At 35.6% G+C, this 144,179-nt stretch overlaps 6 protein-coding genes and 1 long non-coding RNA gene across 10 annotated transcripts; 3 read left to right on the plus strand and 4 right to left on the minus strand.

The window, feature by feature from the left end:
- Nucleotides 1–1,294: 1,294 nt before the first annotated feature.
- Nucleotides 1,295–25,159, minus strand: LOC129941237 (polycomb protein Pcl). Its single transcript, XM_056049824.1, has 8 exons — nt 24,972–25,159; nt 13,509–14,845; nt 13,340–13,442; nt 13,083–13,258; nt 8,492–8,690; nt 8,143–8,429; nt 7,229–8,075; nt 1,295–2,483 (listed from the first exon to the last, which is right to left on the minus strand). Exons 2-8 carry the CDS (start codon nt 14,819–14,821, stop codon nt 1,986–1,988), a joined length of 3,423 nt encoding a protein of 1,140 aa, XP_055905799.1. The 5' UTR covers nt 14,822–14,845; nt 24,972–25,159; the 3' UTR covers nt 1,295–1,985.
- A 4,644-nt stretch (nt 25,160–29,803) lies between these two features.
- Nucleotides 29,804–34,233, plus strand: LOC129938817 (cleavage and polyadenylation specificity factor subunit 1). The gene has a single exon (XM_056046600.1). The coding sequence runs from the start codon at nt 29,928–29,930 to the stop codon at nt 34,188–34,190; it is 4,263 nt and encodes a 1,420-aa protein (XP_055902575.1). The 5' UTR covers nt 29,804–29,927; the 3' UTR covers nt 34,191–34,233.
- Nucleotides 34,234–42,739: 8,506 nt separating this feature from the next.
- Nucleotides 42,740–51,623, plus strand: LOC129942251 (uncharacterized). 2 transcript variants are annotated; one of them, XM_056051108.1, is made up of 7 exons: nt 42,740–42,862; nt 42,937–43,001; nt 43,059–43,255; nt 43,311–43,575; nt 50,556–50,691; nt 50,763–50,912; nt 50,979–51,623. In XM_056051108.1, exons 2-7 carry the CDS (start codon nt 42,971–42,973, stop codon nt 51,325–51,327), a joined length of 1,128 nt encoding a protein of 375 aa, XP_055907083.1. In that variant the 5' UTR covers nt 42,740–42,862; nt 42,937–42,970; the 3' UTR covers nt 51,328–51,623. The 2 variants fall into 2 exon arrangements, with proteins under 2 accessions (XP_055907083.1, XP_055907084.1); XM_056051109.1 differs by lacking the exon at nt 42,740–42,862 and having other exon boundaries at nt 42,872–43,001.
- On the plus strand, nt 51,576–79,297 carry LOC129942250 (polyadenylate-binding protein). Of its 3 annotated transcripts, none has more exons than XM_056051107.1 (5): nt 51,576–51,719; nt 56,849–57,028; nt 73,126–73,598; nt 73,663–74,662; nt 77,507–79,297. In XM_056051107.1, the coding sequence occupies exons 2-5, from the start codon at nt 56,863–56,865 to the stop codon at nt 77,758–77,760; spliced, it is 1,893 nt and encodes a 630-aa protein (XP_055907082.1). In that variant the 5' UTR covers nt 51,576–51,719; nt 56,849–56,862; the 3' UTR covers nt 77,761–79,297. The 3 variants fall into 3 exon arrangements, with proteins under 3 accessions (XP_055907082.1, XP_055907081.1, XP_055907080.1); XM_056051106.1 differs by lacking the exon at nt 51,576–51,719 and adding an exon at nt 56,165–56,386; XM_056051105.1 differs by lacking the exon at nt 51,576–51,719 and having other exon boundaries at nt 56,406–57,028; nt 77,507–77,761; nt 78,208–79,297.
- A 3,990-nt stretch (nt 79,298–83,287) lies between these two features.
- Nucleotides 83,288–84,258, minus strand: LOC129941568 (uncharacterized). Its single transcript, XR_008780882.1, has 3 exons — nt 84,070–84,258; nt 83,819–84,007; nt 83,288–83,765 (listed from the first exon to the last, which is right to left on the minus strand). It is a non-coding gene; the product is annotated as an uncharacterized LOC129941568 (long non-coding RNA).
- Nucleotides 84,259–88,654: 4,396 nt separating this feature from the next.
- On the minus strand, nt 88,655–90,221 carry LOC129939990 (uncharacterized). Its single transcript, XM_056048205.1, has one exon. It carries the CDS (start codon nt 90,173–90,175, stop codon nt 88,718–88,720), a length of 1,458 nt encoding a protein of 485 aa, XP_055904180.1. The 5' UTR covers nt 90,176–90,221; the 3' UTR covers nt 88,655–88,717.
- A 10,505-nt stretch (nt 90,222–100,726) lies between these two features.
- LOC129940534 (uncharacterized) lies at nt 100,727–102,428 on the minus strand. The gene has a single exon (XM_056048908.1). The coding sequence runs from the start codon at nt 102,307–102,309 to the stop codon at nt 100,810–100,812; it is 1,500 nt and encodes a 499-aa protein (XP_055904883.1). The 5' UTR covers nt 102,310–102,428; the 3' UTR covers nt 100,727–100,809.
- Between the last annotated feature and the right edge of the window lie 41,751 nt (nt 102,429–144,179).

Here is a 144,179-nt window from a genome sequence, read left to right on the forward strand (position 1 = left end):
TCTCCTGGTCACTGGGCATCTGTTGCCGAAAAATATCTCTGTTCGACTATCTGCCGAGCGTAAACAAAATCAGTGACATAGCATCACAACAAAAACAAGCGACACAAATATAACCGCCCCTTGAGTAAAATTGATGAATTTTATTTGCTTCCCTAACAAAATTAGTTATTTGCATATTTGGGATTTTTGGGTATCGATGATGAGATCTATCACTGTTGAATTCCTTGTAATGGTGATGGTATTGGCTACAATCGTTTTGGAGCTTCGTCATTATTAAATTTCGTATGAAATTGGTTATGTCACGTTTAGTAAATATATTAAAATTGCATACGGGTGAATCTTTCATCGTTGTTATTTGGATTGCATATAGCTTGCAAAACGGATATACTGTCGGAGCAGATCATAGTATTTCCGCGAATATTTGACGCTGGGTTAATGGCCTGTATGATCTTGGTATGATCCCATGGCTAAGAATGTATCCGTCCTCTCGTGTTACTGCGAACGACGTATTTTCATGTGTCTTTGAGCTTTCAATGAAAAAGAACTTTCATCCTTCATCTTCAAGTTTTGATTTGATATCAATGAATAGTGCTGTAAACGGATTGATTGGTATTGTTTTTCCAGTATTGCGATAGTGTCATATCAATCGATTTGGGTTTAATATGCCAAGGAGGATATATGGGTTTGAAGTAATAACCCCGTTCTGTTGGAAGTTGTAGTTGACTAGTTTTGGTCAGTACTAGTTTAAGAGTGGATGGAATTCGTTTCATGCATTTTTGATTTATTGTCTGTGCAATATCGGCATGAGGCTAACTTTAATGTTCCCCACGTTTAAAATTTCTCGCAGTATTTTTCCCAAAATAAAAAACAAATAAATTTGGTTCCATTTAACATCAAGTTGTATGTATTTGTATGTATTTAAGGATTGTGTTTTTATATTTTTTTTTTTAATTTTTCATGTTTTTTTTTAATGATAAAATAAAAATTTACAAAAGAAAAACAAGAAAATATATAAAAGTTCGCCTTTGTGTGTTTTTGTTTTTTAAATTCAATATAAACATTTTTCTCTTTTTTAAATTTCTTATTTATTTATCCTAAAGTTTTTTTGTTTAATTTAAAAAATTTCTTTTAATCACCTTTCGCCAAAATGAGAACTTAATTTTTTTTCTTTAATTTTGTATAAATATTTCTCTTCAGAATCAAAACAAAAAATTAATAAAAATTCAACTACAACATGAGAATAGTGTAATATAGATTTATTTATTATTTTTAGACATCGATTACCATTAGGCTGTTTTTATTCATTTGTTTAATTTAATTTTTGATGAGAAAATACATTTTTATTTTTATTATTAATATTCTGCATATTTGCCATATTTTTAAGTATAGTTACATTATGTTATTTTAATTTGTTGTTTTTATTTGTTCTTGTAAAATTCCTGAAATTGCACAATTAAAACCTGTATTTTTTTTATTACAAAATGCATCTCAAATTGTATGCACTGCGCTTTGCATTGATTTACTTCATTTAATTTTTATAACAATGTGTTACATTTATTAAACCAAAAATGATAAAAGAAAAGAAGAAAAAACAGTAAACAAAACAACAATAAGTAATATGAAATGAAAATTCAAAATTGGCAGTGATCAGAATTACATATTTTTTTTATTTGCATTTAGTTTTCACAAAAAGAAAAATAAATGATTTAAAAGAGCTTTTTCATAGTTTTTCTTTTTAATCAGAACACTTTGTTTTTCTTTGTATCTTTGCTCTCATTTTGTGCCATAGACTTTTTTAAAGCCAAAATAACTATTTTATAATATTTCTACATCGACATAACACTAATATTTAATATTAAATTTAAAATTTATAAGGAAAATATCCGAATGTTTTATTTTTCAACAGTTATTATGTACGTAAAGGTGTTTTGAGTTTTGACAAATAAATTGAGTTCACAACAACACACTTCACATATCAATACTATTTACGTTTCCCATTCGATTAAATACTGCGTGAGTCCGGTGGGAGTTCGACGTTTTGCCCGAATTGTGAATTGTTCACCGTTTTCAATGCGATTAGCCGCTCCGAAGTATTTGTTTACCGATAATTTTAAATCGGTCAATGGGACTGCACTCTGGGACTGAGATGAGGGCGGCGGTGGCAATGTGGTGCCTGTGTATGAATTTGAACTTGAGGAACTGGATATGGAGTTTCGTCGGCTGTTTTGAGGCGATATCTTTTCGGGGCGCTTTCGCAGGCGACGTCCATGCGTCGCAGTAACTGTTACTGAGGGTACACTATCGAGGCTTGATGATGTGTTATTGGGCGAAATTGATGGATGTAAAGATGAAGATGATGATAATGTTGTTGTCGTTGTTGATTTACTGCTGGTTGTTGTTGGGTGGTTTATTGATTCGGGTATTGGTGCACGAATTGGAAAAAAGTTACTTGGAATTTGATTGATTGTTGTTGTACTTATGACCTGAAATTATTTTAAAATTTTGTTTTTTAATTTTAACGAATATTTTTTAAGGTTAAATGAATTTTCTTAAATCCTTAATAGTTGAGGAAAATTATACATTCACTTCAAACTGAGTTTGGTAGAGATCTCGTATACGCCCCGCCCATAATACCTTAAAACTTGTCTTATTTTGGACCACAGCAACAAATCTAGTTTTCTGGACCACAAATAAACCTCGACCATATTCTAAACTCTCCACTATTTATTTGAGTTTGCTTTTAGTCGGGAATAATCGACTTATGGAATGAAGTTAAAATCAAAGCGAGACGAAAAGTATTTTATCATAACACGAGATGTTTTTATGTTGTAAGAAAGACTTTCGTCAATGAATTTCGCTCGAAATGAGATCGGGATTTTTTTTTTATAATAAGCACACATTCAAGGGGATATTAGTATCCTTATTAAGCAGACACAGTGTGAGCACTAGGAAGAGGAGAGAGGGATTGAAAGGAGATGTCGGTGCACATTGGTTTTGAATTCCTGAATATTGCAATGGTTGGGAAAGACAGAGTGTGCCAAGGCTTTCCACATTCGCTTAGTACGGCTAAAAAACGAATCTCTGTACTTGGCACTACGACCGAAGTTGGGCTCGAGGGTATACTGGGGAGCATTCCTAGAAGAGCGAGTATTACGGTTGAACTGCTTAAGGGGAGGAATGCAGCTGGCTATTTCATTAGAGCATAAACTTTAAAACAAAGGTAAAAAAGGGTCAGACAAGAAACATTACGACGATGTTCAAGCGAAGTAAATGAACTTATGATGATATTATCACCTATTAATTTAAACGCTCTACGTTCAATACTATCCAAGAGACTTAAGTAAATTGCAGGAGCACCAGCCCAGAGATGGGAGTTATACTCAAGCTTCGGACGTATGTAAGTCTTTTAGATAACAGCCAGATCAGAGGGGGAGAAACACTTCTTGCATCGCCTAAGAAAAGCCAAAGATTTTGCGACATTTTTGGCGATATCGCGTATGTGATCGTTCCACAAAAGGTGGTTGGTGATACATATACCGAGAATATCGAGATGTTAGGTCTCCTCGATGCAAGTGACATCTATGGCAAGGGGGTATATCTCGCTTTAACGATACAAGACAGCATTGGGTTTTCGAAGCATTAAATTCCACGCGGTTTTTTAATCCCCATTCAACAATACTGTTTAGGTAGGAATTTATTGAGCTTTTCATATTTTGTCGTTGCAGTTCCACATCCGAAGAAGAGTGATGTGAGTCTGAACTTAAATATGAAAAGCTAAGAGTACTATCGGATTATTGGATTAGATGTTGCAAAAAGGGGATCATTAATGAAAATGAGAAAAAGTGTTGGAGATAGAACAGAGCCCTGGGGCACACCACCATTTATTTTGTGGTTTTCAGACTTGAATCCATCCAATACAACTTGTATTGAACGGACCGAAAGGTTATTACCAATCCAATGAAGCAGGGATTCATGAATACCAAAAGAACGCATTTTCGATAAGAGAGCCTGATGCCAAACCCTATCAAAAGCTTTTGAAATATCAAGTGCAATAATCTTACTTTCACCATCATGAGATCACCAGTGGACCTTTCTATTGCTTCTAAAGCCGTACTGACGGCCATTAAGAAGCTTTCGATATTCAAGATATTTCTTGAGCTGATAATTAATCAGCGTTTCCATTACCTTTCAAAGAAGGGGCATAAGTGCAATCGTTCGGTATAAGAGGGTGAGGTAGATTCGCATTTTTTGGGGATGGGCTGGTTAAGAGATTAGCTAGAGCTAACAAAAAGAGTATCAAAAGGAAAATTATGTAACTGGCAAAACTCTTATAGAATGATAAATATCGTTAGATACTTTTCTTGTTGAGAAAGAATTTCTTTTTCATTGGAATATTTATTTCTTCGATATATTAAAAATACCGACGGACATTTCCAATTTTTGCATTAAAATTCCACTTTCAAATTGAGAAAAAAACTAGCGGATAAAGCTAAGCTATGGTAAAAAAGCGATACATTTATCAAAGAAAAAGTCTCATCAAGGGCTGTGTTTGCTTTACTTCTTTTTTGCGATTCATTACAACCTTACCTTCATTCATGTGAAGTATAACTTATATTCTTGAATAAGGTCTTCATTGTGAATGTGAATGTGAATGAAAATTTTTTTTCAACGAACTAAATATTACCCTTGAAAAACTTTCGGCTTACTGTTTTGCTACATCAAAAAATTACGAGGGAAACTATCAATAAGTTCTTTATTCTTATTAATGATTTCATATATAACATTGCGCTCGAATACATAGACATAGTTAACAATAATATTCTATAAGAAGAATAGATATTGACAACAATTATTTTTTAAAAAACAGTGGTGCCATCATCGATTTTATTTTGAGTGGGGTTACAAAAAATGTAATGATAAAAAAGCAAAGTTTGTATTTCTTAGTGGTCTACGGCAAGAAGTCATAACTTTATTTCTTTTAAAAACACGCCAATATTTCTGATTTTACGAACTTCTATAGGAAGTGTATTAAAAAGTTTGCAGGATGCAATGGAATAGGAGATTCGGTAGCTTGTCGTAAGAAAATATGGGATATTATAAAGGTGGAATTATTTCTAAGACTTCGTATGTCGGAAATCGGACTAATCAAATATCCAGCTCTTTTAAAAACACTTTTGAAACTTTTAAAAAAATATAAATGTCTAACGGAAAAATTTTCAACGACCTAAAAAGTTCCATTGATGGTGTTAAACGATGGGTTTAACAAACGTAACGTATAGCTGAAATTTGAATAACATTGAGTTGTAGCTTGTTGACATATGCACCACCCCAACAGGGTATTCCCATATTGCAACTTGGAATGAAAAATGCCAAACTAAACCATCTTCAACAAATTTGAAGAGCAATACTTTTTCAGGTGGTAGAAAAAATGGTTGGATGAGAGAAGATAGTTTTTTAAAATAGCAATGTGTTTGTCCCAGTTAAGGTTTTGATCAATATAGATGCCGAGGTACTTGAAGTCTTCAACTTTTTCAATTTCAAAACAGCTTCCAATGCATTAAACATTGGGATGGTATGATTGAGTATGGTGATCATTACATTCACTATAGAGTAACTTATGATTGAGGCAATGATTGGTATCTCCGGAGAGATACTACCTCTTAGGCTGAAAAACATTAACTTTGTTTTGCTGCTCACAATTAACTCATGTTTACCCAACCAAAATCTTAGCAAGGGCTCTGACCTTAACTCGGATAGGAAGTGAAAAAAGCGAATTAATATAAACCAAAAATAAAATTGGGCCCAGCACGGATTCCTGTGGGACCCCCAAAAGACTATTTTTAGAGGAACTTATGCTGCACCCAACTTTTACATTGTGTGATGTAATTTTTAGATAAGACTCCAGCCATTTCCAGATGATACCACGATAACCAATTTTATGTCAAAAGCTTTTGTTATGTCTACTAAAAGTCCAGCACATTTTTTCTTAGCATCTAAACCTTCTAGTAAAATGCAGCAAAATTCTAGAAAAGCCTCCTCAGCAGAAAGCCCAGCCCTGAATCCAAATTGAAATGGACTCTTGTTTTAATTACCTTCTCAAACAATTTCGATATTGAAGACAACAAAGTTATTGGACTATAATTTGCTTTATCTGCTTTTACTTCCTTTTTTAAATAATGGAACTATTATACCTTTTATTAAATCATCAGGAAACTTCTCAGAGTATATGCTCAAGTTAAAAATTTGTGTCAATATATCTATCGAATTGGGCCCCATCCTTTTAAGCATTATATTAGATATTTCATCTTTGCCATGATGTTGATTTATTTAACGAGTTTATTGTTTTATGTATTTCAAGTCTTGTAAATGACTCAAAAAAGAAACTGTTCGAACTGGTTTCCTGAGGATCAATCTCATAGCAACAGTCAAATGAATTATGTACACTTTCAGAAAAAGAACTATTCCCAACAGACGCAAAAAAGGAACTAAATTCATCCGCTACATCTTTTGAATTCGATAAAAAAAACTGTACCATTTTTTACTACAATTGGATTGTTGCTATTGGACATGCTCCTACCTAAAATACTATTAATGACTTCCCATTCCTTTTTTTTGTTTGATTTTAGATTGATAAAACGAATATTTTGTTGTTCTTATTTCTTCGTTTACTTTCTTACACAGCCTCTTATACCTGGATTTGAAACTTAAATTCATAGGATGTTTCAGACATTTTTTGCTTAATTTATTTTTCTGTTTAATTTTCTTTTGATCAGTAATGATTTTACCATGGTTTGAGGTTTCTATTTGAATTGTTCTGCATTAAAGTACAATTTGATAAACTTACTTAAATCATAGGCAATGGAAACTTCACGAAAGATGTAAGTCCATTTTCAGCTATGAGAACTTTATAAAGAACAGAAACAGAATTACTTACTAGAGCATCTATGTTTAAATCACCTAAAATAATAAGATTCTCCGATCGTTTAAGACTAAAGAAATTAGACATTTCATTTATAAAATAGAGGGAAGAAGAAGCGTGTAATGTATAAACGCAAACAAATGTAAATAATCCATCATATATGTTACAACACACTTCGAACATCAATTCCTTTTCAACGTTCGAAAACAGAAAAATCCCATTCTTACTCAAATATGTTCCTCCAAACCATACAAATATATTTAAACATCTCGTTTTCAAAAACTACAAAAATAAAAAAGAAAAACTCACCTCCACATTGGATGACAACGGCCTGGTTCGCCTTCGCCGAACCTCCTGATTTGGCCCGATCATTATATCTTTGGCACTCAGTCTTCTTTTAATCGTACGTACTAGCCTAGGCTGGCCAGCAGCTTTGGCAATATCACTATTACTAATATTCGGGAATAGCCCGGAACTTTTTAATGCTGCTATCTTAGAATTAAGATCTAAAGTACTCGTGAATATGCTATTACTACCAAAACTGACACTTTTCTTTGCATATCCGCTGTTTGTCTTTGATGTTACAGCAGATGTCTTTGTGGCAGTTGTATTATTATCACTCTTTTTGGGCGTAACAATTCTAAATGGATTATTTAAGCCGAGAAAATTCTTCGGAGGTGGTATGATGAGATCGAGGGTACCACGACTACTACTCGAATTCTCGTCCGATGATGAATCACAGATGTTGCGAGTTAAGCTATTTGATTTTTCAGAATCTTTATAGCCTTTTGACAATGTGAATGCTTTTCGTTTACGACTACTTTTTTGTTGTTGAGGTTGTTTTACTACAGAGGGGCATTCGCCTTGTTGTGTGTCTTTTTTCTCTTTTTCATCTTTAGGTTTTTGATTTTCTTCTGTTGTCGCTGCGACTTTTTCGGGGACTATTTGATCAAGAATTCCAGTCAATGGATCTGATAAGTCTTGCATATTTGATGATTCCGATTTGACTTGTTCGAGAATTTGTTTGATGGGTATTTCATCGTCTGATGTGAATTTATCATCATCGTCATCAGCTTCGGTTTTTTCAAGTTTGAAATTGATCTTAGAGTTTGATGATGATTTTATTGAATTATTTTCATCTACTTTCCTCACAATACTGAAAAAGGCAAAGCAAAAAAAAAATTTGAAAAATAGTTGAAAAAAAGATTCGATTCGCAACTTACGTATTTTCTTCCTCATCTTCATTCGCATCATTGTCATCCACATCCATCTTTTCGTCGTCTTCGATAAACGGCAGTATATTTATTTTAAGATTTTCCTTGATGAATTTATTACAAAGAACTTCATCCTTAGGGATATCAAAAGCAGGCTCCTGTGGTGGTTTGATAACTCGTAAACTCCAAACTGCAAATTCTTTTTTCAATTCCCTGCCGCAAATGAATAACTTTTGATTATTTTGTAGTGTTGTGAGTAACTGATTTTTGAACTCAATATCTGAAAGATCGAGCATCTGCAGAGAGGGGAAGAATATAAAAAGTTGTACATAAAATGACAATGAATATGAGATCTTACCGATTTTGGCAATTGCAATGCTTCTCTTTTTTGCAGGGCAAATGGATAAATTTCTTTATGCAGATGATGGTATTTTTGGAAATTCTTTATTATTGTCAGATTGTAGAGTAAAAGATGTACCAGTTCCTCCCATTTGATTTCGATACGTCGAAGAAATTCTTTGCCATTGTTACATAGTAAACAACCAAACAAGTAAAAGCTGTAAATAAAAACAACAAATTTTAAGTATTTTCTTCAGGAGAACAGAAAAATTGAATTGAGAACTCGATCAACATCGAGAATTTTATTTAGATATCTTTTAATAAGTTGTCAGTGATCAAATATTTACCGTTGCTCATAAGAACTGGTCTTTCACAGACCACAACTTAGGAAATTAAGCTTCTTGGCCTGTATCCGTATAAAATTCAACTCTCGAAGAATCTCAAGTAAACGACCAAAAATATCGACGTGTGCTTGATCAACGATTTGGTCCATTTATGCAGATTTCCGACGTTTATGAAAAAAGTCAACATAAACCATTCAATTAGTCGAATTCAGGAAAATCATTTCGGATGCGCGTTACCAAGAGAAACAGTTGTAGACATTTTGCAGTATATTATATCCATACATAATCACATCGAAAAAGCTTTTAAACAAAATATGTGTTGCTGAAGTTTAAAAGCGTTTAAGGAAAGACAATGTATATGTTTCGAATTGTACAAGACGCTCCTATCGCACAGTACTGTCGGGAATTTTGCCTTCTTAAAAACAGGTTTAAAACCACCGTGTTGTACCAACGAGCTTCGTAGTAAAAGGAAAGACACAAAAGGATTGTTGACAACGCATTAGACTAGAAAGTGAGTGGGCCTCTTTCAAGTGAAATCAAGTTTAGACAAAGGAATAAGATTTAAAGTAGATCTCAATGAGCCAAACTTAGTTCTTAGAGAAATTATTATAAAGAAAAACAATGTACCAAAAGTCACCGAGATTTATGAATTAATTGTATTCACAACAGGCCACCTCTCTGGGATAAATTTTCAAAAACTTATAACAACAGAGACATTGTTAAACAGCTTTGGGCTGAAGCTTCTTCAATGATGGAACTCTTCAGTTTATTTCTTTGAATAAATATTTTATTAACCCACACGTTGACTTATTAAATGACGGTATGAATTTTGAAAATATTTCTTTGAAATCTTCCATTAAACATTTTGTTTACATCCAAGCTCCACAAATTCAGACCCTAGACCGATATCGTCCGCGGTTGGAAGCAGTGTATGCAGTCGAACGTTCTAGAATGTCTTCCAAATTGTTCTGACCCGATATCGCCCGATAATTCGGTTTTAGTGTACGCGAGCCGTAAGAATCTATTCCTAAATAGCCTTAATGAGGATAATATGTTAGTGAGTTGTGACGTGAAGTCAGAGAAGTTTTTATTCCTTAACCTGGTTAACCCAGCCACACTAATGCTAAAAAATACATACCCAAAATCTCACGTCGTTTATTGTTACCCCTTTGAATTTTAGACATTTACTTCGGAAGAAGTCTAAGACTTGAAATTTTATTTCCTACACACCATGTCTATATCAAAGGCAAACATTTTAAAACGGCCTTAGAATGCGTCATGAGACCAATAGAAAAATTACCTCCACGGTAAGGAGTCGCGTTTATAGACACTGAATCCCTTAAAGATCTCGAAATAGAACAATCCATCTTAAAAGGAATCATGTGTATGTTAAAAAATAGATAGAGAACTAGCTCGGACAGATTAAAGTAACATCATCCAAAAGAAGCCTCAAGGAGGTACACTTTCACCATTTCTCATTTCATTCTTGTCATGAATTAAATTCTTATCGAACTTGATTATAGTGGAGCACTAGTGATTTCTTACAAAGATGAAGTGGTTTACTGGCGACCACAAACCACTATAAGTGAATTCTATTCTTATTAACTGGGTAAACTTAAACAACAAACTGATCGAGTGTCACTCCTGGTTTCGGAAAGGGTATTCTACAGCCGAGTAGTACCCGTGGCATGATGGTTAGTGCGTTGGGCTGTCATACAAGGGGTCTTGGGTTCAATCCCTGCCTGTGCCACCTTAATTTAAAAAATTAATTTTCACGGGTACTGCCCCTTGCGAGGAATTGGCAAAACTTTCAAGAGTAATTCTTGTCATTAAAAAGTGCTTTCTCAAATTAGCCGTTCGGATTCGGCCTAAAATTGTAGGTCCCTTCCATTCCTGACAACAGTACTCGCACACAGGAATGGATTAGAGTTGTAAGTCACTAGGACCTGGTTCCCAACGGACTGTTGCGCCACCCAATTTAATTTAATTAATTCTACAGCAAATAGAAAAACGGTGTTCCATAAACTTCACAACTTAGGTGTCCAAGTTTGTTAAAGCACTGGACAAAATTTACAATCAAAAGACAGCTAGCGTTCATAATAGATGTGGCAAATCAAAAGAGATCCAAATAAATCGAGGAATACGACAAGGATGCACTCTCAGTCCATTATTATTTGCGTTATTTTTTGATGACTTGATTGATTGGCTTCCTTGTGGAGTGGAGTTTGAAAGCTTTAAAATAAAAGTAATTATGTATGCTGACGACATTGCCATTTTGGCAGTCTCCAGCTTCACTATAGTTTATGATCAATAGGCTAATGATTATTGTAAAAAATGGGGACTGGAAGTACTTTCTGCAAAATCTAAGATAATAGTATTCCAAAATGGTGCAGTGCGGACCTCAAGGAGAAAACTGGAGATATGGTGCGAGTAGTATTGGAAGTAGTCAAGGATTATGTTTATCTGGGAATGACTCTCACGTTTAATTTGAACTTGGACAAACACCTCAAAGCCAAGGCCAATGATGCAAGCCGAATATGAAATTTTTACCGCAACTGCAAAAAAAGTTCTGTTTTATGGAGCACAGATCTGGGGTTTTTTGAAAATACGAAACTGTTGAAAATTTGTTTCGATTCTTCCTTAGAAAAGTATTTCTCCTCCCTCTAAGTACGCATAAGTACATGTATCATTTGAAAAAAAAAAGGCTTTCGACACTCTTTGTATCAACATTGAAGCTGTGCGCAGATTATTTGATACAGGTAATTAATATGGACCGAAAAAAATTTGCCCAATAATTTTGTTGGAAGTGTCATGCGTCGAAAAGCTGAATTCTACAAGAATTGCATTAATCTTGCTGCAAATTGTGGTATTATTCAAGAACTGAATGGATGTACTGGTCTCCAGATGAAAAAAGCACTGTACGAGGTTATCCAACCGATCGATGAAAATGAAAGGAGCACATTAATAGGAAAGGCAAGATTATCTTCGGAAAGGGACATTTATTCGAAACTTAATTATAATCTAAATGAACATAATTACTTTAGGCTCGATTTTTCAAGAAAAATTATTGGAACAATTTTTAAAGCAAGAGGTGAACTTCTTAACCAATTGTATGTATGGATTTTGTAAATAAACTTAAAGTAAGCAAATTTTCATTTTCCAGTAAAAGTAATTAAAGTAATTTTGTTTCGACTAAACTAAAAGTCACTACTACTCTCCTTTTTGATTGAATTATAAGTAAATTATGCTACAAGTCAAGAAGTACCAATAACTTGCAAAAAAAAAAACTAAAAATTGTATGATTTTAAATTGATTGAATATAAAATTAAATAACATTGTCACTCGGGCAGACAACATTTTTGTCATTCCTTATTATTTATTCCTTAAACCAAAAAATGTATGTAACAAGAACCTTACATTTTTTGAATAAAAATATCTATCTATCGATATGCGAACAACTGAACCTTATCTAGGATCTGCACTTTGACAAAGAGCTATGGCTTAACGATTAAACCCCTTTAAACACTTTTTACAAATCGGAAGAAAGTCCCAGACCATTTAGGTTCTATGATAGACGGAACCCCACTCTAAATATATTGCAGTAATCATGGATGGAAGCTGAGCTGGGGTTTAAATACGCTATAGAGATCTAAATAAAGCTCAGATCGCATTCTACTCATGAAGTAATAGCGTAGAAACTGGATACCGAATCTTAATAATATTGGAGATATTCTCTGCAATCATCAGACCAGTGCTCACTTTTGGTAACATGGAAAAAGCTTAAAGTCCATACAAATGTACAAAGAACTGTACATGATGTTCATGTATGAGGGGGCGATGCAGGTTTGGGAGCAATACTCAATCTTTTACCTTTGGACCTATAAGCACAAGAATCCGATGCAAACTTTTTTGCGACCGTTTGATAATGCGATTGCTTGTGAGCATAAAACCGGTCACAATCTGTTGGGGCTTGGTAACGAAATTGATGAGGAAAGCACGAAGACGCTTTCTCACTTTCTATGCCGATGTATGCATATAAATTCTTAGGCAGATTCTTCTCCAATAATCTTCAATATCTTCAATTAACTCGAAGACCTTGAAGAAAACAGTCTCTTCTTAAACTTAATGAAAACATCTTAATGGCTTTAGGTCAAAAAATTTGAGACAAGTTTGATACGTTTCATCCATGTATATGGACATCTTTTGATCTTGAAATTCTTATCCCAAATATCTGTTATTAAATAATATTGTCTAAAAATTACTTACACATCACCCCTGAATATCGATTGAAGACATTGCGATTGGACACAATCCGCATGAAACCATTGCTTGCATTTACAACATTGTATCATCTTATTATCGAATTGTCCGCTCTTTCCACAATAACAATAGATTTTCTCCAAATTAACACGATGTTTTGTATCCCAAGTCAATTCGTCCAACTGTAATTTTGTAGAAAAAAAAAGAATACATAAAACAAAAGTTTGGTTTCTCTCAACAAAAAAAAAACCAAGAAAACTTACATCATATGGAAGTTGTTTTAGAACTTTTTTGGTTTTTGTCTTGTTCATTATATTCACATTCACAGGTTCATCTTCTAACGAATACTTCATTGGTTTTACACATCTACAAAAGTGAGAGCAAAATGAATTCAATAAAAAGAGACATTTTTGAAATATATTTTTTTCTTACCTCTTACACATCCATTGACCAGAATTTGGTGACACTTCATCTGTGCACTGTCGATGATATCCCCTTCCACATCGATCACAAGTCTCAACAACATCCTGATCATTGTCCAATTTGCAAGTCAAACATCTCGGCTTCACTTTGCTTTGGGTATGTTCACTTAGTTTTGTAAGTTCATCAACATTTGACCAGTAATCAGTTTTGTCATCGAATTGTATCAGATATTGTTGCCTGTGTTTGTGTACAATTGTCCCAAGATAATAACGTCCATCGCGACGCTTCACCAATGCATCTTCACCGATGTCAAATGCGGGCATGGTAATATCTTCAAAACTGCCACTCTTCTCCATTTCGACTTCCTGTTCCTCGGTTTCTTGTTCAACACTGGGAATATCTTGATCCATGGGCGCCAATTCACTATGGCAATGAGTCGTCGAAGTTGTCGAATCGGGTTCATCGATATGCAAGTCTAGCATGTTGGCAGTATCTACTTGTTGTTGATTCATTGTTGTCATCATCGGCGGACATGTGTCGATTATTGTCGTTTTCGGATTGATTATTGGTGGGATTATGGGACTATGCATAGCGCCTTTAGATATTGTGCCTGGTGCAGTGTCTCCATAATGATTGTTGATGCATATATTTATTCTATCTAACACTACAGTCGAGGTATTTGTCTGTGGCCCTGATGATGGTCCTCCCGTCACCAGGGAATTTGGCATTTTTATTACTGGGTTCGGTAGAGATGATGAGGATGATGAAGATGGCGAGTGTTGTAGTGCTGCCATTGTGGGCAAAGTTGTTGTTGGCTGTGGATGTTGCAAATGGTGAAGATTATGATATTGGTGCGATTGTTTATCACTGTTTAAGTTAAAGTTTGACTCCTCTAGAGAAGTTAGTTTATTGCCACAACTATTGTTGTTGTTGTTATTATTATTATTGTTGTTATTATTATTATTATTGTTATGTGTTACAATTCTTATTGAACTATTAGCAAAGCTGTTATTAACTCCTGAGATTGATGATGATTCATCTGGTCCAAAATTATTTGTTATCAAAATTGTTCCAGGCGCTTGTGCAACCAGTTGTGTTGAATAATATGCTGCTGGATTTGCAGAGGGAGTGTAAAATGTCGCTGCCGATTGTTTATCCAAAATTAATCCTCCACTTTCTGATGTCGCAATGCCAGGGTAAGAGGCCATAGCTGCTGCTGCGGCCGCTCCATTATGATTAAGATAATCAATTGTTGCGGCAGTGAGATTATGTTGTTGTAAGCCATTACCAAATGCTGTTGCGCCACCGGTATTGGACATCATTTGAACTCAGACTTTTGGGCAGTTCTATCAGAGGGAAGGAAAGAAAACATCATATATTTTAAATTAACAACCACAACATATAAAGGCTGCGTATTAGGTTCAAGTCCAAAGAAACAATGAAAAGTCTAAGTCGAAGTTTTAGAACCAACATCGTAATTGGTGACAAAACAACTCTAGTATGTTATGTTCTTAGCTGTCCATGCAATTTTGGTTATAAGTTACTAGTCATCAAAAAAAATAAGACGTTCAAAATGTCCAGTTCTGAACTTTATGAGCAAGATTTATCAGCTTATCACTCGTAATAGCTCATCAAAGCGGACAACAATGCGTGATTGTTCAATGTTTGTTTTTATGGTGAGCTATGTTGATCTGACTTTTGCAATAAGTTGGCTGTAATGAGTATTGGAATTGAAATTTGGACCATTTTTGTAGGAAATATGTGAAATGTATTTTAATAATGGATTAGATGTACTTAGGGGAAAAAACCCTTCTCTCAGACATGTATTGTTGAAAACAGTTTGTGTTTTAAAATTTAAATTTTAGTAAGTTTGGATATTACAAATTTAATATATTTTCGAACCTAATTGGGATTTCAAATTGGTTGAGCCTACATATCATAATATCTTGCACACGTATGTTACTTATTCCGAAAAAATGTTACTTATTCCGGAAAATTGCTGACAACATCAACATAAGTCCAGCAACATTATACGTGAATGTGTGCATAAAAAGTGTTTGCACGACAAATGGAGAAGTGCCCCAAAAAATTATTTACTCCAGCAGATGAAAGCATGGTAGTACCCGTGAAAGCAGTAGTACCCGGCATGATGTTTAGTGCGTTGGACTGTCAGCAAGGGGTCTTGGGTTCAATCCCTGCCTGTGTCACCTTAATTTAAAAAAAAAAAAATAATTTGCGCGGGTACTGCCTCTTGCGAAGAATTGACAAATTATCCAAGAGTAATTCTTGTCATGAAAAAGTGCTTTCTCAAATTAGCCGTTCGGATTCGCCCTTAAATTGTAGGTCCCTTCCATTCCTGACAACAGTACTCGCAAACAGGAATGGTTGAGAGTTGTAAGTCACTAGGCCCTGGTTAACAACGGACTGTTGCGCCACCCAATTTATTTATTTAGATGAAAGCATGGAAGCCATTTACTGACAAACTAATTGGACCTTACCAGTGTGGCTTCAGGCCTTCAGGCCTGGAAAATCTACCATCTACCAAATTTTCACTCTACGCCAATTTCTGGAAAAGACCCAAGAACATAACATCGAACCACACCATCTTTTCATCGATTTTAAAGCAGCTTATGACAGTGTAGACAACGAACTATACAGTCCCATGTTGAGTTTTGGTATCTCTACCAAACTGATACGACTTATCAGGATGACGCTTTAAAATGCTCGTTGCTGCGTCAAAATTGGAAGAGACTCGACTGAAACCTTCGAAATCACCAAATCACAAGGCGATGCGCTGTCATGTAGCTGCTTCAATGGTCGCATTCACAAAGCTAATGGCTACGTAGTCAAGGGATTCTGTTTGGCTAAATCTAACTACAAAAGTAATTGAAATTAATAGTGCACACTGGTTTTGAAGTTTCACAATCAGCTACTCGGTAAGGATACAAGAATTCAAAATGAAATGAATCTTTCGGTATTTAAATCCAAATATAAATCAATCATATTATACTTTCTGTTTGGTTTTATTGAATTTAAAAAGAAAAAACTATTTAACGTTCTGAAAACACAAATGTTTCTTATTTTATATGTTTGTATTTGTCATTAATATGACAGCCCTGGATTAACTAGCTTTGTAGTGCAATTTTGCATTCTACGTAGCCACTAGTTTTGTGAATGCGACCAATATTGTTCTTAAAAGAGTGGTGAGTAACACCAACGCCAATACAAGTGGCACCGTCTTTCAAAAATCCACACAATATATTGGATATGCAGATGACATGGACATTATGGGAAGAACCAAACGAGCAGTGACGGGTGATTTCTCTAATGTCGAGTCTGAGGCGAAGAAAATTGGTCTCGACATTAACGAGGACAAAACGAAGTATTTACTGTCGTTGAATAGAGTCGAATCACACCGTAGACTTGGCCAAAATGTGACAATTCACAGATATAACTTTGAGGTGGTAAACGAATTTGTTTGTTTGTTTATGTGGGCACTGATCAAACGCAGAATTACCCTTGCTAATCGCTGTTTCTTTGGCCTAAATAAGCAGTTCAGGAATATCGCGAAGTATTAAAGAGACACTGTACAAAACTTTAATTATCCCAGTCTTGCTGTATGGTGCAGAAGCATGGACCCTCTCCCAGGCGGATGAAGGATCTCTTGGTATCTTCGAGAGGAAGGTTCTGCGTACGATCTATGGTCCGGTTTGTGTCGACGGGCAAAGTAGCATCTGTCAAAGAAGATTTAATCAGGAGTTATACACTGGTCAAAAAACTTCGTGTACAACGCTTAAGATGGCTAGGGCATGTCAAGCGAATGAGCATCGGAGCTCCAGCCCGTAAGGTATTCGACGCCAAGCCTGAGGGAACAAGAAGCGGATGCAGGCCTCATCTCCGGTGGAGTGATAAAGTTGAAGCCGACGCACGTCAACTTGGTATTTGAAACTGGAGGCAGCAAGCTAGAGGTCGAGTAAGCTGGCGAAAGTTATTACTTGAGGCCCAGGATCAAAATTCGCTGTAGCGCCAACTAACGTAAAGTAAGTAGATAAAAGCATGATAATTCTAAAAGTGCAGCAAAACCCAATGTTATCAGCTCAGAAATAACTTTCGAGGAGCTTGATGAATTGATAAGTCATGCAGTGCTTAAGAAACTTCATTCAAAAACTTCTTCTGAAACTCTGGTTTTTCTTCTCAGACGAGTGCAAATTGAATATTTTGGGCTCTGAATTGATTTCATACGTGTGTTATAATCCTTATACACAGCTAAAAAAAAACAATAAGTCTACAGTGGAGTACGGGAGGTGCAGAAGAAGAAGAAGAAATAGAAATAATTGATGGGATCATAGATAAAACTCTGTAAAGGAATTGGGGGTACGCAATTGTTTTGTATACTACCGAATCACAAAGCAGATATTATGCAGTCCTAGTTCATATGGAACTGCCCTTATTTAATGAAGCTGCCAGCACAGTCAATGGATATGAATTTTATCAGAAATTTGTGGACACTGCTAAATAGGAAAATAAGGAAGCACCAAATTTCTAATGAAATAACGTTAAGAAAGCTATTTTGGATGAGTGGAAAAAGAACACCCCCGAATCCATCAAAAGAATGGTGAAATCAAAACCGATAGATAATAGGCTTTTCAGACCAAGTCCAAAACCCGGTTTTCAAAAGCTCAAGGTTTGCCATACATTTGGTAAACCACAAATTATCGTAAACCACAAGTTTTATATAAAACCTCTCTAAAACTAGTAGGTATTCAAAGTTGAACTAAACAAACAAACCTTTCGAAATATTCAACGCTTAAACGCAGCTGATGGCTGCTGTCAAAACAAATATTTTATTTTGAAATAAATTTGTTGGTGGTAAGTAATCATCAGCCTTATCACAGGCCCCGTCGTAATAGATTTGTAGTACGAACACCGAATATATATCATTGGTCCCGCCGGAATTCGTGAAAATTGGTATCACTAGCCCCGAATGAATAGGAAGTATGGCAGTTTTTTCTACGAACAGTTATTTTGATCGGAGTTTTGAAAACGAACAAAAAATATTAAGCTTGCTTAAAAATAGAATATATGAAAAGAATCATGCAAGTAAGTCCAAACTTTTTTATAATTTAATTTAACTCTTAAGTGTGGTTCAGATCTATTAGACTATACCACCCCAAAAATGGTATTTGGTAAAAGATTCCATGGGTCCATCCATCCATCACGGAGTTGGAAGTGGTATCTTTTCAGAACAACTGAATCTCAGTCTATCCTACAGACTTCCCAATCAATGTAGTGTATTCCAGGCAGAAGTAATGGCGATTAAAGAAGCACTATCCTGGCTCAAAGAAAACGTTATATCTTTGCAAAGATATACGAATCTTCTCAGACAGCCAAGCCGCTCTTAAATCTCTCGCGTCTGTCTCCACAAACTCTCAAACAGTCCACAATTGTCGATCATCTCCGAATGAGATGACGGAACAGTTTAACATTCACCTCATTTGGGTGCCGGGCCACAGAGACATTCCGGGAAATTGCAAAGCCGATGAGCTCGCCAAAAACGGAACACTTCTGCCTCATGTTAGACAAAAACATAACATAGGAACACCACTTGCTACATGCAAATATCTTCTCAAGCCATATGCTCTAGAAACAACAAATGCTAGATGGTCACAAAGTACCACCTGCCTAGCAACCAAGCAAATATGGCCAAGTATTGACTTAAAACGGTCAAAAAGCTTGATAATACTGAGCAGACAAAGTATAAGCTCTACAATTGGAGTAATAACGGGACACTGCCTCATAGGAAGACATGCTCTGAGGCTAGGGGTCTACACAAATGACTTCTGTAAAAGCTGCATGGACGAGGAGGAAGAGAAAACAGTCCAACACCTTCTATGTACATGTCCAGCACTCTCCATTAGAAGGAATTAATTTCTCGGTAATCCCTTCTTCGATAACACCAGTGAACTGGCAACGATTGACACAAAACGTCTAACTTTATTAAAAGTACAAAATGGTTTGTTTAAATTCATTACTCTCACAATGGACCCTTGAGGTCTACGTGTGTCAATGACATCTGGACAGCCACTCCAACCTAACCTAACCTAAGTGTGGTTAGATTGGAAGGCATACATCAAGAGGAAAGAGAGAATAAAAAAGAATGCAAAGCTACAGGTGGTGGAGCAAATAGAATGCATTTGTTTTAGCAGCCTCGAAGAAGGTGTCATAAGACTGACTGGCCTTGAAACTTCGACCAGAGGAATAAAAGATCCACAATCTTTTGGATTCGAAAATTCTCCGAGCCTTTAGAATCAAATGAACCCTGTGAAGAGAACCAACTTGCTGATGTTTCGATGTCATCAGACGTAGTTGATGTGAGAAATGTTCCACGGCGTCTTCCAACCACTTCGCGTCAATCATATGATTCATCCAGTCTTCGTGTATTTTCTTTATTTATTGCAAAGATTACAACGACAATACTATCAATTTTTAAAGACAAAAACAAATAAAAACAAGAACAAATCGTAAGATGAAAAACGAACTTTTATTTAATTTTCTTATTTTGACGCAAATCAGCTGATTTTAACACTCCGAAATTAGTATTTCTGTGTGGCAATGCTTTTTTGAATTCGTTCGGGGCTTATGATGTAAATGTATTCGTAGCGTAACATAATTTTCGGGGACTCGCTACGAGGGACTCTGTGATAGGGGTGAATATTTATACAATTTCCTTACAAAATAAGAATTATTTCTTTTTGTTTTTTATTTACAGAATATGGAAGAGAAAAACAAAAACAAAAAAAAGAAAACTTTCGGGGAGCTGCGTAACAACAGAAAAATTTGCCAAAAATTTGATCCTCCAGAGTTTCAAACGCTCTTTGTTAAGCGAGGAACCGGAATTCACTATGGCTACTGGTGTGACGATGACCAAGGACGTTCGTTATGACGTTTCCAAGGGATGCGTCTTCGAACTCGTCGCCACAAATATGTTCAACGCTTTCGCTTACTACCTGGAGAAACTTTCCGGCAACTCCGTTCAATCACAAGGATTTGGGAGATATGAGAAAGGCTATAAGTTCATTTGTGGAGGAGAATAAGTATGAAAGAAAATTTCTGGTGGAGGCTAAGCCGCAGCGGGCTAGGAAAATTTGCGCCAAAACATTCCACAATGTGGAATTCGTTGTTCCAGTGAATAAAACCACAACGGTGGGCTATCGCAACTTGATAAACAGCCTGCCAATATCAAGCCAGGCGAGTCCTCAAAGGAAGAAACCAAAGAGATAGTCAAGGAGAAGTTGCTGACCATCATAACAGCTTCAGTGATCGCTCTGGATGAGTGTGATTTTGGTACAAACCTGGAACTAGGAATTGCCCTTTTCTGCTCCGTCCATAAGGACCTACACGAAATCGTTCATAAGTTGCTTGGACGGCCACAATACATGGCGATTCTGAAGGTACATTTGGCCAACAGACGCAATAGTCATAAGCTCAGTATTATGGATTGAATTTTTTGTGAAAGAAGAAGGAAATGTTTTAAATAAAATTAATTTTTATTGGAACAGTTTTGTTTTTTATTGATTCTATGATATATTTTCTACACGATTAGCTTCTCCTTAGTGAATTGTTTGGACGGGCTGAAGTGAACTAAGAAGATAGCTGCAGCCAAGAGAGCTTGTAGTTCTCGTTGGTTCATGTCTTGAGCCCATTCCACCCGACCCCAGAACTTCAGTTGAAACTCTTTTTCTAGACGAGCTAGTGTTACGTTAAAATCAATTTGAATTGGTTAGAATCCATTTTATTTCCACAAATAATTTGAGAAGAACAAAACTTTTTACTCGCAAATTTCAAATCATCAAAACAAAATTTGACAGCAGGTGTTAAACAAATTTAAATGTTAAATGAAAACGTGTGAATGTTTGGTGTGAACGATTTTCGAAAACATGTTGCGGAAATCCGGTTTAGGGATTGGTGTGAAAAGGCTATAACAAGGGTTATCACACAAAATTCTAATTTTTAAATAAGTAACAATAAACGTTTATTTTAAAGTTGGTATTTACATTTGTCAAGATGCAATCAGAGAAGCCTCCTCTGATGTGCTGGGTTTCAAACAGGCACCAACAAGGAACCACTAGTTTGATGAGGAATGTCGGCAGGCAAATGCAGCCAAACAACAGGCACGCAAAGCGGCGCTGCATAAAAGGACGAGAGCTCCTCATGAGCTCTATGAGCAGAAGAGGCGGGAGGAACGCCGACTTCTCAGAAGAAAAAAGAGAGGGCATGAGAAGCGTGCGGTCGAAGATGTTGAGAGGTTTAAAAGCAGGAATGAAGTTCGAAAGTTTTATGAACAGGTGAAACGAAATTCACAGGTACATAAACCCAGAACCGAAGGCTGCAAAGACGAAAGTGGAAACATCATAGTGGAACCGCAGTCAATGCTGAGGATATGAAAGGACCACTTCTGGAGACTGTATAACGGCGACGACGAACTAAATTCCGCTGTCAGGCAGGATGATCCATTTAACATAGACGACGAAAGCCAACAATTCCGTCCTCCCGACTGAGACGAAGTAAAGATTGCTCTATCTAAGCTGAAGTCTAATAAAACCGCTGGAGCGGATGGCTTGAATGCTGATCTCTTTAAAGCAGCTGGAGATAAGTTGGTTAAGAGCATGCACCAACTTATCTGTAAGATAAGGTCGGAAGAAAGCATGCCCGATGAATGGACCCTATTGTATTGTTTGCCCGATCCTGAAAAAAGGAGACCCTCTTAACTGCACCAACTATAGAGGAATCAGTCTACTTAACATCGCCTATAAAATCTTCTCTGCCGTAATATGTGAACGTCTAAAGTCCATCGTCAACAACCTAATAGGTTCTTATCAGTGTGGTTATAGTCCAAAACTGGGTTTAACGGTTAATGAAGGCAAAACAAAGTACATGCTGTCGACAAGAAAGGACATACAACACCGATGTCTTGGTCAAAACGTCACCATCGACAGACGTAACTTTGAGGTAGTCAAGGAAACAACACCAGCGCTGAGATAAAACGCAGAATAAATCTTGCTAACCGTTGTTTCTTTGGATTAAGAAAGCAATTGAGTGGTAAAGCCGTCTCTCGAGGGACCAAAGTGTTGCTATATAAGACCCTTATCATCCCCGTCCTGCTATACGGTGCAGAAGCATGGACTATGACAAAAGCGGATGAAAGCACCTTGGTTCGCTTCGAGAGAAAAGTTCTTCGTGTGATCTACGTATGCATCGAAGGGTAGTGGAGGAGAAGATGGAACGACGAGCTGTACGGGCTGTACAGCGACTTAAAAAAACTTAGCCAGAATTGAAAAAGTCCAACTACTAAGATGGCTGGGTCACGTAGAGCGCATGGAAACCAATGATCCGGCCCGGAAAATCTTCGAATCCCCACCCACAGGGTAGCGAAGTAGAGGAAGACCGCGGATCAGGTGGCGCGCACAAGTGGAAGGTGACCTCACCCAACTTGGAGCGCGAAACTGGAGACATCTAGTAAGTAGGTAATTTATGTTTGTTAGTCTATTTTTAGAAATAGCGGGGTACATTTTGTAAAGTGACTAAGTTATAGAATAAATGTTAAAGTTATATGTCATTTTAATGTCAACGATAACTCATTCCAATTGGTGTTACATGCAACAAGTATGCAATGTGTTTGAAAAAATATGATTGACACAAATTGTTTGATGCAACATGTTCGATGTAATTGCAATATAAGCAACATATTTGATGATTTCTTGAAAGATCTCGACTACAAAAGTACATATCTGTAATTTTAGGAATATGTTTAAAAATTGCTACATTGTTAAATCCAAGTTTATGTTTATTCATTTTTCATCTTAGCATAAAAACGAAGAAAAAAAACTATGCTGAATTGAAATAAGTTCTAAACCAATCTTCAACTCAACCAAACATTCAAATAGTTGACAAAACCCTCAAATGACTTGAATTTTTAACTGTATTAATTTTCAACCACGTCGAATAGGATCTTTTAGACCAAGAACCCTACGAGAACCGATTTGATAAGATTATTTTCTAGGCATAATTTCGTATTGTGGAAGGAGTGAAACAGCTGTTCGTTTTGCCTTGGCAATAAGCAGAGTGATTACCAACTAACAAATGGCAAGTTAAAATATTCACATTGAAAATCGTATGCACAAGGCTCAAGAGAAGTTTGCACATAAACATGTCCTTATTTTTTTGTATTTTGTTATTTATACTTAACATGTAAATCTTTTTCTTCATAATTAAGCCACATACCTAACTATCATTTCTGTGTATTAGCTTAGTTTTAACCAAAACAAAAATATTTGTATTTATATAATTTAGCCACATACCTACCATTTCTGTATTTTAGTTTGATTTTAACCAAAATAAACATATTTAATCGATTTTATTTCTTTAGATTGAAACATGCATAGGGAAATGGAAATAATAAACAGTAAAACCTTTGTGGTTAAAACTGTAATAGGTATTAATTGACAAAACCATTAACTGGCGTTATTGAAGAGCTAAAAGTGCACTCGCGTTTTTATTTTTATAAATAGGAAACAATATAGGTACGTATGCATAGAAAAAGTTTGTGTAGAATTGTCACGTCTGCAGTGTTTTTTATTTCAATTTCTCCAAAACTGTGCCAAGAAAAATGAAATTTAAATTATTCAAGAAAACAATAAAAAAAAAAGATAAAGTTGATAAAAGTGAATTAATTTGATTTCATTATCATCATGGGGTCATTTAAAATGCAGCAATGTGGCTGCTTTCAATTCCTGAAGACCAGAAGCCCTTTGTCACTTCCACACCACATAAAGTAACGAGAAAACAGCAAACAAAATAAAACAAAACAAAAGGGCCTCAACTAGGTACATATAAATACTCTCAAATCATTTACACCCAAATATCACGGCCTTCAATGGCCATGTCATGCCGTCGTTGAATGCTTAACTTTGGATTAGGACAAAAATGCAAAAACCTCACTCAAAACAATATTCCCAAGCAACTAGGAAAAATTCATAATTTTCTTTTACATATCCAATGGAAATTTTAAGATTCTGTAAAACTTTTCATTCAACATTATTGAAATGCCGCAAAATTACATGTGGGAGAAAAAGATATAACCGAGTTTCCAGAGCTATACACAATTCAATTTTGATGTAAGCCTCAAAAACAGAAAGAAACAAAAAGAAAAACTAAATTGTTGCTCTAGATTTTGTTTTTGTTGATATAAGTTAATAGAATTCTGGATTCTAGCTCTAGGTTGATTTTATTGTTAAATATAAAATGAAGGGAGTTCAGTTATCCAAATAAGTTGGAGCATAGAAACAAAAAAAATCAAAGCAAAAGAAATGAAAAAAAACCTTCAATCGCGCGTTGGTTTCGTGGAACATGGGAACAGGCAATCATAATTTTTCCATATTTCAATGGGAGTTCTTTGTAAAATTTTCAATTTACCTTTTAAATAAACACTTTGTTAATCGAATAAACTTAATTTTTAACTTGATATTCAATTAAAATATTCGAAAAAACAACAAAAATATGTTTCAATAGGAAATCCCGACAGCCATTTTCCACTGGTATGGTGTATGGTCGTTTTTTCGTTCTCTTCACGGTTTCGGTTTTGGTTTTGGTTCTCGTTTTCCAAGATTGTATATGGGCGCAAACGATTGGTATAGATTCAGCTGTTTTTTTTTTTTGGTATATTTTGATTTTCCAGCAGTTTTCCAGTGGAAATGTTGTTTCTTTTGTGACAGTTTTAAGAACGGTGCATATCTCAATTTGTTATACCATTTGATGACAGGGTTAAGGGATTGTTTGCATAATTTCATTTTCAAATCTACACAAAATAGTTAAAACATAAATGAATGCAGATTAAGAATGCAGATATGAAGACGAACATGTAAATCTTTTCGCTCTGGTTTTCTTTTAATTACAGATGCAGATATAAGTCTACTATAAAAATACAACTATTAATTGTTAAGAGTTTGAGAATTTTAAAAATAATATAAGAAAGTTAAAATTTATTATGTATCATTGAAAGAAATAAGAATAATAAAATAAGAAATTGTACCAAACAGTCAATTTATATGGACGATAATTAATTAATGGCTTGAATATTGAATTTCTTCCGTTTTTGTGAAGCATTTCTTCACTTAAACTTTAGGCTTAACACCGTAAAATGGAAATGGAAATACTCTTTAAACTTACTGAATAGATTTATATGTTTTAAGTGAACGCAATTTAGTATTCTCAATTGTCAAATCATAGACAAGGACCATCGAAACTTCTCATACAGCCAAATAAACATTCTACACTGTTGATTCTTTTATTGAATATTGAATTTCTTCCGGTTTTGTCTTATTTACAAACCATTTTAACAAAAATAAGCTTCGGGCTTAACACCGTAAAATGGAAATACTCTTTAAACTTACCGAATAGATTTATAGGTATATGTTTTAAGTGAACGCAATTTAGTATTCTCAAACAAAACAAGGACCATCGAAACTTCTCATACAGCCAAATAAACACTCTACACTGTTAATTCTTTTTGTAGTATATACAAAATGATTTAATTATTAACCCTGAGGCTCCACAAGAGTAAAATCCAATCCAACTTCTCTTCCGCAATCCAATGTTTTTTTTTGGCATAATATGTCTTGCCATGAGCAACCTCAACCGTCACATTTGACATAACGGTTAATCTGTTGTTTACTTTTTTGTTGATTTGCCCTTTGTGTCGGCCATTTTCTTTTATTAATTTTGCTTACTTAATGTAGGTTTGACTGCACTCGACGACAATTTAAACGAAAAAAAATTTTAATTTCAAAAAGACTATGGAAAATGGATGCTCACTACTACATACAACACAAAATTCAAATTTGATGACAAGATTTTGATCCGCTCAAAAAATCCAAACTGTGATGACCAAATGCAATTAATAATAAAATAAAACTAATCCATCTTGGTTTTACCCTATGTTTCGCCAGTTGTTCGATTGTTGGTCTCTATTGGATTATATGATGACAGGCCGATAGTCCTGTCATCGGAAATATTCAATGGAAATCCAATTAAGCTTTCTACATCAACGTGGAACTTGTCGAGTTGTAGAAGCTGAGTAAGGTCGATGATTCTCGAGAACTTTCTCCAAATGAATCCTGAAACTAAAAGATGTTCTTATCCTCTACCTTTCCACAATCATCACCCCCTCACACATAAACAAGGCATACAAGCCAATGCTTATGTCACCTTTATATGGATCTAAGGTGTAAAACGACCCGAGCCGATGATCAGCATTCCTGGGTCCCAATTCCAAAAATAACTCAGTCTCTAAAGGGGTATCCAGATACCTGGTGACCTACGGATTAACTTGCCTTATCTGTATAATGCATAGTACTCGTGGCATGATGGTAAGTGCGTTGGACTGTCATGAAAGAGGTCTTGGGCTCGATGCCTGCCTGTGCAGGATACTGCCTCTTACGAGGAATTGACAAATTCTCCAAGAGTAATTCTTGTCATGAAAAAGTGCTTTCTCAAATTAGCCGTTCGGATTCGGCATATAAACTGTAGGTCCCCTCCATCCCTGCAAATACTCGCATAATTTGAATCTCTCTACAGGCGGACCTTTCTTTCTTCGCAGCTCGTGAGACCAAGTATGAATTAAACAAAAAAGAAAAAAATTGTGGGACCGGTATCTATACAACACTGGGCGGTGTATTGGCGCTGAAGCCTTTTGCAGTATCTCCTGTGTCCAACACAGAGAAGGGAGCAGTGGTTTTCCATTGACCCTTTTCTGCTGTTGGATGCAACTGAATCCTGAAGGCATCTGGTGAATCATTGGAGGCTGGAAGTGTTAGAACTAAGAGGTATCAACCAGCGCTCTGGCAATGCCCTGCCAATGACAGAACATTTATATTATATTTGGCAACACTGTTGCTTTTTAAATTCAATAACGACTGAATATGTCATTTCATTCTTTTCTTGTTTCTCTTTTATGAAAATAAACTTTTGCGTTTTTAATTCAATTCATCAGGAAGGACACCGCAGCAAACCTAATCGCGTTGAATGGGCAAAGAGTGTGCTTGCTGCAGAGAGGACCAGTAAAGACTCTAAACCCAATGATTTGGCCAAAAACCATTGTTCCTGTCAGACCAGTTTCATTTATTTAGCATTAAAATAAACTTTAAGCAGAACATATTGTTTTATAGAAATTTTAACGAAAATATTTGTTTGTTATAGTATCGATTTTTTCTTTTTTCTACCAAAAAATTACTAAAGTTGATGTGAACGCTAACTATCAAAGTGAACTTTAAGCACATTTGTAAGGATTTTGACCTGCGGATGTATACTTCAAGCCTTTAAGCTGGCCATAAACGATAGAACCAAATGGCCTCGAGGCGAGCGAATCGTTTGTGGAGAAACTGTAGTTACTCGAGTGAAGCAGTTCTCTCTGAGTTACACAATTTTAGATCGCCGTATACCGACTAACTATCCCGTACAATAATACAGGGTCTGGCAAAAAAACGTCCCGTATTTTTAGACGTTTATATTTAAAGCTATTTATAGATAATTCCGGGTATAGATAGATCGAAGTCTACGTGCTGTTTTTAGTAATCATAAATTTAGATCAAGAGTTTATGTTTTTAAAAAAGTTATTATCTACACAAAGTTGCTTAAATGAGTTTAACCGTTGTTTCTGTTTAGCCAAGTATGTTCAGAGAAAGCTTTCGTTACTCAAATTGTCGAACATCTTTTTTCGTTTCCGGAAAATATGACCAAATGGAATTAAAAATGACCATTTGACCAAGTGAACACATAATGACGAAATTTGGTCACAGATGACCAATGTGCAACCGTGGGTTGGGTACATTGTGAGAGCAACGAAAGTAGAAATAAAAGATATCTGTCAAAAAAATGCACAGACTTAAACATGCAAAAAGTCTTCGTGTAATAATGCGAGCATCACCGAATGACACTTAAAAACAAAATAGCTGATTAATGCGCATTAAATACATGCGCTGTGTAATACAATTTTGGGTCATGTTCTTCTAACTAAAAATTTTTAATTTAAGGATTTTTTAAAGAAATACCCATAAATTTACTTGATAAAATTGGATAGGTTTATGCATAACAATCTTGACTGAGAAATTCGATTAATTTTCGTACTCGTTGTAATAAAAAATTATATTCAGCGAACTTCCATTTGAGTTCTTGTTTGTTTCTCCTGAGATTTGTGTGAATTGCTGGATACACCATTTGTTTTTGGAGAGTTAAAGTAGACAAACACGACCGAGCCAATTGACACCAAGCCATTTGGACCCGGTTTAACACAACGTACAAAATGTAACATAGTTTAAAATTAAGATGATATGTAAAGCAGATGAAAATGCCATAGTTTGTCTTCACTTTAATTTTGACTTTTGCATCACAAGAGTTTTCTATATTAAATAAATAAATTTGGTGGCGCAACAGTCCGTTGAGAACTAGGGCCTAGTGACTTTTAACTTTCAACCATTCCTGTGTGCGAGTAATGTTGTCAGGAATGGAGGCAACCTACAGTCTATATGCCATTTTGGTCTTTTCTCTCGCATCTCATAAACCCAACTTTTATATGTTGCATCTCATTTTTGCAGAAATAAAATGTAGATATTAAGATATTCTATATGCGTATGTTTTATGTGACCAATTTTTTATTGAATATGTGTAGATTTATGTTTAGTAACGCAGGCTGTTTTGGTCAATCGATTTTAAATGCAAATAAAAAACTTTATTTCATCTTTTTCCCAACGTTTCGTCGCTACTCACAACTTCTTCAGGGTTTTTTTTTATTATGATATGTTGTTTATTTGATGTTGTGTTTTACATTGTTTTGTTTTAAAATGAAAGAAAAAAAAATTGTACACTATTTAATAAATTAACATTAAACACAAGAGACTAATACATTAAAAAGACAAACAAAAATTTTTTCATTTGACTTCGATATTTGAAAGTCGAATTATAGATCCGAATCCATCCGCAACTTATTCATTGCATTTTTTATAAATAATCAATCTTAATTTGTCTTCAATTTCTCCTGAATTGATTCTTGGTTCATCGATATATAAATAAACCAGGAAAATATAATGACTGTTTGTCATTTTAACAAAAAATTGAAGAAAATCGACATTACGTAGAAACAATTTTAATTCTAAGTACTCCCTTATACAAGTTAGCAAACAAACCAAAATACCCAAAGAGTTGATGAAATCGAACAAAACATTAGATGACGTTTTGTGTGGCTTTTGCTGGCTGTTGACAAATCGATCTGTCAAAATATCGCAGCAGCGCGTTTATTTGTTGTTTTCTCATATCCTAAAAAAAAATATTTAATAAATAAATAACAAGAAACTTAAATAACAAAATAAATACAGTAGAATGTTTTCGTTAGCGAAAGTAACTCACCCACCGACTGGTGTGGAATACGCTATAAACTGCCGGTTCTTCAACAGCACCGACGAGAATCTCGTCACGGCCGGCACAAACATCCTCAAAGTGTATCGCATTTTCCCCGATGTCGACCCAGCCATACGAGCCAAAAACATCGAAGTCCTCAATCCCAAAATGAAGCTAGAATGTTTGGCTTCGTACACACTAAACGGTAATGTTATGTCTCTGGAGCGAGTGACTCTATCTGGATCTCTGCGTGATGCTCTATTGATAAGCTTCAAAGAAGCCAAGTTATCAGTGCTGCAATATGACCCCGATACATTTTCTCTCAAGACTCTCTCACTGCATTACTTTGAGGAAGACGACATAAAAGGTGGATGGACTGGGAGGCACTTCACTCCCACAGTTCGTGTGGATCCGGACAACAGATGCGCGGTAATGTTGGCTTACAGTAAGAAATTGATTGTTCTGCCTTTCAGAAAAGACAATAGTTTGGATGAAATTGAGCTGCCCGATGTCAAGCCCATCAAAAAGACTCCCACCCAACTGATATCCCGAACTCCCATCCTAGCTTCGTACATAATTTCGCTCAAAGATCTCGACGAGAAGATTGACAATGTCGTGGACATTCAGTTTTTGTTTGGCTACTACGAGCCAACTCTGCTCATTCTCTATGAGCCAGTCAAAACATTCCCTGGACGGATTGCCGTGCGCTCGGATACCTGTGTCATGGTAGCGATATCTCTGAACATTCAGCAACGAGTTCATCCGGTTATCTGGACCGTCACTGGTCTGCCCTTCGATTGCTTTCGTCTTCTCGCTATTCAGAAGCCAATTGGTGGCTGTTTGGTGGCATCCACCAATGCACTGATGTACTTAAACCAAAGTGTGCCCCCATACGGTGTGAGCTTGAACAGCATCGCCGACAATAGCACAACCTTCCCTCTCAAGCCCCAAGACGGAGTTAAGATAACCCTGGACACGGCGAAGTTCGTTTTCATCGATGCTGACAAGATTGTCATTTCCCTTAAAGGAGGTGAGCTCTATGTGCTGACACTTTGCGTCGACTCCATGCGCAGTGTTCGTAATTTCCACTTCAACAAAGCGGCTGCTAGTGTCCTGACCAGTTGCATTTGCGTCTGCCAGGAGGAGTACCTGTTTCTGGGATCCCGGCTGGGAAATTCCCTGCTTCTGCACTTCACAGAGGAAGATCAGAGCACTGTAATAACCATCGACGATACTGATGTGGAAAAAGACAAGGAAGCTCCAAAGAAGCGATCCGAAGACGAAGAGCTTGAGGTGTATGGATCGGGAATAAAGACCTCCGTCCAGCTGCGCAAGTTTGTCTTCGAGGTGTGCGACAGTATCTTGAATGCCGGGCCCATTGGGTTCATGTGCGTTGGTGAACGAGTCGAGGTCGAAGACGAAACTCCTCATCGACTGGCCGAGAACGTGGCCGATGTTAAGATGGAAATAGTCTGCTCCAGTGGCTACGGCAAAAATGGAGCCCTCTGTGTCATGGTGAGCACGATATTCCCGCAGATCATCACGAGCTTTGAGCTGCAAGGATGTTTCGAAGTGTGGACGGTATTTGATGATCCCAATAAAAAAGCCCAAGGCCTAGCCGACCACCATGACTTTATGATTCTCAGTCAGAAGTCAAGTACTTTGGTCCTAGAGACTGGTGATGAAATCAATGAGATTGAGAATTCCGGCTTCAGTGTGAATCAGCCGACGATTTTTGTTGGCAATCTGGGCAACCACCGGTTCATCATTCAAGTGACCACGAGAAATGTGCGACTGCTGCAGGGAACTCGCCTCATTCAGAATGTTCCCATCGATGTGGGATCGCCAATGGTGGAGGTATCCCTGGCCGATCCATATGTGTGCATACGTGTGCTCAGTGGACAGGTTATCACGTTGGCTCTGCGAGAAACCAAAGGAACTCCCCGATTGGCCATCAACAAGAACACAATCAGTACAATTCCCGCCGTTGTATCGATTTCAGCTCTAAAGGATGTCTCAGGCTTGTTCACTTCCAAATGTGAGGATGTCATGAATCTAACTGGATCGGGGTCGTCCCTATATGGCAGTGGCTTTGGCTACATGAAAGCTGAACCGAACATGAAGACAGAAGACGAGGAAGAGATGCTCTACGGGGAGTCTGGTAACGCTCTCAAGATGAAGAATCTTGCAGACCTGGCAAAGAAATCACGATCGAAGAACAGTGACTGGTGGAGACGACTTCTTACCCAATCCAAACCAAGTTACTGGCTTCTGGTCTCCCGAGATAACGGCAATTTAGAGATTTATTCAATGCCTGACCTGAAGCTGATGTACCTTATCACGAACGTTGGCAATGGCGCGGATGTCCTCACCGACTCCATGGAATTCGTTCCGATGCCGCTCAACAATCAGGGAGAAAGTAGCAAGGCGGGAATTCTACTCAATTGCATGCCACAGAACTTGAACGTCCCAGTTCCCATTGAGATTATGATTGTTCCGCTGGGGAACCAAGGCAACCGCCCTTTGCTACTCATCCGTACACGACTGGAAATAATGATATACCAGGTGTTCCGGTACATGAAGGGTCATTTAAAGATCCGTTTCAAGAAAATACACACCATTAACCAAGTGGACAACACCGAGAAGATGATCGAGGATGTGGAAGACCATGATCCTTTCCATTTGCATGATGAGTACGTAAACAAAATGCATTACTTCACCAATATCTCTGGCCTGAATGGGGTAGCGGTGTCGGGTATCAATCCCTGCTTCATGTTCCTGACCATCAAAGGAGAATTGCGTGTCCACAAACTCTACGGCAATGCCACCAACAAAAGCTTCGCTCCCTTCAACAACATCAATTGTCCAGGTGGATTTCTATTCTTCGACAATTCCTTTAATTTAAAAATTGCTGTTCTCCCCAATTACCTCACCTTTGATGCTCCCTGGCCCATCCGAAAGGTTCCTCTACGCTGTACTCCACGTCAAATTGTCTACCACAGGGAAAACCGTGTCTATTGTGTGGTCACCCAGACCGAAGAGGTGACAAACAAGTACTATCGATTCAATGGCGAAGATAAGGAGCTGACTGAGGAGAACAAAGGAGAGAGGTATATTTATCCCACAAGGTCGAAGTTTAGTGTTGTTCTGATATCGCCAAATACCTGGGAAATGGTTCCGGATGCCTCGATCGATTTGGAAGAGTGGGAACACGTGACTGCCTTCAAGATAGTCTCTCTGGCCTATGAAGGAACACGGTCTGGTCTGAAGGAGTACCTTTCGATTGGAACAAACTTCAACTACAGTGAGGACATAACATCTCGAGGAAATATCTACATCTACGATATCATCGAAGTTGTTCCGGAACCTGGTAAACCTTTGACAAAATTCAAGTTGAAAGAAGTCTTCAAGAAGGAACAAAAGGGACCTGTCTCTGCCATTGCCGATGTTCTTGGCTTCCTCATAACTGCCTTGGGACAAAAGATTTACCTGTGGCAACTCAAAGACGACGATCTCATAGGTGTCGCCTTCATAGACACTCATATCTATGTCCATCGAATCATCTGTGTCAAGTCGTTGATCCTCATTGCCGATGTCTACAAATCGATCAGTATTCTTCGCTTCCAAGACGAATATCGAACACTATCGTTGGTTTCGAGAGATCTGCAGCCACTGGAAGTCTATGACATTGAATTCGTTGTGGATAGCACGAATTTGGGATTTTTCGTAACCGATGCCGATGAGAACTTCATCGTCTATATGTATCAACCAGAATCGCGTGAATCCTTCGGTGGACAAAAACTCATTCGCAAAGCCGACTTCCATCTCGGCCAAAAAGTCAACACAATGTTCCGAGTGCAATGCCATCAGAAGGGTCCACACCAACGACATCCGTTCTTCTTTGAAAACAAACACATGATTGTTTTTGGCACATTGGATGGTGGAATCGGTTATTGTTTGCCTCTGCCCGAGAAGACCTACAGAAGGCTATTGATGTTGCAAAATGTCCTCCTAACACATAAAGAACATTTGGCCGGACTCAATCCAAAGGAATTCAGGACGTTAAAGAGTTCACGGAAACTAACAACAAATCCTTGTCGATGTATAGTGGATGGGGAGTTGATTTGGTCATACTTTTCCCTACCCCACACAGAGAAGCAGGAAGTGGCGAAGAAAATCGGCACCAAATTGGAAGATCTTTATTTGGAACTTTTAGATGTTGATAGAGTGACGAATATATTCTAGATCTAAAGAGATGAAATAAAATTATTTTTTAAAATAGTCTTAATTGATTTCTTTTTGTATTTGGTCAAGTTTGGTGGAACATTTTTATTTTTTTAGTACTTTTAGTTGAAAAGGAACTTTTCATCTTTTTTGTCATAATGTATGAAAAAAGTTGCATCACCTTCCTTTTGCAGCTTTTTCGCTTTCAATCTGGCGTTGGAGCAATTATCATGACCAGAAGCAGACAGATGCTGGCTTACACAGACCACATGTACCTCGAAGAACAAGTTACCTTTCTGAAATGCGTGAAGAGGAGTATGCTTATGCTGGAGAAATGGGATACCATGAGGCCGTTGACTTGAGGTGTGCAGTTGGCTGTCGCCCATGGCCATCTGCATAGGTGTATGACTTACTTTTAGCAGTAACATATAAAATTATTAAGTATGTAAGTAAGTAAGTAATTCATTTTTATGAATTTTGCAGCATTGCCGTCAAATCGGGTAGCAAATCAAAATAAATAATTTTCTAGCTATGATTGTTAAATAAAAATAAAAATTAAATAAATTTAAACAAATTCGGTTATAATTAACAACCTATATGTATAAATGGTTTTCAAAAAGGAATAGAGTCCTATCAATTCAAAATTGATAAACACTTCTACTGTTTCTTGCAGAGTCAGAGATTTTTGTTCAAAGGTTGCATTTCTGTAGACACAACAAACGGGACATATACTCTAGAAGTGGAAGCAATCTAACTAACTAACCTAACTGACTAAGGACTTCACATCTTGTTTTAAATATTAAGGATATTTGACAGTAATTCAGTGAATCATTATATTAGTTGGATTTCATAACATTCAGGTTCAAAAGTGAGTAAAGAATCCTGCTTTGTGATTTTCGAGCTTCCTCCATAAGAGCATCGCGTTCCAAATTTCCATAGCTTTTTATGATTTTGTAGAAAACCTCTTTAGCATGATTTGAATTTGATGGATTCAGCGATATTGTTTCGCCACACGCGTTTCTCAGAGCTTTCCATATCGACGTCCTCCAGTCGTCGTTTCTTAGCTCATAAAGTGCCATTCGTTGTGTCAGTCAGGGATAAAACATTTAAAATTTAGTCTGCTTGTAATTAAAGCGTGCTAGTAAATATTTTTGGAAGGGCTGTTTCCAGATACAAGGCATTTGAAGTCAACTTCATTCTTTGAACGTAATTTTTGACCAAGGCAACTAGTTAGTTTTTCAAGCGTCATGAATTTCAAATTCAGAACTTTACTTGGCAAACCTCTACAATAAGTTCATACTACAAAAAGTACCAACAAAATCCACCACGATTTGTGTTTTGTATTGTAAAGAAATATTACTTATTTCTTTTCCAAATTGACAAGGAACCCTTTTACAGAAAGCATTAAATGACGTTGTGCAGAAAATAAATAAATCATAGAGTAATAAAGTTTAGCTTTCAGTTGAATGGAAAAACATGAACAACTGTCATTTTGATAAAGTGGACTCGACTTAATAGTTATGTAGGTAGATTTTTCTTGACTAATTTTCCAGTCAACTTTCCATTAAAGTTGCCTTAATTGAAAGGTAACTTTTTGGCAGCTGGCCAATCAGATACTAGAAACTTGCCTAACTTTCAACTTACTAACTTATGTGGTCTGAACCTGCTCATTTAAAAAAATAATTCTAATAACATATTTTTGCAAACCTAACAAAGGCTGAATTTTGTTGCAGTAGATACCACCACAACAAACAATTCCATATTGTAGCTTAAACTGGAAAATGCCATAGTAAATGGTTTTTAAAAGCTCAGTTGAAAATAAATTTTTCAAAAAGTAGAAGTGCCTCATTGTACACCTAAAGTACTTTCCCAAGTTATCCGTGTGAATTGAGAATTTAAGATAAGTCTTGGTCCCGGTTAAAAAGTTACAGTTAGGAAGCTTGAACTTTTGACATTCGGGGTCATGGTACTGAAAATCAACTTCAAAGTTTTGGAGGGATGATAAACTCAACAACATTAGCTTCGTTTTCGAACTAATAACCAAATTATGTACCGAAAACCATATTCTTAATAACTCAAGGTCCCAATTTATATCTGAGACCAAATCCAATCGACTATTAGTGCCATACGAAAAACCAACATCATCCGAAAAACGCAGTTGGTTTACCTCTTAAATCAAGAGTAAACATAGAGTTTATGTACGCCAAGAATAAAATTGGTCCCAAAACAGATCCTTGGGCTTCTGATCTCATCCAACTTCACTCTCTGACACCTATTTTCAAGATAAGTTCCAAACCACTTTAACATAAAACCACGGAATCCAGCATTTTCTAATAAGATTTTTTGGTTTACCATATCAGAAGCCTTTGTTATATCAATAAATAAACCAGCTTTTTTTATAATTTACAGGCACTCAAGGGGTTATTAGTACCCTTTATATGTTTATATTTAAACACAGTGCGAGCATTAGGAAAATAGGGAATGATTTAATAGGACATACCGGTGCACATTGATCTTGAAGTTCTGAACATCAAAATGGGAGGGAAAAACAGAGTTGGCTAAAGCATTCCACATTCTCGATGTGCGATTTAAGAAAGAATCTCTAGATATACTTGACAGTACGCCCGAAATTGAGCTCAAGGGTAAACTGATGAGCATTCCTGGAAGTGCGAGTATTACGGCTGAATCGTTTAAGGGGTGGAATGCAACTGGCTAGTTCAACAGAACATTGTTTGTAAAAATATCGATAAAACAACGAAAGGCATGAAGCATTACGGCGGTGTTCCAGCGATGTAAATTTTTCGATTATAGTTGTATAGCCTATCGCCCTTTTTTGTATTCTATCGAAGAGATTTTAACTTGTTTTAGGGGCACCTGCCCAGATATGCGAATTATATTCAAGCTTTGAACGGATGAAGGCTTGTAAATTACAGCTAGATCAGAAAGGGTGCACCGTCAGAGAAATCCTAAGCACCTGATCGTTCCATAAAAGGTGATCTGTGGTACACATATCAAGTACTGACAGTTGATTAGTTTCTTGGATGCAAGTGCCACTCATAGATAGTTGCATCGGGGGTGTGTTACGCTTTAACGACAGGAGACAGCATTCTACACGGTTTTTGATTTTGATTGTACAATGCTGTCAAGATCAGAATTTAATGAGCTTAGATCATACACTGCCGTTTAAGTTCCACATCCGAAGGACAAGGATGTGAATCTATAAACGAGTATAAGAAGCTGAGGGTACTTTCGTCGGCGAAACAGGTTAATGGATTAGAAGTGGCAGACATAAGATCATTTATGAATATAAGAAACAGAGTCGTAGACAAAACGGAGCCCTGGGGAACAGAACGGTTAGAAAGGTAATTTCTAATCCAACGAAGAAGAGATTCATCAATACCAAAAGCACGTATTTTCGATAAGAGAGCTTGGTGCCAAACTCTATCAAATGCTTTTGAAATATCAAGTGCAATAAAAAAGATAAACTATGAGATCACCAGTGGACCTATTGCTACGAAAACCATACTGTCGGTCATTAAGAAGCTTCCGTTCTTGGAGATATTTCTTGAGCTAATAATTAATCAACGTTTCCATGCCTTGGAAAGAAGGGACCTGTTAGACTACATCTAGAACGATAGTTAGAGGAAGAGGAGCATTCGCCTTTTTTTCCATCCGCTTGGAAAGAGACCTGTAGAGTAGGAAAGATGGAAAAGTTTACGCAGTGGTTTTGCCAGCGACGAAGAACCCCTCTTCAGAACAATTGGGGAGATACTATCCGGGCCAGCGGATTTGTGTATGTCAAGGTCTTTCAGTACTCTTGAAACTGCACAAGTGCGAAAGAAGATTCGTCCCATAGAATCATTTACGCTCTCAAGAACAGGAGGACTCATGACACTTTCCGGTAGCTTCGAATTAACAGCAAACTGTGCTGCAAGCAAATTGGCTTCTTCAATCGAGCTTACATAGGGAGTGACATTGTGGACGAGCGTTGCAACCGAGGATGACGTGGTATTTCGTACGTTTTTTACAAATGACCAGACATTTTTGCTAGCTTTGGGACATTGCAGTATTTTTTGCCTTTATTTCTGATCATGCAAAAATTTAGTTCGACAAATATGACCATTACATGTCTTTCTAGCTTGTTTGAACATATTCCGGTTTTCCTCAGTCGGGTTGGCTTTGTAACAACGAAAACTTATAACTCCTAATAACTTCTTTACAGCTCGAATCAAACCATGAGTTCTCTTTGGGCTTGATAGATTTTACCCTGTTCGGGATTAAATTTCTCATTGCACAAAGAATTAAATTTGTAACCATATCTGCGCTGAAGTCCACGTCACTATTGAGGAAGCATAGTGACCAATTAAAGTTCCAGAAGAATTCATTGAGACCGTCCCAGTTGGAGTTTTTTCTTTAACTGAGTTTGTTAGATATGAGAATTTTGCAGGTACGATACAATGGTCTGATGTACCTAAAGGTAATACACTGATTGTGTATTTATTAGGGTCAGAGGTAAGAAACAAGTCTAGGGTGTTGGCGGATTGACCTGCAACTTTAGGGATTCGAGTTGGCTCATCAATAAGCTGAGTTAATTAATATAACTTAGCAAAGATCTCAACATACCTTCCTTCCGGTGTTGACTGGCCAGAATAATGAAGCCAAGAAGAATTGTGTACATTGAAATCGCCCGCAATAACGATTTTAGTGTGAGGATAATGGCCAACAATTCTTTGAATGGAGTCAGACAGAGCATCAAATTCGTTAAAAGTTGAATTTCTGTCCAGATTTGGACTTCGATATAAAAACATTTAGTATATATGTAGTATCTAGAATCCAATTTGAACTTTTCAATAACAGACTTTCACTAGTGCTATGCCTTAGTGAAAATCTGCGTACTGATCCACCCCTGGTTAACTAGATATCATATGTACTAATATATCCGAAGACACATCAACTCAATCTATGTATACACTGCATAGCAATAAAAAGAACCGTATGCAATGTCTACATCAATTGTGATAATATGCCTGTGTGGGGTGGAGGTAAAGGAGAGAAGGGAAGCTGTGCATTTTTTTTTTATCTAAATTGAACATTATTTTGTCACAAAACTGTAATAACGCTTCTTCAGTTGTTTTTCCTTGCTGAAACCCAAATTGGACATGATTAAAAAATTTGTTTTGTTCAAAAAGTTAACCATCCTTGTTTTTATAACTTCTTTAAAAATCTTACTAAAGACGGGAAGAAGAGATATAGGTCAGAGGTCTATAGTTGCACATAGTACTGGCCGAACCTTTTTTAAATAATGGTATGACATCAGCACTTTTGAGAGCATTAGGGAAAAACCCCTTCAAAAACACAGCGAAACATCAAATTTGTTTAACAAACAAATCATCAGCCCCAGATACGAATGCGAGTTTTTTAAATTACCAATAGCTTTAAGTATCTCAAGAGAAGATATGGACTCAAAAACGAAACTGTTGCTTTTCATCGGCTCAGCGTCACCAATAAGTTGGAAAGAATGTGGTTGCAGGTTAGTGGCTACATTTATAAAAAAGTCATTTAACGCATTAGCCATTAGGCATTACACATTTGTCATTAACTTCACAATCATCAATGCACATCGTTCTAAGACTTTTTGACGTAGAATGTTTGTTGAGTATGCTTTTAACGATTTTAAATTCATGTTTCAGGTTACTTCTTGAGGAGTTAAACTGATTCCGGTTAAAGTTATCACGGCAAAGTGCAATTTCTTTTTCAAGTCGGCCATAATAAATGTGATCTATACAACTGTCATCATTAATAAAAAGTGTAAATAGAAGAGAATTTAAAAGGCATCCTTGTTTTACACTAGAGTCCGTTGCAAACCATTCCGAGTACGCTGAACCATCCCAGACAGCTGCTTTTGATTCGGAATATTTTACCTTTACAATTCGTATGAACTTCGTAGATATATTTACCTAGCTGTGAAAGTTTGTAGAAAAGTACATACCGATACCAAAGGTCGATCGCCCCTCCCCTTCCCAATCCTTACCCCCTCCTCCGTCGGCTTTGTGCTATTATGCTGGCTGATGGCTCCTTATTCCCTGACTGTATAGTGTATCCTGGGACGCTTATGGCTTAATTGCTGTTCGTGTCTCCTTTTCCAAAACATATCCTTCCCTTCAACTTTCCGATTGGGCTGAATCTAAGGTGTTATACGACCCGTGCCGATGATCAGCCAGGATGAGGGCCCAATTTCTAAAAATAGCTCAGTCATTAACGGAGTATCTGGATACCAGGCTACCTCCGGATTAGCTAGCCTTATCTGTTTAAGCGAATCTCTGCACAGACCGACCCCCCTTACTTCACCTACCCGTGGGAACCAAATGGAAAATACAAAACAAAAACGTCAAACCGGTACCGGTACTATAGCTACACCGGGCGGCAGTTCGGTGGCAACGTCGGCTGTCGTTACTCCCGTGCCAAACACCGGAGAAGGGATTGTGCCAAGCTGCCCATCCTCTAGTGAATAATGATCTTTCCACTACCAAAGAGAGTAAACCTCTAAAGGATGCTCTTAGTAGTAGTCTCCGTAGGATTACCAGCGTCGAGAATAACGACCCTGCTTCCACTACGAATAATTGTACCTCCTTCAATAAAAGGTGTACCACTAATTTTTACCAATGAAGTCAAATATCTTGGTCTGATATTGGACAAAAAATTAAGTTGGAAACCTAATCTTCAGGAAAAAGTTTAAAAAGCTACAGTAGCTCTTTTCCTTTGCAAGAAAACCATAGGAAGCAAATGGGGTTGTCAACCTCGCATAACCTATTGGCTATACACATCGGTCATCCGACCAATACTTATGTACGGGGTTGAAGTATGGTGGACAGCACTGGAGAAAGTCACATACTACGACAAACTCAGCAGAGTCCAACGCACTGCTTGTCTCTGTATAAGCGGGGCATTGAGAACCACACCCTCAGCAGCGTTTGACAATCTCCTCCATCTGACACCCCTCGACATATTCAGCAAACAAATGGCAGTGAGTACAGCTATAAGACTCAACGCCTTATCTCAATGGACCAACAACAATATGGGGCACTCCATCATTTTGAACCTCTTTGGTTTTATACCAAAGTACATAGACTACACTATTCTTAAACCCCTATTTGCAAAAAACTTCCAAGTATCCATTCCATTCAGAGATGAATGGGAAGACAAAAAACTCCTGGATGACAAAAGCATTCATTTTTATACAGATGGATCCAAGACAAATGAGGGAGTTGGTAGTGGTGTGTACTCAGAAAAGCTTAATCTAAGCATCTTATTCCGCCTTGCTAATCATTGTATCGTCTTCCAAGAGGAAATTTTAACGATCAAAGAGGTTCTCTCCTGGCTAAGAGAAAACGTGATATCAACTCCAAATCCAACCAAATCTCTTACGGCCTTGATTGTCGATCGTCTCTTATGGCGCAGCAATTTAACATTCACCTCTGTTGGGTGCCGGGCCACAGAGACATCACAGGAAATTGTAGAGCCGATGAACTCGTTAAAAATGGAACCGTTATACCTATTTCACCTGAGAGGGAGAAGATAGGTATACCGATAGCTGCATGTAAACTTCTGCTAAAAGAAGCAGCTCTTACGATAACAAACTCTAGGTGGCACAATTTACCAACGTGCGCAGCCACAAAACTCATATGGCCTTCACTGGACCTTAAGCGCTCTAAAGACTTGTTATCTCATAGCAGACTTCATATTTGCTCCCTAATAGGTGTCCTTACGGGTGTAGCCTCAAATGACTTCTGCACGAGCTGTATGGACGAGGAAGAAGAGGAAACAATCCCTCACCTTCACTGTACTTGCCCTGCTCTCTCACTAACACGCAAACTTCATCTGGGAGACTACTCTTTTGATAATCTCAGTGAACTAGTTAAAAAGGATATCAAATATCTTCTTCGCTTTATAAAAAGCTCAAAATGGTTCGACTAGTAAGAAGTAATTCTTAAGATTCATGTGGTATCACAATGGGTCTTTTCTTTTGGCCTAAGTGTGTGGATTCTAAATACGCAGCCACTTTAACCTAACCTAACCTAACAAACCCATTCACGAGGCCAAAAGTAGACTTAAAGTCAACAAAAAATGCATAAACTTTCTAAATTCGTGCTTGGAATGCTCTAACGGTGGACATTTTTTGTCTGCAATTGGGTCAGGATGTTATTGCTTTCAACCCATGTCTCAAGCCTGTTAGCAAGTACACCACAAAACACTTTTGAGACGACGTTCATAAACGATATGCCCCAATAGTTGTCCACATTATTAATCTCTCCTTTTTTGTGAATAGGGAATATTACTGCTTTTTTTGAACGATGTAGGTACATCAGGATTAGGTAACGCTTTATTGAAAAATGATGTAAGTTATGAAATAAAGGTTGGTGCGGCGTTTTTGAAGTGTTCGTATGGAGTCCCATCTTCCGTAAATCAAAGGATTAACGTTACTAGTTGTAAAATAATTGGCATCTCATAAGAATAATAAAAATCATTTATATTTAAGGCATCTCTATTCAAAGCTAATTCAAAATTTGTTTTCAAGGAATTTGTAAATAAGTAATTAAACCAGAAGTTAGAAAGTGCCCTATGTGGTTACCACGGAACTTTGCAGAGCTCAAAGTAATTCCATCACTATAGTGCGTTACCTAGGCTGCTTGAAGGTTGTTTATCAATTTTCAAAACGACTACAAACTGAACTTGTCTTTCATCTACTTTTTTGTTTCTTTTTTTTTAGTACACAAAATAAAACAGAATTCATTTTTTAAAAAATGGATTCTTCCTTCCAATCCCCTGTGAATAGTAAGTAAAACCATAACTTCTAAAAAAATATGATAATCCAATGATTGAATTTTTAAGGTGATATTTCTGCTACAAATCAAGCTTTATCTGATTGTGTTTTAAGAATCATTGACAATGGAATTGAGAAGCTTCAAATAGCAATCTTAATTCCTGATTTTCTTGAAGACAAATCCTTAATGATGCAATTTATGAGTGAATCCCAATTACAGAAATGCAAAAAATTCTATCAAGAATATGTCAATCTTGGAGAGGAAGTGAGTCATCTTATTGTAAAGAATCTAAACCTTTTAACATATTTTTCTTTATTAGATGCAAGAGAATGAAACCCCCCAATTACCGTTTTGTTTAATTGAAATAATTGATTTATTTTGTGAGAATAAGCAAATCAAGGAAATTTTACCGGAACTTTCCTACGAAATTCCTGACAGGTTTAAAGAACTTCTTGACGCTTTGAGAAATTTAAAGATAATCACCGATGAAAATTTAAAGACCTCGGCTATTGCTGATATGCAAAGGGAAAAGGCAATTCATAGACTTTATCAGGATAACGAAAAAGTGATTAAAACTATTGAAAGTAAGTATAATAATGATTTTTTTTCGAAATTATAAAATTTAGAATCTATAGTTAAATTCTTGTATGTGAGGAAGTTTCACTCTTTCATATTTTCGGCACTGGTTTTATTTTATGTATATCCTTTTTGATATTGTCGCTGAAAGATTGTCAACTTTGAAAATTACCATCCTGAGATAATTTTTGTAGTAGGATTGTCACGCCAGAGAGCTTGGGTTCAATCCCAAGTGCAACAAAAGTTGTAAGAAGCACTTCCAAAAAAATGGATGCATGTTTCCTTGCTAAGAAACGTATTCGAGGCTACCATATCATTTGAGTAACATACAACAGTTAGGAGTGTTACTCTTTTCATACAAGACTTTTTTTTTAAACGGTTTCTGTAAAATTAGTCTAAACGTCTTAACGCAACACCCCGTAAATCAATTGAACTTACTTAAGGTAGATCTACAGTCTCGTAGGGACCTGAGTGTCTAGCCAACTCTTCGCTTAGCTAGCTGTCTCCACTTTCGCAAGCCAATTTGTTTGAGATCCTCTCAAACCCTGCGTTCCTCGGGATTGGATTCGAAAACTTTCAAGGCTAGTAATGATGTCTATTCGATCCACATGAACCAGCTGTCAAAGTCGTTGGACTTTTGCTCTTTTAACCAGCTAGGTTAGTGTCGCTGTACAGCCTGTTCAGATTGTTGTTGTATCTTCTCCTCCACTTCCATCTATGCAGATAGGACCAAAATCACCAGAAGAATTTTTCTCTCGAAGTATCCTCCTAAGACGTTTTTAGCTTTTTTGACAAGGTCCAAGCCTCAGCGGCATAAATGAAAACCGGGATGATGGTGACTTTAGATGCTTAAGATATGATTTTACTTCTCAATTGCCTTCTTAGCCCAAAATCGACTTGCAAGAGTTAATCTTTGTTTGATTTCAGCACTGGTGTTGTAGTCTGAATTAACAGCGGTGCCTAGGGAGACTAATTTTTAACTACCCTCAATTTATAGGCTTACCATGATGACGTTTTCTCCAGGACGTCGTCGTTCAGTGTCCTTTTTTGATGACAGCACATCGCCTTGTCTTAAACCTTTTTTGACATCAAATGCATCGGTAAGATCTTTTCCGACCTTGTTAGAGCAGCGTGCATTCTCCATCGTCATTCTGCACAAACGGATAAGTTTGACAGGGATGCCAAAACTAGACATTGCTCGGTAGAGCTCTTCCCTATAGATGCTGTCATACGCGGCTTTGAAATCGATAAAGAGATGGTGGGTATCGATTTGAAGCTCCTGGGTTTTTTCCAAGATCTGCCGTAGTGTGAATATTTGGTCGATAGTGGACTTTCCTGGTCTGAAGCCACACTGATAAGGACCAATCAGGTTGTTGACGAATGGCTTCAGACGTTTACATAATACGGCAGAGAGGATCTTATACGCAATGTTAAGGAGACTGATGCCTCTGTAGTTGGTGCAGTTTAGAGGGGCTATTTTCTTATGTATCGGGCACACTATGCTGATATTCCACTCATCGGGTGTGCTTTCTTCCGACCATATTTTGCAGATGAGTTGGTGCATGCTTCCTACCAAGTCATCGCCTGCTGCTTTGAATAGTTCGGCAGCGATGTCGTCAGCCCCAGCAGCTTTGTTTGGCTTCAGTTTAAATATAGCTATCTTCACTTCGTCGAGTTCGGGAAGGCGGAATTGTTGATCTGCGTCGCAGATCTATCTCCCTTACAGCGGAATTCGGTTTGTCATCGCCGTTAAATAATTTGGAGAAGTAGTCTTTCCATATTCTCAGCATCGACTGTGGTTCTACTACTATGTTGTTCCCCTGATCGTCTTTACAGGCTTTGGTTCGTGGCTGGTACCCTTGGGAGGTTTTTTTTACCTTTTGGTAAAATTTACGAACCTCATTCCTGTTGTGATATCCCTCTATATCCTCGATCGCACGCTTCTCATGCTCTCTTTTTTTAAATCTAAGAAACCGGTGTTCCTCTCTCCTCTTCTGCTCGTAGATCTCGCGAGCAGCTCTGATCCTTCTGTGCAGCGCCGTTTTGTATGCCTCTTGTTTCGCTGCGTGCGCTTGCCGGCATTCGTCATCAAACCAAGAGTAGCACTTCAGAGGCGGCATATCTGATGGCTGCAAGGCAATGTTGCCACTGGTTTTCAATGCTTAATGCAGGCAGCATAGGACTCCTTAAGAGGTTATTAGAGACTCGATTGGGACATGGCAGTCTCTTGCGATTGTAGCCGTCTAACGTCGAATCTTCTCACAGTACTTCCTTGTTTTGGCTTGGATCGGGATGTCCGTAGACGTACCTTGGCTACAACGAGGTAGTAGTCCGAGACAATGTTGGCCTCTCGGAATGTTCGGATATCCTGTATACTGGAGAACTGTCGTGCGTCGATCGCAATGTGGTCAATCTGGTTGACGGTTGATAGATCAGGAGATTTGCATGTCTCCTTGTGGATATTGAGATGTGTGAACTGCGTACTAGCTACAAGAACTTCTCGCCCCGCAGCGAAATCGATCAGCCTGAATCCGTTGTCGGAGGTGGTGGGAAGGCTGTATCTCCCGATTGTGCCACCAAAGATGTCTTCTCTTCCTAGCTTGGCATTAAAATCTCCTAAGACAATTTTAATGTCATAGCCAGGGCACTGCTCATATGTCTTGTCCAAGAGCTCGAAGAATATGTCTTTGGTGTGTTCATCTTTCTCCTCTGTTGGGGCATGAGCGCATATTAGGCTTATGCTGGCGAATTAAGCCTTGATGCGGATTGTCGTGATGCGCTTCCTAACACTGTTGAAACTGAAGACTTTTTGCCTGAGGCTAGTTCAAACAACAAATCCACACCCAAATAGAAACTGTCTTTGTTCTCGGTAGCAGTAGCCGTAGTAGATATCGCAGTCTTTTAGTTTGCGTTTGCCCAGTCCATCCCATCGCACTTCTTGGATGGCGGTAATATCTGCCTTGCATGAGTTTAGGGCTTCCGCTAATTGTTCGGCTGCACGTGGTCTGTTAAGGGACCTAACATTCCACGTACATGTCCGAAGTTCGTTGTCCTTATTTCGTTTGCGTGGGTTGTCAATAGTGAATCCGTCCGTATCCAAGGCTCCAAGGATGGGGAGCCTGATAAAACCGCTCCTTACAGGCCTGGGCTCCGAATAAGTCAAAGAAGCCCTATAAGGTGTTCACTAAGTAGTTCAACCTTGCTGGAACTGTAGACGCCACCGTTGATTCCATCTCGGGAATTCCTCCGCTGCCGTCTGGATAAGGAGAGGTGCTTAGTGGAAACACCTCTCTCGTTTGCTGCCCCCAACAACTTTCCACTGGGGTTGGAACCCAGTCTCCAGTTAAGGTACTAGGCACCCGATGTTCACCGCGGGAAGGTAAGAGTAGGAGTTGATAGACTGAGGTGGGTTTTGAGAAAAACCTGTGGACGCTTGTGTCCTCTTGAATGCACATATCTATTATTTGAACATCACGCTTAAGTAGCTACTCAATTTAAACTCCAACATGCCGTATTTCCCCCATCCAGTGCAATGGGAAAATTGTTGATGCAATGCAAGCTCATTGTTTGGGATGAGTGCACAATAGCACATAAAAAATAACTTGAAGCACTTAACTTCACACTGAAGGATTTCCGACGAAGTAACAACATCTTTAGCGGCTTGATGACAATGTTGGCATGCGCTTTCAGGCAGACGTTGCCAGTAATACTGAACTGCCTCCATGCTTTACAGATGGGACCAAACAGTCTGGTAGCGTCTTCTGTTCAGCACTGCGCCTGACGTACACTCTGCAATTTGAGCAAAATATCTCAAACTTGAACTCATCGCTCCATAAGACTCTGTTGAAGTCTTCATCTGTCCAATCCTTATGGGTTTTGGCCCATTCCTCGAATACCAATGATTCTGACTGATCTTCCGTTTGACGATTTCAATTTTCGGTTCACCTTGCGTTCGCAATGACAATTAACAAGTCGCAAGGCCAATCGCTTAGTGTATACGGGATAAATTTAGAAAATCATTCTTTTTCATACGTTGCGTGTTCACGAGTTTAAAAAAAATCGGTTTTGTTTCTGTTAACGTCAGACCAAAAAACAAAAAATGTGGTTTACTAAAGGGCACTTCAATGAAACGGATAATTTGCGGACAAGTATAAAGCTTCGATTCAGTATTTCTTTTAGATTCACTTTTATTTTTTACTTAAGAAAGTTCAATTAAATAACACTTAATTTTTGTAATCGAAATGAATTCATTACTGTTGTCAAACGAAAAAAAAATCCTTTTTAAATCAAATAGTCCCCGACCAAAATGTTACAAAAAACGAAGCCATCTGGTGGGGAAACGGAGTTCGCCGGGTTTACTAGTAGAGTAATAAAGCTCTGCTTTCAGTTGAATAAGAAAACAATACCAGCTGTCATTTTCATAGAAGTAGACTTGACTTAATAGTTAGGGAGACTTTTCTTGACTTACTTTCCAGTCAACTTTCCATTAAAGTTGCCTTAATTGGAAGGTAATTTTTTGGCAGCTGCCCAATCAGATCTTAGAAACTTGCCTAACTTTCAAGTCCCTTGTGAACCTTTTAACAGAAAGAAGAGAATTTTTGAAGCCTCAAAACTTGAGTTATTGGGTCATCCACCAAGCAACAGTCTTGATTTGATATCCAAAGACTTTTTCTTGTAACCAAACATCTAAAATAAATTACTTGGACAATACTTTTCAAGAGATGCTAAAATTATGTTTTACAGGACTCTTACGCAGAGTAGTAAACTTGTTTTTGAAAGCTCATGAAAAAATATAGCGTTGACCTTTACCTTGACCATGGGTAAAATAAAATAATGTATTTTTGATCTCAAAAAAAAAAAAATCAAATGGGGTGACGCAACAGTCCGTTGTGAACCCGGGCCTAGTGACTTACAACTATCAACCATTTCTGTGTGCGAGTACTGTTGTCAGGAGTGGAATGGAAGGGGCCTACAATTTTAGGCCGAATCCGAACGGCTAGTTTGAGAAAACAATTTTTCATGACAAGAATTACTCTTGAAGGATTCGTCAATTCCTCGCAAGAGGCAGTACCCGCGAAAATTAATTTTGTTTAAATTAAGGTGGCACAGAGGGATTGAACCCAAGACCCCTTGCATGACAGTCCAACGCACTAACCATCATGCCACGGGTACTACTATTTTTGATCTAGTTTTTTAAATTCCATGTGGCAAAAAAAATTGATTTTTTTAACTTCCCATAGGAAGTTATTGTAATGGATCCGATTTGTCAAATTGAAAATTTGGATATTTCTCGAAGTTTCAAGGTCCCTAGCGCCGAAATAAAAGATTTTTAGAAAAATGTCTGTGCGTGCGTGTGTACGTACGTTTGTACGTCCATACGTCCGTACGTTCGCGACGTTGTTTTCGTCGTCCATAGCTCAAGAACCAGAAGAGATATCGATTTCAAATAAATTTTGTTATACAGATAATAAGGCAGAAAGATGCAGAAAGGGCTTTCAAGAAAATTGCGGGGTGGTTTTTTTTTACCATAACGATTTGAAAAAAAGGTGAAAATTTTGGTTAACCTTAAATATCTTACGAACCAAGAACGCTAGAGACTTGAATAAAATTTTTTATAATATATTTTGTAACGTGATATCAAAGAAATATATTTTATGAAAAAAATACATTTTACGGTTTTTTTTATAAATCAAAAAAGCTGAAAACTAAATTTGTCACCTCCAAAATTTTACGACTAAAATATGATTTCATTTCCAAAACAATTTTGTGCAACGAAGAATAATGTTTTTGACATTTGATAAAATTTTGAGAAATATCGAATTGACAGTTTTTTTATAAAAAATAAAAATCTAAGAAAAACATTACTCAAAGTTGGTAAAAATTGAATATCGATTCAAATATCTTTTCAAAAACATGAATTTAGACTTCAAACTTATTTTATCTTATAAAAAATATTGTTTTCAACCTTCTGAAAAATGTTGAGAAAATCGAATTGACAGTTTTTTACAAAAAATAAAAACCAAGAAATTATTAAAAGTTGGTAAAAATTGGCTTTCGACTCAAATATCTTTTCAAAAATTTGAGATAATAGCTTCTAACTAATTTTTACTTATAAGAAATATTGTTTTCAACATAATCACAAATTTTGAGAAAAATTGATATGACAGTTTTTTTTACAAAAAATAAAAACTTAAAAAAAAATGTATAAAAGTTGGTAAAAATTTAATTTCGACTCAAATAGCTTTTCAAAAATTAAAAATATTGCCTTTAAACTTATTTTATTTTACAGAAAATATTGTTTTCAATATGCAGTTATTTTTATATAAAAATCCAACAGTCCGTTTTTTCATAAAAAATAAAATCTAGACAAACTTTTAAGCGAGACAAATCGACAGACGGGAAGGGAAGTTATCAGTGTGGGTCGCAGCCCAGCCTCTTTTTTAACTTAAATTCAAATCTTTAGACCTTCTTTTTCTGGCAGATTTACCCCTCTCTGCTACCACAATTATAAAAATTATAAAAATAATGTTTAGCTGGAAATTTGACAGCTCTACCGCACTCGTTAACACGTAGACGAGGTTACACTAATACAAAAAAATAGCTGGTTTAGTGTGAAAGTCCAATGAGAACTAGGGCTTATAGTGAATTACAAGTCTCAACTATTCCTGTGTGCGAATCATGTCAGGGATGGTGGTGACCTACACTTTTTATGCCAAATTCGAACGGCTTATTTGAGAAAGCTTTTTTTAACAAGAACTACTCTTGGACAGGCGGGGATTGAAGCCAAACCAAAAAGTCAATCAGTTTTTGTCAAGCTTGGGAACAGACCCTCTATTTGAATGTATTGGATTTCCTATAAACTTTGGCACAATATGATTTACCTAATTTTCATATCTTAAACTTTAAGTTAGGTGTTTGACTTTCACAGTCTTTTACTTTCTTTCTGAGACGAATTTTTAAATTATTAACATTTTTGTACCTCTCATAGAACTGAAGCAGCAACTTCACGATCAAGAGATTCATTTGCGATTTAAGCTAGCTTCTAAACAATCCCTTATTAAGAAATACGAAGAAGACCTGGCAACGAAGAAATGGGACAATAATTTGAAAATCAAGCAAGAAATGTATGTTAATAAATAAATAAAACTAATTCTCACTTAATCCTCTGTTTTATCAAATAACATATCATCTTTAGATTAAGATCAAGTCATAAGATTCGAGAATTAAATAGAAAAAGTTTACTCAAACAAGAACAATTAACAGAAGAAGTGGAAAGAGCCCAAAGTCAATATGAAAATGGTCTTAAATATAATTTGAAAACAGAAAAAGACATCAGGGATGAAAAGTAAGTTCGTTTTTTTTTGTAAAATATTAATACAATTTGTTTTTACAAATCCGATTGGTCTTCTAGAAACAAACTTCTTCTTCAACTTCAAGGTCTCATAAAAAAATACGATCAAAATATTGGTGATAAAATTCAAGAAAACTTAAATCTCCAAGATTCCTACGACGAACAACGACAAAAATTAGACGAATTCCTTATCGAATTCAATCGTCAAGAAGCTGAATACAATGAGTTGGCTCAATTGAAATTAGACGAAGAATCCGCCGAATTTCAGAGGAAATTGTTGCTTTTTATGACGGAGAGGGCGGCCAAAATTATACAACGCTATTGGCGGAAATTTATCAAAACCACAAAGAAGTCCTCCAAAGGCAAAGGCAAAGGCAAGGGCAAGGGAAAAAAGAATAAAAAGAAATAGAAAATTCATGACTTACACCTTATCTACTTTAAACTTTGAAAATTCAAATATAATCAACAAATAAAAAAACACATGTAGCTTTTATAAAAACTTCAAAAAATATAAATTTTCATTTGTTTTTTCTGTTTGTTCGTCCTGCGGTATAGCCAAAAAATATTTAATCCAATTTTGTGTTTGATTCTTTTTGTTTGAAAATAAAAAACACGGAAAAAAATGTTCTGAATCCAAAAATCAATTTAACCATCTTTTGTTATAATTTTGTGTCTCGTTTTTTATACTACCTAAATAAAACTTTTTAGAAAAGCCGCCCCCAATCATATTCAACCAAGTTTATTTGTGCAATCTGATTTTCTGTGAAATTTAAAATACAATCTAAAAGAAAAAATAATTTGGTAAGTTTGGAAATGGTTTTGAATATTTAACGGTTTTGTTTTTATAACGAGTAGTCTAGTCTTTTGATTTTTGATTTTATTCGTTAAATTCCTATTGTTAGAGATGGGATTTTCGATTTAACTCGTTGTAAGAAAAAGATTGTTAGAGATGAGACTAGAAGTGACTTTAAGTTCAACGTATTTTTAAAAACTTTTTTCCATGTTGTTTTGAAGTTTTGTTTGCAATATGACAAAATAAATATTCGATAAATGTATATATGTACTCAAATATAAATTACTATTTCTTTGGTAAATATTAATTTTAAAGCTTACTCACTTTTAAAAATAATACTCGGTATCAATTATAGTACATATTTTTACAATTACTTAGCAACTCAGTTTATTCGTCTCCATTTTGTTTAAAATTTACAACATAGATTTAAATTTGTTGTAAGCTTTTGTAAATAAAACTGATGCATTTATTTTTTTCTTTGTTATTGGGAAAAATGTTTACAATTTTAAATAAATATTTATTTAAACAATAACAATCAAATCATGTACAATAAAACCATTTGAAAAAAAGTGCAACCGACCCTTAACTATTAAAAAAAATGGAAAAATATTCACAAAACGATGTAATTACTTCAGTCCCTTCATGAATTATCTCTATTCTTCTTTGATTACAATGAATTCTAAAAATTGTCAACTAAATTTAATTTTAAATATAAAATTTTAAAGGCAAATATTCAATTGAACATCTGTCATTTTTGACTTCTGTAATTTATTACATCTGTCACTCTTAAATCTACAGACGTTTTTCTTTTCAAACAAAGCCTGAATACATCGTGTACGCTCCGAGCAGAGTTTGATTAGAGTTCAACGACTAATTTATGAAACACTGGAGAAAAACTGTCAGTAGTTAAAGAATTTTACAATCTGTCCATTTCATACCACACGGAACAAGGGTGAACACAGTCACGGTTGTTTAACTCCATTTGATCGGTAGTTTTATTTAGAGCTCAGAGATGACGCTCCGAGCTAGCTTTGATTGAAAAAAGAAACACAAACCATCGGTCTGATATCTCTGAGCAAAGCAAGAAACATACATACATATGTAGATATTTTTCTTTAAAAAAAGACCTTATAAGTTTTGAAATCCGTAATTTGTGACATCTATCATTTTTGACATCTGCCACTTCGACCACTTTCATTTTTGATATGTCACTTTTACATATTTTATTTGCTATTTTTGACATGTCATTTTTGACGTCCCTTTTGACATTTTTTTATCTATATCTATATGTTTTGACATATTAGTCGCTTTGCGTAATCGGTCCTTTTTTTGAGTAATCAGTCCTTTTTTTTCGGCTCCCAAAGACTATTCAATATCCATTTTATTAAATCACACAAAACACAATTTATTTCATGTTAAAAGAAATATTACCCCCTTTTAGTTTCGACTGTGACCTCCAATAATCTGTCATAATTAAATTAAACGATCAACTTATCGTCGTTACATTTTGACAGCTCAATATTGTAGATGTAGACTAATAAGACGGATTTTCTTTCAATTTCACACAATTTTTCGAATAATTGTTGGAAAACGTTCACTATAAAAGCTAACTGTAATTTGTTAAGTTCAAACTACATATAAACTTCAAAATTGGGAAATGCAACAAATTCAGTTACAAACTAAAAGCCTGTTCAAAAAGTGTTTACCTTGAAAGTTACAGGTATTTATGATGACTTTTAAGATTCAAAATTTGTTTATTGAACCTTGAGATATACAATTTGATAGTCTTAAGATTAAATAGATACTTTGACTTATAATAAAATAGTTTGTTGGCGTACTTCAATCAGCCTCTCACGTTTCATAAGGGACTCAAACTGGTTCCATTGATTCATGTGGTATCACAATGAGCCATTAAACTGGCTTAATTGTGTCCGTTTCCATCTTGAACATCCACTATAACCTAACCTAGCCTGGCACACATTAAACATTCAAAATGGGGTGGTGCAACAGTCCGTTGTGAACCAGGGCCTAGTGACTTACAACTCTCAACCATTCCTGTGTGCGAGTATTGTTGTCAGGAATGTAAGGGACCTATAATTTTAGACCGAATCCGAACGGCTAGTTTTGAGAAAGCACTTTTTCATGACAAGAAAACGCACTAAGCATCATGCTACGAGTACTACATTAAACATTGGCTGAGGATTAAATTAAAATAATTATTAATATATATGGCGCTCTTAAAATAAAAGTCGGTTGACTTGGTTATCCTTGGGGTATTCCTTCCCGGTTAACGTTGAGTTTGTTCATTGGTTTGATGTTTGTTAGATAACACCTGGTCAGCGTAGAATGCAACGGCATCGTTTTTGACTTGAATTATGTTTTTATCCAAAATGTTCATAACGCTGAGGTACCTGGGCTCTAGTCAAAAGTAGTAGTTTAGTTATACTCGCTTCAGAATAGATGCGGTCGTGTTGGAAGTATTTTGGAAGCTTCCTTTCGAAGACAAGCCCAGTGCAGATCAGTATCTTTAGGTAGGTAGGTAGAAATGGCGATCTCAAGGCAACCTAGCCTGAGATCCAATAAGCGCTGTAGTGCGCCGTTTTGATACCGAAAACTCGTTTAACCTGTGATGAAAGGGAAAGATTTATAGAGCAGATATATAGCGATTATGTTAGAGCCATTCTGTCGCATTGAGAAAAAAGATTAGGTCTCCAATCTTTGTCTCAGATAGCTCATCAAGTTCGTGAAAGAATGCTTTTTCAAAATATTTCATTCTAGTGTTTGCCAAAGCAGGACATTTGCAGAGGAAATGGATTATCGTTTCACTTTCCTGGCTATGTCTTGCCTTGGCCCAAGATATATCTTGGCCTTGGCCTGCATAGAAGATCGTTTGTACGGGTTTTATTATAGGTGGGCCTATTGGTTACCCTATACCCCCTGAGCATCTCACCAGAGTAAAAACTAGGGTAGAGGCCCTGAGTGTATGAAAACACAATCTCAGAGAGCTTGCCCTCGATAGAGTTCCACACGTTCAGCAGACCTTTGCTGTTTGTGAAGAGCTCATACACAACTGCTACGTGTAGGTCTCACTAAGAGTACGCAGTTGCGCTGCTCCAGAAGATTGTGCTTTCACTGACTTTGTCCGGTTGTCAAGCTTGCTCTTATTCTGAGACGGGCAGATCTCTACCTGAGATCTGTTTCGCTTAACGCCCTTTTCTCAGCTGGCCAGAAGGTTGTTGTATTCATCAACAACCTTCTGGTACTTTATTTTATCTTGGTCATTCCTTTCATGAATCACTCCGGTCTCTTATTTTTTGGCAATCTTGGCAAGGATGTGAGAGACCGTTTTGAAGCGGTTCCTGAGAAGAGCGCCTTCCGATGGTTGCTCTTCTTCATTAATGTATGGACGCGATGAAAGGCAAACCTGGCTTTCTTGAGAACTTTCTGGGCATGCAGGTTGAACTTTAGTAGCTCGTGGAAACAAATTCCCAGGTGCTGGCTGAAAGTGACGATCCATATGGGGGTTTGAATTTCAAGTTTCAGCATACTGTGGTTTTTTAGGATCCTCTACGGACAACAGTTGACGAATTTCTGAAGCAAATGATTACTGTTAAACGAATGAACTTCCTTTTTATCAAAAACAATCTACATATATCAAGATATAATGGCTGAATCACAAACACGTTTCAGCTTCGTCTGCGTTACGGTGGGCCTGCTTCGAGGTTGTTTTGAATGACATTTCTATTATTTCATCCCTCCAAAGAGCAAATATTTTGTTTGTTGACATTTTTTTCAAGCTGTTGAGCTGTCGGACAAAGCAAATATTCAGATAATTGAACTAGAGCTTCCGTTTGGAGTCACATATAGTTCTTTTCCTTGCGATTGTCAAACGAAACGTGAGGTCAAAGCTCCATTGTGATAGCATGCATTTAATTCCTATGGCTGAACTCGTAAACGTCAGGTGAAGCCGAAGCGGAAGCGTGTTTATGATTTAGCCATAAATCCTTCGTACGTATCACCCTCAAAAAGCCATTTGTTTAAATCGTTGTATTTGTAATTTGGACGAAAAAATTGACTTGTTTTTGCGCGTACATAGAAATAACCATTGAGTTTTCAGGGGAAAAGTCAAAATTTTGAGGAGAAATCTCAAGCATACTTAAAAAAGTTAATGAATCTGATTTCCGTTTAACCTTGTAAACAAACTGAGATTTATAGCGAGGATTTAAATCTTTATGACAGTGTTTTTCTTTTTATTTATTTCTCAAAAATCTTCACAAGATCCTTACCTTCGTTCAATTTAAAAAACCACAACCATTGTTGAAATTCGCTACTTTTTTTAAATTCACATCCATAAAATCCATCATCATTCGCTGTTTCACCATCAACTTTCCAATATTCCAATAAATTCTCGAAAAAAATCGAACACAACGAAGCAAATTCACCAATCGCTCGTTCATTTTCAATCTACCCTCAAACGAGTCGAGTAGGGTCCGTTTTGGTGGGCGGTCGTGCTGAAGTTACACGACTTTTCACAATCTTTTTTGTGACAAAAAAAAATTATAAAAAAATATAAAAAAATTTAAAAAATATTACAAAAAACCCAAAACAAAAAAAAATTGAAAAAAGTAGCAAAAATCGAGCAGTGTTGAAATTGAAATATAAAAAAGAATAAAACGTGAGTGATTGTTGTTTTTTTTCTCTTCTAAATCAAATCTATCTAAAAATCCAAAGTGTACATACGAACTTTTTGGCCTAAGCAAAGAACCAGCAGAGGAAAAAAGACATTTTTCTTTTTAGAGCTTCGCTTTAGTAATTTGTAATTGACGTAGACACTTTTCTCCTATGCTTGCTGTCGCTCTCGAAGCTGACAAAAATAAAATAAAATAAATTACAGAAAAAAATGATAAAGAGAAGGCATTGATTTTTTCTTCTAATCGTCTAATTGATGAAACTTAACTTAAAAAGAAACTTTGTAGATTTTGAGAAAGAGCATAATTTCGAGTACGAATACTAACATCTTAACTAACTAATTCTAAGCCTAAGCTAAAACCTAACTTACTAACAAAATAATAATAAAAAAAAATAGAAAGTTAAGAAAAGAAAACTGATCATATATAATAAAAAATGAATTCAACAGGACCCAATTATCAAATGGCTTCCCTATACGTTGGAGACCTGCATCAGGATGTGAATGAGGCTGGCCTCTTTGAAAAATTCTCTTCTGCTGGGCCCGTGCTATCGATCCGTGTGTGTCGCGATGTGATTACACGCCGTTCGCTAGGATATGCCTATGTTAACTTTGCCCAACCAGCTGATGGTAAGTTTTTTTTTTTATTATTATTTTATTGCTAAATATCAATTTAAATTATTTTTCAAAAAGTTTAAAGAATTGGAAAAAATATGAAATTTTAAAATGGATAACACGTGGTCATTTTTGGTGTATTTTGTCTCTTCCTTCGTATATCGTTGTCGCCTTGTCTGTCTGTCGGGTCGGGTTGGTACTCGGTTTCCATCTCCGTCTCGTCTTTCGGTTGTTGGTTTCGTTTCATTGGTTTGGTCGCGGTCGGTGGTGCAGCGCAGTGCTGTAGCCGTTGTCTCGTTGCTGTGGTGGAAAAATTTGCGTCCATTTTATTTATATTTCGTTAAGTTTTTCCTTCTTGATTATAGCCTTTCGCTTTCGCCATCGCCATTTTTGTTTCAGATGAGAAGGAAAACCAAGAAAAAAAAGGCCATGGCAGAATAGAATTTCCATAGTTCCAAGCTTCCAATTCCAACTGGAAGAATGGAAGGAGAATTGTATCTTTGTCCTTGTTCTACAAGCTGTGTGGTGTGTTTTTTTTTATTTTGCACATAAACATGTGTGTTTTGTTTTGAAATTGAAAAGGGGGAGGGTTGCCATGGCAACGTGGCTCTTTTCACTTAAAATGATTAACTATTTTTTTTGTTGATTAATTTAGTTTTATGATAATAAAGTACTTTGAATCAACACAAAATTAATTAATCATTGAAGTTTAAAAACATCAAAAATGACTAAGTTTTCATCAAGAGTAGGAAAGTCGATCGAATTTCACTTTCCATCTGATTCTGAGAAAACTTGATTTTTGTACAGATGATTCTTTGACATCTTTTAAGATTGTTATTTTTAGCTCTCTAGACCTTATATTTTGTCAAGAAATTGACAATTGACTAAACTCAACCGCACCTACTAAAATTATAACTGCTGTCTGTGTCCAGCACAGTCAAGTTGAAAAGAATCTTGAAAAGTATTTCAAGAAATTGAAAGTCTGTTAAAATTGCTTTAAACGAAAAAAGCGAGAGACCATAGATGCACTAAAAACTCGTAACAACAAATTTCAAAACAGAAATTTAAAAGGTCAATGGCTGTTTTTATGAGTAATATCAGAAGCCATAATGATTGGAATGAGATTTTGTGATTCCATGAAAATTGGTGATGTGACAAAAATTAACTGATGTAATAATAAAGGATTGTGAAACCATAACGCGCGATGATTTTAATTGTAAATAAAATAAAATAGTTGTACCGACTTTTCTTAATATATTATATTCATGAAAATTAATAAATAAATAAATTGGGTGGCGCAACAGTCCATTGAGAACTAGGACCTAGTGACTTACAACTCTTAACCATTCCTGTGTGCGAGTACTGTTGTCAGGGATACAGGGGACCTACAATTTTAAGCCGAATCCGAACGGCTAATATGAGAAAGCACTTTTCATGACAGGAGTGTTCGTCAATTCCTCGCAAGAAGCAGTACCTCTAAAAAACCATAGGCAGGAATCGAACCCAAGATAGTTCAACGCACCAACCATTGTGCCACGGGTACATGACAATTAGGAATGTTTAAAACCAAATATGGTCTTCCAAATAACCGCCAACGATTCAGTGGCACTTTTATCCGATGGTTCATATTTTTATTGACGTTGAGCCATTATAATATCGCCACGACGTGATATATAACGTGCGTCGTCGTTGAATTTCTCGCTCCAAAAATTCAGCATTTCGTTGATTTTTTTTTTTGAATGTCCATCTTTCCAACAACTTATCATCCTCAATTTTTGGTCGCAAAACTCACTTCTGCCTAATGACTAATAGCTGACTTAAAAATTCACAATTTGCACTAAATGCATTTTGATGATATGATCGCCCATTTTCATAAAATGCTTCAACAATCTTTACGTGCTATTTAGTTTCATGGTTGAGTTTGTCGATGATGGAAACAGATCGCTTAGACTATACCACCCCAAAAATGGTATTCGGTAAAAGCTTCCATGTGTCCATCCCTTCAAGATCCTCCTGGGAAGAAGGGGGACCCCTGGAAGACGATGCGGTACACTTCTATACTGACGGTTCAAAGACCGATCACGGAGTTGGAAGTGGTATCTTTTCAGAACAACTGAATCTCAGTCTATCCTAGACTTTCCAATCAATGTAGTGTGTTCCAGGCCGAAGTAATGGCGATTAAAGAAAACGTTATATCTTGTAAGGATATACGAATCTTCTCAGACAGCCAAGCCGCTCTTAAATCTCTCGCGTCTGTCTCCACAAACTCTCAAACAGTCCACGATTGTCGATCATCTCTGAATAAGATGACGGAACAGTTTAACATTCACCTCATTTGGGTGCCGGGCCACAGATACATTCCGGGAAATTGTAAAGCCGATGAGCTCGCCAAAAACGGAACACTTCTGCCTCATGTTAGACAAAAACATAACATAGGAACACCAGTTGCTACATGCAAATATCTTCTCAAGCAATATGCTCTAGAAACAACAAATGCTAGATGGTCACGGAGTACCATCTGCCTAGCAACCACGCAAATATGGCCAAGTATTGACTTAAAACGGTCAAAAGGCTTGATATAACTGAGCAGACAAAGTATAAGCTCTACAATTGGAGTAATAACGGGACACTGCCTCATAGGAAGACATGCTCTGAGGCTAGGGGTGTACACAAATGATTTCTGTAGGAGCTGCATGGACGAGGAGGAAGAGGAAACGGTCCAACACCTTCTATGTACATGTCCAACACTCTCCATTAGAAGGAATAACTTTCTCGGTAATCCCTTCTTCGATAACACCAGTGAACTGGCAACGATTGACACAAAACGTCTCTCTAACTTTATTAAAAGTACAAAATGGTTTGTTTAAATTCATTACTCTCCCATGAGTAACCTCATTAGTGGTATCACAATGGACCCTTTAGGTCTACGTGCGGCAATGACATCTGGACAGTCACTCCAACCTAACCTAACCTAACCTATAATTAAATGCGCCCTCACCATTGTTAGTACAGATATTCTTTCTTTAACCGAACTACACGAATATGAAATAGCTTACAAGGCTATTTGTTTCCAACTCATTGCAATTGACATATTTTGCGGCTTAAAAAGGGACTGAAATATTCGTATGTTGCATTGGTATCTCTGCAAATTCTATGCCAACTCTTAATTGCTTTCACATTGTTTGAAATTATGAGAGTATTCACAATCTCTTGAGGGCGTGTAGAATACTTAAACAAAATCTGCATAAAGCTTGTGTAAAAAGTTAAACATGCCTATTACCGATGTCGTCTCGTTTTTTCGACGACCCTTGTTTTCTCTGTCGTGTCGTTTTTTAAGTTGCATTCCATAAGTTCTTCCACACAACGAATTTGTAGCAGATTTTAAAACGATGCAAAACTAACAAACATCTGTCAAATTGAAATTAAAGTCTGAATAAAAAATCCTTGTTCAATGTTTAACAAATGCGGTTTTATTTAATTATTGGTAAATAAATAAATAATTCAAATGATAAGTGTAGAAATGCATTACAACACGAGTAGCGATAGTGATGATGATGAAGAATTTGGAGGGCGAAGTTTTAAAAAAGCACAATTAATTATAAAAAGAAAGCAGATAAGACAAACCTCGAATCCATTTGATTTGCCCGATTCAAAGTCTGCATCTGCATCTGTAGCCTGAGTTCGTGTTGATGTATATCCGAATGTAGTGGTCAAAGTATTTGGAAGTAAATTGGGGCTAGGATACACCAATTGGATTTCCGTTTGGGCTTAACCACTGTTTGTATTTAAGCAAATTTGCTACAGCATCTTCCAGTGGAGATAAAATTTCCAATTGGTTTGGAACTCCTCCAGTTGCTTTTATTTCTTTTGAATTGTTTATTATTTTCTTCTTTACTTTGAACTTAAAGTCGGCCCAAAAAAAAAAATATTTTTTTTAACATTAACCATCTCCATCTCTTACTAGAGGACCCTTGCTGTTCAGCTGCTCAGCTATGGACTTCCATTCCCTTTTTATGTCAGTTTTGTTGAGTCCCTTCAAAAACCCCCTAGACAACTGCTCGTTCTCTTCACCAGCTCGACGAGGGCCTGGAACTGATTCTGATTTGTTAATTTCAACTGCAAATGTGAACTAATATTTTTTTTTTTTATCGCAAATAAAGTACTAATAAATTACATTAAATAAATTATTTAACAAGGAAACTTACAGTTTTGCGAAGTTTCATTTCTTCGTCGTGAGCAAATTTTCAAACGAGAGATACTGTCGTTTTTTTTTTCATTGTCGTCGTTTCCCTTCCTCTGAGTGAAAGCGTTCAACGCACTTGACGTTTACACACGACAACAAATTGAGTGACAAAGGTAGAAAATGACTTATGGAATGAAGATTGTGTCGTGTCGTATATTTTGCTGTCGATTACGACAGCGGTAATAGCTCTTACCAACAAAATTTGAAGAAAGTTATTTTTAGTTTTTGTGAAAGAACTAACTAAATTTTTACTCAATTGTTGTTTATTTGTTCACCGAAACAATAATGAATCCCAGAACGTTGTTCGCATTGAGTCGAGTCTCGAATCCACTAATTATTTTACCCTTGAACCTAGTATATTAAATTTGTTCCAAAAAGAAAATCCATTTAGGTATCTTTCAGGTTCTTTCAATAAAAACGTTTAAAATGTTCAAAGGAACAGAAATATTCTTTCTATAGTTTTGATTTATTTAATCAAAAAATTCGGTTTTAAAACGTAGTTTCAAGGACAAGAAGCAGATGGACATTTCTTTCTTTATCTCCATGAACAGGTTCTAAGACAAATTGCTTAAGTTTTTCATATTCTTTCCATTCAATTATTTTTTTTTTCAGATTTTATATTTTCATTGTTGTAAACAAAAATAAACCACTTACATACAATAACATGTACATATGTGTGTATCTCCATACAATTGAAATGAACGAGTTTTTTGCGAAAATAAAATATATATTATTAGTCATACTCTACAACGAACTGATAGAGATGGGTAAAACCCCCGTTGTAAAATGAACCTTCAACCAAACAAAGATGATTGTGAAAAGATCTTATAAAATTATTACTTTTCTTCTTTTTCTTGTTTATATTGCTCTACATAAATACGAAGGTACATGTATCTATAAACCTGTATTGTAAATATATTTATACAGATGTTGTTATATATTGCAGGCAGTTACATTTAAATTCTTATTGATTTTGTATTTGTTTTGCCAATTCTTTTCGTCAGACTATGGTGCAAAACAAAATTGCACAATTTAAAATAATTATCAATAAAAAAATTAAATAAAAAATGAATCATTTCAAATAAATACAAAAACATTATCAGATTGATTTGTTCTATTAAAAGATTTCCATATGAAATTAATTATGTATCTTTTTTTTTTTTAATAGTTTTAGAAATTCAAATACAAGATAGGTAGAAATATTTCTTTGATTAAAATCTCGTAGATAATAATATCAAGTCATTAATTTTTCAAACATGATTTCCGACATATGCCCGCTGCGGCTAAAAGCTACACAGTTTATTCGATCAGTGCATTTTTTAATGCAACAAGTCAATGGTAACTTGAAAATTGGCATAAACCAATGATAAAAGAAATCCCTATACAAATCACCGCAAGGCATTAAGTTAGTATCACAAACTAGTGGGCTTTTTTAAAAGGACCATGTATCACAAGTTCTCACCAAATTGATTTCGAAATACTTGTATACTTGGCAATTTCAACATTGGTCATCGACTGGTGCTACATGGAAGAAGATCATATTTTGATACCTTTCAATACAAATAAAGATGTAGAAATGTTAATACGTCGCCCGAGAATTGTTTTGTTGTATCTCCCAAAAACACGATTTCGAGAAATCGCATTTAAAGGTTTCCGTTACTATAAAAAAAAAACTAAGCGATTAAGTTTTTTTTTTTTATTAGAATATATTGTGTGGAGTATCTTCTTTTGATTTATGTATTTAAAACTGTCCTAGCTATTTTGGTTTTCAAATTATAAAGCTTTTTCCCCAAAATGAGTTTGTCGTATACGCCACCAAAATAAGCTTTTGTTTCCATCCTATACACGTACGACAAAGTAAACGCACGTACGATATTTCAATATTCAAGCGTCGTGTTTATTTCAATAGGGATTAGTATGAGAACCAATTGAAAAAAGTCAATTTGCAATGATAACAATTAAATTTTATTTATTTTATAAAGGTTAATATAGCAATACATAAATACATACAACATACATCACATTTATTGAGTCTTTGTTTAAAGGCAATTTTGGTGTGAAAAAATCAACTTGATTAAAAATGGTAAAAAAAAAACAAAAACAAAAAAGTCATCCTATGACCATAAAAATATTAATGTAAATATAGATACAAAATTAAAATCACATTTTGTTTCATAAAAACTAACTAAAAAGTAATTCTATGACTATAAAATATACGATTAAATCTATGAGATCAAAATTTTGGTTAGTAAACCTAACGTTAACATAAATAACTGTATAGGTAAAATAATAATATTAAATAATATATTATGAATGATTTTTTTCTTATTTTTTTGATTTGAACAAGGCTTCGTAGTAGTTTTGATCTACCTTTGGCATAAAAACAAATAAACTCTTCAGGTCATTCATTTTGTCTTTTGACAACGGTTTGGAGTTACTTGAAACAAGAAGATTTTGCTTGAACAAATTTTTTGGAGTTGCCAGGCTACTCTTGTTTGATTTTTTCAGTATTGAAGCTGTCTGGTATTCAATTTCTCTTCCGCTCGTTTTATAATAAAGTGTAAATTTTTCGTCTTTAATATATTTCAGAAACTTTATTTTACTGATTGGAATTGACGAAAAGTTTAATTGGCCCGCTCTGGCGGAAAATGCTTTAAAATCTGTTGGCAACATTTGAATTAATTTTAATTTTACGTTCTTAAATTGCATATTCTTAAGATGTCGCATAAGTGAAAACTGGCTAAATATTTCCAAGTTGCGCAAGTATTTGTCAATAGAGCTATTGACGCAATCTACCTCTTGAATTAGAGAATGTCCAGGCTCCGAAAATTTTTGTGTAATTAATTTTAAGGATAATGCATTTTGAATGAAAAAAATCAAAGCAGTGGACATGACCTTGTTTTTATTTTGGGGGACGCAGGAGTCACTCCAAAGAGTCAGAGCTTCAATAAAAGGATAGTCAACAAAAATTTGATGCAGTATTTTTGAAACTGCGCTGGCAATATCGTCACCAGAACGGCCACTTTGCAACTCATTCCAAATTCCACAATAAGTTATTTTTTCTATTTTTTTTGATCGCTCTTTGTATTTATACTTTTAGCACCTCCAGTTGAAATCTCTATACACGTACGACAAACCAAACCGCAATATTTTTTTTCTTGTTTGTGTTGTATTTCTCTATGATCAGTCCTTCATTATATGCGAGTCTCATACAAGTACGACAAACCAATTTTAAGGTTTCATTTTAAATTTTTGATCGTATGATTTAAGCCTATACACTTACGACAAAACAATATTAAGAAAAAAAAAGAGAGAAAACACATGGAATTTTTGTCGTATATGCCAAAAACTGTCGCTTACGACAAAACAAAACTCAAGGGGTGATTATTTTGTGGACATACGACAAAATGCATACTATTTACCTCAGCAAGTCTCTAGATCTAGATGATATGTTTACAAGTTTAAAAAGTATTGTTAACTAAGAAGAAAGTCCTTTAAGCTTCCATGGTTTAACAAAAGGATATAAAATTTAGAGAATGCTAAAAATAAGGCAGTTAAGCGTTATAAATTAACAAATTCTTCGAAAGATCGTGCAGTATTTTTTCACTTAAGAAAAGAATTTGATTTTCTCAACAAGTTTGTGTATTGACATATAAATACTGAATCAAATATAAAACATAATTCGAAATCTTTTTGAATATTTCTGAACTCTAAAAGAAACTGTTCAGCTTTTCCTCAGTGTATGAAATACGATGAAATAACATCCTTAGCAGCTTGTATTCTGATATAACTCCTTTGATTGATTTTAAACTACAAAGTTTTTCAGAACAAGATGTTTTGGACAGCTTAAAAGAAATTGATTCACTTTGTAGTGTTGAATATATTATTATATTATATAAATTCTATGATGTTAGTCTTCTGATGTTAATTGAAGTACATGATCTTGGGGTGATTTTTATACAAAAATTAACTTAAGATCTCAAGTTGATTACATGGTATCTAAAGGTAATTCACTTTTAGGTTTCTTTAAGCGGAACTCCAAAGATTTTAAGGATCCCTATACTTTGAAGACCTTATTTATGTCTATTGTTCTACCTGTTTTAGAATATTATTTTATCGTCAGGTCTCCTTTTTATGAAAATAATTTTTTGAATATAGAAAGAGTTCAAAAAAGATTCACTCTTCATGCACTTAGAAAACTTGTTGGGTTGGGTCTTTACCAGATTATAAATCAAGGTGCCCTGTTATTGCCTTTTTATAGCTTAAAAGATTATTAAGGATATTATTGATAACATAATAAATTCTTGTGATTTGCTTTCACTAATTCCATTCCATGTTCCATCACGAGTTTTTCGCAACATAAATGTATTATTTTATCCTCTTCTTCATAGGACTAATTATAGTTTAAATAAACCAATAACGCGTTCTCTGTATCTATGGTTTATAATGAAATTGACCTATGTATGAATAGAGATTGTTTTAAGGAACAAATTCTTGAAATATGTAATTTATTAATTATTATTTTGTAGTAATTTTGTAATCAGCAGATCTTCGATCAGTTGATGAAATAAATAAAAAAAAATGATTTTAAATCGTGCTCTATTGAACCATATGTGGTCGATTTTTAGCTAACTCATAGAAATAAAGTCCTCGCCATTTACTGTAACGTCAGATTCTCGCTCATTTTCGAAAAAAAAAGCACACAGCGTTAAGATTGTGCCAAACAGTCAATTTATATGGATGTTTTCTTACTTCATATACGGCAATTTTGCTTTTTGACGAAACTATCGAACCAAAAATGAGCTTCTTTATTCTATTGTAGGAAAATTCAAGCAGCTTTTGTGTTTTTCATTAAAATCAAAATCTATGTAGCTCAAAAACTCGAAAGAAGTGATTTTATACCAATTGAATGCAAATCTAACATTGAATTCAAAAAATTCAAACTCCTTTGAAATCTTTTATACATTGAAAAATATTGGAGTCCATTGCATAAAACTTCATTGATCATCAAAACTTATAGAAAATTGCATTTTGTCAACTGAGTAAAAACATGCAAAAGTTGATCCCTCTGTAGCTTTGACTTCAGAACAGTATGGAATTGCGTTCTTTAATATTTTGACAACTATTCTACCAACAGCTCCATCTTACTAGTAAGATTGTCCTGTCCGAAATTTGTTGAGAGCATCAATCAAATTTATACAAAATCTTTTCCGTAAAGACTTTATCCACCGGAATGATTTGTTACTCATTGTTTTCTTTACCGCCACGTTTTGAGATGAAACATGAAAGGAAATGCTGTCCAGCTTCTTTTTTTTTTGTCTTCTCAATATAAGAAGATTATCACTTTACTTGCTTTCAAACCAGATTTTTCAAAAGGAACCTTTGTTCTTCTTTTTGAGTCGTCATCAATTTTTGTTTTATTCCTACACGAGTACAGATTATTCAACTTTAATGTTCGTCGTTCACAGTCATTGTTGGCAAAATTTTAAGTATTCAAGATGCATTTTTATAGGTTTTTTTTGTTGTCACTTTGTTGGTTTTTCTGTTGTTGTACTGGTTGTTTTATTAAAACATGAATTTCGGTGATGATGAGAAAAAGATTCTTTGTTACTATCCGGCTGCATTATGGTGGTGGTAGTATGTGCTTGGTATATTAAAAAGAATATTAAACTTTCACCTTGAGAGATTTTAATTTTCTTTTCATTTCCTCGTGTGCCAGTAAGAATGGATAAAACTCAATTTAGAGGCAGCACCATCGATTCCAAAGTATGATGTGCACCTCCTCTTACGCATATTGAAATCCAAATCCAACAACCATGCACTAAAAACTCGTTTGTCGAGTCTTCGTTCAGAGTCATCGTTGCTTTCACTTTTGTTAATTTATTTTTGTCGTCGTCGTCTCGCAATCGCAATAGTTTAATGATGATGAAAGTTGTGTGTTGGTTTGTTATATTTTATCTACATATATGGAAAGAGGTCTATGGACTGAGTTGGAATGTGTTTATTATGAATAACACAGAAGCTAGCTGACTTGCTGGCTTAGTGGTCAATTTTCTATGGCCTGACTAGTAGTAACCCATTGATAGATTTTAAAACTGAATACATTATGCATGAGTCAATTGACATTCTTCTTGGTCGTGGCTGTTTATTTTTTTTTTAAATAATGTGGATGGATATATTGTATCATTGGCTTTTCACTAGCTTTTTGCAATGTAAATGGGTAAAAGTTGTTTGCTCTTATTTTTGTTTGGTAGCCTTGGGCGTATGCGTATTATGAAGAAACATAATACATATTGAAATAACTTCAAGGTCGTTAAGTTTTTTTTTGTTTCTATTTCATTTATTAAACATGTTTAAACCATGTTCCATATATATGCATATAAAATAAACTACGCAGCAGGTAAAAACGAATTTTGCAGGTAGATACATAAAAAGTACATGTTATGTCTTTGGTCTCGTGTCTATTGTTTGTTCACATGTTTTGTTAAATCTAGAAATGGTGCTTTCTTTGTACGCAGTTTATTTTTCTTCAATTTCTAGTTTGAGTTTTTACTGCATTGCCCATGATTATAAATGATATCAATTCACTAGTTAAGTGAAGTCTCTTTCTTGATTAATCGAGCTTAGATGTTTATAGTTTTTACTTTTATTTAACGGTATTTTAAATACAGCTGTCTAACCATTAATCGCTAAATGTTTAAAAACCATGGACGATTAAAATTTCATGCTGTTATAATAATGAGCAAACGTATTTTCAAATTCACTTTGCTACATTTTGTAGTTTTGTATTTATTTGCATCGTAGAATCTCTTGTAATAGGTATCCCTGTTGAATTGGTAGAAAAGGGGTTACGCAATGAAGTATGCACCAACTAACACTCCATCTATGGTTGGTTGTCTTTTTCTACATTGAAGGTGCTTTTAACAATGTTGACCCATCTGCAATCACATCGGGACAAATGATACAAAAACAAACTAGGCGGCTCTTCTGCTAGAAGATTTGTTTAGCAAAAGCACGCTGCAAGCCTGTGCTCTATTATCTCTTCCCTAGCACATGATATATGAAATTGTAACTAGTCTGGATTTGGAGGGGTTTGGAGAGACTGGTTAAATGGATGACTTGGCTAAACAAGTTTCAGAAGAGCATATTAAAAACCCTAGAAGAACCTCTACAAAACTTAATCCCTTACTCCATGCTTTTTTTTGTCTTCATGAAAAAGATATATGTGATAATTAAATAAACACATGTTTGTTTGTGCAAAATTTTGCGATTTCCGGTTTGGATTATATATCGCACATTGAGCAGAAAAGTAACAAAAAATTTCAATAAATGAAGTCAACTATTTATTCCAAAAATTGTAGTATGGAATATCGTGAAACAGTTTCGTTGCTCCACATAAGATCTTCCATAGTAGTGTGGAACCTTATACCGCTGTCTTGTGGTCAAAACAGGAAGGTGATCTAATTGATCTAATCGAACAGGTCCTTTCAATTTCTTCAATTGTAGATTGTTCTCCATGACATAAGAGTATCGTAAGTTGTACTTGCGCGCTTGAAATCGGTTAGTGGCAGCCACGTTCAAGCGTTCGTCTGTACAATAGCCACGCATTCACGGCTGACATGTCGATCATGTGGAAGAATATTCGGTGGTAAAATGTTTGTGATCTAAGAAGAGCAAAAGATCAACTCCACCCATATGCCGATGATATGCATGACTGCCTTTGGACATGATACAATTTGGTAGCTCTTTTCTTTTTTATTGAAGCGTTGGACTTCAGAAGACGGTTTGCCGCCGATATATGTATGTCGAAGCAAGTTTCACAATTCTATTGTCAAAACATGATACCACAGAAATATCCAGGTTATCAATTGTCCCCAGTTTTTCCTTTTCGGTAGGAACTTTATAACCCTTAATCTGATTGGCTTTTATGGTTTCTAGCGTTAAAATCGCTTTCTTTGCGAGATAAGTCAACAGGGTTAAGGACGTGTACCAGTTGTCAAAGAAAAATTTGTAGTTGAATCCGTCGGGAATAGTAATCGGCAGTCGAACAACAACGTCACTTTGGCAAATCGGTGTACAACTGTACATGTCCTTCGACTCAAGTACAAAGTTCAAAGTCGTAGCTGAACTCAGAGCTACTACTGAGAATGAAATGTTGATATCCCCATTTGTGTGGTTTTTTTAGGTTGTATTGCCGCATATATGATCTGCTTTTGGTTGGTATAGTTTGTTCATCTACTGCCATATATTCTTCTCTAGGAACAGGAGTCTCTGCCTTGTTTAATCCAAGGATGGTCTTATTTTATGAAGGGGATCATGTCCTGGTTGTCCTTTGGGTATTTGCGTCGAGTTGGTGTTAAAATGTATGAACCTTTTTTATTTCTTCGTACCGGTTACATGCCATTACAGAGTTAATTTTTGGGTAACCTAGGCTTTTATTCCAATAAAGCCCAGTTGATGGTTACTGTACGATGGACATGTAAAGGCATATTCCAACAAACTGTTCGAGTTCCATTGCTGTTATATGGGCAATTTTTTCGGAACGTTTTTCACAGGAGTATCTAATTGTTTCTTGTTCTATATATTTGAACATTTCGTCTGTCAAAAAGTACTCCCGCCCCTGGGTTTTTTCCAGCTCTTGCACTTTTATTTGGGGGGAGGTACGATCTGGGATGGAGAATTGTTAGCTAGACTCTGGAATATAAAGATGCGGGTAACCTCCTGATCATCATCTGAAAAATCTTCCTCACTGCTGTTTTCGGGAAAATTTTGTATAGAGAGATGGATACCTCCGTAAAACCGACGTGGGTCTATATCTGAATTCTAGGAAATGACAAAAATACGGTTTGGATCATATATGAGCCACCATGCAGTAAAGGGACATCGACTTATGCATTTGTTATACATATCAGTAATCAGATCGATTCTATTGTATGGTGTGGTAGTATGGTGGACTGCTTTAGACGAATGTATAAACTGCGACAAACTAAGCAATGTCCAACGGTGAGCTTTCCTATACATAATCGTATCGTTTCGTTCAATCGAATCAGAGGCACAAATCACCCTGAAGAGCAAACAAATGAGTAAACTTTTACTTAGCTTTGGCCACTTCGTATATTACCTTTTACAAGGATTATTGAGGCAAACCTTTACATACAACTAGCAATTCTGTAATAGACGAATTTTTCACTTTATTGTAAGTAGGATAACCATGAAGGTGTCATAGTCTTCGATCACCACAAAGTTCTCTAAGGGAAGCAAAACAGGACGGTTATAATGAAAAACGATAATCGTTTTTAATACGGAATATTTGTGAAATTGCTATTACGAAAAACGATTGCAGAAGCTCGTATTTGTAAAATTACGATTACAAAAATGAGAATCGCAAAAAAACGATACTCGTATTTTTATTTACGAGTGCCTTAAGCAATCGTTCAGCTTTTGTTTTGGCGGGTTACTGTCAAGTGTCAAATATTGTGTTTTGGTTTCTTTTTTTTTTTGGTTTGGTTTTCACTAGCTACAAGTTCACTCTCCTCTCCTTCCTTATTGTTTTCCACGATCGGGAAGTCTGGTACAACAAACATTTTGCAAATATTGTGCAAGTAGCACAAACATTTGTGATTTGGATAGCTTTTTCCGGTGAATAATGAAGTTGCCTTGCTCCGAGAATGCTTTTGAAGCTCGATTTCAAAACGCCAAAACGCGAATGGATCGTGTTAAAATATTCCCCTTCCACCTTCTTGTGCGTCCTGTAGGGTGTCATCATCCACGGTTCCAATGTATACCCAGAATCACCTACAAAAATTAAAACACATCAAACCATTTAAATGAATTAAGCGTTTATGTACGTACCCAATAACCAACTTCTCCTATCATTCCATTTTTGAACAAGGTGTCTGCGATAGGCGCTAAAAACTAAACACAAATGAGTCATGGGAGGCTCCTCCATATCGCGCATCAATTGCTCGTATTCTCATATTGTAGTCACAGACCTTTGACACGTAAGAAAAATTATAATAGAAGAGAATACTTTTAGAAAAATGTATCAATTAAACTGGGTGGTACTTGCGATCATTGCATTTATACTATGGTCACCTTTTCTATTAAAGTAAAGGTGCTCATTTAATACTGGTCTTATAATTTTAATGTGCGTACCATCTGCCCACCAGATAATACCAGAAAAACTATATTTCTCATAAAAATGTTGTTTACTTGCAGTACTCCTTCGGATTCAGATTCGTCTTCGCTTTTAAGAAAGTAATCGGAATGAAAAAACATTTTACCGAACCGAATGCAAACATTTACATTTTGACATTTGGCTGCCAACATTTTCTTGATTCCATTTTCGTTTCTCATAATCGCTCTACAGCATTAGTTTCGTTTTTCATAATAAGGGCCCAGTTGTTTTTAATAATTTTTTATGAAAATTATCAACATTTCTATGTTGAAATGAGCTTCATTACTAAATTGTTGGATAATTCCCGATGGGAAACGCCTGTGAAGATTCAATAAAATGAACAAATGTGTCCATGTATTAAGGGCTAATTAGTAAAAGCAAACATACGGATTACTTAGGCTACTACGACAGGTTTCGCAGTAATGCATTCTGTCACTCCAATTTTCCAAGACATTGATGTAGGTAACTCACAAATTGCCTGGATGATCTTAGTCTTAATTGCACGAATTGTTTCCGGATTTTTCCCTTAATATCGGTGTATACAATTCCTACCAAACTGTAAACAGCAACCATTAGTTTTGTTCACTAGTTTGTTCTTCTTTTCTAAAAACGTAAACTTTCCGTCTATTTTGAAGATTACAGTTAAATGACTTCCGTGAATTCATATCTTAAAGTTGTGCCAATTTTTGCTGCCATTCCTTATGTTTTCTATAGGGTTTTTGTAACTTGTAACGGCCAAGTCGAAATTTGAATGATTTCTTAGCTAATTTGAGTGATTTGAAACTAACAATCTTCAATGCACGGTGGATCATTCTCATGCACAAGAAATCCATTTAACTTTAACTAAAACGAAAAATGTTTCATATTATTTCTTAATATGCTGAAATATAAAAATTAATCTATTCCACCATCTTTATTCTTATCACCGGACCCACAGTTTAACCAAAAAAAAGCACCTATAACTATCAAACTCCACCAAGCTTAACTGATCTTAAAGTAAACTTTGAGCTGTAGGCTTTGCTGCTCGAACTATTGTTTGCAGTCTGCTCCCATTCGATTTATTTCTATAAAACTCTCATTTAAATTCTCCTTATCCTCGTCTGGCCGTTAAATGTAGCTTATGTTTTACTTTCTTAGATGAAGATAGTAGACCTCCATCATAAAAGTACCATAGTCGTGGATAAGATACGTCCATCGAATCCCAAAATAGTGGCACCCTTTTTTTTCGAACCCACAGTTTTAATTTAAAATACAGTTGTTAGGAAAAAAGATGTTTTTTTTTGTCATGTTCGCGTTTGTTCTCTACAGCCTACTACCTATTGGTCGATATATATTCCTCCAACGCCTTGATTAAGATTCGTGGCTGTGATGTAAATTTTCTCAATTTACCGTGAAAATTGAATCATGTTTCACTAGCAAAAGTAGTTATAGTCCAATTTTAAAACCAGAACTTACCACGTGTCGTCCAAGTACAGTTTAACAGCTTACAACCCATTGGTCGATCGATTTATATATTTTGAGTCGACTAAGATTCATAGCTGTAAAAATAAATCGCTCAACTTACCGTGTTTCTTGATAATCATTCAATTTACACAAGTGTATGGGCTACAAATGAATTTTCAAATATTCCTCAATTCTTAATAATTATGGAACTAAAAATCTTTATTTTTTCTTCTTCTTGAAATTCTATAGCTGAACGTGCCCTTGACACAATGAATTTTGATTTGATCAGAAATCGCCCAATCCGCATAATGTGGTCTCAGCGTGATCCATCACTACGTCGTTCCGGTGTTGGCAATGTATTCATCAAAAATCTCGACAAAAGCATCGACAACAAGGCCATCTACGATACATTCTCTGCTTTTGGTAATATTCTCAGTTGCAAAGTTGCTGTCGACGAGAAGAACAACTCAAAGGGATACGGTTTCGTACATTTTGAGACAGAAGAAGCCGCCAATATGTCTATTGAGAAAGTAAACGGCATGTTGTTGGCTGCTAAGAAAGTCTATGTTGGCAAATTCATTCCACACAAGGAACGCGAGAAGGAGTTAGGCGAGAAGGCTAAACTATTCACAAACGTCTACGTGAAGAACTTTGGCGAAGACTTCGATGATGAAAAATTGAAGGAGCTGTTTGAAGTATTCGGAAAGATTACAAGTCATAAGGTTAGTTGGTTATGATGTTTGTTGATTTGGTTATGTTAACACAAATATTTGTATTTTGTTGTAGGTTATGACTAAAGAAGACGGCAAGGGTAAAGGCTTTGGATTTGTTGCATTCGAAACAACTGAAGCTGCTGAGGCCGCTGTTACTGCACTCAATGGCAAGGAAATGGCTGATGGCAAGAATTTGTATGTTGCTCGTGCCCAAAAGAAGGCCGAACGTCAAATGGAATTGCGTCGCAAGTTCGAAGAGCTCAAGAAGAAACGTCACGAATCGGCTTATGGTGTTAATTTGTATGTCAAAAATCTTGACGACAGCATCGATGATGAACGTCTTTGCAAGGAGTTCTCACTCTATGGAACAATCACATCTGCCAAGGTCATGACTGACGAAGATGGCCGTTCCAAGGGATTCGGATTCGTTTGCTTCGTTGCTCAAAAAGAAGCTACATGCGCGGTAACAGAGCTCAATGGTCGTGTTATGGGCTCCAAACCATTGTACGTCGCTTTGGCTCAACGCAAGGAAGACCGTAAGGCTCATCTTGCCTCCCAATACATGCGTCACATGTCTGGCATGCGCATGCAACAGATTGGACAAATCTTCCAGCCCAACACCGCTGGTGGATTCTTCGTGCCAACAATGGCCCCAAGTCAACGCTTCTTCGGTCCACAAGTCACCACACCAATGCGCAACACCCCACGCTGGGCACCACAAGTTCGCCCGACCGCTGTCGGCCAAGGTGTCGCTCAGGGAGCAGCAGCCGCCGCTGGTGGTTTCCAAAACGCTGCTATGGCTGCATCAACAGCTCAATTCAGGCCACAAGGAGCCCGTGGAGCTCCACAGGCTGTACAAGGCGCTCATGCTGCAGCAACAGCCAGCGCATTGAGAAACACTGGTGCCCGAGCCATAACCGGTCAACAAGCTGTTACAAACATTCAGATGGCAGCTCCACTTGCCACAGGACCACAACCACGTGCTCCCAATTACAAGTACACCGCAAACATGCGCAATCCCCCAGCCCAACAGGTGCAAGCTCAAGCTGCTGTACAACAGATGCATCCAAAAGGTAAGAAAAATGATAATTTTATTTTACATATTCTTAACAAAATAGCTCCCGACTGGAAAAATGCCAAAAGACCACTTGAAATGTTTTGACTTGAATTCATACTTTTTACCTTTAAAAATTTAGACTTCTCATAAACTATTTTTATTTTAATTTACAGCTTACTACCCATTGGTCGATCAATATAATATTTTGACTTGACTAAGATTTATAGCTGTGACATAAAATAGCTCAACTTACCGTGTTTCTCGACATTCATTCGAGTAACAGAAGTAGTTGTGCAACAAAACAAATGTCTCCTCAGAATAATTTATACCGTTTAAGAGTAAAAAAGTAACGTCATCTTAGATTAACAGCTTACTACCCATTAGTCAATCAATTCTTTTATTATGATTTGACTAAGATTTATAGCTGTGACATAAAATAGCTCAACTTACCGTGTTTCTCGACATTCATTCGTGTAACAGAAGTAGTTGTGCAACAAAACAAATGTCTCCTCAGAATAATTTACCATTTAAGAGTAAAAAAGTGACGTCATTTTAGATTTACAGCTTACTACCCATTGGTCAATCAATTCTTTTATTTTGACTTGACTAAGATTTATAGCTGTGACATAAAATAGCTCAACTTACCGTGTTTCTCGACATTCATTCGTGTAACAGAAGTAGTTGTGCAACAAAACAAATGTCTCCTCAGAATAATTTACCATTTAAGAGTAAAAAAGTGACGTCATTTTAGATTTACAGCTTACTACCCATTGGTCAATCAATTCTTTTATTTTGACTTGACTAAGATTTATAGCTGTGACATAAAATAGCTCAACTTACCGTGTTTCTCGACATTCATTCGTGTAACAGAAGTAGTTGTGCAACAAAACAAATGTCTCCTCAGAATAATTTACCATTTAAGAGTAAAAAAGTGACGTCATTTTAGATTTACAGCTTACTACCCATTGGTCAATCAATTCTTTTATTTTGACTTGACTAAGATTTATAGCTGTGACATAAAATAGCTCAACTTACCGTGTTTCTCGACATTCATTCGAGTAACAGAAGTAGTTGTGCAACAAAACAAATGTCTCCTCAGAATAATTTACCATTTAAGAGTAAAAAAGTGACGTCATTTTAGATTTACAGCTTACTACCCATTGGTCAATCAATTCTTTTATTTTGACTTGACTAAGATTTATAGCTGTGACATAAAATAGCTCAACTTACCGTGTTTCTCGACATTCATTCGAGTAACAGAAGTAGTTGTGCAACAAAACAAATGTCTCCTCAGAATAATTTACCATTTAAGAGTAAAAAAGTGACGTCATTTTAGATTTACAGCTTACTACCCATTGGTCAATCAATTCTTTTATTTTGACTTGACTAAGATTTATAGCTGTGACATAAAATAGCTCAACTTACCGTGTTTCTTGACATTCATTCGAGTAACAGAAGTAGTTGTGCAACAAAACAAATGTCTCCTCAGAATAATTTATACCATTTAAGAGTAAAAAAGTGACGTCATCTTAGATATACAGCTTACTACCCATTGGTCAATCAATTCTTTTATTTTGACTTGACTAAGATTTATAGCTGTGACATAAAATAGCTCAACTTACCGTGTTTCTCGACATTCATTCGAGTAACAGAAGTAGTTGTGCAACAAAACAAATGTCTCCCCATGATAATTTATACCATTTAAGAGTAAAAAAGTGACGTCACGTTATATTAACAGCTTACTACCCATTGGTCGATCAATCTAATATTTTGATTTGACTAAGATTTATAGCTGTGACATAAAATAGCTCAACTTACCGTGTTTCTCGACACTCATTCGAGTAACAGAAGTAGTTGTGCAACAAAACAAATGTCGCCTCAGTATAATTTATACCATTTAAGAGTAAAAAAGTGACGTCATCTTAGATATACAGCTTACTACCCATTGGTCAATCAATTCTTATATTTTGACTTGATTAAGATTTATAGCTGTGACATAAAATAGCTCAACTTACCGTGTTTCTCGACATTCATTCGAGTAACAGAAGTAGTTGTGCAACAAAACAAAAGTCTCCTCAGAATTATTTATACCATTTAAGAGTAATAAAGTGACGTCATCTTAGATTAACAGCTTACTACCCATTGGTCGATCAATCTAACATTTTGACTTGACTAAGATTTATAGCTGTGACATAAAATAGCTCAACTTACCGTGTTTCTCGACTTTCATTCGAGTAACAGAAGTAGTTGTGCAACAAAACAAATGTCTCCTCAGAATAATTTATACCATTTAAGAGTAAAAAAGTGACGTCATCTTAGATATACAGCTTACTACCCATTGGTCAATCAATTTTTATATTTTGACTTGACTAAGATTTATAGCTGTGACATAAAATAGCTCAACTTACCGTGTTTCTCGACACTCATTCGAGTAACAGAAGTAGTTGTGCAACAAAACAAATGTCTCCTCACAATAATTTATACCATTTGAGAGTAAAAAAGTGACGTCACGTTATATTTACAGCTTACTACCCATTGGTCGATCAATTCTATATTTTGACTTGACTAAGATTTATAGCTGTGACATAAAATAGCTCAACTTACCGTGTTTCTCGACATCCATTCGAGCAACAGAAGTAGTTGTGCAACAAAATAAATGTCTGTCCAGAATATTTTATAACATTTAAGAGTAAAAAACGTGTCAAGTGATAAATGGCGTGTGTACAAAAAATGTTGTTTTTTCTTTTTTTTTTCAGTCCAGAGTTTCCATATCTTTTTTTTCTCTCTCATTTAAATTTTTATCCTAACAAAATCTTGAAACTTATAACTAATTTGTTGTTTATTTTTATTTTATTTTCAGGACAAGAGAAGCTCATCGCTTCCCTCTTGGCTAACGCCGCTCCTCAAGACCAGAAACAAATCTTGGGTGAGCGTCTCTATCCATTGATCGAACGTATGTATCCTTCATTGGCCGGTAAAATCACTGGAATGTTATTGGAGATCGAAAACTCAGAGCTCTTGCACATGTTGGAAGACAATGAAGCCCTTAAGGCTAAGGTCGAGGAAGCTGTTGCCGTTTTGCAGGTTCACCGTGTTAAGGACCAACAAAACTAAAGTAAAATGAATTAAAATCAATTTAAAAAAAAACTCGTTTAAAAATCAAACAACAATCAACAACCTGCAAGAAAAAAAAGTAGCAATCTTAAAACAAAACAAAAACACCTTAACACCATACACAAGTCGCGTTACTCACACGTCGTAATAATCCTCCCAATGTTTTTTTGTGTTTTTCTTAGTATTTTTTTTTAGTTTTTGAATTTAACCTGAACACACCTAAGCTCTCAAAAAATAGTCAACCAGTCAAAAGTGACTGTGAAAAACAAATCAAACATCATGAAACTCAAAACAACGAAGCTTCCCCAGAAACAATGCATTTTTTTTTCTCAAAAAATGCAAATGTAAGAAAGATTTGTTGAAGGATTTGAGTTTTGTTTACGAAAAAAATACAATAATAATAATAATAATAATAATAATAGATATCTTTCACGTACCCATTTTCAGGAAAAGAAGAAAGAAGATTTGAGCCGTTTATTTTTCGTCGTTTCAATCATAATTTGGATGGAAGCTGACACAAGCATTTTTTCTCTTCAAAAAGCGGCAAGTCTTACCAATGAATTATTCTTTACTGTTTTAAAAGGCAAACTCTGCCTTAATTTGTATAAATTGCCCAATAAATTATTTGTGTGCATTTAGTTGAAAAAAAAAACAATTATTCTTTCACTTTTTCCTGACTTTTTCAATCATCTCGGATAACGTCGATTGATATTGTCAGAATTTGATTTTAATTTTTTGAAGAGCTTTAGGTTGTTACTTGTTTCAGTTTCAGTTTCTGTTTTTTTTTATTATCTCATGAATAACCAAAACCTAAATTTTGCCCTCAAAACGAAGAAATATCTTATATACTAAAAAGCAAAAATACAATAAAAATGGAAAACGTATAAAAAAGAAACAAAAAATCGAAAATTAATTAAAAAAACAAAAAAGAAAAAACTTCTTATGAAAGAAATATAAATAAATTAAAAGAAAAAATCTCAAAAAAATTGTAAAACGAAACGAAAAATTTTAAAAAATTTACAAAATAAAACAATGGAATAGGAAAGAAGAAAACAAAAACACTTGAGAAAGAAAACATACAAAATTATCCAAAACAAAAAAAAATGGTTATTATTGTCGTCAAAAAGAGATAAATGGGAAGAAATAAAAAATATATATGATTTTGCTACTTTAAAACAAAAAACTTCAACAAAAAATGTAAAAAAACATAAAAACTTTATATATAAAAAAACCTCAAAAAAATTGTAAAACCGAGTTAAAAATAAAGACAAAAAAATGTTTAAAACACAGTGATGTCAAAAAACAAGAAAAATTATATAAAAAAATGTAAAACATAAAAAAAAACATGAAAACAATTGCGTTCGCGACAAAGAATTTCATACAAAAAGCATAAAACAAAGATAAAAGTAAATACAAAAAAAATTGCAAAAAATCAATACACAAAAATATTGAATAGAAATATTTATACAAAATATTAAAGAACACAAAAAAAAAAATCCATTGAATTTTCCAACCCCACACATTTTGATTTTTTTTTTTAAATAATTCTTGCTTTGGCTTTGCCCACTTTTAGAGGGGTATCACATTTCGACACCCTGTGGCTTGAGCCTATCATGGCGTTATTTTCCTTTTTGTTCAATTTTAATTTACTTATTTAAAATCTTTGTCTATTATTTTGTCTTCATTTCGAATCATCACAATGAACTGAAAAAAAAAAAATGTTGTGCCTGTGAAATGATGTTGCGCGTGGGGAAGGCAAACAAATTTAAATTTTAATTTTCTTAATTTCATGTTTGTGATGAAAGATAAATAATAGAACATGGTGATTTCAATGCAACAAAAATATGGCAACAACAAACATAAACATATATCTCATTTTGAAATTTAAAAATTTATTATTTCCTTCGCATTCGGTATTATGTGATTTGAATTCCGTTATCGTTTGCGAGAACAAAATTAAAAAAAGCCATAAAATGAATATCACCAGAGAGAGGAGATATATGATTGTAATTTTCTACAAATTCACTTATTATTTTTTAAAACAAGATAAAATAAAATAAAAAACAAAAAAAAAACTTTAAAAAAAAATATAAAAAAAAGTATTTTTTTACTCCGAAGCGGAAATATTAATTTGAACCATTTTAATTTGTTTGTTAATTTAATTTATTATATGCATTTTAATTTATATACTTTTGCCAAAATGAAATAAAAACAATATTTACGAGTATAAATAAAATAAAATACAAATATCTTATCATTATATATGAAATACGTATATGAAAAAAAAAAATAATAGAATGAAAAATATTGAAACAAAATTATAATTCCATATTGTACAAGAATTTTGAAATAAAACAGAAAATGCACTTCCACTTCGGTTAAAGAAATGTGAATTTTATTTTGGAATTTGCTTATTACAGGTAATTTTTATTGGAACAACTATGCCATGTTTTGAATTTAATTATAAGCTTCGAATTTCGAATCGGAGAGATTAAAACGTTGTTTAGCAAAGAAATGTATTTAAGTTATGTGGTAAATTGCGTAGGATATCGAATGTTTTTTCTAGGGCTTGAGAACTTGAAATAACAGCTTAAAAGTACTATGTAACTCGATCCTACAATGAAATTGTTCGAATTCGAAAAATTGTTACTATCAGGCAAAATTATACAATCGAGGATTGTCGATTGTCGATCAACTCGAAACAAATTATTTTTGACAGCACGTAATTTGTGACTTTTACTTAAAAAGTCGTTCTGAACTATAAAATGAAATGTCAAATTAGTTTACTTTGAAATTATTTAATTCTAGTTCAATTTTAAGTTTTTTTCGAAATGTTTTTCCTTATGCTAAAATCAAAAGAAGATATCGTCGCTATGCAGGCAAAATGCACTAAGTCAAAAAAAGTAGTTTTGAGTAAATCGATTTTTAAGATTATTTCTCTTGTGAAAATTCAATATTAACTGTTATTTGTAAAATAATCCCATTAAACACAAACTCAACATTTATTTCGTTTTTGAAAAACCAATATGATAATTATGTGAGAGCCCAAATGAAAAAAGTCGTGACTTTTACCTGTAGTGATTTCCAATTATTTGTTTGTAATCAATAGTTTTCTGACATATTATAAAGTTAAAGGAAACAACATGATTTTAGTCCAAAAGTAAAGACAAGAGCTTTATTATAGGTTAATAAGTAATTATACAATACAAAACAATTAAAAACTAAGTAATGAAAGAAGGTTTTAAATATTTGAAGGTTTTAAAAAGTTGGAATTTAAAATAATAAATTATTCAATATCACTTTCATCTAATGCATCTGGTTCTGGCAGGTAATCTTTTATGTTACATTGTGACGTAATGATAAAACCAAGAATGAAAAATTTCAGGAATGACGCCCTTATTACACATTTCGATGAAGTCTTTTTTCTTAGCTGAGCTTATTTTAAGTGGTTCGGTGTATAGTTTTGGCCATTCTTTAACCGGCATATATTTAAGAACAGGTTTTCTTCCTCTACGACAGCTCTTAGAAACGTTCAAGCTTCGAAAATTTTCGCCAAATTCATATTTGGATTGAAGTATTCCCGGTTTATTTTTTTCGTAACGAAACCATTTAATTTTAAGCCAGTTAACTTTTTGGCCGTCAACGTCAATTGTCTTATTTTTTATAAGGTTTTCGGCTAATAACTTTAAGTTGTAAAAATTTTCAAATTTCATTTCAATAGCTTCGTAAGGTTTTTTTTTTGGATCTCGAACCCTTGCAGCTTTCAATATATTTAGCCAGTCATTGATGCAATAAATTGACATAAACTTTTTTGTTTTTCTATGGCACTATGCATAGAACCAACTTCCATATAAGAATGACCACTTTCTAAAAATTTTTGGTCAACAATTTGCAAATTAGATGTTTGCACTAAATTTAAAAACAGTGCAACAATATTTGCATTCCTGTTTTGGCCGGCACAAGTATCCGAAAATATTGAAAGCTCTTTTACATGTTCAGGTAATTGCTCAATGTATTTCAGAACACAAGACCCGACTTCGCAGCTCCCACCTTTGCCATTTACCTCTGACCAAGCGTAACAAAAAGCATTATATGGCAAACCCGATTCATAAACTGTAAAATATGAATCGGTATAAGTTTCCTCTTATAGTCAGCCTTATCACAGGCCCCGTCGTAATAGATTCGTAGTACGAACCCCGAATAATTGTATCATTGGTCCCGACGTACTAAAAAAATTTGCTACGAAATTCGGAGTTCGTGAAAATTGGTATCACTAGCCCCGAATGAATAGGAAGTTTGGCAGGTTTTTCTACGAACAATTATTTCGATCTGAGTTTTTAAAACGAACAAAAAATTAAGCTTGCGTAGATAAATTAAATAAAAATAAAATATATGAAAAGAATCATGTAAGTTTTACTATTGTTTCAATGTGAAAGTGTATACCTATGTATGTTTTTTTTTATTTTTTTTTGAAGGGCAAATAAAGTTATCACAAATAAAATTTAATTCGAAAGGCTTTATAAAATGCTTCAAGAAAAACTTGAAATTGCCCAAGAATTTTTCAAACATTTCTAAGGAGGAAGTGAATTCGTTTTGGGAAGCAGTAAAAATAGAGTTAAATAGCTTAGGCCCACCTTCTAAGGACACCTCTAGCTGGAAAAAAGTAAATTGAATAAATTAGTCCAAACTTTTTTATAATTTAATTTAATTCTCAAGTGTGGTTAGATTGGAAGGCATAAATCAAGAGGAACATGGTTGAGAACAAAAAAGAATGCAAAGCTACAGGTGGCGGAGCAAATAGAATGCATTTTTTAGCAGCCTCGAAGAAGGTGTCATAAGAATGAATGAACTTTGACCAGCGGAATAAAAGATCCACAATCTTATATATTCGAAAATTCTTCCGAGCCTTTAGAATCAAATTAACCTTGTGAAAAGAACCAATTTGCCGATGTTTCGATGTTATCAGACGTAGTTGATGTGAGAAATGTTCCACGGCGTCTTCCAACCACTTCGCGTCAATCATATGATTCATCCAGTCTTCGTGTATTTTCTTCATTTATTGCAAAGATTGCAACGACAATACTATCAACTTTTAAGATAGGTAGAAATGGCGATCTCAAGGCAACCTAGCCTGAGATCCAATTAGTTCTGTAGTGCGCCGTTTTGATACCAAAATCAACTTTTAAAGACAAAAAAAATAAAAATAAGAACAAATCGAAAGATGAAAAACGAACTTTTATTTAATTTTCTTATTTTGACGCATATCAGATGATTTTAAAACTCCGAAATTAGTATTTCTGTGTGGCAATGCTTTATTGAATTCGTTCGGGGATTATTATGTAAATGTATTCGTATTCGTAGCGTAACACAATTTTCGGGGACTCGCTACGAGGGACTCTGGGGGGTTATTCACCCCTATCACAGAGTCCCTCGTAGCGAGTCCCCGAAAATTGTGTTACGCTACGAATACGAATACATTTACATCATAAGCCCCGAACGAATTGGCAGACAGAAATACTAATTTCGGAGTTTTAAAATCAGCTGATATGCGTCAAAATAAGAAAATTAAATAAAAGTTCGTTTTTCATCTTTCGATTTGTTCTTGTTTTTATTTGTTTTTGTCTTTAAAATTTGATAGTATTGTCGTTGCAATCTTTGCAATAAATGAAGAAAATACACGAAGACTGGATGAATCATATGATTGACACGAAGTGGTTGGAAGACGCCGTGGAACATTTCTCACATCAACTACGTCTGATGACATCGAAACATCGGCAAGTTAGTTCTCTTCACAAGGTTCATTTGTTTCTAAAGGCTCGGAGGAATTTTCGAATCCAAAAGATTGTGGATCTTTTATTCCGCTGGTCAAAGTTCATTCATTCTTATGACACCTTCTTCGAGGCTGCTAAAAAAATGCATTCTATTTGCTCCGCCACCTGTAGCTTTGCATTCTTTTTTGTTCTCAACCATTTTCCTCTTGATTTATGCCTTTCAATCTAATCACACTTAAGAATTAAATTAAATTATAAAAAAGTTTCGACTAATTTATTCAATTTACTTTTTTCCAGCTAGAGGTGTCCTTAGAAGGTGGGTCTTTAACTATTTAACTCTATTTTTACTGCCTCCCAAAACGAATTCACTTCCTCCTTAGGGATTTTTGAAAATCCTTGGGCAATTTCAAGTTTTTCTTGAAGACTTTTCATAAAGCCTTTCGAATTGAATTTTATTTGTGATAACTTTTTTTGCCCTTAAAAAAAAAAATAAAAAAACAGGTAAACACTTTCACATTAAAACAATAGTAAAACTTACATGATTCTTTTCATATATTTTATTTTTATTTAATTTATCTTCGCAAGCTTAATTTTTTGTTCGTTTTAAAAACTCCGATCAAAATAATTGTTCGTAGAAAAAACTGCCAAACTTCCTATTCATTGGGGGCTAGTGATACCAATTTTCACGAACTCCGAATTTCGTAGCAATTTTTTTTAGTACGACGGGACCAATGAATCTATTACGACGGGGCCTGTGATAAGGCTGATTATTTTCGAATATTTTTTTCTCGTTTCATGTTGGTAAAACTTATTCCCAGGGAATAATTCCGCCAGGAATTCCTGATAGGACGAATGTGTTCTCGAGAAGAGAAAAATTCCGTGAGAGAAATATTTCCCAAGGAATATCCGATAAGGCTGACAGCCCTATTATGGCTATCAACTATCAATTATTTGATAACTGATAACTTGTATCAATTTATTGATAATTTGGTATTATGAGTATCAAATGATGATTTTTTATCCATTGTGAATACTAATCAATATACGATTGCGAATAGGTTTTGTTTGGTGTTTGACGTTTGTCATTTGTGTTAAGTTCTTGTGTTTTGGTCTATAAATAATATCGGCGGAATGATGTAAGTTGTTTTCATTAAATAAATTTCTCTTTTTTCTTAATATTTTGTTTATTTAGGAGTAGAATAGTTAGCAACAGAAAACAAATAGAAAGGCTTGTGGAAGTAATGGAGGAAAATCCTGAGGATTTGACAGCCGAAATACCTACCAAGTTTAATTTGCTTATTTTAATTCATGAAATTATAATTTGTCCAGTGGGTTTGAAGCATCTCGTAATAATGTTTTTTTAGCTTGCACGATAAACCTTCGTTCCTCAGTTTATGCCTTCAAAAAACAATTCTGGTGAATGCATTTCGTTCTTCAATTTGTATATTCAATAAAAACTATAAAAAAAAAACTTATAAATCGCATTTAAATTACAATTCTTTACCATTTACGAATATTTGATACATTTGTCAACGAAGATTTTGTAGCTGATAGAATATTTGATGAGTATCAATATGTTTGATAGCCGTAATACCGAGTTTATCAATAAATCTATTCACAATAGATCTTTTAATTCACTATTTATCAAAAATATTGATAATTGATCACTATAATACCGATTCATTAATTTTGTTGATAATTATCAACTTTTATCAAATATCGTGTTGATATTTGATAACCATAATAGGGCAGTGAAGCTTCGAATTTTGAATCGGAGAGACTAGAACGGTAGATTGCGTAGGTTATTGAGTGTGAGTGTTTTTTCTGGGGCTTGAGAACTTGGAATAACAGCTCACAGTTACTTGTAACTCGATTCTACAATGAAATTGCTCGAATTCGAAAAATTGTTACAATCAGGCAAAATGATACAATCGAGAATTATTGTCGATTGTCGAATAACTCAAAACAAATTATTTTTGACAGCACGTAATTTGAGACGAATTCTATTGTGACTTTTACTTAAAAAGTCGTTCTGAACTATAAAATGAAATGTCAAATGAGTTATCTTTGAAATTATTTAATTCTAAATTCAATTTTAAGTTTTTTTCGAAATGTTTTTCCTCGTGCTAAAATCAAAAAAAGATATTTGAGAGCATAAAAAGTAACCCATTCGAATTAAGTGAAAATGAGTAAATTGCCCATGTTCTGCATTTCACTTGTTGTGAATACACTTCGCGAAAGTGAATTTGGGTGTTCCACAATTCGTTATAGTAAATTGGATTTTCGAACATGCAAATGGATGTTCTGTATTTCGGTTTGTTCCATTTTTCGAACGCATTCGAATCACATTTTTTAATTTTGTGAATTGATCTTTGAAAGCTTCCTTCTGCTAGGAATCGGAGGGTTGCAGCAAGTTTTGAATTGAAGAAGGTATTATAAAAGGTTCTATTTCCCTTAAAACATATAAAAAAGCGTCTTTGCTTAATCTAAAATAACTTAATTTATCAGAACAATTCTACATAATTTTCACACACGTAAAATGTGTCAGCAAATCCAATATATTTTTAACTTCCCATAGGAAGTTATTGTAATGGGTCCGATTTGTCAAATTGAAAATTTTGACATTTCTCGACGTTTCAAGGTCAATAGAGTCGAATAAAAGATTTTTAGAAAGATGTCTGTGCGTGCGTGTGTACGTACGTTCGTACGTCCGTACGTTCGCGATGTTTTTTTCTATTTAACGGTTTTTTTTTATAAATCAAAAAAACTGAAAAAAAAAATTTGTCACCTCTTAAATTTAACGACTAAAATATAATTTCATCTCCAAAACAATTTTGAGCAACGGAAAACAATGTTTTTGAAATCTCATACAATTTTGAGAAACATCTAATTGACAGTTTTTTAAAAAAAAAAAATAAAACTACAAAAAAAAAACAATACTAAAACTTGGTAAAAATCTACTTTCGACTCAAATAGCTTTCCAAAAATTAAAAATATTGGCTTCAAATTTATTTTATTTTATTGTTTGTCGTTTTCGATATTCAGTAATTTTTATATAAAAATCCAACAGTTCTTTTTTTCATAAAAAATAAAATATACGAAAAATAGTACGCAAATTCGGTAAAAAATTGATACGAGTACATATAGACAAACTTTTAAGCAAGATAAATCGACAGACGGGATGGGAAGTTATCAGTGTGGGTCGCATCCCATCCTCTTTTTTTTAATTGAATTGAAGATAAGCTGAAGCTCTGAAGCGATTATGGCATTTGTCAAGGAATCGTCATTGAGCTGAATGAAACCGCGGTTCTCAGATCGCCATTGTGTCATATCATTTCGAAGGTAAAAGTGATTAAGTAGGGCTCTGTTTTCCAGGTCGTGGTTGGGGCGAATGATAACATTCACCTTGTACACTTGCTGGAAGGCAGCTCCCACCGCCTCCACTTTTTCCTTCGGATCTTCAATTATGTAAAAGTCATCGTCAAAGATGGCTTCTTCTGGGTCTATTTGCACTGTCCTGAGTACGTCTTTATTCTCTTCGGTTCTTTGGAGTTTCCGACTCGGAAGGTCATTGTCGTTCTTTTTTTCTGAATATCTTGTTGATTTTAGGAAACATACTAGGGTCACTGAATTTAACTTACCGGATCTTACGGTTCCAGTACTTGTTAATTATACTTCGTCTAGCTTCATCAAAGCTTATGGATGTATCTGCTACATACCGATACTCTCCACGTCCCTTGTTTCAAAACGAAAGAAGTGTATTGAAAAATAAATTCCTGTCGCACGATGGAAGTTGTTCAACCACTTGGTCTACTTCATCCTTTAGTTCTGTGCTAAATTGTGAGTACTTCTCCCTTTTTGTTAGTATTCTAAGGTTATAACCCAGATTGAGAGTTGCGTCATTGTTCAAATTACGGGCATAGTTAAAACAATGGTCATAACTTTTAAACCAGTTATGACCTGAGGAATGTGTTTTTGGCTACTGATATTCTCCATGATTTTAGTTGCAAAAACCACTCCAAACACACTATCGACGACACCGTCCATTACATCGTTCGCAACCTCCGGACGGAATTGAGCTAAGGCAGTCGTCAAACTCAACTTCCTTCGACATTTTATACTTATTTTTATCATTGCAATTTTTAACACAATTATTGATGCGACCTTAATGTCCTTAATGGCTTTGTCGATCATTATTTTGGCCTTGGCCTTTAAAGCTTTATCGTTTTGTTTTAACAAAATTATCGCGGCTGAATCGACTAGTTCTATTAATTTCATAGGATCGTTCGCACCACTGGAACGAATTTCGATAAGAATTGCATTGAAAAAAAGATATTGAGATGCACCATTCTTAAGTTTTTTCGCGAATTCCACAATTTTGTCCAAATTTATTGCCGAATCTGAATAGACATCGCGAACAATGTAGGAAATTCATTTCGTGTCACCCATCTCGGTGAGTTTATCTTCAGCAAGGTCAAAACGACTTTTACTGATTGCATCAACAATATTAAGAGCCAGAAACTTACTATCATCGACAGCATTTTGTATGGTTTTAAGTCTTGAGTCTATCGAGTCCAGTTTTTTCTTGAAGTTTTCAAAATCGTGGAGCAATTTGTTTACAGCATCTGCAGTTGTGGCGGTGTCTTAAGCAAAGATTAAATCAGCTTTGATTATAAACGAATATAAAACAATTATGGCCAAATACCGCAAAATCATTTTTATTCGATAGGATGATTTGAGCGAGTGCCCAAGATCAAGTAAAGATTAAATGTTTTAGAAGATAAATTCGCCTGGTTTCGTTATTTAGATTAGGTAACAAAAGTTGTTTGATGGACTTGAAGTTGCAATTTATTTTTATTTTTAAACAGGTCGGATCTTTAAATAAAAAAGAAACAGACACATCTGCTAAACAGGTATACATTTTGTAGCTAATTTAACAAAGAATAATATGCACGTCTTTGAAGAATATGGAACTGACTACCTCTTGCAAGGAAAAACAAATTTCAAGTAATTCGAGTAAATGAGGAATATATTACATAATCAGAATTGAGTTTATCTCAGCTCTACTCACGTAAAAGTTAAAATGAAAACGTATATCTGGAATCCTTCAGAGGTAAGTAATTCTAATAAAAGCCATACAAATTGTTATACAAATAAAATATAATTAATTAGATATGAATTAACATTTATAATATTTCCTTCAGTGTTTCAGGTTGTTCACAGTTTCTAATTTGCCATTGGAACTCTGGGCTCCTTACCAATGTACCAGGTTTCCATGTGAACACATAATTATTGTCCTGATTGTATTTCATTGATGGTGCAAACATATATTCATTGTAATATGTTGTTTTGATATAGCAATAATCGCCGTCCAGTTCAACACCCCATGCACTTTGAGCATCCGTATTATTTCCCGGAATCCATGTGAAAACGTAACGCATGTCCTTGTTGAAGTCAATACCAACCGAATACATATACTCGTCGAAATGTTCTTCATTTTTGAAATAGAACGAATCACCGATTCTCTCCACATAGAACAATGCTCCTGGCTTAACACCACCTGGATGCCAAGTGTAGATACTTCGTCTAGATTCGTCAAAGCTTATGGATGTATCCGCTGCATATAAGTATTCCCCACGTCCTTTATTCCAAAAGCACACTCGTTTATTGAAGAATAAATTCTTGGCACACGACGGAAGTTGCTCCAGCACTTGGACTACTTCATCCTTCAGTTCTGCGCTAATTTGTGAGTAATTTTCCCTATTTGTCAGTTTTCTTAGATTGTACGCAAGATTGAGAGTTGCGTCATTGTTCAAATTACCGGCATAGTTAAAACGATGGAATATTGCTTTCAATCCAGTTATGACTAGTGGAATGTGTTTTTGACTGCTAATGTTCTCCATGATTCTAGATGCAGAAACAACTCCAAACACACTATCGACGACACCGTCCATTACATCATTTGCCACCTCCGGACGGAATTCAGCCAGAGCAGTCGTCAAATCATCAACTTCCTTCGACATGATGTACTTATTCTTGACCATTGCAATTTTCAACACACTTACAGCTGCCATCTCGATGTCCTCAATGGCATTGTCGATCATAATTTTGGCCTTTGCCATCAAAGCCTTATCATTATGTTTTGACAAAATTGCCTCGACCGAATCGACTAGTTCTATTAGTTTTATAGGATCGCTCGCACCACTGGAACGAATTTCGTTAAAAATTGCATTGAAAAAAAGAAATTGTGAGTCGGCATTCTTTAGTTTTTTTGCGAATTCCATAATTTTGTCCAAATTAATCACTGAATCTGCATAGACATCATGAACGATGTAGGGAATTCTTTTTGTGTCACCCATCTCGGTGAGTTTATCTTCTGCCAAGTCATATCGACGATTATTGATTGCATCGACAATATCTCGAGCCAGACACTTGCTATCATCGGATGTGGATTTTTGTTGGATGGTGTTTTGTATGGTTTTAAGACGTGAGTCTATAGAGTCCAGTTGCTTTTTGAAGTTTTCAAAATCCTGCACTAGCTTGTTGAGAGCATCTGCAGTTGTGGCAGTGTCTTGAGCAAGAATTAAACTAGCTTTAATTATAAGCGAATATAAGACAATCGCGGCCGAGTACCGCCAAATCATTTCTGCTTAATAGGAGATGACTTGAACTTGATGATAACTATGCAAGTGTCGGAGATTAACTAAATACTTTAAGAATTGATGTTTTAGACGATGTGGTTTAATTATTGAAAGTAGGTAACAAAAGTTGTCTGATGGACTTGAAGTTGCAATTTATATTTAAATTCAAACTGGTCGGATCTTCAAATAAATAAAAAAAAAGACAAGTCTGCCAAACAGGTATACATTTTTTAACTAACATAACAGAATAAAACACAGCTCATTAAAGAATATTGAACTGCTGCTTGTAAGGAAATAAAAACAATTTCAAGAAATTTGAGCAAACTACCCCCAAATGGACCGTTAACGTTTAATATAATAACATAATCGGGATTGCGTGATAAAGGTAAATTCGCAAGATTCAAACAAAATTACTTAAATATAATTTTTAATGGATCAGAAAAAAAGTTATGCACACGCCCAAGAGTCTGAGAAGTGGATTCTAAGTTTCCAAATAAAGTATTTGCTTGACTTGGAAACAAACCGTTTTAAAACATATCGGTTGCTTAGTGCCATTTTAAGCAATATAACTCTTTTGGCAACAATAGAAAAGGACGTATCAATCGGTTTGTTTTAAAATGTTTGATGCCTTGGTTAAGTTAGCCTAAAAAGCCGAATTTGTAAAATATGAGTTAGGGTTTAAAAGCTACTTTATATTATTTTGTTATCACAGTTTCTTTTAAATTCTTAGTTAAAAATTTAGGGATTGTAGGAATGTTATAGAATTTTAAGAATTTTATGTTTCAGGCGGATGTGTCCATTCTCAATTTCCAAACATATAATTTATGATGACAAATACAAATAAAGGGTTATTTTTAAGCTATTATCTTTTAAACAGCTGACGCGCGTTTCGTGTTTTGTTTTACTTTCAAATATCTTCATTTTGGTCTATAATTTAAACATGAATCGTCTCACAAATGAACAACGCTTGCAAGTTATTGAATTTTATTATCAAAATGCGCGCTCTGTTAAGAAAGTTCATCACGCGCTTCTTCCATTTTATTGTGTTCAGCGACGAAACTCATTTTTAGCTCAATGGGTACGTAAGTAAACAGAATTGTCAATTTTGGAGTGAATATTAGCCCGAAGCATTGCAAGAGCTGCCAATGCATCTAGAAAAAGTCACAGTTTTTTATTGGGCCGTACTTCTTTAAAGATGATGCGAATCGTAACGTAAATGTGAATGGTGAGCGCTACCGTGGAGCGAGTTGATTGATTGAACAATTTATTTCACGTTCGGGACGGGACCCGTCAATTCGCCGCCTAGATCGTGCGATTTAATGCCCTTGGACTATTTTTTGTGGGGCTATGTTAAAGCTCATGTCTACACAGACTTGCCCGCTTCAATTGACGCATTAGAAGACAACATTGAAGAATGGGGCATTCTCAGACGACATAAGGGATTTAAAAGCAAGTCAAGTTTCTAGTATCGAAAAATTGCTTTCCAATTAAGGCAACTTTATTAGAAGTTTCACTGGAAAGGTAGTCAAGAAAAATCTCCCTTACTATCAAGTGAGGTCCACTTATGTCAAAATGACACGTAGTCATGATTTTTTAGTTAACTGAAAGCTGAATTTTCTTGTCATGAAACGTTCTTTCTCAAATTAGCCGTTCCGATTCGGATTTAAACGGTAGATCCCCTCCATTTCTGCCAACATTACTCGCACACAGAAATGGTTGAGCGCCGTAAGTCACTAGGCCCTAATTCTCTACGGACTTGATTTTTTTAAACTGAACTTTATTAATCTGTGATTTATTTATTTTCTTCACAATTCTATTTGATGTTTTATGTACTAGGGTTCCTTGTCAAATTGGAAAAGGAATAATTATTATTTCCTTAAAATACGACATACAAGTCAAGATGGAATTGGATAAGGCAAACAATTATGTTTTTGGAAGTTTAAGCGCAATAAACTGAAGGTGGAGGTTAGTGAAGTAAAGTTTCGAGTTTGAAGTTTATGACACCTAACTAGTTGCCGTGGTTAAAATCTACGTTCAAATAAAGCACTTCACTGCAAATTAGAAATAGGCAGGTTGAGGCGACATAATGGACTTGAAAGTAAGGCAAGTTTTTGGTATCTGATTGGTAAGCTGCCAAAAATGTACCTTTCAATTAAGGCTACTTTAATGGAAAGTTGACTGGAATGTTATTCAAAAAAATCTCCCTAACTATTAAGTCAAGTCAGTTTATGTCAAAATGACAGTTAAACATGTTTTTTCATTCAACTTAGAGCTGAACTTTATTTCTCTGATTTGTTTTTAACTTCCCATAGCAAGTTATATTGTAATGGGTCCGATTTGTCAAATTGAAAATTTTGACATTTCTCGACGTTTCAAGGTCCCTAGAGTCGAAATAAAATATTTTTAGAAAGATGTCTGTGCGTGCGTGTGTACGTACGTTTGTACGTCCGTACGTCCGTACGTTCGCGACGTTTTTTTCGTCGTCCATAGATCAAGAACCAGAAGAGATATCGACTTCAAATAAGTTTTGTTATACAGATAATAAGGCAGAAAGATGCAGAAAGGGCTCTCAAGAAAATTGTGTATGTGGTTTGTTTACCATTGCAGTTTGAAAAAAGGTGAACATTTTGGTTAACCTTAAATATCTTACGAACCAAAAACGCTAGAGACTTGAATTAAATTTTATATAATATATTGTAATGTGATACCGAACAGGTATATTTTTTTGAAAAAAATCAATATAACGGTTTTTTTTTATAAATCAATAAAACTGAAAAAAAAATTTGTCACCTCCAAAATTTTACGACTGAAATATGATTTCATCTCTTAAACAATTTTGTGCAACGAAGAATAATGTTTTTGACATCTGATAAAATTTTGAGAACAATCTAATTGACAGTTTTTTTTCACAAAAAATAAAAACCTAAAAAAAAATGTATAAAAGTTGGTAAAAATTGATTTTCGACTCAAATATCTTTTCAAAACTTTGAGATATTGGCTTTAATTTACTTTTATATTTCAAAACATCTTGTTGTCAACATTCAGTTAAAGTTTGAAAAAAATCGATTTTACAGTTTTTGTACAAAAAATTAAAAACCGAAAAAAAATAACAAAAGCTCGTAAAAAATGATTTTCGACTCAAATATCTTTTAAAAACTTTGAGATAATATGTTCTAACTAATTTTTTCTTATAAGAAATATTGTTTTCAATACTAGGACAAATTTTGAGAAAAATCGAATTGATAGTTTTTTTACAAAAAATAAAAACCTGAAAAAAAATGTATAGAAGTTGGTAAAAATGGATTTTCGGCTCAAATATCTCTTCAAAAATTTTAAATATTGGCTTTAAACTAATTTTATCTTATAAGAAATATTGTTTTCAAAATTTGGTAAAATTTTTTAAAAAATCGAATTGACAGTTTTTTTTACAAAAAATAAAACTCTCAAAAAAAAAAAAAAACAATACCTACTAAAACTTGGTAAAAATTTACTTTCGGCTCAAATAACTTTTCAAAAATTAAAAATATTGGCTTCAAACTTATTTTATTTCAGAGAAAATATTGTTTTCAACATTCAGTAATTTTTATATAAAAATCCAACAGTCCGTTTTTTTCATAAAAATAAAATTTACAAAAAATAGTGCGCAAATTTGGTAAAAATACATATAGACAAACTTTTAAGCAAGACAATTCGACAGACGGAATGGGAAGTTATCAGTGTGGGTCGCATCCCAGCCTCCTTTTTTTTTTTATTTTTTGACCAATTTTATTTAATGTTTTGTGGAAAAGGGTTCTTTGTCAAATTGGAAAAGAAATAAGTAATATATTCTTACAATAAAAATACAATTGTTGATTGACATGCAGTTTGCCTGAGGAGTGTTTTGTAAACTATATTGTTTTTGGTAGTTTTTGTACGATGAACTGAAGGTAGAAGTTAGTGAAGTAAAGCTGCCTTGTTCAAAATATGCGATCAAAGAATGCAAATTAAGTCCTTTATGTTGTCTGAACCTGTCCATTTATTCGTGAGATGCCGGCCGAAATGTTGGGAAGAGTATGCCAAAATAGGACTAAGCGGATGGACCATTTGAGGCGCAATCAAGGTCAACATTTGCATGAAATAATCTTCAAATATTGAATTATAATGAACGTATTATCGATCGAATAAAGATTTCATGCCTTTTTTTTTGTGTGTGTTTTTTTTTTAACTTTAGAAAAATCACCCTTGATAAAGGTCAAGTACCCACATGATACAAACAATTCGGCTCTATCCAGTTGAAATGAGTAATTGTTATAAAATTCTTATAAACGAAAAATAAAATATAATTAATTGGATTTTTTTTATAGTTTTCAAAATAAATACTCTCTTTGTAAATTAAGTGTAACATTATGATGAATCGAAAATCTAAAAGTAGGGTTTATAGTTATAAATGTGTCTTATTATTTATTCTAATTATTTATTGTTAACATATTTTGCAACATACAATATTGAATAATAATAATATTGTTTTATTATTCAATGTTAAAATTATTATTTTAACAAAAAAACATGAATTTTGAGGGAAAATTCATAATCTACCTTATATTATTATAAAGAGGAAAGATTTGTATTTTTGTATGTAACGAATAAACTCAAAAAGAACTGGACCGATTTTAATAATTATTTTTTCATTAGAAAGCTACATTATCACTGAGTAACAAAGGCTATATTTGGTACTAGCGGGCTGTCCCGGCTTCGCACGGGTAGACATAAATAGGTACAACTCTAATATTCTCCACAATGCTTCAGATGTACTTATTTAACGGCCGTTAAAATAATACTTGTCCCAGGGACAAACTTTTTCCATAGTTGGTATCGACTTAAGGAAAAAGTGCTTTTCCCACGGGCAATTGTATGTTGCACTTTCTCGAGTGGGATCTCCTGCAAAATTTTGTTGTTGCCACCTACAAATACCGCAGCTAACGTAGTATACAGGCAGGCTTTAAGATAAGCAATTTTTTTCTAATTTAGTGAGTCATGGTCGTTTTAATTAGCATGCTTATAACTAAAATATCTGTACCTATTTATGTCTACCCGTGCAAAGCCGGGATGGGTCGCTAGTATCTTATAAAATGGTTTATTTTTTAATTAAAACTACTATGCACCGAAAGATGACCAATTTTTAAGATCCAGACTTTTGCTATCGCCCTAAAAATACAAAAAATTAAACGAACTAATATTTGATTATAATCATAACTAGGTCTAATGGGGTTTTACTGTAAAATATCTCTTTTGTATTATTATTTGAATTCTAACAAATGCGATAAAAGAATTTTAAGAAACACGTTTTGGAAGAAAAGACATTTTTTGACGAAAACAATCATCAAAGGAACAGGTCATGTGTTGGCACTTGATATGAATTTGGATGAAAATGAATGTGTGTTAGGATAGCTTGTAAATTAACTAATTGCATTGTTTTTATAATTTGATTAACATTTAAATATAAAAAAAAACAAATGTTTGTAATTATTCTGGATTATATCAAAAATCATACACAAACAATGTGCAGAGCAAAAACAGCTAAATTAAAACGTTTAGTATTAGGTCCGTTTGCTGATACGATACTTACGAATACCCCTCATAAACTCTTAAATAACTCATACGGCTTTGAAGCAAACTCAAAACCTAACATAAAAATCGTTAAGGGAAGCATATTATATAATCATTTTAAAATGTGGTAAAAAGATGGCCTGGGTCAAGTCAAAATGAAAAGATTTTTCATTCGATGAGAAAGTTAGGGTTTATTTTGTTTTTGAACGAGAACGAGTTCTTTCGACAAAGTCGAAAATGCCGGTGGATGAGCCGAAGAAGTATGAGGTCAGGCGGACAAACCACTTAAAGAACAACAACAACATATTTTTATTTTAAAGTTTTAATTAGTAACGTAGATTTTCTTAATCACTTATGTATTGTTTTTGTTTATTTCTATTTTTCAATAACAAAGTTTACAAAATTTACAATTAAAATTTTAATTAATAAAAAGTTATGAGTGTAGCATTGCCGTCTGCCCGATTGATTCGTTAAACATTTTGTAAGTAAGTACAATAAAACAATAAATTTAAAGTAATTTAAATGAAAATTAAAACTTCTAATTCAGAATTTTGTTATTAGATAAAAAATATAAAAAACAAGATAAATTTACATTTTTGATCTTTTACAAGAAATTAAACAAAAGTTTAAAATCGTGATGAAAAGTACGTAAGAACATGATGTAACTATTAAGTAAATTCAGTATTTATATAGTGTCTATATTTGAGTGCATCTTTTAGATAACTGTTTAGGGCTACCCAATTAGAACCATTCAATATGGTTTTAGTTTGTTCCATCGTCAAAGTCAACTCACCGAAGTAATTGCATCTTAATTCTCTGTAGATGGGGCATATTGCTAAAAGGTGAAAAGTGTCTTCTTTTGCTCTCATATTGTGCATAGATTTGTTTCTTTATGTATGTATGTTGAACCATTTAAATTAAGCATATCACATCTAGCTCTGCAAACTAAAGATATCGATTGGATGTTATTCGCATCATTAAAATAGTTGTTGCAGTTTAGGCTAAAGCTGAGCTTGGGTAGATCGGTCTGTGCATAGAGTTAGTAGCTGTGTCGTGAAGCTCAAGTAACTGGTACAGATTTTTTCTTCAATTCACCCCGGTCTTCGTATTGCAAGTTTAAGTTGAATCCACATTTATCAGACAGCGTTTTCCATTCAAGCGCCCATTCCATCTTCCTGTTTATTACAAACTTCGTAAGAATATTGGGTATTCTGTTCATTGGTGATCCAAGAGCTTTTAGGATATAATCAAAATTTAGCTTAAGAGTATAGTGGTATAAAGAAGGTAAACCTGTTTCTAGAGTAAGAACGTAGTTTGGCGTATTCATAGGCAGTCGGAAGAGTTTTTTTTTTTTAAATATCGTAGCAGTTTTTTAACTTCTTCATATGAACGGTAACCCCATGTTTGGTAACTATAGCACATGAAAGAGCGCTTGATTGATTCGAAGACCTTGTATTTTGCTGAGGTCTTAATTTCATTGTTTCAGATTATATTTTTCCAGGAGGAATTTATAAGCATTTTAGCGGAACCCAGTTTTTTTCTCAAGGTGGAGAGAAAACTTCATGTTTGATTGCAGTATAACACCAAGGTAAAGGGTGTTTTTTTTAAAGTTAGGATTTTCATGCATTAGTATTTGACAGATCACGCGGGATTTCAGACATGGTGTCAGAGAGAAAGATGCTCAGTATGCTTTGACATTTCATCATGAATAGACTTACTAACGAGCAACGCTTGCAAATCATTGGATTTTATTACCAAAATCAGTGTTCGGTTCGAAATGTGTTTCGCGCTTTACGTCCGGTTTATGGTCTACATAATCGACCAAGTGAGCAAACAATTAATGCGATTGTGACCCAGTTTCGCACTCAGTTTACTTTATTGGACATTAAACCAACCACACGAATGCGTACAGTACGTACAGAAGAGAATATTGCGTCTGTTTCTGAGAGTGTTGCTGAAGACCGTGAAATGTCGATTCGTCGCCGTTCGCAGCAATTGGGTTTGTGTTATTCGACCACATGGAAGATTTTACGCAAAGATCTTGGTGTAAAACCGTATAAAATACAGCTCGTGCAAGAACTGAAGCCGAACGATCTGCCACAACGTCGAATTTTCAGTGAATGGGCCCTAGAAAAGTTGGCAGAAAATCCGCTTTTTTATCGACAAATTTTGTTCAGCGATGAGGCTCATTTCTGGTTGAATGGCTACGTAAATAAGCAAAATTGCTGCATTTGGAGTGAAGAGCAACCAGAAGCCGTTCAAGAACTGCCCATGCATCCCGAAAAATGCACTGTTTGGTGTGGTTTGTACGCTGGTGGAATCATTGGACCGTATTTTTTCAAAGATGCTGTTGGACGCAACGTTACGGTGAATGGCGATCGCTATCGTTCAATGCTAACAAACCTTTTTTTGCCAAAAATGGAAGAACTGAACTTGATTGACATGTGGTTTCAACAAGATGGCGCTACATGCCACACAGCTCGCGATTTTATGGCCATTTTGAGGGAAAACAATTCATCTCAAGGAATGGACCGGTAAGTTGGCCACCAAGATCATGCGATTTGACGCCTTTAGACTATTTTTTGTGGGGCTACGTCAAGTCTAAAGTCTACACAAATAAGCCAGCAACTATTCCAGCTTTGGAAGACAACATTTCCGAAGAAATTCGGGCTATTCCGGTCGAAATGCTCGAAAAAGTTACCCAAAATTGGACTTTCCGAATGGACCACCTAAGACGCAGCCGCGGTCAACATTTAAATGAAATTATCTTCAAAAAGTAAATGTCATGGACCAATCTAACGTTTCAAATAAAAAATCGATGAGATTTTGCAAATTTTATGCGTTTTTTTTTTTAAAAAGTTCTCAAGCTCTTAAAAAATCACCGTTTATTTGTATTGTGTGACTGTTTCAATTGATTCACCATCTAGAGCAAACATAACGATGTTCTCAGCATAAAGAAGCACTTTAATTCTTATTTCTGCTACGCATACTCCAGCAGGTAGATAAAAAGAGATATCGTCAATGAACAGTGAAAACAATGTTGCACTCAGAAGATAGCCTTGCTTCACTCCTGATGTTGTGTTATACCAATCTGATATACTTGTGCCATCCCACACCGATTGTCGAGTATTTTGGTAGATATTTCTGAGGACTTTTAACAGCTTCGTAGACAATCCTTTCTGTGACAGCTTGTAGGTGATATATTTTCCTCTTAGGGTTTCGTTATGATCAATGGTGTTCCTTAATCTTCTAAGCAGATCAAAAGATAGCTTTCTTGCGGTAAAGCATTAGATTTGTTTAAAAAACGTATTTTTTCCTCGTTTCGAACTTCCAATGTAGTTTGATCTGGTTCAGTAACTTTGCTGCATACATTTCTTTTGAACTATCTTTCCAGACGAGTTTTGGGGGTAGCGCTATTTCGTAGTGATATGAGGTGTTGTTTAGTCTGAGTTCTACTAAAAGAGGCATATGGTCAGAGAAAGTTTTTACTCCTACTTCGATGGACGATGTGATTTTTAACCATTCACTTGTAATTTCACAGAAATCAATTACTGATTTTCCTGATCCTCCATTAAATGTAAATTCTCCTAGTGAATCATTTTTACTACAACCATTAAGAATAAAAAGATCATTTGTTTGACACATTTCCATAAAAATTCTACCATTTCTGTTGACTGTTTGGTCTTTAGAATTTCGTGTTTTTGCTATATCTATGCCTATAAAATTATTTTCGTCCAAAGCTATCTGTTTATTTCCTATCCGAGCATTACATTTTGAGACTGCAGTGTGTGAAGACAATCATCAACCGCATTGAAATCATTATCCCAGAAATTGCAATTTTGATACGTGGGCACAATAAAGTACTTCTTACTTAGGTTGTTGATTACAAGACATGTTTGATCATTTACTACGGTAAAGTTGCCATTGACGTAAATTTTAAAGCCAAACAAAGATCCACCTATCGCTCTACCAAAATTGTGTAAAAATGGGTTTTTAACGCCGCGTTTTTAAAGTCCCTTAACTTAATGTTTGTACAAAATTCACACTTCGAATCACTTCTCGATTTTTTTTTTCCTCGGAAGATAAGAATAGTTGGGAAGGGCCCTTAACTCGCCCATTACGTTTCGGCAAGTTTTGAAAGCTCAACCAAAAACTTGTCGAAACCATGTTTGTGTGTGTAAAAGTAAGTAATTTCCGCTGAGAGTCAATAAAGGTGGCTTGCCTGATGAGCGTAGAGCTTCCATGATTGGAAGCACCCTTGGTAGTCCTCCGAAGTTAGCCCGTTTAGCACCACGGTTAGAGCTTCTTGGACCTTTTGTACGCCGCCATGATGAGTTCCCTTGAGGTGCGACTTCAACTTTGAAAAAAAAACCTTTTAAAGTTTATTTTTGGTACTTATTTTGAATATGAACTTTTTTATCTATTTGCTCACAATTAAAAACTGCCCGTTTTCAATATTATTTCTGCATATTTTTCAAAACATATCAAAATTGAATGTATACAAACAATGATTTTGAAATGTTTTTCGTTTTTCTCTTAAAAACAGTTTTAGCATAAATGAAAGCTTTATGTAGGATAGGTAAAGACTAAAATAATTAGAAACGTTTATGAAATACTAAAAATATTTTAACTGAGTATTAAAGATATAAATCATTGATTTCGAAAACCATTAGGAATATTATTTAAACAAACTACGTCGTTAACTTACATAGCCTTAAGAATACTTCATTAAGTATTTTTGTACTTAGCTTTTAAAAAGTGATAGAGTGATTTTGAAGTCGGATTTAAACTTAGGACATCATAACCCTTCGTAAAAGTTTAGTTTCATCCTAATAAAAAAACCTTGTTGACGATCAGTGTAATTCTTGTAAAAGAACTTAAATCACTTCGAGCTTTTGCGACACTTTTTCAAATACGATTACCAAATGATCGAAAGCTCAAACGAAAAATTAAATAAAAACTCAAAAATTGTTGAAATGAAGATAATGTGTTTATTGATATTTTTTTCTTTTTAAATACAAAATGAAATGTATGTTGCAATGGGCAGACAATTAACCATCTGAACTTCTTATGTCAATCTGACCACAATTTCTAATTTGCCATTGGAATTCGGGGCTTCTGACCAGTGAACCCGGCTTCCAAGTGAAAACGTAACTATTCAATTGATTGTATCTAACATCGGTTGCATACAAGTACTCATTGTGATAGATTGTCTTGATATAACAAAAATCTCCATCCAACTCAACACCCCAGGCACTTTGGGGATCTGTATTATTGCCCGGTATCCAGGTGAAGGCATATCGCTGATCCTTGCTAAAGGTGAAGTCCGAAAGTGGTGAATACATATATTCATCGGCATGTTCTTTGTTCTTCAAATAGAATGCATCTCCCATGCGATGAACATGCCAGTATGCCCCAGTCGGAATATCTCCCGGATACCATGTGAAGATGTTGCGCCGCTCGGAGTCATGGCTTTCCGCTGTACTTGCCGCATACATATACTGCTGCTTGGCTTTGTTCCACAAACACACATAAGTGTGGAAGAAGAGGTTCTTGGCACACGCCGGAAGTCGTTGAACCACTTTTTCCACTTCGTCCTTCAATTGCCGATTCAGAGTCTTGTACTGCTCCCGGTCTTGGAGCTTGCGCAAGTGAGAAGCCAGGGTAAGGGTGGCGTCATTATTCAGGTTGCCTGCATAGTTGAATCTATTGAAAATCGCTGTCAATCCCTCGATTACTTGGGGAATGTTCTTGTGACTGCTTATATTGTCAAGAATCTTTCCCGCTGCAACAACTCCAAACACACTGTCCACCACACGATCCATCACATCGTTGGACACCTCCGACTTAAACTCAAACAATGCATCGGATAGCTTTTCAATCTCCACATTCATTTCGTATTTATTCGCAATCATGGCCATCTGTAAGACGGTAACCGAAGCCATTTTAATGTCCTCAACAGCCTTTTCAATGACGTCTTTGGCCTTCTTTTTCAACAAGACGTCATTTTGCCTAGCCACCTCTCGCTCGAAAGCCTCGACTAGCTTTATTAACCTAATTGGTTCGGCATTTCCACCTAAAACCATTTCGTCGAAAACTGCACTGAACACCAGGAATTGGGACTCCCCGCTCTTTAGAGATTTTGCGAATCCCACAATTCTGTCGGCATTCACCACCGAGCCCGCATAAACATCGTGAACGATCTTGGCTATTTTTTTATTATCACTCAACTCGATAAGCTTTTCCTCGGCTATTTCGAAGCGTTGGTTATTGATTGCGTCTACGACATCTCGCATTAGACACTTGCTGTCGTCAGGTGTGGTTTTTAGTTCAAGGGTCGTTTGGAGTGTGGTTAAGCGTTCGTCTAGGGCTTCTAGTTTGTTGTTGATCTTTTCCATTGTTTCAAATAGTTTTTGGATTGCATCCTTTTCAGAGTGACCATCGTCACCACATTCAGCCGCAGCGGCAGCGTCCTGTGCAAAATTTGTGCCGAAATGTATTGCAACACAATAAACTGCGAAAATTCGAATTAACAACTTTGATCGCCCCATCTTCTTGTCGTGTTAAAAGCGAACAACTATAGCACTGCGCGTAGTTCGACCGACGACGATCAGAACGCAACTGAATAAGTTCTTGGTCTTATAAGAGAATAAGTGAAGATCGCGTTCTCAAAACTGGTAGAAAAATACTTGTTTTAACAAGTGCTATGATTTTTTTATATCTTTCGGATGGGATTTTCGCTTGTTTTTCAGTTCGTGAGAAAAATAAAGAAAATAAATGTTTGTAAATTACCAGATGAAGACTCATCTTCAACTTCAAGATCAATTCAATTCACTCAACCCAAGCTAAGACCGGTCGGTCGATTGACTTGACTCAGGTGTTGAGAAATGTGAAGATGTGGGGGATGGCGAACCCTTAGAAGTACATTAACATACGCTTCAAATATAAACAAACAAATATTCAAATTATGTAGTTAAATTAATTTTATAAACAAACGATAGCAATTTAGGATTTAAGAGATACAATAGGTATTTATTAATTTTTGTTTATATTTTTGATTCAGGGAATTCCATGTGGCACCACGTGCCCCTTATAAAGACAATTTGTCTATAATAATAAAATTGTTATTTATCTATTCTTCGTTATCGCAGTGTTATGAAAGGTCAATAGTTTGATTAGTAAATTAATTTTCTAAATAAAGCTCTTAGGCAAATCTACATATTTTAGGAGAAGTAAATTAATGACAGTATTTTTTAGGTTTAATGTTGGTATTTCCAAAAGTTGAAGAAATTGTGACGTCAAAATAAGTTGATCTGAAATTCCATGTCAAATCTGAAGATGTTATCAAACAAAATTATAAATTTAAGCATTTATATTGTGTCAGGTAAGCGGAGGAATTCCCCATATGGAATCAATAGTGGCTTCTACAGTTGCAGTAAGTTTGAACTACTTATTCAACAGCTTAAAGGGCGTCTACGACATAAAGGGTGTCAAAAAATTAACGCAAGATTTGAATTAAATGGAAAACGCCGTTTTTAGTCTTTTGATAGTTATATTTTTATTGACTCGTAAAGTACATAGGAAAGGGTTATGTATGGAATAATACATCGGACAAATGGTCTCCACGGCTTTGCATGCACATGCGCACTCTTTTGTTGAAATTTTCCATGACCATTCTGCATAAATGTGGCTGAATTTCGTTGATGCAGCGTTGAATCTCCTCCTTTAATGCACGGGTGGTTGTGGGCTTGTTGACATAGACTTGTGATTTCAAATAACCCCATAAAAAGAAGTCTAATGGTGTTAAATCACACGATCTAGGAGGCCAATTTTGATCACCGAAACGAGAGAGTACACGACCTGGAAATGTCTCATGCAGTAATTGAATTGTTTCACGGGCTGTATGACATGTGGCACCGTCTTGTTGAAACCACATATTGGACACATCAATATCATCCAATTTTGGCAGAAAGAATTGTGTAATCATGTCGCGATATCGAGCACCAGTAACAGTCACTGCTTGACCAGCATCATTTTCATAAAAATATGGCCCAATTATGCCTCCAGCCCAAAAAATACACCATACAGTCACGCGTTGTGGATGCATTTGTTTTTCGACAATCACATGTGGGTTCTCCGAACCCCAAATGCGGCAATTTTGGCGATTGACAAAGCCATCAAAATTAAAATGTGCTTCATCGCTTAGGATGATTTTGCTCGAAAAATCAGGGTCCATTTGTTGATGTTCAATAATCCATTCAACGGACTCTCTTCTCTGTCCATGGTCATTAGGCTTCAATTGTTGTGTTAATTAAATTTTGTAAGCATGAAGACACAGATCTTTGGTGAGTATACTCTGTAGAGAGGTTTTTGAAATTTGCAATTCTTGTTCACGACGTCGAATTGAGGTTCCTGGATTGTCAGCAACACTCTCACGCACTGCTTCGACATTCACATTTGAACGGCTTGTTATTGGACGACCAGTGTGTTTGTGTGTTTGGCGTCTCCAACGGATCCAGTCTGAATGAATTTTTCAATTAATCTCTTCACAGTTGACGAAGTTAAAACACTATTCCGACCATATTTTGTATGAAATTTTCGAACTGCAGCCGCCAAGCTTTCACTATTTTTGAAATATTCTTTAATAATGAAGACACGTTGTTCTAATGTGTAACGCTTCATTTTTAATAACCCTATACTGTTAGCTGTCAAATTGCATTTTTTCAGGGTTGCCAACACTTCACTGCACAAATGGCGGCAAATTCAAAGCTTGCGTCAATTTTGGGACACCCTTTAATATTGACTTCAAAATTATTTCATATAGAATGAAATTTTGTTATTAACCTAAGACAATGTTCTTAGAAAAATTCAATTTATATTTTTTTATAACAAACATTTTTTTTTCAAAAATGCTGCTTAAATTTATAAAAACTGGTTTTGGGTTTAAAATGTCGGGAACAAAAACGATATTGAAATTTAACAAGTATTAGGAGAATAACGAAAGATATTGATTTAAAATTATTTCTTATACCTTTGATATGCCAAAGACACAGTGTGAGCATTAGGAAAAGATGGAAGGGTTGGATAGGAGGTATTGGTGTATATTGATTTTGAATTCCTGAACATAGCAAAGATAGGAAGAGATAGAATGTGGCAAAGGCACACATTTGCGTAGTAGGTCGGAATTTAATGAGCTAATCATATTTTTCTGTTGCAGTTCCACATCCGAAAAGGAGGGTTGCGAGTCTGGAAACGAATATGAAAAGCTAAGAGTGCTATCGTCAGCGAAACAATGTTTTTGATTAGAAGTAGCAGACAAGAGAATATAATATTTATAAAAATTAGAAAAAGGGTTGGCGACAAAACGGAGCCCTGGGGCACACCAGCATTTATTTTATGGGTTTTAGACTTGAATGCCTAGTACCTCAACTGGAGATTGGGTTCCAACCCCAGTGGAAAGTTGTTGGGAGCAGCAAACGAGAGAGGTGGGGAGAGGTGTTTCCACTAAGGCACCTCTACTTATCCAGACGGCAGCGGAGGAATTCCCGAGATGGAATCAACGGTGGCGTCTACAGTTCCAGTAAGGTTGAATTACTTAGTGAACACCTTATAGGGCTTCTTCGACTTACTCGAAGCCCAGGCCTGTAAGGAGCGGTTTTATCCGGCCCCCATCCTTGGAGTTATACTTAGGATCTGGCCCTCCAGGTTGGAGGTTGTGCGTCGGGGTGACTTCCTGGCCACGTAAAAGCTTTCATAGTTGCGAAGCACCAACAAGCCTCGGATACGGACGGATTTACTGTTGACAATCAACGCAAACGAATAAAGGACAACGAACTTCGGATATGCACGTGGAATGTTAGGTCCCTTAACAGACCACGTGTGGCCGAAGAATTAGCGGAGGCCCTAGAACGATATAAAGCAGATATCACCGCCATCCAGGAAATACGATGGGATGGGCCTGGCAAAAAGAGGATGAAAAACTACGATATCTACTATGGTGACTGCTACCACGAAAACCAACAGCGCTGCGGATGCGGATTCGTCATCGGAGCCAGACTAAGGCAAGAAGTCTTGAGCTATAGGTGCATCAATGATCGCCTCATGACCATACGCATCAAGGCTAAATTCGGCAACATTAGCCTGATATGCGCGCACGCCCCCACAGAAGAGAAAGACGACAACACCAAAGATATGTTGCTCGAGCTCTTAGACAAAACATATGAGCAGTGCCCTAGCTACGATATTAAAATAGTCCTAGGCGATTTTAATGCCAAGCATGGATGTACGAACTTTCCGAGGAGCTAACATCGACTCGGACCACTACCTTGTTGTAGCCAAGGTAGCACTGCGGATTTCCAGACCCAAGGCAAGACAGGGAGGTGCTGGGAGAAGATACAACGTCGAACGGCTACAATCGCCAGAGATCGCCAAATCCTTTTCCGACCGAGTTACAAGTAACCTCTCTTGAAGTTCTCTGCCGCCAACACAATGTATCGAAAACCAGTGGCAACATTGCCAAGATGCAATCAGAGAAGCCGCCTCTGGTGTTTTAGGTTTCAAACAGCCACCAACAAGGAACCCCTGGTTTGATGAGGAATGTCGGCAGGCAAATGCAGCCAAACAAGAGGCACGCAAAGCGGCGCCGCATAAAAGGACGAGAGCTGCTCATGAGCTCTATGAGCAGAAGAGGCGAGAGGAACTCCGACTTCTCAGAAGGAAAAAGAGAGGGCATGAGAAACGTGCGGTAGAAGATGTTGAGAGGTTTAAAAGCAGGAATGAAGTTCGAAAGTTTTATGAACAGGTGAAACGAAATTCACAGGTACATGAACCTAGAACCGAAGGCTGCAAAGACGAAAGTGGAAACATCATAGTGGAACCGCAGTCAATGCTGAGGATATGGAAGGACCACTTCTGCAGACTGTATAACGGCGATGAAGAACTGAATTCCGCTGTCAGGCAGGATGACCCATTCGATATAGACGACGAAAGCCAACAATCCCGTCCTCCCGACTTAGACGGAGTAAAGATTGCCATATCTAAGTTGAAGTCTAATAAAGCCGCTGGAGCAGATGGCTTGAATGCCGAGCTCTTTAAAGCAGCTGGGGATAAGCTGGTTAGAAGCATGCACCAACTAATCTGTAAGATATGGTCGGAAGAAAACATGCCCGATGAATGGAACCTCAGTATTGTTTGCCCGATCCTGAAAAAAGGAGACCCTCTAAGCTGCACCAACTATAGAGGAATAAGTCTACTTAACATCACCTATAAAATCTTCTCTGCCGTAATATGTGAACGTCTAAAGCCCATTGTCAACAAACTGATAGGTAATTATCAGTGTGGTTTTAGACCAGGAAAGTCCACAGTTGATCAAATATTCACATTACGGCAGATCCTGGAAAAAACTCAAGAACACCAAATCGACACCCACCATCTTTTCATCGATTTCAAGGCCGCATATAACAGCATCTACAGGGACGAGCTGTATAGAGCCATGTCTAGTTTTGGCATCCCTGTCAAACTCTTCCGTTTGTGCAGGATGACCATGGAGAATTCACGCTGCTCCATAAAGGTGGGAAACAACTTAACGGAACCTTTTCATGTCAAAAAAGGCTTTAGACAAGGTGATGCGCTGTCATGCGATTTTTTTAACATCGTGCTTGAAAAAATAGTGCAGAGCTCACACGTCAACACTAGAGGCACTATCTTTCAAAAGTCTGTCCAATTACTGGCATATGCTGATGACATTGAATAGTCGGAAGAACTCAGCGTGATGTCAATGGGGCTTTTGTGAGTATTGAGGCAGAGGCGGCAACAATGGGTTTAACGGTTAATGGGGGCAAAACAAAGCACATTCTGTCGTCAAAAAAGGACATACAACACTGACGTCTTGATCAAAACTGTCTCCACCGACATACGTAACTTTGAGGTAGTCAAGGACTTCATTTACCTAGGCTCCGCTGTAAACGCAAAAAACAACACCAGCGCTGAGATCAAACGCAGAATAACTCTTGCTAACCGCTTATTCTTTGGACTAAGAAAGCAATTGAGTGGTAAAGTCCTCTCTCGAGGGACCAAAGTGTTGCTATATAAGACCCTTATCATCCCCGTCCTGCTATACGGTGCAGAAGCATGGACCATGACAAAAGCGGATGAAAGCACCTTGGGTCGCTTCGAGAGAAAAGTTCTTCGTGTGATCTACGGTCCCGTATGCATCGAAGGGGAGTGGAGGAGAAGATGGAACGACGAACTGTACGGGCTGTACAGCGACGTAGACTTAGCCAGAAGAGTAAAAGTCCAACGACTAAGATGGCTGGGTCACGTAGAGCGCATGGAAACCAATGCTCCGGCCCGGAAAGTCTTCGAATGCGCACCCACAGGACAGCGCAGTAGAGGAAGACCGCGGATCAGGTGGCGCGCACAAGTGGAAGGTGACCTCACCCAACTTGGAGCGCGAAACTGGAGACATCTAGCTAGGGACCGAGCTAGATGGAGAAGTTTGTTGGGTGAGGCCCTAGTTCACACAGGACTGTAGCGCCACCTTAAGTAAGTAAGTAAAGTCTGTGCGTGCGAGTGTACGTACGTCCGTACGTTCGTACGTTCGCGACGTTTTTTCGTCCTCCATAGCTCAAGAACCAGAAGAGATATCAACTTCGAATAAATTTTGTTATACAGATAATAAGGCAGAAAGATGCAGAAAGGCCTCTCAAGAAAATTACGTGGGTGGTTTTTTACCATAGCAGTTTGAAAAAAAGGCGAACATTTTGGTTAACCCTAAATATCTTACGAACCAAAAACGCTAGAGCCTTGAATTAAATTTTATATAATATATTGTAACGTGAAATCAAACAGGTATATTTTTTTGAAAAAAATCAATATAACGGTTGTTTTTATAAACCAATAAAACTGAAAAAAAAATTTGTCACCTCCAAAATTTTAAGACTTATATATGATATCATCTCCAAAACAATTTTGTGCAACGAAGAGTGTCTTTGACATTTGAATAAATTTTGAGAAAAATCGAATTGACAGTTTTTTCTATAAAAAATAAAAATCTAAAAAAAACGTTACTCAAAGTTGGTAAAAATTGAATATCGATTCAAATATCTTTTAAAAACTTTGAGATTATAGCTTTTAACTAATTTTTTCTTATAAGAAATATTGTTTTCAACGTTAGGACAAATTTTGAGAAAATTTACTTTCGGCTCAAATAGCTTTTCAAAAATTAAAAATATTGGCTTCAAACTTATTTTATTTCAGAGAAAATATTGTTTTCAATATTCAGTACTTTTTATATAAAAATCCAACAGTCCGTTTTTTCATAAAAAACAAAATCTACAAAAAATAGTACGCAAATTTGGTAAAAATTTATACGAGTACATATAGACAAACTTTTAAGCAAGACAAATCGACAGACGGTATGGGAAGTTATCAGTGTGGGTCGCATTCCAGCCTCTTTTTTCTATTTTTGTTCTTCGTCTTAATTTGAAGTAAAGTGTGCGACTGAGTCGCAAAAACTTGTACTTGAATCCAAAGACTCTGTAACGACTAGAACGTTTTTTTTTTGTCCTTAACAATATTTTTGGTACGCAGTTTTGTAGTGTTTATAAATTATGTTTTACGTTGGAATTTCGTTAAAAAATGTTGATTCATTTTGGAGATATTGAATTTTGAAAAAAAATAATTAACTATGTATTTTTTTAAAAACAAAAAAAAAAAACATTTATTAAGTCAGTATAAGAGCTTGTGCAGAAAATTATTGAAGTCGGTTCATAAGTTTTTTAAAAAATTTAAAATAAAATAACGGTTCAATGGGGTGTATCCTCCTCGAATATACAAAAATATTTATTTTGTCAGTGAAAGAAGCTATGCTAAGAAAAACATTTTTGAGAAAAATTAATAAAAATATATCGTTTTATGTTTGAGAAAATTGAAATTTTCGATGTGTGACCAAAAACTACTATTTTTGACTATCGAAACTACTTTAATTTTTAGACTTTAAAAATGGAAAAAAAACTCCTAACGTGAATCTGCTTACATCCCTAATTTTCAACAGATTGATAAACAGAGAGATTTTTTCGACATGTCTTGTGAATAAAATCTCGAGTTCCAAGTAACTTACGAACGCAAAACTTGCCGTATGGTTCCTATATGTCGCTTTAAAAGAAATATATTTTAAACTCTAGCTAATTACTACCTGGACAATAAATTTAGAGACTCAAAACAAATTACCACATTTTAGGGTATTGAACACTTGTAAAATTTATGTACAAGGTTTTTCAATAGGGACGCTACAAAAGTAGAGCGACAACAAACAAGGCCATATTTCTCCTCTGCCGCTCTTTTGACATTTTTCTTCAATAAGGTTTGCCATTTTATTATAAAAAGATATACGAGCCAAAAACAAGTCGAAAATATTAAAATTTACTCCAGAAATTCGGAGTCAGTGGCTTCAACATTAAGAGTGATACGTCCAATTTATGATCGTCATAATCGTCCTAGCAGATTAACGACTAAGCGTCTAGTTGAAAAATTTGAATCCACAAGCACAGAACAAAATTTTCCCGTGCCAGTCAGACAAAGAATTGCCCTTAGTGTCGAGAATATTGCTGCTGCTGGGACTTCCTTTGCAGAAAGCCCAAATGTGTCTCTGACACGTCGTCGTTTTCAGGCGTTGAGCATATCTGTGACGTCGTTGTTGCGAATTTTGCAAAAAGATCTTGGCCTGGATAGATCTTAACATGATAAAATTAACGCAAGGACTTAAACCGCTTGTCCGCCAGAAGCTTCATATGCTCGTGAATTGGGCTAAGCAACAACTTGAAAATGATTCGGATTTTCATCAAGAAATCATCTTCAGCGATGAGGCTCATTTCTGGCTGAATGGCTTTGTCAATAAACAAAATATGCGTTATTGGTCATGCAGCAATCCACATCAGTCATTATTGCAATACGAACAGATTACGGTTTACGGGCCGGCGGCGTCATTGGGCCATACTTCTTGCATGATGACTAATACCGCCATGTTACTGTCAATGGGGATCGCTACCGTTCAATGATAACCGAATATTTTTGGCTAGTAGGATTTTTCTCATTCCGAATTTAAGGGCCTTAAGTCGGATCTTATGAAGCATTCACATCTGTATCTCAACAACAATTCAAGGGCACAGTAGTCTTTGAATGATGTTTCATTTCGTAAATAGGATTTTTGTTTTATCATTCATTTGCTACACCCGACTTTGATATACTTTCAATATGGGCTACTAGTGTGCAATAGAAGGCTAACTTTTGATTTGTATCAACTTTTTAATCTAGGTCAAATGTACTAGCATTCTATATACTTCGTGCAGACTTTGTAACCTTTATGATAAATTAACCCTCCTCTGACAAATGTAGTTTTAAACACACAAAAATCATATTCATCTATACACATACATAAGGGGAAACAGAGGTGCCTGATGCCTGAAACATAAAAAACTTAAAACCTTTTTACCGCCTATCTACATTGACCTAATATTTTCAAAACCTCACCATTATAACCATAACTTTCGTCCGCACTATGTTCATAAAGATAAAAGGTATACCCACACAAGCTGGATTTTTCTCTCACCATCTTATTCTATATTTCTATTGCACTACAATAAAATGCATTAACACCCAAGGACACTCTGGGAATATCTTAGCTCATTACAAAGTAACATCATTACCTGCAGCTCAAAGCCATTATGTCGAGAGAACAAAACCCACCTCTATTGCTTTATGTTTTACAACACTATCGTACTGAAACTATATGGGTTACGAGTAAGTATGGGTATGGGTATATTTCCAACGCCATAGCCATCGCATCGCCAACCAGAAAGGCATCATCTTTCATTCATAATCACAGTCAAGTCAAGACGATATTCCACACATCTGGGCCGTGAATGGCGTCGCGTCAGTACTCGGTGCCGCCGCTGCCGCCGACAACGGTTCTAACAAAACGACGAGGACCGACGTGTCGCTCACCGTCTTCGTCAGAGTCGACACCTTTTTCTGACCAAGCGGTGCTCTTCACTGCAATGGTTCATGTCAGTTCATCTCTGAGATGGAATTTATAACGAAGTAACTTGGCTTGCAGGCAGAAGGAATTCCAGCCCAACCGCAGCAGTCTGTGATGGCTTTGGCTTGTTCATCCATCCTCATTCAAGAAGTAGTTGGTGGTATATTTTTGCTCCCAGCTAGGTGCATCAGCTTTTATATGAAATAACAAAAATATATATATTCATTCACGCTAACACTCTATATCCTTATCCATGCACCTTTTCGTCTTCGACTCATCGTCTGACTGCACTACGAGTGTAAAGGCTCTAGGGGAATCCAAGAATTATTGTGGCACTCATTCAGCTTTGATGTTCTGCATCCTTTCGTACAATGTTAGAGCCACGAGAGTTACGTAGGTACCTGCTCTGTATAAATTTAAGCTCAAAATGGTTTTATGCATTTATAGTCGGTGTAAATGGGTCATTTTAATGCAGTTTTATAAGCTTACTATAGTTGGCCTGTTGCGTTAAGAAAAAGACCAAGAAGAGTAAGAGGAAGATGAACATGAGGTAATTCTATTGTATGCCAAGACCTATACCTTTTTGTATATGCACTTGGGACTCAATTATTATTCTTTATGTTTATTGAAGGACTCGTTACGTAGTCATTTTGACTTACACATCATTTGATTAGATGAAGAATAATAAATATCATAGAAAGGAATATTGTAAAACTGCATGATTTATGCATTTATTTATTTATTAAATAATATTTACATTACATACTTTAAAGAACGTCCTGATATAACAAGTATAACCCTAATAAATTGGAGCCCAATAGTCCTCGGGCCTTTACATGAAGGAATTACATTGAGTGTGCCAGTAACAAAAAATTCTAATTAAAAGAGAAATTTCCTAATAAATAAATACGTGATGTTAGTGAAAAAAATAAGAATAAGTGAAGATAGTTGAAATACTTCACATTATAGACTATTTTCCAATTAAAGATCTCATTATAATTTAAAAAAAAAAAAGTATTTTTAAGGAGAAAACGATTTCAGCCAAATTTCCACGAATAAGATTATTGCACTTGATATTTCGAACGCATTTGATAGAGTTTGGCATTAAGCTCTCCTATCGAAAATGCGTGCATTTGGTATTGATGAATCTCTTCTTGGTTGGGTTAGAAATTATCTGTCAGGATATTTAATTTGAGTATTATTGAACGGGTTCAAATCTAATATCCACAAAATAAAAGCTGGTGTGCCTCAGGGCTCCATTTTGTCTCCGACACTCTTTCTTATTTTTATAAATGACCTTTTGTCTTAAACTTCTAACCCACTAAATTATTTCTCTGACGACAGTACCCCCAGCTTTTCATATTAGTTTTTAGATTGTCATCCTTGTTCTTCGGGTGTGGACTACCAACGGCAGTATATGATAAGCTTATTAAATTTTGATCTTAAAAGAAATGTCCAAATAGGGAAACAAAAATCGTATCGAATTTAATGCTTCGAAAACTCAATGCTGTGTACTGTCGCATATCTCGCTATAATTTATAAAACCTATATTCGTTATAAACATGAATACAATTCTTAGAAATCTTGAGTCTCTTGGACAGAATTCAAAAGAAAGCTGTAAAAATGATTGTGATATTTGTATAACTGAAACTTCTGTATCTCTTGAGCACTGTCGTAATGTTTCTTGTCTTTCATTATTTTATCTCTATTTTCACAAACAATGCTCTTGTAAAATTGCTAATTGCATTCCATTAAAGAAATCAACCGTAAGATCCGTAATTCAAAGAATGCCCATCACCTTGAACCAAATTTCGGACGTACTATGAAGTACAGAGATTCTATTTTAAGTCACGCTTTAACGCCACAAAATCTCGGAGCGATGGGCAATTGTGATCACCTAAATAACTTAGTCTGGAAACTTTTCTTGCAAAGTTATGATATTTTCGCCACTTTGCACGTAGTGATCAATCCAGTCATCGTTTGAATTTATAACCGTCTGCCAGCCTAAAAAATGGTATAAAAAGGGACACGTTGAGAAATGAGAGGCTTTTCAGTAATCTAATCATATATGAATTTTTCAAAACCCTGATAGAACAATTTGTATCATTTCCTCCAAGTTGAAAATAGTTCTTATCACTATAGATGTTTTTTTTTATGAAATTTCGGAACATTGTGATGTATTTAAAAACCCAAACGATGATTTACCTTTCAATTCCAAACTCCAAAGATGGACGAGTTATCGACATACCTGATTTCGATTCTTCACATAAATAACTTCTGCTGGCTAAAATTTGTCCACCAATTTTACTCCTGCACCGAGAAGATTCTACACGATGACTCAAAAGTGCTTTGTTTTTTCGAAATGTAACTGTATTTTTCTATTGAATTTTAACTGTATTTTTCTATTGAATTTTAACAATCGTTTTTAGTTATGGCGTAGAATCAAACTGTCAAATATCAAAATATAATAGTTTTAAAGGTAACAGTTACATAATAGTTGACCAATTAAAATAAAACGTTTATTTTGAAAAAGCTTTTGTTCTTTGACAAAAGAATAAAACTCTGTTTTAAACATAAGCTTAGATGAATTGGGTTATCAAAGAATTACCCATCCTGTAATTCTTCTTCTAAACGGGTTATACGTTAGCGGTTTAAAAAGTATGGTGTTGGGATTCGACATCTGTCAAAATAAGTTGTTGAGCCAATTTTTTTTCCAGTTGAAAGTCTGACATTTACAAAAATGGATCGTTTAAATATCGCACAATGCATACAAATTTTGAAAACATGCAACATGGGAGAAGTATTCTAGGTTCACCCCCACTGCTATCAGTGTTTTCCCGTGCGCCATGTTAATTTTCTTATCGAAACTAACTTGAAAGCGGGATTGAAGCCAAGTTGTGTGACATGAAGTCTTGTATCGTTACATAAACACGGGCATCTAAATTTCGCATAAGCGTGACTGGCACGCCTAATTTTAATTGGAGCTAACGTAAGAGCACACGGGACAACTCAAATGAGTTAAGAAACTCTACTGGGTACGAAATGCTCTGTTCTGATTTCATGACTATTGACAAATACTTCCTTGTTTTTGTTTTGAGAACAACATCGTTTCTTTGTGCTAAAATCGCGCTTCAATAGAGAAATTGATTGTCCCGAATTTTATTTTGTAAATTAGTGTAGGCACTCGTAAGTTCAAAATTACTATGTACCAAATTACAAAAATATTCCCTTAGTGTCACAAAGCAATTGGAATCGGTTTTTAACAGCCCAAATCTTATTTTTAATAGTTTTTAAGAGTAGTTTCTTCCATTAATGCTGATATAAGAAATCAATAACGATAGGCAACGATGATATGTCCAAAAACAGGAAGCATCTAATGATATGCTACTAGTTATTGTTCTAAAAAATAATATGTCAAATAAAAAGTAGCTTGAAACACTCTCCAGCCTCGTAACTACCTCCACACAAAAAATCATGTCAAAATATTGATCCAATATTGATCCCCAGCGACTTAAATGACGGACAAACAAACGAACAAACAAACAGACTTTCCCATTTATTATATTAGAACATGAAAAACCGTGCACTTTTTGATTTGTATTTTCAATTTTGCATATTTGTTCAAAATAATTTGTTTCCAAAAAATATTGAAAGGCTTCTTCGTTAAAAAAATTATTGCACAATTATGTAAAATTAATCTTTTTAACATTTAACATTTTCTTTACATGAATTATGAATCATTTTCTAAATAACTATGTATCTGGTTGAATGAAGAGAATCGAACTCATTTTTAAAGAACGGGTTCTAGTGTTTGCTTTTTTAACGTGGGATTCCCTCAGATCTATGAAGTTCAAATTAAATTTGTAATACAAAATATTCTCAATTAAAAAATGTTAACAAACAATAAAACAAGTAAGACAGAGCCATCTACGTTTTCAGTTCATATGCTTACATCATCTATCTTATAATTTAATATAAAACAAAAAATTTGAGAGACATAAATTCTTATCAAATTAAGTTGTAAGAACTTATTTAATAAAGTTGACATGCCAGAGAAGACGATGAAGACATTACATAGATGCGTAAAAAATGACATAATTTTATGCGTTTAATGAGTTTGAGGGAAATATTTTTTGCATGAAAAATGTTCGCATAGTTGAAAAAGCTTAACTATGTCCTTTGAAGCGCTTATAACAAAGTTCCGCCTTCCACGTCATTTGAATTTGTTGTCCGCATCATGTCGTATCTGCGTATTTATATGAACCGCGCGAGTTTAAGGAATATGATGATGATAAGTTGTTTTTGTTCAAAAAATGTAAACATTTTCCAGTATGGAGTTATGTAGTATGTGATGAGCTTAAGAAGTATTCGAGATTAATAAACGATAAGTCAGGATATTGTTTTATAAATTTGTTTTTATATAAAAAAAAAGAAGAAATGTACATAATTGCAATTTGAGGGTTTTATTGCTAAGCTGTATAAAGTTTATAGAACTTATATCTAGTTTTTTTTTCTTTTTTTGCATAATTTTCACTTTAGAGGTCCTTAAGCTAAAGGCTCAATGCGAGCATTTGAAAAGGATTAAGAGGAGGTGTCAGAGCTAATATGTTTTGAATTCCTTAATATTGTGATAACAAGGAAAGACAGAGTTTGGTTAAGAATTCTACATTCGTGGAGTATGGCTATAAAAGGGGTTCGATAATTATTCTTGGTTGGATGATTATTCCTGGAGAAGTGATAATAATGGTGTTGTGAACTAAGAAGAGAAATGCAATTCGCTATTTGACTAAGAAAGGGTGAGACAAGGTACATAACAACAGAGCTTAAGCCTCGTTAATGAATTAACAATAATTCGTCAATCATTTTAAACGCTCTTCTTTCAGTAATCTTCAATGAACCTAAGTAACTGGAAGTGCAGAGATGGCAGATAGACCCCAGTTTAAGACGAACATATATACGCTTTATACATAATAGCTAGATAAGAAAAGAAGGAACAACTTCTGGTATCATCTCAGGAAACCCGTCACATTTTTGTTGACATCTCGTTTGTGATAGTTCAACAAGTGTTGATGGCGGTGATATACAATTAGAGATGTTCAAAGCCGTATTTATTCCCTATTTTACTATGCCGCCAAGATCCACATCCGAATAACAGAGCTGTAAAGCCAGAAACAGTAATATATGAGAAAGAGTATTGGAGACATAACAGAACCCTAAGGCACACCAGCGATCCTTTTTGGTGGTTGTGAGACGATCGATTGTTTGGCTGTAGAACGGTTCGTGCTACCTCAGTTTATTCTTACAACGTTTTTAAGTTGTTCTTTGACAATTTTAATTACTTGACAACTTATTAAACAAAAAATGGTTTCTTTCTCTTGTTTGATATTGGTTCTAGGTTTGTATCCATCAAATTGTTATACATCAAATTTCATTTTGTAGATGTTTTGATTCTATTACAGAAGTTAATAATAGAATAAATTAAATATTTTGAATTTTATTAAAAAAAGGGTCAGGAATGGCACCCACATTGATAACTTTACATTGGTGTCAGCTAATCTTCGGAAAATATTTAAGTATAAGTCGTTTTCTGTGCGATGATATTCGAGACGTTAGAAATATGGTAGGATTTTTTGTTCGTGAGATATTCCCATAGGAACTTGTTGTAATCGGTTTGATTTGTCAAATTTAAATTTAGTAAAAATTACTATAAATTATACTAAAAGTTTATTAAAGTGGATTTTCGACTAAAATATCTGAAACTAAATGAGATTTTTTAAAATTTATTTATATTTTAATAATATTAACCGTCGCAAAATTGGTAAAAAATGGTTTTCTACAAAAATATCTCTGGGACAAAAATAATATTGGAATCAAACTTATATTATATTGTTGTTAACTTTTAGTTAACTTTTCAGAAAAATTAAATTAAGACATGTTTTACAGAAATTAAGAATCTACAAAAAAAAGCTGATAAAAATTGTTTTTGCCTCAAGCATCTTGAAACTTTTATTATCACTATAAGCTTTATAGTTGCATTAACTAAATGCTTTAAAGCGTTAAAAGAAAAAAGTATTTTTTGTTGATATTTAAAAAACTTACAATAATACAAATATGGAATTATAAAAAATTTAAAATTTGTGCATTGAATTTGAAAATAAAATAGTAAAGTAAAATTTAAAAGTTGATAATGTTGGTTATTGGCATAAGCTATCACAAGGCTATCTATGTGTCTCAATTTTTGGCTTCATTGCATCTTTGGTCCTGAAATCTAGATGCATGTCCTGCCCAGCTCCATTTTAGCCTTGTTGTTTAATGTATGAGGTCAATAATTCTGTTTCTATTGCGAATATCTTAATTTCGTACCTTTTTGCTTTGTCGTACATGTGTTCGGAATTTTTCTTTTCATTTTGTTCAAGTGTTTTTATGAAGCTCATTGTTTGTAGTCCGTAAGGATCGGTAGAATCGCAGAGCTGAATTCATATTTCATGTGGATCCAGGTCCAGGGGGGTTGTATGAAAAAAAAATTTGTGTTTTATTTCCTTAGACTTTGTTTGCTTAAAGTACTAATTTTAACTGAGGACAGACCAATAACGCAGCACAAGTTCATCAACTTTTAACCAATGGACAATCCAGGGGCAGGTTACATAAGCCATAAAACTTATACAGTTAAGATGTAAAGATTTCGTCTAAGGATTTGTTAGTAATTAAACGACAATTTCCAAAGAGCGGTTTGCTGTCAAAAACAACTACAATTTTTGAATTGGGAAAAACTTTAGTAAAGCTTTAAATTATTTTTCATGAAATTTGTTTCTAAGAAAAAGAGCAAATATTTAGGTTCCTAAAAAAAAATGAATAAGAGGTCGACAAATTGATATTAAGTTGCCTTTAAATTCCTGAAACTAGCCTTCAATTACGTCTCAAAAATTAATAATTTGTGAAAAATTTAAATTCGAGGTTTTAATCAAACATGACATTACGATGGTAAAATAGTCAAAAAAGTGGGTCCTCCGATTCTGTACGTCTGTCTGTCTGTCCTGGCCCCTATATCTCAAAGCCTTGTTCGATTGAGTTCAAACTGAGAAATAAAGGTTTTAAGCTGATTATTTCCCTAATACGAAAAATAACAGCAGTACCCATACAAATTTTTGGTTAAAAATCGAAAATTCGATTTTTTTTTTAAATTAACCGATACATTTTTTTTTTAAACTTTCTAAATTTTTTCTTAGTACCCGTAGCATGTTGGTTAGTGCTTTAGACTGTCATGCAAGGGATCTTGGGTTCAATCCCTGTCTGTGCCACCTTAATTTAAAAAAAATAATTTTCGCGGGTACTGCCTCTTGCGAGGAATTGACAAATCCCTCAAGAGTAATTCTTGTCATGAAAAAGTGCTTTCTCAAATTAGCCGTTCGGATTCGGCCTAAAATTGTAGGTCCCTTCAATTCCTGAGAACAATACTCGCACACAGGAATGGTTGAAAGTTGTAAGTCACTTGGCCCTAGTTCACAACGGACTATTGCACCTCAGTTTGTTTGTATTTTTCTATTAAGTAAAATCCAATTTCTTAAAATAGAATAATCTTTTCTTCTTAGATATCTCTTTTTTATCACAGTGCAGCTTAATTGAAGCTCTTCTGAATAAGGTCAAAAATAGTGTTTTCTTCGTGTTTGCCTTGAGGCTGATTTTTTTTATCTTCAAATTATTTTGAAATATTAGTATGGAATCTTCAACATCGGGTATGTAGAAATGTACAAAGCAAAAGACAAACAAATAAAAAAATGTGTTAATTAGAGAAGAAGTTCTGTGATCAGTTTTAAAATAGGTACGTGTTTTTTAGGAAGCTCTAAAGTCCCGTAGATTAAAGGTTGTGTTCCGATCTTATTGCTAAAATGAGACGGTCTGGGAGTATTGTAATAGAGGAACAATTCAGTTTCTTAAAGAAGAATTGCTCAAAATGACGAAGAGCTCAGAAAAAAGTCAAATCAAGTTTTTGACAAATATATTTTCACATTTCAAGTCGGAAAAAAAAAGAGTTTGAAAATTCTTCCCAAAGATCGAAAAGGCAAAAACCCGCGTCCTGAGAGATTCTGTACCTCTTGGTGTCCTCAGTTATGCTAGCCAAATGAGTTTACGAGCTTATGGCTGATCCAAGCCTCGAAACTTTTGAAAGAAGTGAGTGTAAGCCCCACTCGGGCTTAAAAATACACGCTAGCTTTTGAAAAATCGCAGTCGAACGAGAGAAGTTGTATGACGGGAGAAGATGCTTTGGCGGTATTAGTTGCAGCGCAACTATCACGGCATCAATATAACATAATTAGAATGAGTGCCCCAGAAAAATATCGACCTTATAAAATTGTCCAAAATGCAAAAAAAGCTTGCTATACCGACAGAAATGTGGTGAAAATCACAGCTACATGTGCTGAAGTAAGCCTTCAAGCTTTGCTTGATATAACATCAAAACGACTTGCTTCTATGTTGGATTGTATTTTTAGCACATTGGAAGAAGAAGAGCTTAAAAAATCGTATTTAATATCGAAGTTTTATTTCAATGGAAGCTCGGGACATAGCTCATATAAACAAGCTTTTCACTTTCCAGAAGCAGACGATTCTTCTGTTTTTATAACCTGTTTAGTCTTCATTCAGCTAGTAAGTGGTGTACATATAGTCTGACAAAACCCTCGTCCAGCTTCGACAAAGTATACTGATGTTTCAAAATCCGAAAAAGCTCCGAGTGGATGCAGAGATCCAAAACCTTCAACAAACATCCATGTTCGTCGGTAATAGGTGTGTTAAGGTTCAGCACTCATTAATTTTTCAATGATAGATGGTAGGGTTTGAAATGCCTTAACCGACATCAACACATAAATGCTATTTGTGTGGCGCGAATTCGAGATTGCAACAATGTCAATGATATGATAAGACGTCCAATAAAAACAGAACACCTTTCATTTGGAATGTCTATTCTGCACGATTGGATACGAATGTTCGAATGACTTGTACATCTGGCGTACGAATAACCCATTAAAAAATTGCAAGCGCGTGAAGGTGGCAAAGAAGTCATGGCACCAAATAAGGCTCAAATTCAAAGGGAGTTCCGAGAACGTTGTGGCTTAATTGTAGATAAACCCTGAACTTTCAGCCGAACTAACTAAATTGTACTTGGAACTCTTTAAAAGAATGCACACAATTATGATCGTCGTTTAAAGTGGATATGAGATTGATGTTGAAAACAGGGAATTTGCGTTTGACACAGCGAGGTACTTCAATACGTCAATAAAAATCCCTGGTATCGTATGTCTCCAACTCTAAAAAAAATAAATAAATTGGGTGGCGCGACAGTCCATTGAGAACCAAGGCCTAGTGACTTACAACTCACAACCATTCCTGTGTGCGAGTAATGTTGTCAGGAATGGAGGGGACCTACAGTTTATATGCCGACTCCGAACGGCTAATTTTGAGAAAGCACTTTTTCATGACAATAGTTACTCTTGGAGAAGTTGTCAATTCCTCGCAAGAGGCAGTACCCGTGAAAAGATTTTAGATGGCATAGGCAGGGATCGAACCCAAGACCTCTAGCATGACAGTCCAACGCACTAACCATCATGCCACGGGTACCACGTCTCCAACTCTACATAAGTATTTTATTCATGGCCCAGATATTATATCATCCCACCACTTGCGGAGAAAGCGCAGGAATCACGAAACAAAGATTTCAAAAATGTCCGTGAGAACTTCTCAAGAAAATCCAGCCGCGCCGGCGCACCGCCTTAAAATTTAAGAGGGGAGTTAAAACTTTCTATATGTTAAGTGTGTGACCCCCTCTTCTGATTAAAAGCCTAGATCCACCCTTGGTTCAACCATGTTTAATTCGCGAACTTTTTTTTTATTAAAGAAAAGATAAAGACCTATTTTTTACTTTATTCACTTTTATTTTGGCTTCTATGCCCGAAACCGAGGCTTACAAAGGAAAAGGAGGTCTTGCCGCGTTGAACTTCAGAAGGGAACTAACTGTTTATGATAAAAAACACAAAGAAAAAGAGAAAGAAAATAAAGAGAGCTCAAACATACTCCCCCTGGTTGAAATTTGATTTCAACAATCCACTAGCAAAGGACACAGCTTATTAAACGATCGCTTGATTTCACCCTTTGAGGTTTTTACTAGTGCTACTCTGGTCAGTCCATCTCGTCCTGGAAAGGTATTTATAATTTCTCCCATCAACCATTGACAGGGAGGCTGATTATCTTCCCTTATGACTGCAACGTCGTTGACTTCGATGTTCTTATTAGAATTCGTCCACTTTGTACGCTTTTGCATTTGATTAAGATACTCGCTGGATTATCTACTCCAGAAGTCCTGAACCGTGCGTTGCACAAACTGCCAACGCTTAAGTGATGAAATGCGCACACCAGAAAGATTTTCATCCGGAACAGATTTCATGAGTCGCAATATTAAAAAGTGAGCCGGCGTGAGAGGGTCGACATCTCCTTCGGCAAAATGTGGTGCAAAATTCCTCGATACCTTCTGACCTAAAATGATAAGGAATGTTTTCTTGAAATTCCGTTGAGTCAAGAAGATCTGACCACTCCCGCAATTGCTGATTAGCACCAACGAAATTAGTGCCATTGTCGCTGAACATCGTATTACATTTCCCTCGCCTAGCTTCCAATATATTGTTATTAATATTTTGTAAAACTTTTAGAAATATCTATTACGAGCACGAATTTGAAGTTATCAAAGTCGGTTGCATCCTAGCTTTGTTTTCCAGTGCTATTTGTGTTGAGATATGGCCGATATTTAAAAATTGCTGAGAAGCTACAAGACACATTTCCTTATTAAATCAGCTATATAGATGTCGAAAAAGTGGACTTAAAGGGTTTTTCAAAGAAAATTGTGTAATTGTCATCATCACAAAAAGACATGAAGTGTCATTGACTAGAGTAAATGTTAAGAAAGAATTGAGTAGTACATCGTAAGAATTCCTACGTATTTTAATCATATAACAGCTTTTAAGCGGAAATATATTCCCAAAAAAAAGCTTTCAACTGATCTCAGCTAACGACCGACATTGACTTTTATCCTTTATCAAAAAGTCTTGCCTGTGCCAAAATATTTCTTCATATCCTTTGAGACCTTTGTCAGAGTATATTGATCGGTAACTAATGAAGGCAATGTTGCTATTGCTCTTCCTATTGAACCAAAACATCGTCTGTTGCATAACAATGAACCATAGCACCAAAAAAAGAACTCATCCTATCTCTTGACCCAGCCAAAACAACAATATTTCAACATACATACTACACAAGAAATGGATTTATATATTCAACTCTGAAAAAGTTCACAATTTGTAAACAAAAATGGAAAAAAAGAATGAACCCACATTGAGTTATGGCCAATAATTAAAATTACTCCCATCTAAAACGATTACAGAAGATGGAAATAAGCAAAAGATACCCTTATTTGAATATAATTAAGCATTCATGACGAAGGTCTGGAAGGAAAATTTCAATAAATTTTCCGTTCGGTTGAAATTATGTGTATTATACACGTTGACGCACTCACCAACCATCCATCGAGATCGAGACGGAGGGAGGAGGTACATGGTGCCATGGAACTCTAAACGGGTATTGGGGTACCTAACCTTTACTGACTTTACATTTTGGCCTGGCCCTGGTGCCCTGGTGCGGGTGCGGGTTCCTGATTCGTTTTGGCTGAAAAACAGAAGTATTCCATAACACTTTACACGTAGTTTGCTTTTATTATACGTTGGGTGTTAAGAGCTAGGATAATAAATTACAATGGAAAACATTTTGAGCGGAATCCTGAACTGAGAGCAACATTAAAAGAGTGTTAATTTACTTCCGGGTAATTCGAGAAAATATTTCATTCTTCTTCTCAAGGAATGAACTTGCAGGGCTTCTGGTTTATATGCTACATACCTAAATAAGGACTCGTATAGACCCCTTACCCAAACCAACACCCGCCTGGACCAATTAGTCAATTTGATATCCTTAATAAATTGAATTCCGGACAGGCACTCAATTCATTCATTCATTCACATTTTTGTTCTCTTTTACTCTTATACATTGTATTGTATGTATGTCCTTATTTTAAACGTATACACTCTTTTCCCATAGAAGTATCGTTGATATTTTTATTGAGTGGGTTGGAAATGGGATTGCAATCGGGCGGGATGGATTATTATTTTGACCTTCGAATTAAAATTCTGAACATGGATTCAATTATGAATTAAATAATTTGCGTGCCGGGCGCTCGTCGCTTGTTTGGTAGGTTCTTATACGCAATTAGTCTATAAATATATCTTTGTAAATTGTACATACTACAACTACAGGATTGGAATGTCCTTTTTGTGTTGGGACATGTTTTTGCAAATTTGATTGGCGAAATCATTTAATTTGTATTCGTCCATTGTTTCTTTGGCCAAAAGATGTTCAAGTTGGTAGCTGCTGTTGGGCCCTGGCTGGTTGATGGCGCTGTGTATATTGTATTTTGTATATAGTTTAAATATATGCAAAAATTTAAATATTTAATTGGTGACCCAGTGCTTTTGTAAATTAAGTTGGAGAGAAGACATCTGAAACAAATGAACTGGAGCCTTACAAACGTGCTTGCTTGCTTAATTTGGGAGAAAGTTAGGGTTTTTCTTTTTATGCCAATCAGGACAAATATAAGTTTATTCAAAGAGGCGAGCTGTACTTTTCTATAAGATTTATGGATGCTATTAAAAGAAAGTTTTCTTAATGAAAAAACAAAAATAAAACAAAAACAAAAATAAAGTTTTTCAGTCAAGCTTGATGGATTCAAGGGGACTTGGAAATTAAGGTGCAATTAATTTCGACTGATTTTTTTCTTTTAACAATTAAAATTTGTTGGTTCGAGAAACGAAATTTGCAAAATTTATTTATGAAATCAATTTTAAACAATATCAAACAGGAAAAAGAGGTCTTAAGGATGCTAGTCTTAAGCCTTTAGAGATCTTATGATGTCCATCTCCAAGAATACTCAAATGTAATCAAAATTTAAGTTTGAGATGTTTTCCATCGATTTTTATACAATAATTTTACGAAACGTTAAGACAAATATTTTATCTATATATTCTAACATTTAAATTCTCCTGTCACAGTGCTCCGAAACGGCTTAACCAATTTCAATGAAATTTTGCATATACATTCGGTAGGTCTGAGAATAGGTTTTTATCTATTTCTTATATTCATAAATTCTATGGTTTAATTGCATCAACATGATACACGGTGCAACGATGTTACGATAGTATTCAGTGACGCTATGTACAATGAAGCATTGATTGCTCTTGAGGATCTTTGCATAATAATTGACAATGTTTTTAATTTTTGAAAAGCTATTTGAGTGGACAGTAAATTTTTACCAAGTTGTAGTATTGTGATTTTTCTCAAAATTTAACCAGTTGTTAAAAACTTTATTTTTCGTTGGATAAAGTTGTTTTGGAGATGAAGTAATTTTTTATTCGTAAAAATGACAAATTTTGTATTCAGTTTTTTTTGAAAAAACACCGTTTATTGGATTTTTTTCCAAAAATATACATGTTTGGTATCACGTTTCAAAATATAATATAAAATTAATTTCAAGTCTCTAGCGTAATTGGTTCATGAGATATTTGGGGTTAAACTAAATTTTCAATGTTTTGAATTTGGACTATAGGGAGTATAGGGACCTTAAAACGTCGACAAATGTCAAAATTTTCAATTCGATAAATCGGACCCATTACAATAACTTCCTATGTTTAGTTAACAAGCTTTGATTGAGGTATTAACGAAATTATTTTGTATTTGAAAGGCGCATGTTTGCCATTAAGTGTGGAATTTGATATATGCCCGCCTCCGGCTGAATTCTATCGATGGCCTGTGTTATGTTTACCTCTAGGGCATCGGTCGAACCGCATAGAAAAAAGTCTAACTAAAAATCCTTGCCCTCAAATCATTCATGCAAAATGTCAACCGTGACGTTTGCTGTGTGGCACGTAGCGCCGCTGGCCGCCGTCCTGTTTGAACGACATGTCGTCTTGGTCCATACTTACTTACTTAAGGTGGCGCTACAGTCCTGTGTGAACTAGGGCCTCACCCATCAAACTTCTCCATCTAGCTCGGTCCCTAGCTACAGCCCGTACAGTTCGTCGTTCCATCTTCTCCTCCACTCTACTTCGATGCAAACGGGACAGTAGATCACACGAAGAACTTTTCTCTCGAAGCGACCCAAGGTGCTTTCATCCGCTTTTGTCATGGTCCATGCTTCTGCACCGTATATCAGGACGGGGATGATAAGTGTCTTATATAGCAACACTTTGGTCACTCGAGAGAGGACTTTACCACTCAATTGCTTTCTTAGTCCAAAGAAACAGCGGTTAGCAAGAGTTATTCTGCGTTTGATCTCAGCGCTGGTGTTGTTTTCTGCGTTTACAGCGGAGCCTAGATAGACGAAGTCCTTGACTACCTCAAAGTTACGTCTGTCGATTGTGACGTTTTGACCAAAACGTCGGTGTTGTATGTCCTTTCTAGACGACAGCATGTACTTTGTTTTGCCCTCATTAACCGTTAAACCCATTTTTGCCGCCTCTGCCTCAATACTCACAAAAGCCCCATTGACATCACGCTGAGTTCTTCTGATTATGTCAATGTCATCCAGCATATGGTAGTAATTGGACAGACTTTTGAAAGATAGAGCCTCTAGTGTTGACGTGTGAGCTCTGCACTATTCTTTTAAGCACGATGTTAAAAAAATCACATGACAGCGCATAACCTTGTCTAAAACATTTTTTGACATCGAAAAGTTCTGTTAAGTTGTTTCCAACCTTTATGGAGCAGCGTGAATTCTCCATGTCATCCTGCACAAACGGACGAGTTTGGCAGGGATGCCAAAACTAGACATGGCTCTATACAGCTCGTCCCTGTATATGCTGTCATATGCGGCCTTGAAATCGATGAAAAGATGGTGGGTGTCGATTTGGTGTTCTTGGGTTTATTCCAGGATCTGCGGTAATGTGAATATTTGATCAACTGTGGACTTTCCTGGTCTAAAACCACACTGATAAGGACCTATCAGGTTGTTGACGATGAGCCTTAGACGTTCACATATTACGGCAGAGAAGATTTTATAGGCGATGTCATTCATCGGGCATGCTTTTTTTCGACCATATCTTACAGATAAGTTGGTGCATGCTCCTAACCAACTTATCTCTAGCTGCTTTAAAGAGCTCGGCATTCAAGCCATTTGCTCCAGTGGCTTGATTGGACTTCAGCTTAGATATGACAATCTTTACTTCGTCTAAGTCGGAAGGACGGGATTGTTGACTTTCGTCGTCTATGTTGAATGGATCATTCTGCCTGACAGTGGAATTCAGTTCGTCGTCGCCGTTATACAGTCTGCAGAAGGTGTCCTTCCGTATCCTCAGCATTGACTGCGGTCCCACCATGATGTTTCCAATTTCGTCTTTGCAGTCTTCGGTTCTAGGTTTATGTACCTGTGAATTTCGTTTCACCTGTTCATAAAACTTTCGAACTTCATTTTTGCTTTTAACTTCTCAACATCTTCGACCGCACGCTTCTCATGCCTGTCTTTTTCCTTCTGAGAAGTCGGCGTTCCTCTCGCATCTTCTGCTCATAGAACTCATGAGGAGCTCTCGTCCTTTTATGCAGCGCCGCTTTGCGTGCCTGTTGTTTGGCTGCATTTGGCTGCCGGCATTCCTCATCAAACCAAGGGTTCCGTGTTGGTGGCTGTTTGAAACCCAGCACATCAGAGGCGGCTTCTCTGATTGCATCTTGGCAATGTTGCCACTGGTTTTCGATAAATTGTGTTGGCGGCAGTGAACTTCGAGTGAGCTTACTTGTAACTCGGTCCGAAAAGGATTTGGCGATCTCTGGCGAGTGTAGCCGTTCGACGTTGTACCTTCTCCCAGCACCTCCCTGTTTTGCCTTGGGTCTGGAAATCCGAAGTGCTACCTTGGCTACAACGAGGTAGTGGATCGAGTCGATGTTAACTCCTCTTAAAGTTCTTACATCCATGATGCTGGAAGCGTGTCTGGCGTCGATCACAATATGGTCAATCTGGTTGACGGTAGATTGATCTGGAGAAGTCCAAGTTCCTTTGTAGATGTTGAGGTGTGGAAAACGCTTACTGGCTACCATGACGTTTCGCCCCGCGGCAAAATCTATGAGCCTGAATCCACTTTCCGATTATTCCACCGAAGATGTTTTCCCTTCCTAGCTTGGCATTAAAATCGCCCAGGTTCAATTTGAGCCATAAGAAATTAGTTATCATCTTTATGTAGCGCTCGTTGTTGACCGTGACCACCTCAATAACGTCGTTTTCAAAAAAAAAAAGGGACCATTTACGAAGCTGCGCCGCCGGCCAATAATTTAGACCAAACGGTTACTTTTGAAAGATGTATTACTACTTGGTAAACCTGGCGTGGGTTGGTGTCGTCCCCTATACGGCAATTTCGATTGTTAACACCCATTCATCCAAAAATGCGCCTCGTTACTAAACATAATTTTTGCCCGAAATTGGGGTCCTCTTCCAATCGATTCCAAGCCCAGTCAGCGAACAAACGGCGTTGTCTATGGTCATGAACTTTGAGCTCCTGGGTCAATTGGATGTTGTCAAGTTAAGGTCTGCGAAAGGCCGAGTTCTTGTGCACTGCCTCAGGTTCTGCTGTACACATCCACTGACCGCGGCTACTGAATAGTAGACAAAAGATTTGACAGTTGCCACCAAAACAAAATGGCAGCTCCAACGGCGAAGGTTTGTATGATATGCTCACTAATGCCACTCCAGGTGGCGTTGCAGAGTAGCAACTTCTGCTCCGTTCAACCGATTGTCATGAAAATTAGTATGATGATGTATTTTTAATGGGTAAGATAAATAGCATAATATACACTACCGGTCAAATGTTTGAGGCCACCTTCAAAGGGTTGCTTTATTTTTACCTGGCGCTTGGGTTTATTAATGAATATTGGATTTTTTTTACCTGCATTGTTAACTTAGACCATTCATAAAAGGTGCAAGTGAAAAAACCCCAGATATTTATTCTATTCTGCAAATTATGAGGAATTTTGTGAAAAAAGGTAAAAAAACCCAGTATTGGGTTTTTAGCATCCATTTGGATTTCCCATTGTTTTTATTTTTCATGACTTTTTACACTCAATTTGGAATTTTTTTATGACTGGGGTAATATTAAAGGGTAAAAATTATGTAAAATTTTAATACCTACATATTCAGGATTTTGTAAATAATACTAGGTTTGATCCAATTGTGGTACCCGTGGCATGATGGTTAGTGCGTTGGACTGTCATGCTAGAGGTCTTGGGTTCGATCCCTGCCTATGCCATCTAAAGTCTTTTCACGGGTACTGCCTCTTGCGAGGAATTGACAAATTCTCCAAGACTAACTATTGTCATGAAAAAGTGCTTTCTCAAAATTAGCCGTTCGGAGTCGGCATATAAACTGTAGGTCCCCTCCATTCCTGACAACATTACTCGCACACAGGAATGGTTGAGAGTTGTAAGTCACTAGGCCTTGGTTCTCAACGGACTGTCGCGCCACCCAATTTATTTTTATTTATTTATTTTTGATCTTCTCTAGTAAACAAAGTGCGCATTATGGGAAAAGTGAAGGAATTAACTATTGAAACTCGATCTGTGATTATGACCCTTATTGAAGAAAGCTATTAGCAAAGAGAAATCGCCACAAAACTGAAGATATCCAAAGGAGCAGTTGACAGGACCAGCGTTACTCTAGTACCGGCGATTTTAAGGATAAACCGAGGTCAGGACGACCTGGAGTTACTAGGAAAACCGAAGATCTGCATATCATCACCATAAGCAAGCGTTTTAGGAAGAAAACAGCACCAGAAATACGCGCCGAGATCAATAAAATCCGGGAAGAACCATTATCTGTATCAACGATACAACGAAGGCTAAGGCACGCTGGACTTTTTGGGCGCGTTGCAGTGCGGAAACCGCTTCAACGACCCCAAAACACGATCAAACGGTTGGAATAAGCCAAACTCATTAGGATTGGACAGATGAAGACTTCAACAGAGTCTTATGGAGCAATGGGTCCAAGTTTGAGATATTTGGCTCAAATGGCAGAGTGTACATCAGGCGCAGTGCTGAACAGAAGATGCTACCAGACTGTTTGGTCCCAACTCTAAAGCATGGAGGCGGTTCAGTAATGGTGTGGGGATGTTTTTCCTTCGATGTAGTAGGAGATCTAAACGAGTGATCGGAAGAATGGATAAAGAAGTCTATAAAACGATATTCGGCAGACTACTTTTTGGTATCTGGACTCCGATTAATCGGTGAAGGTTTTGTATTCCAGCAAGACAATGATCCGAAACACACTTCAAAACTTTGCCGGGGATACTTGAAACAAAAAGAAGATGAGGAAATTCCAAAAGTAATGGTATGGCCACTGCAGTCTCCAGATATTAACCCCATTGAGCTCTTATGGGAAGAGCTTGTCAGAAATGTCCGGAATCACCACATAACATCGGGATCAGCTCCTTGGGAAACTCTACAAAATTGCTGGAATAATATTCCACAAGAAAAAATTCGAAACCTTGTAAGAAGATTGCCCAGAAAAAACAATTATTGAATTTAAAGGAGGGTTTTTTGATGAAAACTCAATTTAGAGCTTTTATTGGTTTTTTTTTTTAATAAATAATTTATGTTTAGTACAAAACTAGTTTATATTTTTCTATCATTTGCAACTAGACATGCTCTTCATCTTTTTCACGTATTAACTTTTTTTCTAAAACTTCAGTTTACGGGTTGAAACTCGATATTTCTCAAATTTCAGAGGTGGTCTCAAACTTTTGACCGGTAGTGTATGATATGCGTATTAATGGAAGTTACCAACAGATGGAGTTTTCATGTATCAAGTTCAATACGGATAGAATTGAATTGAATTCCTACAAGTAAATATGTTTTTGTTAAAAGTTAAGTTCGTGGAACTTTGTTCGTACAAAAACAACCATTTTTATTAAAAATTGTCATAGTTTTCAAATGTTGTTTAGCACTTAACTTATCGATGATGATTTGGTAGAATAGGCTGAATAAATGGCAGATAATTTGACAGATGTAGCTTCAAATTTGCCAACTGTCAAAGTCCGAGTAAGACTTTATTAGAAGATTCCTTTGGAATAAATTAATGATTTGTCAACACTTATAAAAAGAAAATATTTAAAAAAAAAGAGATTTTTACAACGAACTACATTACCATTTTTTAAATAAACAACTACTTTTCCTAACTTAATTTTAAACAACAATTCAAACCCAGAATTCGCTTGATATAAGAAAAATACAAATAAAAAAAAAAGAATGCAAACAGAAAAATTAAAAGCAGTTGCGTATTCAAATTTTTAAATTGAAAACTTAAATCACGAACACGCAAACAACTAAAATGAATGAAGAAAAGATAAAATTTCGTTCCAAGAATTATCCATCCAGTTTTTTTTGTTTTGAGTCAATGTTGTTGTTGTGATGTTGGTCTATAAAAGTAGATATGTATATCTATCTAATAATGTTTTGTACGAAGGGATCCCTGTTATGAGCAATGCAGAAGCTACGCGATGGAATAAAATGAAAAAAGGAGAAAACGGTTATGTTAACCGGAAGAAAAACTTAACAAACCGGAAAGTATGCAAATTTTCATTCCGATCTGCATTTATAATGTCTGCGATTGCTTTTGTTTACGAAGGATAATTCTTAATTTTCCTTTTTTTTGTCTTGCGTAGGTATTTTCAGGTCCCATTGTTTTCTTGTCTGTTTTTGGGATTCAGAAAACAAAATAATTTTGTTTAGTGAATTCTAAGAAAATCAAAAAGAAAAAGATTAAAATTATGTATTTGTATAAAAATAAAGAAGAAAAGATTATAAGTTGAGAAAATGTACAGAAAAATCACCAATTTCCGATTATTTTTTTCGGATGAAACTTGCTGAGTTGCTTTTTTTTGGTTGTAGCGCACTTATCGAATAGCATTGATGTGAATGCCCCCTCTCCACCCCCATCATCATCGTCATCATCGAAAAGAGGACAAATTGAACATCATTAAATACATTTCCGATTGCTATTTGTCCTGCTCACAATTTGTATGAGTGCTTTCTTCAAAAAGTTAACCCTCTTCCGCCGTCTCCATCTTTATTTTCAGCCGGAAACTGTTTCCATAAAATAAAATGTTTACACTCCACCACCGACAACGAACTAAGACGAAGACCAGTTATTTTGAAGAAAGACGACGACGACGAAGAATAAGTTTTCAAAAAAAGTTTTTTTTTTTGTATTTGATTTTATTTTTCTAAAAATTCTTGTTATGGTACTTAAACGATCTTAATCCAAAAAGTTTACTCGTTTTGCGTTTCGTTTCTTAATGTTTTTTGTATCTTTGTGTTTGTGGCAAGGACATAGTAGTTAAAGAAAAATTGTTTACAAACATATTAGTAAACAAATAATATTTATTTTTTCATATTTTTTTGTTTGGTGGCGGGGAGGGTATTATGAAAATACCGGAAAAGTTATTCGTGTTTTTGTATTTCGTTTGAAAATAAGTTAAAAACGGCTTAAGGATCAATTCGCTTTCGCCATGGAATTACTATGCCATAGCGATAGCCATGTAGACGAAGAGAATTGCTTTCTTTTTTGGTTTTGTAATTTATGTCCTGCTGCGTTGCAGCTCAACCAGGACGAAATGTAATTTAAATGCAAAATCTTTTTCTTTTTCCTTATTCTCTGTCCTTTCTCATCCTGCTTCCTTCATCTTTTTCTGATAGCCTTCTTATGCAATAGACTATAGACTACCTTTCCGAGTAGGGGTATGTATAGTGTATGTATTTTTATAGGACGTAGATATTGGCAATGGTAATCTTTTCGTTGGGATCAATTTCATGGTTAGTAAAAAAGTAAAGTAATTCAAGTTGAAAATTAAATTTGAATATGAATATGGGACAGATTTGTATCATATCTTCATCGTTTAAAGTTTCGGTTTGGAAGGGTATTTTATTTATACCTACACGTATACGAATATGAGGCTTCTATATACTGAAGCTTCGGCTGCTTGCATAGCCATGAAAATGAGATTTTTAATTTTATGAGGCTTGCAAATGAAGAAGTGTAGAGGGGGTAAAAATAAAAGAAATTCATGATGGGATATTTTTTTCTTCATATTATAAAATAGAGCCATTGTATGTAGGTCTATATAATACTCGTATATTATGGAAAGAGAGAAGAAAAGGGGTGTTGCGGGCTTGAGTTGTTGTCTTTGCGAAATGGGGTCAAGAGTGCAGGCTGGCGATGCGAATTGGATTTTCCTTATATGTGTGTTTATTGCTTTTGCACTTGAAATTTATGGAGTTGAATTTTTAATAAAAAAAGTTGTTGATGATGATGATGAGGAGATATAGGTATATTAGTAGAGCCTTTTATAACGCATATGTGTCTTGAATAAAGGAAATTTATTAATTTTGAATTTAAATTATGTTTTAATATGAAATAAGATAAATATAAATGATAAATGTTGGTTATTAAAACAAATTCTTCTGAGCGTGAAAATAAAAACTGGTAATTCTTGAACTTATTATTAAATTAGTTTTCAAAGTTGTAAAGAGTGACCTATTTGAATTAATCGCTGACATTTGCTTATTTTTGTGGAACCCTGAACCAATAAATAAAAGCGAAACTTGAAACTTGTTTGCCTATAATTTTAAGTTGGCAACACTTTTGTAGCTAGATACCATTTTGTCGGCTTTGTGCTGAATTTGTGTTTTGGTTTGAAATTTAAGGAATTAAAGCTACCTAGGATCACCTAGCCGTTGATCGCAGTTTTCATAAATCTGTTACAGTTTTTATTTTTGAACTAATAACACCATCAGCAACGCACAGATTTCGTCTTACAAAACTGATGCCAAAATCGAAGTGGTATGACGATGAATGTAAGAAATGTAGGGAAAAGTCTTTCGCTTACCTAAAATTGTTTAGACAATCTAACAACGAAACTCAGAGAGGAAATTACCTTGAACAAAATAAAATATATATAGACGGAAAAAGCAAATTTATTTAATCAAAACGGCTAGGAAACTTGTAGATTGTTGGGACTCAAAGTCATTCTGGTACAATGAACGTATTTTGGGAGGTCGCAGCAAGCAATCGTCTTTGTTGACGACCTGGCCACATATTTTGAAGATCCTGACCAGAAATTCATCAGCTTTGCCGTGCAAAATGATGAGCTACACTCTCCTTTTACCATGGTTGAGATTTTGGCATCTCTAAGCAGAATGAAAAATAACAAAGCAGCGGGTTTATGTGGCATTCCTATCGAATTTTAAAAGAATTCAACAACTGAATTTCCCAAGCGCGTATTTGGGTTATTAAACAATATATTTACAAAAGAGAAATTTTAGAGCTACTTTCGTTTGGTTACAATATTTCACATATTTAAAAAGGGTAATTCGAGTTCACCAAAAAATTATAGAGGCATTTCAGTTCTGAGCTCACTAAGAAAACTATGTGCACAAATGTTGCACGTTAGACTTGTGAATAAGATTAAAAGAAATAATTTGATAAGTCAAAAGTTAGTTTAGTTTAATTGAATTTTTTATTTCTTAGAATAATAAAATTTCATAATATTAATTTCTAAAGCCTAATTGGTATGGCCTATTTGGCCGTCTACCAGAGTGACATATTATAATATGAATTCATTGAAAAAATACAGAAATTGTTAAAATTTGTTTTGTTTACTATTTTAAATAATTAAAAATCTTCCCCAATAATAATATAATGATAACATAGTTGTAAAGTCCATCCCATCCCTTGTCGCCGTTGAGTATGCTGAGCATTTCTCCTTCTTCCAAGTTGCGTTTGTTGAAGTATCTCAACCGAATTTAAATCAGAACAGGACATATTGCAATAAAATGAAATATATCTTCACGCGCTTTCAAGTTACATAGACTACACAGTAAAGGCAGATCTGGTCGGTGGGGTACAAAGTTGAGACTGAGCAATTCTCCTCTTGCTTTGAAAATAATATTTATTTTATTTAATGAGTTCTTATTTAGAAGGTACGAGTTCTTTTGAAGGTTACAGTTAAGACGATTATAGTAGCATCTAGATAGAGAAGACCTGGCTTCCGATGCATATCTCTCAAACAAGATGCTTCCAAACTTTTCGAGGATCTCATTGAACTTTCTCCTTAGCATTGACGGTTGTTCCTTGAGGATATGTTCATGGTTGTACCACATGTTACGGCGAGGTTAGTCTATTCTTCGAACATTTACAATATAGTTGAAGTGTATTGCGAGGGTGTCCATAATCAAAGGTGGTGTAGCTGTTTCTATGTAAACCATGTAGTTTGGGGTAGTTTTTGGTAGTCAAAGTATTCTTTTCACAAAATATCTTAGGAATTTTTCCACAGATCCAAAGGAGGAATATCCCCAAACTTGCGTTCCGTAGAGCAGGATTGACAGGGCTGTAGAGCGGAACAACTTTTGCTTAGCACTGTGCTTAACATACCTGTTTCTGAAGCACCTTTCCCATAACGAAGAGATTGCACGCTTGGCCTCCGCCAATTTTCCCTCCAGATGTTGTCTCATATTCAGGGTTGAGGTTACCAAAACTCCTAGGTATTTGTACTCGCTCACAATGACGATTGTCTGTCCGTTATATTTCCACTGCTCATTTCTTGAATATCTGCCACCCCCACCTCTGAAAATCATCATCTTCGATTTTTGCAAATAACTTCCAGATTCCATAGATTACAATATATCGCAAGCCTGTTTATCATCAGCTGCATGCCATCTACTGTTTCGGAGAAACGATGTCATCTGCATACATAAGGGCTGGAACAGTCAATCCTTCTACAGTGATTCCACCTCTCACTTCAGTAATATCATTTATGAAAATTATAAATAGGAGGGCGCTAAGAATTCAGCCTTGCTTAAGACCAGTTAATGTTGCAAACTCCTCGGATATAGACTCGCCATCCCAAACGTAAGCTAAGTTGTTGTCGTACATCGCTCTTAGCACGTTTATAGCTTTACTTGACACACCTAATACAGAGAGCTTGTAAAAGAGAGCTTGACCGTCGACAGAGTGAAAAGCTGCACAGAAGTCTATAAAGAAAGCGTATAATTTCTTCTGCTTCCTTTTATAAAGATCAGCAATGTTCAGCAGTGAGAAAATATGGTCTATGGTTGAATAACTTTTCCTGAAACCAGCCTGGAATTCCGATAGAATGTTCTTGTCCTCCACCCACTTCGACATTGATAAGTCAATATCAGGCTGGTTTCCGAGCGCTCCTTTCAACGATTGATCAAATTTTTGCTCTTACGAGCATTCCCAGGCGTTTTATCGACAAAAAGAAGCCACTATACACTTTTATCGTCGACTTTAAAGCTGCTTTTGATACTATCAATAGAAGATCACATTTATATAAGCTAGCAGTTATTGATCTTATAACCAAATTTATTCGGATTTATGAACAACTTTAATTAAACACGTCTTCAATGGTTTGTAATGGTATATCTATGTCGGAATCGTTTAAAACCGAAACAGGTGTTCCCCAAAGGCTTTATATTGAGTCCGCTGATGTTCGCTCTTTTTATCAATTATATTGAAAATAAATTATAGGGAGGCGTCAACTATGGCGATTTATCTTTAAAGATTTTGCTCTATGCTGATGATAACCCAGTGACATTGCAGCTGCAGATAAATAAAATTAAACAATATTGCGATTCGTGGGATCTCAAAATCAACATTTCTAAATCTAAATTTACGATTTTTAAACCTCAAAACCGTTCCGATAACAATGTACGAAATTGGACATTAGATGCGGTACCACTGTTGAAGTTGTCAGCGAGTATAAATATCTTGGTTTTACTATCACTCATAATTTGAACATCAAATATCATATTAAGGAGAAACTGGTACTAGCCAAATCAGCTATAAACTCGATGTGGTCACATTTTTTTTCAAGAAGCTTTGTGTACCCTATACGAAATTTAAGGTTTTTGAGGCTACCGTGAACAGTTGCTATTGTTATGCTAATCGAGTGTGTGGATATCAATTTCTAGAGGATATGGAAGTTATTCAAAGATACTTTTTCAAAAGAATCCTCCGGCTCACGTGTAGCACGCTTAACTTCTTTACTACTACTATTTTAGAAAAAAGTATACAAATGTTAAAATGATGGAAAAGAAAGTGTGGGTCTGTAACTAAAGAAATTCAACCCTCCCGATGTTCGCCATTAACGCCTAGAGTACATGTTACCTTTAAAACAACCTCGGGCATGCTGCTTCTCTGCAAGACTTGTAGATTGTATGTCAGATTTTATAAAATTTCCTCACCCGCCCAAACGAGGTGAGAGACATCCCCCTTCCGATAGTAAAAAAATGCTTAATACAAGCATACCGATATTATATCTCCTCGCCAAAGTTATCGTACTCTCCCAGACCTCAAGACTAGACTACGATTGACCCTGCCATGAAGGATATTTGCAAGAGTTTATATTGTTACATTTAACAAGTAGTGACGTTGAATTGGTCCGGACCAATTCAACGTCACTACTAAAGGCATAACACTAGTAGTGAGGTTGTATTGTAAAGATCTTTAAATAATCTTATACAGTAATATACTTAGAAGTTCGTTTGTGTTGATTTTAAGATTTTTTTTATATTGCAATGACTGGTTATTTTAGAGTAGATTATAGTAATGTTCGTGGGCTGAGATCGAATTTTCTGTCTGTATACATCCACATTAATTCTAACAGACCAGCTGTTTTGGCATTGAGTGAAACAGAAGTAGGCGAAGATTCCGATCCTGCTGAATTTTTTATTCATGGGTATTGCTTATTGCCATTATTCTTCTCACACCATGGTCTCGCCATATATATTAGGAATGATGTTGCATATCAACTTTTACCACAATACGGTCATTGTACCAACTCCCTTTTTAATTTCATGTGGTTAAAACTTTCCGTGAATAAGCACATCATTCACTATTGTTTTCTTTATCGGAGCCCAAACCTGGACAGAGTTTCAACTTCTCAGGAATTTGATGCTCTGTCTGACTCCATACAAAGAATTGTCTTCCTGTATCCTCACACTGAAACCGTTATTACGGGCGATTTCAATGTTCACAATTCTTCGTGGCTTCGCCATTCGGGCCAGACAAGGAATGCCCGAAGGAATGTGTGCTGAGATTTTTGCTGAGTTTAACCATCTTACTCAGCTTGTCAATGAGCCTACTCGAATATCAGACTTTAACGGCCGAGCAGAAAATACCCTTGACTTGTTTCTCACTTCTGATCCTGATAAGTACACAATCAGTGTATTGACGCCTCTAGGCACATCGGACCATAGTGTTATATCTGCTAATTTCTCGTGTCAAACAAATCCAGTTAAAGAAAGAGCTCCAAAGAGAACCGTTTGGCACTTTGGCAGTACGAGAAAGCCAACTGGGACGGTCTCAATAATTTTTTCAGGATCTTTAACTGGTCGCTATGCTTCCTCGGTAGCGACGTAGACTCCAGTGCAGATATGATTTCTAGTATGATTCTTCTGGGAATGGAAACGTTTATCCCGAATAGGGTTAAAAGTATTAAACCCAAGGTTAAATCATGGTTCGATTCGAGCTGCAAAGAGGTTATCAAGGAGAAAGAGGTGGGTTTCCGGTGTTTTAAAGCCAACCCAACTGAGGAAAACCGGAAAAAGTTTAAGCAAGCCAGGAAGGCCTGCAACGCCTATATTCGATGGACCAAATTTTTACATGACCAACAACTACGGCGAAAAATACTGCAATGTCCCAAAGGCAGTAAGAATTGTTGGTCATTTGTAAAAAACATGAGGAATTCTTCCTCTTCCTCGGTTCCTACGCTTGTTTTCAATGACACTCCTTTAGTTAGCTCTATTGATAACTTATTTGCAAGGCAGTTCGCCGAAAATTCCACCTTACCAGATAGTGTCATGACTCCCCCAGTTCTTGAAGGCGTAAATGATTCTATGGGACCAATCTTTTTTCGTACTCGAACTGTGGCGAGAGTTCTTAAAGATCTCAACATTCATAAATCCGCTGGCCCAGATGGTATTCCCGCTATTATTCTGAAGAGGTGTTCTTCCACGCTAGCAAAACCACTGCGTAAGCTTTTCCATCTATCCTATTCTTCTGGGCTCGTTCCGAGTAGTTGGAAAACTGCATTTGTTCAGCCAATTCCAAAAAAAGGCGAATCTTCTTCTCCCACAAATTACCGACCGATAGCACTAACGTCCCTTCTTTCTAAGGTCATGGAAACGCTGATTAATTATCAGTTTAAGAAATATCTTGAGGAACGGAAGCTTCTTAATGACCGGCAATACGGCTTTCGTAGCAATAGGTCCACTGGTGATCTCATGGTTCATCTCACCGAACAGTGGAACAGATCTTTACATCGTTTTGGAGAAAGTAAGATTATTGCACTTGATATTTCAAAGGCATTTGATAAAGTTTGCCATTTTGCTCTCTTATCGAAAATGCGTGCTTTCGGTATCGACGAATCTCTTCTTCGTTGGATTAGAAATTTTCTTTCGAACCGTTCAATACAAGTTGTTTTGGACGGATTCAAGTCTGAAACTCATAAAATAAACGCTGGTGTGCCCCAGGGCTCCGTTTTGTCTCCGACCCTCTTCCTCATTTTTATAAATGATCTCCTGTCTGCTACTTCTAATCCAATACATTGTTTCGCTGACGATAGCACTCTTAGCTTTTCATATTCGTTTCCAGACTCACAACCCTCCTCTTCGGATGTGGAACTGCAACGGCAAAATATGATTAGCACATTAAATTCCGACCTACACAGCATTGTACAATGGGGAATAAAAAATCGTGTTTAATTTAATGCTTCGAAAACGCAATGCTGTCTTGCATCGTTAAAGCGAGATAAACCGTCTTTGCCACTATCTATGAGTGGCACTTGCATCAACGAAACAGAAAATCTTGACATCCTCGGAATGTGCATCAGCAACCACTTATTGTGGAGCGATCACATACGCGATGTTGCCAAAAATTCCGCAAGATGTCTAGGTTTTTTTGAGACGTTGCAAGAAATTTTTTTCTCCGTCTGATCTGGCTACAATCTACAAAACCTATATACGTCCGAAACTTGAATATAACTCTCATCTCTGGGCTGGTGCTCCAGTAACTTATTTAAGCCTCTTGGACAGTATTCAAAAAAGAGCTTTTAAAATAATTGGTGACATTAACATCATCAACTCGTTTACATCACTCGAACATCGACGCAAGGTTTCTTGCCTCACCCTTTTTTTACCGTTATTTTAACGGACTATGCTCTAGTGAAATAGCCAGTTGCATTCCTCCCCTTACACCGACACCTCCTATCCAACCCTTCCCTCTTTTCCTAATGCTCACACTATGTCTTTGGCATATTAAAGGTATAAAAAACCCTTTAGTGTTTGCTAATTATAAAAAAAAAAATAAAAAAAAACTAGAATGGTACCCAAAATTTAAATAATTTGTTTAACTTAAATTTGTTACATTGAAAATTTTCTGTTTTCTTGAAGTTCTTAACCCATGCTTTTAGAGAGATATCTGAATTTTCTTAGGCCATATCCCAAGAACTAAGGGTCGAATCCAAGACACTTTTTAAATTTTAAATTCTTTTTTTTTTTAAATCTTTTAAACATTCAAATACACTGAGTTACAAAAAAGGTGGCGCACCTTGAAATTTCGCAATAATTTCAAATATGTAAAAAAGGCTTTTTTTTTAAATTCAGTATTGTTTTTTAACAATTAATATTATATTTATATATTTATGTACTAAATAAACATACGGGAAGAACTTTTAAATAAAACATGAAATAAATAAGCTTTTGTTCACAGACGTAGGTATTGTGTCCTTTAACATCTAACAAAGCTTAAATACACCTCGGCATACCTTGAATAAGGTTTTTTACGACCGCGTCGTCTGAATTATACTACTCGTCAAATGACCAGATTTCAGCCAATTAAGTGTCCCCAGAAAAACAGGGAGCTCCAATATTATTTTTCCCAGCAGCTCCACAAATATGTTCATTGGGATTCATGTACGGGATCATGGCAGGCCAAACCATCACATCGATTTCTACTTCTTCTAATCTAAGTAATTCTCTTGAATGAGCAAGAAATTTGTATCAATAAAGCCCGGTAATTCCGTCCACGGAAATTGCTGCCCACACCATAACCTCCCCAGAAATGTTCCCGCTGGCTGGGAACATGTCGAATTGTATCTCCCACCTGATCTTTTTCACACTCTTTTACGTCCATCTGGTGAGCGTAGACAAAACCTGTACTTATCAGTCAAGACACTCAAGAGAACTATACCCTAGTTGGCCTCGGTTCAAACTTGGTGAAGACGAGCAGATTCCACACGATTAGATCACTCTCTTTTAAGCGCCAGCCGTTTAAGCTTTCAAAGTGAGGCACCTAATATCTCTGCAGAAATAAAGCGGTATGTTATAAAAAAAGGCTGGGATGCGACCCACACTGATAGCTTCTCATCCCTTCTGTAGATTTGTCTTGCTTAAAAGTTTGTAGGTTTTCACGTTTTGTTAAAAAAGTTGTTAGTTGAATTAATCTTAAAAATTTCAAAATTACCTACAATATTTTGCATTATGATAAAATAGTTTGACGTATTTTACCAATTTTAGTAGAATTTCTTAAAAGTTTTTATTTCTTAAATAAATACCAATTTGATGAATGACATTAATTTAAAGTCAACATCTTTTATTGTTCAGAGATATCAAGAACCCAACACCAATTTTTACCAAATTTGCGTACTATTTTTTGTAGATTTTATTTTTTTTTATGAAAAATTGACTGTTGGATTTTCATAATAAAATTACTGAATGTCGAAACAATATTCTCTGTGAGTTAAAATTAGATTGAACCCAATATTTTTAGTTTGAACTGAGCAATGAACCTTTGGGAACTGAATCTCAATGGGACCCTAGAACTGTTTAAAACCAACCGTTTTTTCTATTAAAAAATAATCTTAAGCCATGATACTCATTTTTTGGATGAATGGGTACGTTAAAAAAAAGCATTATAGAATTTAAGACGATATCAATTCAATGCATTTTGAAGAACTCACTCTTGTCTAATATCTTAGTTGTCCTCTATTTTATCGTTCTTATTTCCTAACGAAGAATTTAGGTAGGCTATTGCCGTTAAACCAACTTCAAAATAGTCAAAAATAGTTTTGCCAAATTTCGAATGTTGATAATATTTCAAAAAGAGTCGGAGGAAAATTTCAAGTGTAGAACATTTGAAATAGGTTATGTACACTTCAATCAGTATTCTGTAGTGCATAACAAACCCTAAATCTTTTTGAAGTAGTTAGGTAAATATAAGTAATTGCTGTCAGATTAAACTTTTGTTAGCTCTGTTAGCATCTCATTGTAACAAAACACATTTCCATATTGAATAAATCAAAAACGTAAACACAATCAATTTTAAATTCAGTTAAAATTGTCTGCAGTAATTAATTTGAATGTAAACTCTTACCCTTCTTCTTGACAAAATAATCTCCTAAGACTCATCAATTATTAAGAAACACACTGCATTAGAAAACAGAAATTGATTAAATACAAGCTTCCCAACACTCTATACACACATACCTCTCCATTAAAAATCTAAAACAAAACATCTAACAGAATAACCAAAAGTATTTTAAACGTTTTTTGCATAAAGAAGAATACAGTATGAATGGATTTGAGCCGAGCAAGCCAAGCCAAACCAAGTCGAGCTGACATCCTTTCTACTCGTATATGTACACATCAGCTGGTAAAAGGATTAACTGGAACAAATCCCTAATGTTATTTCGGGAAGCACACATGGATTCCAATAACAAAAACACCAAATAACCAAAAACAAAAAAAGAGTGGAGATAACAAAAACTATATACAGACAGGAGCTTTTGTATGTTCAGAGCATTTTAATTTATCTTTGTTCTTCCTAAAATCTCCCACATGCATGCTTGATGCTCAACAAAGCACAGCCAGCCTTATCCCAGGGCTAAACTTTTCAAAACCAAAAATTCAAACGAAATAATAAAACAAAATCACAAAAAAAAGGATTTCATTTTATTTTGACAATGTGTCAAAATGACAGGCAGTGTATTTATGTTACCATCATACGTTGCAAAAAGGATTATAAACGATTTGTTTCAAATATCTAATAAAGGATACTCCGAACCTATACCTACCAATATCTAACTACAGCTGTGGCTGAAATAATAGGAACTAAACTTCATTTTTGGTAATTAGCTCTTTTGCAACAGGCTGAGGCAACAAATGTGAAATTTAAGCATTTAATTTGAATGGTAAAATTTTTGTTTATGTTTCTTTATTTGTGATTAACTTCCTTCAAAAATTTACTTATAGGAAGTTATGGCAATCAGTCTGCTTTGCCAAAACGAAAATTTCAACATTTCTTAAAGTCTCTAGAAACTACAATGAAAAGCTTTGTCTGTGCGATGTCTACGTGGGCGTGTGTTTCTACGTTCGTACGTTCGAAAAACCTTTTTTCATCGGCCGTATCTGAAGAACTGGCAGATATAACAACCCTATAGCAGGACGGGGATAATAAGGGTCTTATATAGCGACACTTTGGTCCCTCGAGAGAGGATTTTACCACTCAATTGCTTTCTAAGCCCATACATACAGCGTTTAGCAAGAATTATTCTTCGTTCGATCTCGGCGCTGGTGTATTCTGCGTTCATAGCGGAGCCTAGGTAGACGAAGTCCTTAACTGCCTAAAAGTTACGTCTGTCGATGGTGATGTTTTGACCCAGACGTCGTCGGTGTTGAAGGTCCCTTCTTGATGTTTTGCCTTCATTAACCGTTAAAAGCTTCTACCTCGAAACTCACAAAATCCCCATTGACATCATGCTGAGTTCTTCCGATTATATCAATGGCAGTAGAATATGCTAGTAATTGGAAAGACTTTTAAAGTGCTTCTAGTGTGGACGTGTGAGCCCATGCACTATTCTTTCAAGTACGATGTTAAAAAAATGGTATGACAGTGCATCACCTTGTCTAAAAACCTTTTTTGACATCGAAAAGTTCTGTTAAGTTGTTTCCGACCATTATGGGGTAGCGCGAGTTCTCCATGGTCATCCTGCGCAAACGGACGAGTTTGGTAGAGATGCCAAAACTACACAATGGCTCTATACAGCCCGTCCCTGTAGATCCTGTCATATGCTGCCTTGAAATCGATGAAAAGACTGTGGGTGTCGATTTGATATGGTCTTGGGTTTTTTACGGGATCTGACGCAATGGTGAATATTTGGACTTTCCTGGTCTAAAACCACACTGACA

Source organism: Eupeodes corollae, chromosome 1 (genome assembly GCF_945859685.1).
Source record: "Eupeodes corollae chromosome 1, idEupCoro1.1, whole genome shotgun sequence".
Taxonomy (NCBI): domain Eukaryota; kingdom Metazoa; phylum Arthropoda; class Insecta; order Diptera; family Syrphidae; genus Eupeodes; species Eupeodes corollae.

Bases quoted from the DNA above. Each gene is read 5' to 3' on its own strand.
- LOC129941237 (XM_056049824.1), bottom strand. From the start codon at position 14,821: ATGATGTCCAATACCGGTGGCGCAACAGCATTTGGTAATGGCTTACAA. The intron at 13,443-13,508 runs GTAAGAAAAAAA...TCACTTTTGTAG, and splicing joins GGTCAATGGATGTGTAAGAG to ATGTGTAAAACCAATGAAGT. The intron at 2,484-7,228 runs GTGAGTTTTTCT...AAATAATTTCAG, and splicing joins CGTTGTCATCCAATGTGGAG to GTCATAAGTACAACAACAAT.
- LOC129940534 (XM_056048908.1), bottom strand. From the start codon at position 102,309: ATGGGGCGATCAAAGTTGTTAATTCGAATTTTCGCAGTTTATTGTGTT.
- LOC129938817 (XM_056046600.1), top strand. From the start codon at position 29,928: ATGTTTTCGTTAGCGAAAGTAACTCACCCACCGACTGGTGTGGAATAC.
- LOC129939990 (XM_056048205.1), bottom strand. From the start codon at position 90,175: ATGATTTGGCGGTACTCGGCCGCGATTGTCTTATATTCGCTTATAATT.
- LOC129942251 (XM_056051108.1), top strand. From the start codon at position 42,971: ATGGATTCTTCCTTCCAATCCCCTGTGAATA. The intron at 50,692-50,762 runs GTATGTTAATAA...TATCATCTTTAG, and splicing joins TTGAAAATCAAGCAAGAAAT to ATTAAGATCAAGTCATAAGA. The intron at 50,913-50,978 runs GTAAGTTCGTTT...TTGGTCTTCTAG, and splicing joins AAAGACATCAGGGATGAAAA to AAACAAACTTCTTCTTCAAC.
- LOC129942250 (XM_056051105.1), top strand. From the start codon at position 56,836: ATGAATTCAACAGGACCCAATTATCAAATGGCTTCCCTATACGTTGGA. The intron at 57,029-73,125 runs GTAAGTTTTTTT...GAAATTCTATAG, and splicing joins CTTTGCCCAACCAGCTGATG to CTGAACGTGCCCTTGACACA. The intron at 74,663-77,506 runs GTAAGAAAAATG...TTTTATTTTCAG, and splicing joins ACAACAGATGCATCCAAAAG to GACAAGAGAAGCTCATCGCT.